Source organism: Mustela erminea, chromosome 15, assembly GCF_009829155.1.
Source record: "Mustela erminea isolate mMusErm1 chromosome 15, mMusErm1.Pri, whole genome shotgun sequence".
In the NCBI taxonomy this organism is placed as follows: Eukaryota; Metazoa; Chordata; class Mammalia; order Carnivora; family Mustelidae; genus Mustela; species Mustela erminea.
In genome coordinates, this window is record NC_045628.1 from 81,537,016 (window position 1) to 81,681,194 (window position 144,179).

General features: G+C 39.5%; 1 protein-coding gene across 3 annotated transcripts; it reads right to left on the reverse strand.

The window, feature by feature from the left end:
- Positions 1 to 202: 202 nt before the first annotated feature.
- TNFRSF19 (TNF receptor superfamily member 19) lies at positions 203 to 89,063 on the reverse strand. Of its 3 annotated transcripts, XM_032314707.1 has the most exons (11): positions 88,468 to 89,063; positions 81,802 to 81,891; positions 68,713 to 68,818; positions 67,160 to 67,270; positions 54,132 to 54,310; positions 45,419 to 45,504; positions 13,808 to 13,972; positions 13,232 to 13,357; positions 8,535 to 8,637; positions 7,538 to 7,937; positions 203 to 3,140 (listed from the first exon to the last, which is right to left on the reverse strand). In XM_032314707.1, the coding sequence occupies exons 3-11, from the start codon at positions 68,779 to 68,781 to the stop codon at positions 3,132 to 3,134; spliced, it is 1,248 nt and encodes a 415-aa protein (XP_032170598.1). In that variant the 5' UTR covers positions 68,782 to 68,818; positions 81,802 to 81,891; positions 88,468 to 89,063; the 3' UTR covers positions 203 to 3,131. The 3 variants fall into 3 exon arrangements, with proteins under 3 accessions (XP_032170598.1, XP_032170597.1, XP_032170596.1); XM_032314706.1 differs by lacking the exon at positions 81,802 to 81,891; XM_032314705.1 differs by lacking the exons at positions 81,802 to 81,891; positions 88,468 to 89,063 and adding an exon at positions 79,705 to 79,936.
- Positions 89,064 to 144,179: the final 55,116 nt, after the last annotated feature.

Sequence of the window (144,179 nt, forward strand, 5' to 3'; positions counted from 1 at the left end):
CAGAGCACTCTTCAGCAGCTTGACAGGCCTGAGAAATAGAACCAGCTAACTGCAAAGGATTTCAAATCCCCCTCGTGACATTTGAAGGGCCGAAGGGTTCAACCGGAAGGACCAGAACTTAGCAAGGTCCCCACCTGGAGAGCCAGGGAGGAAGACGAGTCAGTATTCCCATCACCAATCATTTCTGTACTGGACATGTCAATACAAATACCAGATAACAATTTTATTCACATATAAAAAAGGGTATTACAAAACTATTTGTATAAGAAAAAGAAAATTTACAAATTTATAAATTCCAGTATGCAAAATAGTAACGATGAACTCTAAATCGAATCGAACTGGCGACCTGCAAGCAAGGACGGACTCTTGTCCTTTTCTTTTCAATTTTTTTTTTTAAACTAGCACGGACAATAGAGCTTAACTAGGTAATAGCAACATTAACATGTTATCTAAAGTAGAAAAATCTATATTTGAAAAATATATTCCATATACAGAAAATGAGAAAACCCATGCATTTCCATGGTCATTCCCCAAATCCTTGTCTCATTCTTGTTGGTGGGTTTCTGCAACTTTCGAAGTCACACCGATTCTCACTCCTAGACCTGACGATGATTTCCTGGTGCCTGTACCTTAGCAGCCAAGTTCCTGTAAGCGTTGTAGAGCACTCACCCCTGGAAAATGCAGATTGGGCTTTCCCTCTCAAGGGTTTATACAGAGTATAGAATCTAACATTATTGGATGTTTCTGCAGTAGGTGGTGGTAAAACGTCTTTATCTTGATAAAACAGCCCAGGATTTTTCCAGTGCAGTATCAGATGAAATCGACTTTCAACCCAAAGTATTTCCTTACTGATCCGAAGTGATGTTTTAGGGTTTGGGGCCACAGTCTCATGCCTGTCCATCTAGCTTTCTCCGGCAAGTATTTGTCTTTGAAGTTGAAGAGAGTTTCTACATGTGGAAAATATATTTAGGCCACCAGAAGGAGCACAACCCTGACTGACTTTGATCATCCCTCTGTCAAAACAAAACGATCAGATTGCAAACAATGGCATACACATATGTGAATTACAGTGAAGCCACTCGAGGAAACTCTAGTGTGCGTTTTCATAGACATCTTGTGGTCAAATCCTAAATATTTTCCTAAAGGCAGCTCTCATAAGAGCTGGCAAGTTATCCAAGTTGAAAAACCGTTGGTTAACGCTAAGAAGGGAAAAGAAAAGAGGGCACGAGACAGACAGAAAAGATTGTGGGTCACCCTGAGATTACACTAATTTCTTATTTTGGTTCAGGTAACTGAGGTCCTGAGGAGAACTGAGCCCAGCAAGCTAATCCACACATGTCAGAGCCTAAGACTGACAATAGGGGAGAGAAACTGGTCCCGCCACGAGGAAGGGGGCTCAGTAGATTTGCCTCATGTCTTACAGAGAGAGAAAAGCAGAGTCTAATAAATGAGAAGAGAAAAATGGCCTAAGAAAGACAGAATTTTTCCACGTTCAGTTTAATATTAGGTAAAAGGCACTGATCTGGGTGGCAGTGGGGGGAGGGATTGTGAAACCAAGTTTTTTAGTGACTCCAACAAGGTCATGTTTGATTTCTTTTTTAAGTGCAAATGTGACAGAGCTAATAGTAATCAGTTAGAAGACAAAGGCCAGAGCTGATCATGGAGGTTCAAGGAGGAAAAAGATAAATCCTACTCCGGTAGTCCTTTCCAGGACACCAAGATTAAGAACAAATGAGCCATCCCCGTGTTTGTGACTGAGCTGGGTTCGTGTCTGTCTTAGCTGTAGAGAAAGTTCTAGTGCGTAAATACTAGGATGGGACACCTGACACCCCGCTTAAATCCAGCATCACTGGCTAGGGTAGGAGAGAACTGTGCTAAGGAAGTGGGCACCATGGGAGCGCCACTTGGTCAGACCCCATAAAGGCAGTGATGAGCTGTTCACCTACAGGCCACCTACAAATTGGGTGTTTTCTTCTCCTTCTAGTCTGTAGTGTCTCCTAGGATGACTCCCGTGTTGCATTTCAGTAGGAGGGGAACCAGACAGGTGGTACTGTCTGAAGCCCTTAGTATAAGATACAATGCATGAAAGCAAAGAGAAAAACATACTCACAGGTAGAGAGAACAGGGGGGTGGTCGTCAGATGGCAGGAGGTGAGGGGGAGGTGGAGGAAAAGAAAGCATTATCTTTATAAATCATCACTCTTCTCTAAGAGAGGAATTCTGGATCTTCTAAGCTCAGTCACAGGGACAGAAGTAGCAAGTGCTTCCATGTCAACTGATTTTCACAGAAATATGTTAATCATTGTATACAAGTCTCTAGGATACGTGTGCTAAGTGGTTTTTAATGCAGGGTGGTGGGGTAGGGGGCTCTTTCACCACCACTCCCTCAGCTCGGGCCCCTCTCCCTACTAGCTTCAGCAGGGGTTCACGAGTCAGTGACTAAGGTTACAAGTGTCGATTCTGGAAAAGACTTGCTATCCTCTTACTCCTAGTTCCTAGATGTTAACTTCAGCTAACAAAGCCCTGACTGAGGCAGTCAGCATCAAGTCAACTCTAATTGCCTGAGCTAATCAGATGATGAAAAAGTGAGCTTCACCAAATACAAAAACACTTATTTTTGAACCACTCTACAGAAAAAACTAAAGTAGCTGTTTGGACACTGACTTTTAGTAAGCTAATCGGCTATACGAAATTATTTCTGGAAAGAAAGTGTAAATGAAAACTTATACTCTGGGTCTTCAGTTTGGTAAAACCACATTCACCATGAAAATAAGCATGAGTGCATTTCTGTTTCTTGTTATATGCTCATAATCTCGTAGGCTGCAAACTCGAGCCATCAGCCTTTGAAGTTACGCTTTGTGGCATAGAAGCTTCTTGTTTAGGAAAAATGCAGAGTATCGTGAGTGCCTGGAGTCTTTTCTTGTTATTCCTTGAGGTTTCAGCTTACAGCTGGTCTGGCTCAGAAGCAACTGGTTGAAAGGCTTAAAATGCCATCAGTTTGGTTCAGATTTATTTTTTTCCCCCAGAAGCCATGCAGGGTCCAGACGGGGCTCAGTCCGTAAGCCTAAGTGGAGGGGTGAGTGCACACTGGGTTCCATCCATTTTCTTCTACTGTAGAAAGAAGCAAGTCCTTTAAGCTTCCTAAAACAGCAACAGAAAGGAAAGCTTGAAAAGCAAGACCTTACACATGAAAGCTACTGGGCTAACATTGTTAAAAATTATTGTCAATAACTTTTACTAGTAGCACACATGACTTGAATAACTTCAACATCATTAATGATGTTTGAATATCCAGGTACGTATGTACTCCAAGAATAAAATAAAGATTTTATAACAATTCACTATCACTCAGTATTTGCAAATGACATTGCAGAGACAATAATGTGTGTCCCACAGGAAAAAAAAATTTATTAACAAATGATTCTTTTGCTCATTTTGACCCCATTCAAACACTTAAAGCTTGTTTCTATGTTGCACTCTTTTGAAGCATTTATAGGTAAAGCTGTTAGGATCCTTTTTGTCCCTTCTTTGAAAGGACAAAGATGATTAGTGAATAGTGACACTCTCATTCTTTGTATTTAAAACTTCTGCTGACCCACTGGAGAAAGTTTAGAGATGGTTTAGAAATGATTTCCCTCCTGATCTTCTTGGAAGGCTCACACTCTCCCTAGGGCAAATATACTCGGCAAAGTGGTGTCCTTCAATCTGTCCCTTATCACAGAAGGGCAGCGACCTGACTTCTGAAAACATCAGCCAAAGGCACATTACTGTGAGTAAATAAACCTTCATTTTAAGCAGTAATCTTTCATTCACTTATTTACCACTAATCTGACATCGGTGACATATCTGGTAAGTTTACAGGAAAAGATTTTTTTCCCTCGGTAGAAGAAGAGAGTCTAGAAATAGAAGCTTCTGAAAGAACTCTCAATAATCTAAAATAGTTTCATCAAATATGTTGATCAGTTGGTATGACCATAATTATCACATTAACACGACTGTGGGAGAAAAATCGCACTCATTTTGCCAACATGGAAAGAAACAGAGATTTGAAAAGACTGAGCAACTAGAACCCAGGTCATCTAATATCTTTCCTACCATTCTTTCTACTATTTCATGTTGACATTTCCAATGATGGCTAAAAACATCACCAAAAAGAACCTTTTCTCTAAGTAAACAGACTGGTCTCATTCTCCCAAGTACCTTAGTGAATGATGTCCCAAATATCTTAGTTCTCTTGCTTTCTGGGGAGGTGTGTATAGGGGAAATTTGATTAGAACTGAGTCATTCAGTCTAAACAAAGTTCTCACACCTCTTTTATCCTGCACCATAACTATCATCATCAGATGCTGTGTGGTCTTAAACCACCCACAAGAAAACGACAGTGTAAAAATACAGTTTCTGGAAACAAACGCCTCGTTCATTAGCAATGTGACCCTGTAAGACAGAAGTGCCATTGTGCATTTTGCAATATAGATGTGTATCAGATCATCACACTGCACACCTTAGCTCACACAATGGCAAATGTCGATCGTTATCTCAATAAAGTTGGATAGAAGGCGGAAATTAAGGTTAAAAAACTGAAAATATGAGTGAATGACTAGGTAGGATTTTCAAGTTCCTTTGAAATAAATCACTAAAGGGGGAGGGCACTATAATGGCTCAAGCTGCCCTTAAGCATTTCTCAAACAGAAGTGTTGTGCTTTCCTGAATTATGAATGAGCACACAGACCAAGCTAACTGAACACAAACTCAAGGAGCCGAAAGTCCTTTGGTTCATAATACCAAGCTGCTGAAAGCAAATTATTTGTGAGAAGTAAGTATGTTTCCTACATTGGAGAAGCAACCTGTTAAGAGGAAGTCTGAATTGCCTTTTGGAATTTAACATTTTGAAAAAAAAAATAGAACTGTTGAGCTACCTACTTGGCCAACCCTTGAAACAAAGAAGAGAATCAATCTCCCAAAGATGTACAATTGTATTTCTCCTACTTGCTTTCAAAGATTAAGGTTCCCTCACTAAATATCACACACTCAGTAAAGGCAACCAAAGACACAGTGCTTTTCAGAACCTGGATAAGATTATCTCAAAATAGGCTCATGATATTATTTGTTGTTTTTAACTATAGGGGGAAACTGAAATGATTTATTTTTTAAAAAATTCCTTTCCTGAATTCAGAATGCCTCACTTATATTTACCAAATTACCTAATAATTATAAGACAACACATCTTAGAAAGTTATTAAACCTTTCACTAATACATTACATTGTGTAACTTGAATGTAACATTTTCTCATTCATTTTACATGTGATTATAACTTTCTTTCATAATAACCTGAGTTGAAAGTATCTTTATGTAGATCATGATTACCTTGACAACTGTCTTTGACAAGAAGTTAATGCTGTTACATATAGCAATCTTCTACACTAAATGATTTTACATTCATACAGCTGTAATAATGACGCTTCTTCCCATGCCCACCTCACCAACAACACAAACAGAAAAAGGTAGAAAATGAATTGGTTCTGATATGACTTGGCATTGAGAAGTTTCACTCCTTAGTCATAGAATTTACATCACGAACCTTGGGATGAGCTACACAATTAAGATGAGGGGTAATTCTACTTGCTGATGGTACTCTGCAAAGCTGTAGGTAGTCACTGGAAACACAATTCCAGCTACTCTAACAACATTTGTGTACGTAGGACAAGTTTCTGATCAAAACCAATTGACTTGGTATCAAAGAAACTTCTGCATCTTGTAATGAAACAGTGTCTCAGATTGAATCTTAAGAGTCTCCCCAGACTTGTGTTTTAGAGTACTTGGCAAGGCATCTGACTGGGAAGTTGGGGTCAGCTGCTGAAGGGACAGGATCTCTCTGCATCCTGTTCTCTGCCTCTTTCACTGTTCTCAGGGCCTGTTACCTCCTCCTCCAGGCAGCTGCAGGTGGCACTTGGCCCTCAAGGCTTGTGGGCCATGGTATGTTCTTGACAACTACACACAACTCAGCTAACTCTTATCTTTTCTTAGTCTTATCATGGAAGTTATAAAAATTACGGGATGGCTCAAAAGAACAAGGTCAGTAAAGACTCATTCTTCACTACAGAGGTATATATTTTACATTGTATTTTATTAAAGATTTTATTTATTTATTTATTTGGAGGAAAGAGAGAGAGAGAACAAACATGAGTGGGGAGACAGGCAGAAGCAGAGGGAGGAGCAGACTCCCTGCTGACTTGGAGCTGGATTCCAGGACCCTGAGATTATGATCTAAGCCGAAGGCAGACGCTTTCCCGAAGAAGCCACCCAGGCACCCCTGTGTTTTACATTTCAAATGCCTTAGTTGTTTGCTTGTCTTCCCTTATATCTACTTCATTTCTTTTATTTTGAGAAAAATGAATTATTTTTCTCCAAAGCCAACAAATGCTTTCTGCATAGCATTCCCTGTAAATTTTTTAAATTTTGCATTTCAGAGAAAAAGTTTTGCAGATTTCGATCAACCTATAACCTACGTGCTATTCTTGAAAGGCACACTTCTCCATTCACACCTCGACTTCAGACTGCATCTGACATCATGAGACCAGGATACAGGACCTCATGGGAAATCGAGGCCCCTCTCGAAAGCAGACGCGGCACGGGCCAGAGCGCCTCCCCAGGACCTGGGGCTCCTGAGCTGGTTTGCTCACGAGCAGTGAGAGCAAGGCTGGGTGTGCAGGTAGGACCTTGTGGCACCTGGAAGCCTCACTTTTGCTGTGACTCGGCCCTTTTATACTAAAGGCTGGTCATTTTTTCCCCAAAGAATGTATTCCAACGTATATGTTCTTATAGTAGGGAGATGCTTGTAGACATTAGGTCAAATTCAGGACCAGCCACATCCTCACAGGAAGGGGAAAGCAGGGTTAGTGCCCAGGCTTCCCTGATGCTTCTCTGCCTCTGGCCTTGTAGCATGCTTGAAAGCCCCAGCTCCCTGTAGCAACCATCTCCTTGCAAATCTGATTTTAAACCCTTCTTTCCAGAAGGTACTTCTGCAGTATGTGGACCTGGATCACAACCAACAATCAATTTCCAACAACACTGGTCAGTTTTGAAAACAACAGGAACAGAGAGGGAAAAGAGATCTAAACTTCGGGAGATCTAAACTGCCATTAGCTTCATGGTGAATGAAGTGCATGTAAGTTTCGGGCAGAAACCATCACTGGGTGGAAAACGAAGGTGAGGAACTGTTTACAAGATGTTCTTGTGACTCTCTCTCTCAGTCAGCAACGGGGCTAGGGGGTGCTGTGCTAATACTTGGATTTACAAGGAGTAAAAGAAAGCAGCTGCTCATTAAAAACTTCAGAGTACCTGTTAGTTACGGGGGGAAAAAAGACTCTTGAAATTTAATTTACAATATATTCTCCATACATATAAGAAAAAGAAGTTATGAACAATGGAAAAAACCTTCTCATCAGGTCCTCCCACATTCTCTGGTGAGAGGAGTTCCAGTCCCCTGGGTTGGCCATGAGTCAGTGCTTGTCCTTCTTGAGGGTAGTCACTGACTTACCTGGAGGGACGTCGGCGTGGTCAGGCTGACAATGTCACCATTCTCCTGACACAGCTGGCTTCTGGCGGTCAGTGTATCCTGAGTCAGCACTGGCTCCGTCAGTGAGTGGTTATGTCTAGAGGGACCAGTAGCTTCTGTACAGTTTTCAGAATGAATTGGAACAGCTCCACCAACCAAATCCTGACTACTGTTGGAATCCAAGGAGGAAGAGCTTTCGTTTTCTGGATTGAGAGAATGAGTATCTTCTCCAGTGAGTTCAGGATAAGAATCACAAAGAGAGATGTCGTCGCCACACACGGGATTTTGCATCAGAGGCCAGGCGTCTGAAAACTCGCCACAGATGGACCTTGAAAGGGACCCGAAGAATGTGGGCATGGTCTCCCCCACTGGACCTGGGTGTCTGAACATACATTCAAAAGACGCTCAAGTCATCTACAGGGAGGAAAAACACCACTACAAAGCCATACCCTCTCTGCTTTTAAATTTTTCTAGATGAAACAGCAATGGATTACATCTGAATTCTAGTGCTTCCTTTGTTATAAACTTGCTTCCATACAGTATGTTTAATTATTCTGCTTACTTTCAAACTGAATTTGTGTACCTACTTCTAACCAATGTAGTTATACGTATAACTCAATGTCTAAAACAGGCAGTTTCCTGGGTCTTAACTGAGTTTCTTCATAGCTCTGTGAAAATTCTGTGAGTAAATGACATGTTACGAATTATTTACAAGTGACAGAAGTGTCACAAATCATGAATATGAAGTAAAACCAAAACTAATGGAGTGTAAAGTGTAAAGAATGTCTCACTGGGCATCAGTAACCCCGAGAGACTCACATATCTCTTGTCAAGGATTTGTCCCCCTCTGATATCTAGAATGCCATCAATAATATTTTTAATTGACGTCTCATAGTTGGACATGAAAATTGTTAAGTTGGTAGAAGGCACATTTAGACAAAGGGATGTGATATTATATGGATTAAAAATCCCGAGTTACCTCTCCTGAAGAGTGGCCTTGGAATGCACCCTACAGCCAAGAGTCACCCGGTCCACGCTGCCAGCTTCATCACAGCACAGAGATGGAATCAAGTGAACAGGCCCTAGGGAAGCCAGCAGAGGTGTGAAGTACAAGGCTGCCTTCTGGGAACTTTCTCATTAATACTGGCCCAACATTGCTGGAGGAAATCCAGCTAGTCCCCTTTGGGTGACTTTTTGGGGGAAAGGAAATCTGAGGTTTAATTCTCTCTCTTTTGTTATATTATGAAAATAATGAAAGGGCTTATACTAAGTACCTGGAGTAGTCAAAGCTGTAGAGACCGAAAGAACTGTGGGTGCCAGGGGCTGGGGAAAGTGGGATGTGGGGGGTGGCATCACGGATTGCTGGGGACAGAGTTTCAGTTGGGGGAGCTGAAGGGCTCTGCAGATAGGGGTTGGTGACGGCCGCGCACCGGTGTGAATGGGCTCAGGGCCGCTGAATGGCACCCTTAAACAGCGTTAAGATGACAAATTTTATGTTATGTGTATTTTACCACAGTAAAAATAATAACGAGAGGTGACAGCATGGCCTGTGAGACAGTGTGTCAAATGAGACTCCCTGAACTGCTGAGGAGACGGCAGAAAGCGGAACAGAGTCCTGCCGAGTGGGCTAGCGGTACAGAACATGAACAGAGACACGTTCAAACCCTTGAACACAACACACACACACACACACGTGCATGCACGCACACACACCACACAGAGGTATTAATGTTTTCCTGCTAGTAATGGAACGTAAGGAATAATTAGAGGTATGCACACAGCACAGCTTTGCAAACCATTTTGTTCACTGAGGCAGCATCGATTTTTGGTTACAAAGATAATGTAAGTGTACAGAAGAAAAAAAAATTTAGAGGACAGGGATTAAGTTGAGAAATTCAAAAATAAATACGACCCAACCTTATAAACTGAAATGAACATTGTCGACGTTTGGTGAGCTCTCTACATACATACACATGTAATTCTGATTATATACAAACACATACTAAAGCACACAAAGATAAAGACACACATTTAGAGAGAGAAAGATGTGAAAAAATTCTCTATTTCCATATCCATGTATGTGTTTGTGGATCCAAAGTCTGCATGTGAAATGATTTCACTCTCATAAAAAGGAAAAATATAGTGAAATTATTGGCCTTTTCAAAAATGAATGTTAAACATCGACATGCAATTGCCAGCAGGATGGATACCCACACACACCTTTGCCTAAATGTCTCTCAGCTCAGGCCCCACGTTGTGTTGTGTGAATATACGCTATTGTGAGCTCGGAGAACTCGCCTGGATACACGGCTGATCTTCAGCAAGCCCGTGTCATGCTCACATGAGCCGTTTCAAAATTATTTAAAAGCCAGGGGCACCTGGGTGGCTCAATTGTTAAGCGTCTGCCTTCGGCTCAGGTCATGATCCCAGGGTCCTGGGATGGAGCCTCGCATCAGGATCCCTGCTCGGCGGGAGGCCTGCTTCTCCCTCTCCCACGTCCCCTGCTTGTGTTCCCTCTCTTGCTGTCTCTCTCTCTCTGTATCAAATAAATAAATAAGTTCTTCAAAAAAAAAATTATTTAAAAGCCAAAGACACTGTCTTTCCTTTTAGAAATGGCTGTTTCTAGGGTTCAACCAACCAAGAGCAAGTTGAGCCTAGAAGTTTCTTTGTGCCTGAGATGAAGCAAGTGCTGAAAGAATAATCCGGACATGTCAGAATGACACATGAGCCAGGCTGAAGGGATCTGTCCCGGGCCAGCCTAGAAAAACATGAGCACCAAGATAAACGATGATGGCAAAGGAATAGAAGCCGTGGAAGAGGGTCCACGAGTCCATGCTAATTCAAGTAAATAAATAAGAGGGGAAGAAGTTCTTTCTTGCCGTGGGAAGCCAACTAATAAATGTGGACAAAAGGATGGAATTACAAAACTAGCATTTGTCACCATCATGGTAATGACTGATTTAGGTAAGAACCACCAGAAGATGCTAAACTCTTGGGTGAGAGTTTGGAGAGTAACAGGATATTTACACAGCCTCGAAGAGTCTCTTACAAAGTATTTCTTAATTACGAAGGGAAAAACAATCATGTTATAGCAGAGAAACTTGGCAGATGCCTCCTTAACGAAGGGAACCAAACTGACCCGACCAGGAAGGGGACAGCTACTCACGCTGTGCCTCTTGATGTGGGACACTGGGAAGGACACAGCATCACCCCTGCAGGATTTCTGTTTCTAATTATACAGAAACATCGGACGAACCCAACCTGAGGGTTATTCTACAGAATTACTGGTCTGTACTTGTCAACAACAATAATGTCCTGAAACTCAAAGAAAGATTAAAAAAAGGTCAAGAGACACCTGGGTGGCTCAGTCGGTTAAGCGTCTGCCTTTGGCTCAGGTCATGATCCCAGGGTCCTGGAATCAAGTCCCAAATCGAGGTCCCTGCTCAGCAGGGAGACTGCTTCTCCCTCTCCTCCTGTTCTCCCTGCTTGTGCTCACACTCTTGCGCTCTCTCTCTCTCAAATAAATAAATAAGTAAAATCTTAAAAAAAAATAATAAGGTAAAGAGATTTGACAACTAAATCCAATAATGCTATCTGGGATTTTCTTTTAAAGACCTTTTAAATTTAACTTAATTTTTAGTTATTTATTTTTAAAATTTTTATTTATTTATTTGACAGTGGGAGAGAGGGATCACAAGCAGGGGCAGGGGCAGAGGGAGAAGCAGATTCCCCACTGAGCAGGGACACCCCCCGAACCCCCCGATGCGGAGTCAATCCCAGGTCCCTGGGATCATGACCTGAGCTGAAGGCAGACACTTAACAGACTGAGCCACCCAGGCCTCCCTCTTTTTTTTTTTTTTTAAATATATCTTTTATTTATTTATTTGACAGAGAGAGAGATCACAAGTAGGCAGAGAGGCAGTCAGAGAGAGGGGGGAAGCAGGCTCACCACTTAGCAGAGAGCCTGATCTGGGGCTTGATCCTAGGACCCTGAGATCATGAAAGCAGAGGCTTTAACCCACTGAGCCACCCAGACACCCCAGGCCTCCCTCTTTTAAGGATATTTTTGCAACAACTCAGAAAATCTGAATATGCTCTGTAGATTATACAATAGGTTGATTTAATGCTGATTTTCCGATTTTCATAACCATGCTGTTCTGTAAGAAAATGTTCTTGTTCTTAAGAAAGTATTAAGGAGTAAAGGGATATCATCTCTGCAACTGATTTTTAAGTGGACATGAAAGCAGTGTGTATAAATACATATATCTTTACCATATTTAGAAAAATGATAAAGCAGATGTGAAACAAGATAAAATGTTAATATTGGGGGACTCTGGGTGAAGAGAGTGAGAGAATTCTTTGTGCTATTGTTCCAGCATTTTTCTAAGTCTTAAATGATGTCAAAGTAAAAAGTTCGAAGTGTGAAGGCGCTGCCATGGAGTAGGAAACCACGTAAGTGGCAAGCTCTACGGAGCGCGGGGAGCAGGCAGATTCTTTCCAGGCTCCGTGTGCTGCTCTGTTAAGAGGACGAGCACCAAGGCCATCTGCCCATTTAATCCTTCTTCTCAGACAGAAGTTAAGAGGAGGCAGAGTTTGCCCAGTGCTGCATTTTATTACATCTGAGTTCAGGTCTCAGGAAATGATTCCTGAGCCAGTTCAGTGTCTGGGAACCCCAGCTCTGGGGGTGCTTGGAGATTCACCCAGTTATCGTCCATACTGTCTAGAAGTCTAGTCCCTACGTAGGCAAAGGCAAAAATAGATTCACACACACCACAGAGGGACCTATATTTTGTTCCCGACCCATTCCTAAAACAGAAGACAATAACGAGCTGTAGCAAAATCAGTCCGCTAAAAACGTCTTCCTCCACATACAGAACATCAGCTCAGAAAGTGGAATCCTGTAATTTCTTGACAGCACAGCTCCAAGAGTGTCAGTCAATCTAAGTGGGAAACCCTCAGCTTAGAGAGAAATGGCCCTGTCAGCATTGCTTTAAAGGGACTCTGAGCACGTGAACCAGGCAGGCAGGGCTGGATGTCCAGGAAGGGCACTGCCAGAATCTGCTTTGCAGAGGAGGGGAGGGGTCCTCACAACAGGGGTCGAGAGGGCAGTGTAAATGTGGGAGCTTGTGTGGATGAATGTAAATAAGTGGCAGGAAAAGTATTATCTGTGCTTGTGTTTTGCCCTGGTGAGAAACCAATTTCCATTTGCATGACTTCCCTAAACTTCCTTTTCTGTCAGTAGTCCCCGGGGGCAACTGAGGTTTGTGGAAACCCCTGCCATAGTGCTCCCTCCCTGCTCTTCTTTAAGGAATCCCAAAAGACATTTAGAAGACCCATCAAAGTTCAGCTTGAATCCACCAGACAAGACAGGATACATGCTCCTACTCTACAAAAGGATTTTATTTTTAATCAGTCAATGGACCCAAAACAATAAAGGCAAACTTGCTTTAAAAAGTTGCCCAACAATTCTAGAATTTTAATGAGATGCTTCTTTTCTTCTCACTACTTAAGAGGCTCAAAACACCCAAACCATGAGGGCACAAAGAATCCTTTAACAAGATTAGCTTTAACTAGGAAACTAAGCAGAGCAACCGAGCTGTGGGCAAACAGGGACACTTCTTTGCAACGTATATGTCCCTAGATTCCCCTAATGGCCCCTTGCCCTGCTACACTTACCACAGGTCTGAGCAGAGTCCCGGTGGCACTGACAACATGCTCTGGGAGCAGATTCGTTGAGCCGAGGTCTGTCAAAACATGACAGTTCAGAACCGTTGTACTGAATGTCTTGCGCTCTCAGCGACCCTACAGGGGGAGAGAATTCTGTCAGTGAAGATCACTGCCTCTGTTAAGGAGCCCATGACCACCACAATGCAGATAGGTACCCTCCTAGCTCTTAATATTTCTGAAGAAAAAGATGGCTCTCATACACATTTAAAAATACATCTTCTTATGCAGAGGCACAACTAGGAATGAATCTGTTAAAAGCTCAAATTACAGATACTTCTGTTGCCAGAAGTTGGAAGGATTTTCCTTTTTGCCTAATGGCACAGGACCCTGAGGCCTTTTCAGGGTCCTTGTAAAGTGGTGCCTCTGGGGGACCAGGTGACTGGGAGCTGCGTCTCCGTGTGCACTTTGTCCCTTTGGATAGCTCCTGACTATTGTCTTGGCCAAGGCCTCGTGGAACCTGCAGTGACAATGAAGGTCAACACTCCTCACCCACATGCTAAGGAACGGAAAGAGCTCCGCACTCACAGCTGGGCTTTTTCTCCATAAACTGCCTCTTACAGTAGATGACACAGAGGATCAGCAGGGCCAGAAGGACCGTGGCCAGCGCACTGCAGATGACGGCCGCCAGGGCTGTGTCCCTCGGGCTGGAGGCCGTGGACGGGATCTTCACGAGGTTGACCTTGCTGGTACCTGGAAACCACAAGAATGGGGTCAGCAGGCTCTCAACCACCCAAGAGACTCAGACGCTTACCCCCAACTTGGTGGCCACCTTTATTATTTGAGTAAGACTCCAGAAGACAAGAAAAGGTATTTTAAGAAGGCTCAGTGCTCCCTCCTCTTAGATTTCTTTAATACCACACCTTCACCTGCACCCCAAAATGTGTGGATGAGCCACGCTTCCTTTCCCACAACAAAGACTGTGTGTGGACACACAACCTTCACCACACTGTGTTGCCAGAATGTGCTTTTAAGGCCCGTTAGACCAGAGCTGTTGGCGAGCTGGAATCCCTCAACTTTCTCTCTCTCCCAGTGCTGGACATGCCTTTGGCACATCGTAGGTATGTAATATTTGCTATTTAATTGGAATGAGATCACCTACATTTTCAAACACACTGAATTAAGGGATGCGGGGCGGTGGGGGGGAACTTTAGGGAAAAATAAGGAGTGGGATCATTCACAGCCTAGTAGTCACCCCCAATTTCTGAGACAGTGAACATTTTTTTAATGTCTGGCTGTTGAATGACTGAACATCTATGAATCATAAAAATATGATAGCAGGAGCGATCATCTGGGAATATTGAGTCATGGTATTTCTAGGCTCAATGATTCTGGGGCCACACTTAAATTGAAATCTGAAGCAGCCTCTATCAATGGACAAACTGACAAGAGGATCTACGAACACAGGCACAGCTGTACAAACACTGACAAATCAATAACCGAAGAGGAATTTGTATCCCGCACAAGGGAAATAGTGGACTACACCCCAGGGTCACGGATTTGGGAGAGGTGACTCTTATCTTTTTGGATCAAATGGTGCAGCTGTGGAAACCTGCCACCTTGCTTATGTTGGTGACAAAGGTGACTGACTTCAGAGCAAGGTAAGCTGAAACTCTTTGTCAAATGACCCAGCTCCACACAACACAGGGCTTCAGCAAGAGCTGTCGTCCGAACAAGACACAGTACGTGACGTGACCCGAAGATCGCAAAGTTCCTAACCCTGGTTTAGCTCTCGGGTTGAGCTCATCAATTCACATAGCATTGGATATTCAGGAAAACCCTACTGAGAATCAGGATTTCAGGTTAAAGTGGAATCACAAAGAGAGTCCTTTACGTTCTTGTTGAACTTCTTTGTAAGTATGTTAGCTTATTTGCCTTCATGTGAAAGGAAATGTTCTTGCTTTATAAACATGCTAAAATGCCCCTGATGAGGATTTTGAGTCTGGTGTTTATGATTCAGGATTTATCTTCCCTAAGCTAATCGTAAAAGTCTTAGGAATAAATGTCTTTCCACGGCAGGATGCTAATATTGTAATCTCAAGGATATCGAGTTGCCATAGTAACATTGATTTTTTTTTTTTTTTTTACAAAAGTGCACTCAGTAAGCCCCTTCTGTATACATTTCCTTGGAAGTATCATCTGAGGATGAACAAGAAAAATATAGTAGTTTTACCTCTCAACGTTTGACACCTGCATTAAAAAAAAGGTGTCCTGTGAACCCAGCCACCCTCTCAGAGAGGTCCCCAGGGGAAGCAGGGCTCTAGAAACCCCATTCTGGATTTTTGTTTATATGTACAAGTAAATGCAACCATTACAGCAAACAATTTATTTTCTAGGAAATAGTCTCATCCTCTATAGGTTCAATCATCACATACGACAATGCAGACATTTATGTGGACGTTATGGGAGATTGGGCTGCCTATCATTTGGATTAAGAACAACTCCAGAAACTTATTCACATGAGTTTCTGCTAAAAATCTGTTTTCTTATAATTCTTTTTGATTTGAGTAGTAAAAAAGGGGGAACGGGGCAGAGGAGGTTGGTGCCAATTTATGAAGTAGCTTCTAGTCTATTAAGTTCTGGTTAATTGAGGTGTTGCTGAGAATTTCTCAGAAAAAGATGTATCTACCACAAACTGAAAAGTATTGTTTTGCTGACCTGTGCTCACTGCAATGATGCTGAGATTAAAGATTCTTTCCACCCACATGCCTTGACTGAATTTCCCGTCCATAGTTGACCAAGCGTATTGAATGCCCGCAAGGAATTTTACCCATACTTTATTAGGATTCTGATAGGAGTTCTGAAGAACTGGGAACAGGAATGTCCACAGTCTTTGGAAAGTTTTAACTTTTCTGGAATACAAAGGCATCTCTTACCCTAATGAAATTATTAAATTCCACTATAATCTTAGCACTACCCTCTGGCAAAGTTACTTCAGAGTGAGAACTGTTTTCTTAGCTTAAATTTTGTATTACATTAAATAAGTGGAATTTTATATTATACATTTCCTTAGGAGTTCAGCTCCGCAGAACAATTATATCCTGAGTATCTACTCTGGATAAGGCATCCTAAGAGGCATTAAGTAAGCTGAATGAGAATCTGAACAGAAGAGGAAGAGAAAAGAGAGGTCGCCAACAAAGTCTGGCAAGTGTTTTTATTCACGTTCAGTTTTACCCTCTTTGGAGTGACCAGTGCAAAATATCCCAATTGCAGAGATACTCTCCTTATATCTCAACCCCTAAGCAGCTTCAGAATGTAGCTGGAGAGACGCGTGTAGTAGAGAGATCTGTATTACTGTACTCTGATGAATCATGGAAAAGTCCTCAGAAGATGCAAATTAGGAAGTCAGTGTGCAGGCCACAGACTTGACTGAAATAGGCTTCAGCTGAATTCTGGGTGCTTTTAGAGTCCTGGACACTGCTGACATACCTCTAGGGATTTCATTCTCTTTGTAACCTGGCAGAGCCGTGAGAATGCACTGATGGGCCTCCTTGTATAGATGAGGAAACCAAGACTTGGGGTAGTTTGCTCAAGGCTACACAGCAAAGCGAGATGGCTGGAGATCTGAAACCAGGCTTTGGGACCCTTTCCAGTGCACCACATTGGTTCGTGGGTGCATGTAGCTTGTAAGTGAGTAAACCTTTCTACAGGGAAGAGGAGCCAAATGTGGTTGGTGTCTGCATGCAGGCCATGCTCATTTCTGCTGAGGGAAACTAGCCTGGACACAGAGAGATCTGGGGACTTTCTCAACAGCAGGCTGGCCCTGTGTGCATGAAGCCAGTTCCACACGAGGGCCCCTGGCCTGAGAGAACATTTCAGGTCCCTCAGTCTCAGCGTGGCTCTCGGAGTTGCACGTTGGTGGCAGGCACATGGAGCAATGCCCGAGTGTCACTGAGGTGGGGAGGAGAGGCATGTTAAGGGAGGCCACTGAGTCTGGGATGGGTCAGAAGCATCAGGCTCCCGCGTGCACTCTGTGAGGTTTCATTGGTAATTCCATAGCTCTGCTTCCTACTGATCTCCCGACATGTTTAACCTCCCAACTTCCTAGCAGTCTGTTTAAAAAACCCGCTAAACAGAAGACCCTTCTTCCCAGATTATTGTCCTGACCAAGAGCCCCCTCTTGGTTTAGGAGGGAGGAAACTAGGTCTCCCAATTCTAGCTCTCAACGCTTTCTGCCCTGGCCACAGACAAGACTTTCCCCCTCTCTGAAGCTTGGTTTCCTCAGTGACAAGATTAAATAGTGGGCCACCATGCAGACACCAAGATCCACCATCAGTGAGGCTGGAGACTCAGTGAAAGTGTCCCTGGGGCCGGATGAGCTCCTATGAAGCTAGCTGCCAGGCACACTAGGACACGCTGGCTATTAAGAAAGCCTCGTGATCTATCTGTGGCCTGGCTGATTTCTTCTTACAGAAATGACCATGACCTTCACATTAAAGAATGAGATTAAGTAGGATGCTGTATTTCGTGACTCTGAAATTTTTGTTTCCAGTCTGAGCTGTTTCCCTGAACTCAAGATTCATCTATCCAACAGCTTATTGAACCTCTCCACTTGGTGGGTGGGGGGAGGCATCTTAAACTCAGAAACGAGTCCAAAAGATGACCTTGACAACCCCGACCTCCTCATTTCCTTCTGCAATCTCTCCCTCCCCACAGACCTCTCCTGCGCTACACAGCCTGTTGGCAGGGCTCATCCCTTTTACTGAGCGTCTCCCCCTAAAACTAGGTAGAAGTATGGAGAAAGTAACACGTGCATCTGGAGAACTCTTAATGACAGGAATCCGTGATTATTTTCTGGAGACACTTAACTCAGATTATCACAACACCATCACAGTTTCCATAGGCCAAACACCTACAGAAGGTCAGCCCTTTAGTTACTCACTTTTGAAATGTCATAACAATCCTTTACAGTGAGGGTTTTGTCCATGAAGAAGGCTGTACATACATACATATGTATTTTTTTTTAATTTCAAACAAATATTGGGTGGTTGGATCTAGATTTGAGCCTCGTTTGTATGACTCTAAAATTCTTGGTATTTTTTTGTTTGGGGTGTGTGTGTGTGTGTGTGTGTGTGTGTGTGTGTGTGTGTGTTTTGTAAATTATATTGTGTTTTTCCCAACTATTTAGAGCAAAAAATTTACTACAGTGTGGGGGTGCCTGGGTGGCTCAGTGGGTTAAAGCCTCTTCCTTCTGCTCAGGTCATGATCCTGGGGTACTGAGATGGAGCCCCGCATCGGGCTCTCTACTCGGCAGGGAGCCTGCTTCCTCCTCTCTCTCTGCCTGCCTCTCTGCCTACTTGTGATCTCTCTCTGTGTGTCAAATAAATAAATAAAATCTTAAAAAAAAAATTTACTAGTGTGAAGGATTCTTGGCTGAAATTTTGTACAGACTAATAAATTCTAGGTAATCAGCTAAAATATACAATATAATGTGACCTAATTTTTTAAAAGATTTTATTTATTTATTTGAGAGGGGGAGAGATAGTGACAGCATGAGGGGGCAGGGGAGAGGGAGAAACAGGCTCCCTACTGAGCAGGGAGCCTGAGACAATGAGATGCAGGGATGGATCCCAGGACACTGAGATCATGACCTGAGCCTAAGGCAGTCGCTTAACACACTGAGCCACCCAGGCAACCTTAACATGACCTAATTTAAAAACACAAATCTAACTTCACAAATTCAAACTGTCTTATCCCCAAGATTAAAGAGGCTATTGTATTTTTTTGCAGTGAAAAATAAGGTATGGCCTTTTTAAACGTTATTTTTAAGGTCTCTAGGATATAATTAGATGAGTATAAAATAAATATAGTGGGGAAGAACAAGCGGTAAGTGAACTATGCTTCCTAAGCTTCTGTTTTCAAGATTTCAACGATGTCTTGCATTTTCATCAGCTAGTTTAACACATGCAAATAATATATCTGGTTTCCTGCCCTAGGACATGTCACTCTGACAGAATTGGAAGTGTGAGCACTTATGACCACGTTCTGGCACAAGCAACGCAATTAAAAATTAGTTCTGAAATAGAAACATACACTTCAGACATTTCCCAATAACTTTCACTGAAATATTTTATCTTTGATTTTTAAATTTCTTTCAAGTAAACTATAATTCAATCTATTGCTTTCTGTGTTCTTCTACCACCACCAAGAAAAATCCCATATCAAATACAGGTTTAACAAAATAAAACCTGATGAATCTATTTCTAGTAATGTTCTTTAATAAAAAAGAAATATTAACAAAGAGTTCTTTGCAATGTTAATTGAGGCAAGGATACAGTTCTGGAGTGTAAGCTTTATCTTGTTAATCTAAACTGGCTAAATAAAAATCTATGTTAACACTCATATGAATTCCAGATGTACCACAAAAGAGTCTGTCACTAAACAAAATAGATGAATTTTTTTATCCACTTTATACCAATCATTGGTATAATATGGATAAAATTAAACAGTGAGCCTTAATCATTTATTTTTTTTTCATTTTAGACTTTGGTCTTAGAACTATGTGGTTTTTTGTTTTTTGTTTTTTTAGTAACCAATAGAAATATTACTCCAAAATGACTTTTTTCTGTGTGTTTCCATATATATTTAAACTGGACTGATTTTTTTTGAATTGTGGTAAAATATACATAACAGTTAACCACTAGTGACACTGAGTATATGATGTGCAACCATCGCCACTAATTCTAGAACATTTTCATCACCTCAAAAGGAAACCCCCTACCCATTAAGCAGTCAGTCTCCATTCTCCTTTCTCTCTGCTTCCAGGCAAGCACTAATCTGCTTTCTGTCTCTATGGATCTCCCTATTCTACATATTTCATATAAATGGAATCATACAATATTAGGTGGCCTTTTGTGGCAATATTATGTGACTCTTATCACTTGACATAGTGTTTTCATGGCTTAACCATTTTGTAGCATGTATAGGAGCTTCATTCCTTTTACAGTTGAATAACATTGCATGGCATGGATATACCACTTTTGTTTATCCATTCATCAGCTGAGGGACATGTGGGGTATCTCCACTTTTTGGCTCACAGATAAGCCTTTCCCATATATTTTTAAAACTTTTCACAAAGATATATTGTTTCATATGCTATCAAAAGATACAATATTATTACAGCAACAAGCATTAAGTTAATTAATAATTCAGGAAATAAAAGTATTTCCTGAGCAAGAACTAAAAGGAGAGCGGAGGAAGATGATTGTTGGAGAACCCGTTTAGTGTCAGTTCATGTAGGGATTTAAAAACCGTAGTGAGGAGTTTGGATTCTTTTCTAAGAATAATAGGATATGGTCAACGATAGCAGAACACACTATCTTCTCAAGTGCATGTGGAATATTATCTATGATAGACCATATGTGATGTCACAAAACAAGTTTCAAAAATTTTTAAAAACTGAAATCATGCAAAGTAACTTTTCCAATCACAGTGGAATGAACCTAGAAATCACTAACAGAAAGAAAACTGGAAATTTCACAAATATGAAGAAATTCAACAATGTACTCTTAAATAATCAATGGGTCAAGGAAGAAATTGCAGAAGAAATTAAAAAATCCTTTGAGATGAATAAAAACAAAACCACAACATAACAAAACCTATGGGAAGCAGCAAAAACGATGCTTAGAGGAAAATTTATAGTATTAAAATGTCTATATTAAAAAAGAAGCTCTCATGTGAATAACTTAAATGTCAGCTTTCAAAGACATTAGAAAAAGAAAAACAAATTAACCCAAAAGCTAGGTGGGAGGAAATAATAAGGATTAGAGCAGAGATAAACAAAATAGAGAACAAAAAAAAAAAAAAAATAAGAGAGAGAGTCAACAAGACCAAAAGTTGATTCTTCGAAAAGATTGGCAAAATTAATAAAACCTCAGATTGACTAAAAAAAAAAAGAGAAATATATAAATTATTAAAATTTGAAATGAAAGAGAGTACATTGCTATTGACTTTACAGAAATAAAAAGGATTATATGAGAATACCAACTGTACACCAACACACTGGATAAACCAGATGAAATGGACAATTCTTAGAAATACACAAACCAACAAAAACAAAACAGAAGAAATAGAAAATCAGAAAAGAAATATTAGAAGACAAGGAAACAGAATCAGTCATCAAAAACCTCCCAGCAAAGAAAGAGGACCAAATGACCCCACTGGTGAAGCTTACCGAGAATAAATATAAATATATACACATGTATTTATTTATTTTAAATATTTTATTTATTTATTCCACAGAGAGAGAGAATGAGTGCCTGCATTAGGTGGTGGGAGGGGCAGAGAGAGAGGGAGAGGCAGACTTTCCGCTAAGCAGGGAACCAGACTCCAGGCTCCAACCCAGGACCTTGAGATTATGACCTGAGCTAAAGGCAGATACCTAACCAACTGGGCCACCCATGTGCCCTGAATTCTGCCAATATTTAAAGAATTCACATCACTCCTTCTCAAACTCTTCCAAAACACTGAAGAAAGAACACCTCCAGATTTTCTAGGAGGCCAGCATTACCCTGATACCAAAGCTAGATAAAAGGCACTACAAAGAAAGGAAACTACAGATCAAGAGCCCTTACAAAGACAGACATGAAACCCTCAACAAAATAACAGAAAATCAATTTCAATAGCATGTTAAAGGGTTACATACCATGACCAGATGGGATTTATCCCAGGAAGGTGCTGGTGATTAATCATACAAAAATCAGTCAATGTAATATACAAAAATGAAATGAAAGGGAGGAAAAAAAATGATCATCTCAATTTTACACTAAGAAAGCACTTGACAAAATCTAACACCCTTTCATGATAAAAATACTGAATAAATTAGGAAAACAAGGAACTTCCTCAACATGATAAAGGTTATATGAAAAACCCACAGCTAACATCATATTCAATGGTAAAGAACCAAACACTTTTCCCCTAACATCAGGAAGAACACAAGGAAAACTGCTTTTACCACTTCTACTCAACATAGTAGAAGTCCTTGCCAGAGTAGTTAGGCAAGAGAAAGAAATAAAATACATCCAAACTGAGAAGGAAGAAACAAAACTTTCCTTGTGCATAGATGACTTGATCTTATACATAGAAACCCCTACAGATTCTACAAAGAAACTATTAGGACTAAAATCCAAAAAGGAAATTAAGAAAATAATCCCATTTATAATATCATAAAAAAGATTAAGATACTTAAGAATAAATCTAACTAAGGAGGTAAAAACTTGTACACATGTACACAATGCAAAACATTGTTGAAAGATAGAAGACCAAAATAAATGGAAAGACATCCCATGTTCATAGATTAGAATACTTAAGATGATAATACAATCCAAAGTGACACACATAAATTACCTGGCTGGCTCAGTCAATAGAGAAAGCAAATCTTGATTTTGGGGTTGTGAGTTTAAGCCTCACATTGGGCATAGAGCTTACTTAAAAAGAGTACAGATTTAAATAAAAAATCCATTAAAAAAAATAACAAAGGGATATGCATAACTCAATGCAATCTCTATCAATGAATCTCAATGACTATTTCAAGGAATGAAAAAAAATCCTAAGATTCACATTGAAAAAGGAACCCTAAATAACAAAAAAAATCTTGAAAAAGAACAAAGTTGGAAGACTCACACTTCCCAAATTTCAAACTTGCTATAAATGCTATAGTAATCAGAAAAGTATGGTACTGACATAAGGATAGGCATGCAGACCAATGGGATATGATTGAGAGTTCAGAAATAAACCCATACAACTATGGTCAAATGATTTTTGACAAGGGTACCAAGACCATTCAATAGGGGAAAGAACAGTCTTTTCAACAAATGCTGGTGGGAAAACTGGATATCCACGTGCAAAAGAATGAAGTTAGATACGATCTCATATCATATTAAAGTAAAAAAATGAATCAAAGACCTAAATTTAAGAGTGAAAGCTATAAAATTCTTAGAAGAAAACATAGGGGGAAAATCTTGGATTTGGCAATGGTTCCTTACATATATACCAAAAGCACAGGTGACAAAAGAAAAAACAGAAAAATTGGGTTTTATCAAAATCGAAAACTTTTGTGCTTCAAAGGACACCATCAAGGACATTGACAACCCATGAAATGTGAGCAAATATTTGAAAACTATATATCTGAGGAAGTTTAATATTCAGAATATATAAAGAACACCTACAAGCCAACAACAAAAAGGCAAACCATTCAAAATGGGCAAAGTACTTCAATAGACATTTCTCCAAAGAAGGTATACAAATGGCCAATAAACACAAGAGGCTCAAATTCACTAGTCATCAGGGAATGCAAATAAAAACCACAATGAGCTACAACTTCACACCTACTAGAAGGAGGAGGATAAAGCAGAAAGTAAGTATTGGTAAAGATGTGCACACTGCTGGTGGGAATGTAAGTGATACAGCGACTGGAGGATACAGTCCAGCAGTTCCTCCAAAAGTTAAACATTGAATACAACCTAACACTTTTACTCCTAGGCCCATACTCAAAAGAAACAGAAAACTGGGACTCAAACAGGTAGGTTTGTGCAATATTACCCACAGTGGCTGAAAGGTGAAAACAACCCAATCATCTACTAACAGATGATTGGATAACACACATGTGGTATACACATGAAATGGAATGAAATGAAGATATGAAATGAAAATATGATAGATATTATGGCATAAACAAATCTTGAAAACATTATGCTAAGTGAAATAAGGCAGATGCAAAAGGACACATATTGCTATAACTCCTCTTATATGAAATATCTAGAACAGGGGAGTGGATGGAGTCAGAAAGCCGATCCGACATTACAAAGGGGCGGAGACGGGAGGAGAAGAGGGAGGACTGGCAGCGCTTCTGCTTGGTGGGACGAAGGGTTATGGAAGTAGATGGTAAGGGTTGCGTTGTGGATGTAGTCAATGCTACTGTCCATTTAATAATGGCAAGTTTCACTACCGTTAAAAAAGAACAGGAAGTGACTGGAGGGTGTGGGGTGTAGAAGGTGACAAGCTCTAGCATTAGAAAGATGCCCGCCTGCAGAGGGGAAGAGAGAAGGACATCCGGTGGGAAGGACGGCAGTGGTTCAGATGATGGTGATCATGATGATGGTGGATTGAGTTAAACTTAGATAACCAGGGACATGCTGTCAACTGGCTGTATTTGAGAAATACTTATTGTAAGAACAACTGGATATACTGAATGTGAGTTAGACGCGAGGTCAGATGGAACTGAGAAGGATGCCTAGGTTTCTGTAAACCATGGGGAAAATTATGGTGCCGTTTCTCAGCTTTTTGGGGAGAGTGAAAACGTGAGGGACGGTGGAGAGTGGTGAGGAGGTGGGGAAGAAATAAAAATTCTGTTTTGAAATGTTAAGCTTGAGATACCTGTTATCTACCCATGTGGAGCTCTTGAGTTGGCAGGAGGGCTGAGCAAGACAGAAGGGAGACAGTACCTGGAGATATAAATTTGAACATCATGAGTGCGCAGACAATAGCCAATGCCAAAGGACTGTTAAAATCCCGTCTGTGTATAATACAGATAAAGACGAAGACCTAGCTCGGAAACCAGGTACACTCCGAAATTCGGAAATCTGATGGAAGAGGAGAAGCTAGCCTCTGAGATCAGAAGAAAACAATGGTGTCAAAGTAGCCTGGGAAAGGCGCATGTCTAGAAGGAAGTAGTAAACCAGAGTTTAATGGGATGAATTCTGCTGATTCTTAAATATCTAGGCTACAGATGATACTTTATTTGGGGGACTAACGACAGAAATAAAATTTTAACATTCTGGCAGAAGTGAAATAGATTTGTGATTTAAAGAAAAATTAGTGATCTTGGCCATTGTAGCCATTTACTGCTGAATGAATTTTTGAATTAAGATGAAACCAAGCTATGATTTTTAAGGTATGATGTCACAAAGTAAAATTATAGGCACAAAGCTCAGTGCAAGTTTATAATAAATAGTAATCATGACTTAAGCAAGATGCCATTACTTACGCTGAATTATCTGAGCTGAATGCAGATGCTTAACCATCTGAGCCAGCCAGGCACCCCATTTAGATGCATTTCTTACAAGAGAAAAAGCTACTGCTGCTTTTATGTAAGTATCTCAGAGCCTTACCAACATGATCTAACTGGTAACATTAAGCAATGTCACAGAACAATAAGCAATGGCAATTAAATTATTTAACTTGAAAAAGTATCATTTTTCAAATGAATGATAGAAGCATCAGACTAGGATATGCATCTTTTTCCTAAGGAATCATTCCGACTTTACTTGTGAAGCATCAGCCAAATACTATGTTTTTAAGCTTGACATCTGTTTACCAGCTTCTGAGACTAGTAGGCATGGGGCAGAGTATCATCCCACACCTATGTCTAGGACAGGCAGTTGTATGCACGTAAACCAAAGGTTCATCATGTCAGGCCAGTTTCAAACATGCTCTGAGTGCGAAGTTTCCAAGGTAGTGCCTGCCCTAAGTGTTTTTACTGATTTTCTTTTTTGAAGAGAGCACATCAAAAATAGCACAAGTTTGTAAGCCCCTTTCCTTTGTTGAGCCGTGTTGTAACTAACATCTACTGATAAATACAGAACTTCTGAGCTTGATTCTTTCTTATAACTTCCCTTCAGGGCACTGCACTAATTACCAGGGTTGGGTTTTTTTTTTTTTTTTTTTTGTAATATAAATGCGAGCGAATCAAGGCAGAGTCCCAAAGTGGTCTCAAGCTTACTTTCTTTTAATGTTAATATAGATGATTCACAAATATGGCTGTGTTATAAACAGGACGCACCCCTAAGAAGTAAACTTTTATATCTTTATTTCCCATCTGGCCAAGTTGTATCTATGGTCCACAGAATATAAAGAAAGTGGAATGTGAAAGCTGAAAGAATAACCTTGGAACCAAAAAAAATCCATCTGTATGAAATCTAGTATATTGCAATGGCACCGACAGGCTCTCCAACTGTGGTATCATGGGATGGAGGCTCTTCTGTTGGGAACAGTGCAGAGCAGGTGGCCCTGAGAGCCCCCATGGAGGACCTCTGAACCTTCTCTCCGCCTTCCAGCTCTGACTTGGTCAGTTTCTGTCTTCCTCTGGGCAGAATGGGCAGGCAGCCCATCACTGTTTTATTGGCGTCGTCAGCCTTATATCATGTTTTTTGGGAGGAAACCACGAAGAAAATGTGAAATACCCTTCTTGGGGGAGCAGGGAAGGAGGGGAAAATATATCCATTCTTAAATTTAAAGCACTAAGGAGTGCTTTCTATGCTCACAAGGATATGCTCATATCCTTGTGAGAAGTCATTTAAATAGCAATTTCCCTTAGATTATCAACAAACATTACTCTCTCATATAAGACACTTAAAAATATATGGTTATAGTCAATATTCTAAAGTGATTCCAGTTACTCCATTATTACTTTTTAAATTATAGAAGGAAAGGTCCAAATATTGCAATTAAAACATCGGTTATATGAATATCGAAGCCTTTTACTGCCTTCTGGAAAGCTTTCACCAAAACACTGCACCATAGAACAGTTTTGTTATTAGAAAAGTATAAAGTTCTTTAAATAATAGGTCTATCCGTTATCAGTTCTTATTTGTCTCTGCTTATAGAAAATCTTCACTAAAGTCAGTGGTTTTAAAACGTCTCTTGGGGAGTAAAGAAAGGCAATCAACTGTTAATATCTTGGTATTGACAGAACACTGTTATGAATCAAAGGGTGAAAGATAAGAATGCAGTATCATTATTTTCGTTATATAGAACAGTTGCTTTTAATTTACCTACTGATGAAGCAGATAATGGTACCAATGACTGTCCAGATAAATTAATATACATAATAACAAACTGAATGAGCAGATTCTAGCAGTAAACTGCTCGAATATTCAAGAGCCTATTTAAGTTGTGTTTACATGAACCTGAGTTTACTAGGTGAGAACTAAAATAGCAAACACACAGACTCTAAAGGTCTGATCTCCTGTTTTTACTGGGAATCTGCTGGCAGATGCTCCTAGAGCTGGAAGCATTTCTTGTTGACCAATTTAAGCGCTTTGCATCTGAAGGACCATGGATTAAACCTTTAAAAAGGACTGAGACAGAAGCCTCCTTCCACTACTCCATATGTCAACATATATATCAGCACGTCTTCACCCTTTCTTCCTTCTGTCCTTTTCTGACTTTAAAACTTACTGTAAACACTGCACATTCTAACGATTAAGAGCTTGGTAGCGAACAGTCTGGGCTTGAATCCCCACTTTGCCATTGACCAGCAGTCTTACAACCAGCAATGACAGCTGTTTGCCTCAGTTTCCTTACTGGTAAAATCAGGATATAATGAGATCAAACGGACAGGATTTTTGTGAGAACTAGATGAAATAATGTACTTGATTGGCATAGTACCTCATACACAGTAAGATTTCTGTAAGTGTTAGCCACGCTTTTCCCATTATTATTCAGAATCAGACACTGTATTATAATTATTATGATGTCAGAATATGGACTGTCTTTTAACACCGTTGAAACCACCTATGTCATAGATAGGCCGTGGACTAAACCGACAGAATGAGCTACTTGTAACAGCGTGTGCATGCCTGTGTCCTCATAACACATCCCTAAAGCACTGGAAAGTTCAGAAGGAAAATTAACAATAAAAACATACCAAAATAGTCCCTCCAGAAGTTTAGATGCATTTCTTTTTCTTTTCTTTTTTTAGATTTATTTGTTCATTTGACAGAGGTACAGAAACAGAAAACACAAGCAGGGGGAGAGGGAGATGAAGAGGGAGAAGCAGACTCTCCACTGAGCAGGGAGCCCAATGTGGGGCTCGATCCCAAGACTCTGGGGTCATGACCTGAGCCGAATGCAGATGCTTAACCATCTGAGCCAGCCAGGCGCCCCATTTAGATGCATTTCTTACAAGACTAAAAGCTACCGCTGCTTTTATGTAAGTATCTCAGAGTCTTACCAACATGATCTAACTGGTTACATTAAGCAATGTCACAGAACAATAAGCAACAATTAACAAAATACCTAAACCTCAAGGAATGTTGTGACTAAAATAGTAAAACCATTATAAGAAAATTCTTTGGTAAGCAAATAAAAATTTTAGTTATCTATCAGTTACAGCGATAGCTCTGGTAATACAAGGTCGGACACACCAGCCAAGAGTTTAAAGCCACCCTGTAGTTCATGGTCTCGCTTGAAGGACATGGAAGACGAGGTCTAGGACCGGCACTTCCTCTTCCTTAAATGTATGTGTAGAGAGTGCTGCATGGATTCTGATCTTTATCTTACCTGGAATAAAATTGAAATGTTCCCCTTTCAACTGAGGCCATTATTTTCCATTGCAAACCTCTCCCAACCTAATACACTAACTAATACAACTAACACTGATAGTTCCACAACTGAGTCCAATTTTAGTAGATTTCCAAATTTTTTCAAAGGCTTATATTAAGTATGACTGGTATAGATATTTGGAGAGAAGGGACTAAAACACTACGATTCTTCTTTCTTCCTAGTTCCTTGAGCACTAAGACCATGATCTGAACTTATCTACATGGTGACAGACAAACAGAAACATGAACAAACCCTAGGCAAAACCAATGTTACATACTTAAATCATGCAAAAAAGGGGTAATGAAGGAAAAGCCGTGGATAGAAATGATGTTTGCAAGGAAGGCACAGAGGAGAAATCTCTGTTTTCTCATGTATACTATCATGTTTCTATCATGTGTCTCGTTCTCCTGCCCATATTTAAATGGTCTTCCCTTACCGCCAAATTACGGTGGAAAAAAAGACCCGTTGCTTGGACAAGGTAATTTGACTCTATTTATTCCTGAAGGTGGGCTGGTGACAATCAAATGGGCATTTTGGATTGCCAGCACGGGAAGGGAAGTACTTGCACCCGAGTGAAGTAAAGGGAAGAGATGGTAAAGAGAAAGACACCTAGAAGGCCATCTGGCCGAGCGGAACACTCGCAAGCAAACAGATGCACTGACCAATGGAAAGTTCTAGCCCATGTTGGCCGTATTTTTATCCTAGGCCTCTTCTCTCTCCTCCAGTTGCCTTTTCAGTTTTACCTGGGGAGTCAAACTCCCCCTCCACGTTGGTGCTTTGTAGTCGTCAAGGAAGTTCCCGGCAGCACTATGCGGCAATAAGTGGATGGTGTGAAATTAAATAGAGATTTGGCAGTTTCAAATTCTCATCAACACAACCTGGTGCATTTTCTGACCTGAATTGCTAACCTGTGTGTTTATAAAAACTGATTTTGAAAAACAAGGCAAAAGTCACCAAGCTTGCACTTGGTGTGTGTAGACATGGGCTTGGTTCTGCTTTCAACCAAGACCATTATTTTCCATTGCAAACCTCTTCCAACTACATACACGGCCTCTCACAGCATGTTTTATCAGTCTGGGGGCAGCCAAGCTCCTCTCTCCTCTGTGGCAGCACCACCCAAACCCTCCCCACTGCTCCAGGGGTCACCATGCCAATGGATTAGATGGTGTAGATGTCTGTGACCCACACTGAAAAGGAAGATGATAGTACTTAATTCAAGTACAAAGCATTACCATGCCAATACAGTTTCCTTTTGTTTCTAAGCCAGAACCCACAGTGCCAGCTTTCATTCTGATGGCTCTAATAAGTACTTTGTATTGAAACTGCTAGAAAAATAGTGACTTTAGACTCTTCTTTCACATCAGCACTGTATACTGCTTTGAAAATCATCTCCCTGAATACTTGAATACTTGGATTTTTCTCCTCTGCTTCTCTTCAACCACTACCCAGGTTCTCAGTGATCACCTCCTTCTCAGCTGCACACCAAGGCCTCCTAACCGGCCTGCATCCTGCCAGGCTGGGCCGTGCAGACCACTGGGTGGCCACAGAAGCCTGTTTTGTTTGGACCACACAAGGTGGGTGGGGGAGCAGGCAAAGCAATGAGGACTAAGTGTGGACCCAGAGTCATCATCTCCCATGTTTTGCTCCCCAACACTGATGGGGAGACAGCCGGTGAAGGGGAGGACTGGTCAACAGAGGGTGTGTCTGTGGCAGAACTCTTACCCCATCACCGTTGACTCTGTTACCAACCATAAGTGGCAGAGACTTTTAAAAAAATTTTTCTTTAAATTTGGCTTTGAATTTTTTAAAAAAGATTTTATTTATTTAAGACGGGGGGGTGGGGGAGGGACAGAAGGAGAAGCAGATTCCTGGCGACGTGGGACTCGATCCCAGGACCCTTGAGATTATGACCCGAGCTAAGGGCAGCTGCTTAACTGACTGAGCCCCCAGGTGTCCCTTGGTTTTAGATTTTATTAATTAGTCCAAAATGTGAATGTTTCTACCTGGAAAATGAAAATTATCTGTATTTATAAGGCATTAAACTGAACAGCTGTATTTCTTCTCAACAGGACAAAACAGAATTACAGATGAAGAAGACAGTTTCTACTCTTTAAGATACACGATACACAATGCACTATCAGAAACGCAAAGGTGAAATTAACAGGACCTGGGCTATACAGGCACTCAGCAGCCTGGTGACAGGACTAGAGCAAGTGTGATGTGGAGCTAAGCAGACGGAGGGGTCAGGAGTGTTGTTAAGAGAGGTGCTGGGGTGGTCGGTGAGGGATTCAGGCTGGCAACAGTTAAGACAGACATCTGTGAAGGCCTAGGAGGCAGGAAGAGAGTTATCTGAAGGGCCGGAGCTCAGGGCGGATCCTGAAGCTCCTCATGACGGGAAGAAGCATCCTCGGAGAAAATCCCAGGTGGCGAGCCTGTGACGGGAGGCTGATGTCACAGTAGCCGAGACTTGGTAAATTACTTCACTAGACTCTGTTTCTATTCTCAATCTTGCTTCCAGATCACTTGGCCCAGAGCTGCGTTGCCCACCAGGACTGTACAGAACAAATACTACCATGCATGTCTCTGAGGGATAACAAGGGAAAGAAGAGGAGCAGAGAAGGCAGTTATCACAGGAGAGCAGCTGGCTGGTCAGGGGCAGAGCAACAGGCCCTCACTGGCCACATTTTGATCCCCAGGGTTGACTCAAGACTTTTACCTCTCTGTGCTGTTTTGAGAAAGTCTGTCATGCCAAGAGCAAGTTCATTACTTTAAATTTCTCTTCAGTGCTGGGTACATTATAAGTATAACTATTTGGTACCTTAATTACGATAAACACAGTAATTAACACTGAAAAAATTATAAGCCACAAAATGGCAGCAAATTGTCTATAGTATTTACTATAGTAAATTTATTTATAAATTTATAGTAAATGTATTTACTATAGTAAATACAAATTGTCTATAGTATTCTACACATATGATAAAGTGAAACCGTTTTTTCCTGCATTCAAGGATGTTTTTCTTCTTTTTATTATTCCACAGTCCTATAAGGTCTTGCTGTGTTTATGTGACCGATGAAACAATGAAGCTTTGAAACTTCAACACCAAGAAACAGAAAGGACACCATAAGAGAAACACATTATTACGGCCTTGAACATCTGTGCCGAAGGATACACAAGCTCAAAAATAGTTTTGCTTCAACTGGGACTGACACACGGGGTTGCCATCTGGGAACCGGAACAAAGATATGAAATCGGGCCCTGGCCCTCCCTCTTCTCTGAGCGGACTGCTTAACCCTTTGAGTGCCAGGCTCCGTTCAGGCACCTGGACTCCAAGTCCTTGTTAAAGCACGACCTTGTTGGTTCTTCCTCCAAGTGGAGAAGGCGGTCTTGAGATAGGCACGCTTTCACCCAAGGACTCTGCATCCTATAATTGTCAGGTTCCCTGTTATTAGTAAAGTGGATAATTTTTATTTACCTCACTGCAGCATTTAAAGAAGTAATCTCCTGTGAAATTATCCCAAGATGATGAAACTCAAAATTATTTCTGCCCATTAACTTCCAACTAGGAAAAAAAAAAAAGGCATATATGTTTATGCACAGCCTCACATGGCTGGATCTCCACTGAAAAGGAAATCTGGATTCAGATCATGTTTCTTGCTATCTCCTAGTCCAGCAGAATTGATATGCCACTAATTTATTTAAAATTCTACAGTTGATGTAACTCATGATAAAGGACACAACTCTGGGTGCAGTTGGAAAGAGCCCACTTTTCTGGAGGCTGAGAACAGTGAAGTAGATTAGGGAATTCAACCAACACCTCATTTCCTTTTAAAATCACTAGAATCTTCATTTGACACATGAAAAACCTGGGTCCCAGAAAAGTTAAATTATTGAGTTGAGAGTTATTGCTAGGACCAGGATTCAGAATCACATCCTCTTGTCATGTTACAGAGAAAGTGACATGAGCTAACATGTGAGAAACGTCACGTGGATACTGATCTCCATTCATCCTGGGATGACCGAAGTGGATATTTCCATAAGAGTGTCCTTTCAGTGTTAATTAGTATTGGAAGTTAGAGAGAAACTTCCCCAATTTTATTGCTCAGATCTTCATCTGTGTCCCTAGGTCCTAAGGTAATAGAAAACAGTTGTGATGAACTAAAATCTTATGGCACTGATGTAAAATCTTCAGTTAGCCTCTTCCAAATTTGTAGCTTCCCCAAGTTTAGGGGAAAAAAAAGTCAAACATTATTCCTCTGTGATTTTGTTTGGCATCACACAGAGCAAGCAAAGTATAACAAATATTATATTGTTAATATAACTAATCATTAAATTAACTAAATGTATTTAAATTAAATTGATTAAATTAAATACATGAATAATGAAATCTTAGAGAAAAGGGTGGAAAGCCTATTTTTCAAGGTGCATCGATTTGTTGTAACAGCTAATAATACTGTATTTAACTAGTCTTCTTACTCCTTCCCTTGCTCCCCTGAGATCTATTCTGAACAGCAGCCAGACGGATTTCTTAAAAGTGAAGTCAGGCAGTGTCATTCCTGTAGCAAGACTGCGGCCCTTACAATGGTCCACCAGCTTTGCTTAGTCTATGCCCTCTCCCCAAGTCCAGCCGCCCCACTCACTGAGCTCCAGCTCTGCCAAGTGTGCTGCTGGCTCTGCCCCAACACTCGGAGCTCAGCTCACTCCCTTCTCTCCTCCTTCAGGGTCCTGCCGTAGGATCACTTTATTTAGGCATTTTGTGACTACCTTATTTTTAAAAAATAGCCTTTCTCTGGAGCATTGGAATGCCCATTCCTTGAACACTGAGAATTTCATTTGTGTTTTTGACTGCGGGGTCCCTAGCACCCACATCAATGTTCAGAGAAGGCATTCAACGCATTTGTCAATGCACATGTGGGCAGACTGGTCCACAGGTAAATTACAACATCGCAGAAATGTCTTTATGATTATTCCACTGTATCTAGACTAGCATTAGGCAGTCAAAAAGTACTCCCTGACATGCCTCCTGAGCTAAGCAGCCCAACACCAAAAAGTGATTTTTCTTATTTTAAAGAAAAGTATGCCTCCTATAACCACTGGAAAGCTTTCCAGAAATGATTAGTTTTCAATGACTTTTTTTTTAAGTTTCATACTGAAGACTTTGCTCATTTAAAGACAAATTCAACATTTCATTTCATAACTCTTGGGTCTCCTGACAGAAAATGAAATGTTCAGAAAACAATACTATATACAAGCATACTTTTTTTTAAATGCAAGAGAACAAAAAGATGCCTAAACCATATCTTTCACGACAGCTGGTAAGATAAAGAGAAACATTCTGAAGTTACTCCAAAGTCATCAGTTAACAGGACTTCCCTTCTGAGAGAAATGACAGCAGTGTTTCACATCTTTACTAGAGAGGTGATTACACAGGGGTATAGATCTATCAAAACTCACTGAATTATATGCATCTTCTTGTATGTGATTTGTATTTCAATAAGTTAAAAAATTATTTGCAACAGTTAAAAAAAGAAACATGTCCTCCTTTTAATTATAATTGTGTATCAAAAGATATTTTTTGAATGTTTAAGGAAATTGCTACATGATTCATAATATAGACAGAATTCTCATGAATATTTAAAATAATTTCTCTGAGATAAACAAAATAATTTTAAAAAGCAGTTAAAATGATATTTTAAATCCCTAAGGTGGAATATTATCTTTAAAAACCCAATTTCTGTTTGATAAAGGACTTGAAGCTTTCCGTTTTTATCTTTTACCACCTTTTGTAACATTTGAGTTTTTTAAACTATCTCTCCAAGGAGGAAGACTCAATTACATTTCATTTATAGTTTCAATTTTTTTCTTAATTTTAAAATTATTTTAGGGGCGCCTGGGTTGCTCAGTGGGTTAAAGCCTCTGCCTTCAGCTCAGGTCATGGTTCCAGGGTCCTGGGATAGAGCCCCACATCGGGCTCTCTGCTCCTCAGGGAGCCTATTTCCTCCTCTCTCTCTCTACCTGCCTCTCTGCCTACTTGTGATCTCTGTCTGTCAAATAAATAAAATCTTTTGAAAAAATTATTTTAAACTCTCTTACAGGAACAAGAGAGGTTCTTCCGAGTTCACCTAGAGAGGTGAGTATTGAACTTGGCATGTCTGTGCTGTCAGGTTGACCAGGGTTCGAATCCTATCTCCTCTTCTCTGTGTTGTCTGGCTGTGAAGTAAAGGCATTAAATAAGCACACCACAGAGAATTCCTGCAAACTCAGGCTGAGAAATACAGAGGAAATGTCTAGCCCCTTCAGAATTTTAGATTTACGATCTTAAACTCTCCTGGTCCTTCTCTTCTTTGTCCTCAAAATGACATGCCCTAAATTAAATCCCCTTCCTTACATAGTTGATATGGGAAGTAGCCAGGCATTCACCCTTGTTTAAAAACAAAAAGGTCTCCATCCATTGGTGAAGGCAACATATTCCAGTCCCTTCTAGAATGTGAACCCACAGGGGACCAAATCCTGGTCCCCTGGCACCATGTGAACCCTTATATACTACCTCACAAGAATAAATGTCCTGCCGGGGGAAGGGAGGGCATTTGGAGCCTAAACGCTGAGTATTTTCACGGTAGTTTGGCATAAACTGTTAGGACGCTTTCTCCACATTTATTTATATGCTAAGCATTTAATGGACGCACACACAAATCACTGTTCCATTTGCAAAAGTCCGTAACGTCATGAAACAGACCTGTTGGATTTTATATTTTTTAAGTAAACTGTACTTAATCTAACTTCCATTTAATTTAGTGATGGCCTTTAACAAACCATAACCTGTTTCTTCATGAGTAAATATTTAAACCAGCTCACTGACTTTAAATGTTTCAGAGAGACTGAAGATAAAGGGCAGAGAAGTCAGATTTATAGCTGACGGGGTAATAATCAACAACTACCATTCTGGGGGCGGGATCAAAGCCTGTGGGCACAGCTTGTGACACTCTGCCTCCCTGACGTCATAGGCGCACACAAGCCCTTCTCCAGAGCATCTCCACGTTCAAGGGATACTGCCACCTGACCAAGCCAAGGTATTTAAATTTTCCTTTCCTTTTCTTTTTTTTCCCCCTTGGAACAGTTAGTAGCTTACAAATATTTAGCACTTTCATATTGGGGCAAAAGGACAAATACAGAGTTAAGAAACATTTTTTTTTTTTTTAAAGAAGCTTTGATTTCTAGAAATGGCATGAAACTAGGGCTAAAATAAATATCTGAAAGAGCGACATCATCGTACGAAGCGGTAGCATTTATAGCACCCTTTCCCTCTAAAGAGGTCAACACATTTAAACTGCCCAGCTCTTTTCCCCATATCCTTGAGAAAGGAGTCTGCCATAGCACATTTTAACCTCTCCGTAGATGACCATTGTTTGCCTCTCAGTAAGCAAATAAGCTGAAAGAAGGATTAACCATTTTCTACAACAATCAGTCTAAAACAATTACAATGGCTTGCCGCTTTCTTAAAAATACTTCAACAGGGACGCCTCAGTGCCTCAGTCAGTTAAACATTTGCCTTCAGCTCAGGTCATAATCCCAGGGTCCTGGGATGAAGCCCTGCTTTGGGCTCCCTGCTCAGTAGGGCACCTGCTTCTCCCTCTGCCCCTCCCCCCACTGTGCTCCCTCTCTCTCAAAAATAAATAAGCAAATAAAATTTAAAAAGAAGATATTTCAACAAACGTAATTTGACTGTCTTCCAACCCCTTTTGCAGGGTCCAGAAAGAATAATGAGAAGTAGGATTATTGGATCCAGTGGTATTCGGGACAAAACCTCAAGGGTCAGTACTTGGGGATGCATAGCTCTGTTTGCGCTACACTAAATGGCACCAAATCTCAGCAGGTTTGGAGCTCCTGTGGGGGATTTGTGCCTGTTTGGGACTTCTCTCCGCTGGACCACAGGCTACCCTTCTGCTTCTTGCCCTCTCCATCTCTGCCTCTGCTAGCTCCTTCCCTTCCTTCTTCCCTCACTGTGGCTCCTTCTATTGGCACAGCAATGCTTCTGACAAAAAAATAAATGGATTCTGGGAGACAGTTGAAAAGGTGGTCCCCTTGGCAGGGAGCTCTCCTGCTGGGGTTCTATGGGGAGACCGGCTGATACTTGTTTCTTTGGTTTCCACATAAGCAACCTTTAACCACTGCTATTTTAGATTGTTTTCCAATATAATAATGAAATTGCATCCTACTGACCAGAAAGAAGGGAGATCGTAGGGAAAAGCAGGGAACTGTGGAGAGTGCAAGAAGAGAAGAGCGACAGTCCCTTAAACCAACAAATCAGTAGGGGTATAGCAGAGGCAAGCTCCCATTCCCACAGCAGAGGGGAAGGCTGGCTCTGTAATCCATCAGCCACAAGCCAGGGACTGTTTCATCTATGCTGAGTTCTCTCTTTATCTCATTGTCTTCCTATCTCCTACCCTGAAAGTTCTGTTTAGCAGGAAAGAGCTAAACTTTGTAAGACTCCTCTTGGAGAAGTTCCCCTTCTCTGCTGCGTTCTGGACTTGCTCAGGGTGCCTGGAGGCACCTGTCTGTTTCTGCAACAATCCCCAAGGCCAGGTTCCATCCACGCAACCTGTGGCAACCGTCCCCTGGCCGGACACTTAAGACCAAGGACTACTTGAAAACCCTCAGTGAAGGGAACCCTTCATTAGCATTTCGTGGCCATATGGCCCCATCCCGCAGAGGGCCCAGTGACTACCCTGGAAGTCAGGCCACTAAGTATTAAGTGCGCTCGTCCTAAGAACTCCGGTGCAGAAACGATAAACACCCATAGATGGAATAAAAATCACATCATGTTTCCAAAGCAAATGCCAAATACTCCCGGAGTATATGCATCTCTTCCATATCCTCTCGCATGGCCGTTTCCTCTGATCAGTTTCAGTAAGTGTGTAAGTGCCCCAGGACGTGGGGTGCTGGGTGCTGCGAGAGTGCCAGGAACTGGGTGTTTAACTTCACCAGTCTATTGACTTAAACATTCAGGCCACAGCTGAAGCCTGCTTGTAATTCACTAAAGGCAAGGTCTCCCCCTCTGCCTCCTTCCTCTGCTTTTAGAGAAAACCTGAAGACTCATCTTGGTACTGATTTCAAAACACCCCCAATGAATTTCCTTTAAATGTGTTGTATTTTCTTTAAAAGACGTGTTTACCGGCGCACTTAAAATAGCCTTGCAATAACTGCACATTGAATATTAATCCCTTTGGACACATACATTGTGAGCACCCACTCGCTAATGCAGAGACAGGGAAGGCTCCCTCCTCCATAGAGATGTGAACAGCAGCAACATGGGTAGCAGAGCAGCTTTAAAATCCAATGGGAGCCCAAATACCGGCATGGTACTTTCATCAGTAAGATCATGAAAATAGTACTTAAGTAGTGGATGAAAAAAAATTACACCGCAAGTGGAAAAAGGATACAAAGTAGCATGTGCAGCATAATTACATCCATTTGCCAAAAATCAGCAGCATAGACAGAAAAGGGATGAAAGAAAACCACCAAGATGCAGGTTTTTGTTTTGTAAGCTCTAATGTGGGAAATGCTTTGCCTATGGTAATCTCCCTTCTTTTTTTCTATGAAACTTTAAGAATTATCTTTAATGAGCAAATATTTCTTTTAGAAGTTTATTTTGATGTTACTTTTATCTGTTACTTAGAAGGTAGTTTCAGTTTCCTTTGGAAAAGAATCCTTTTTTAATGTCACTTATTACTTGTCGGTACAGAGACCTGCTGTTCTTTGAGACCAGTAAGCCATGCAGAATTCCTAAATAGTTCCAGGCCAACAGAGCTCCTGCTTTTCTCTCTCCCCTTTATCCCCCCTACAGCGACTTATCTGGTCACTTATCTCTTCAGAATCACGTGGCTTGTTTTACAAAGCCCCCAAGAACAAAGCAAACATCTAGGTTAAACACACTTAAATAAAGCTGTACTCAGATGAAAAACCGCTTTGAATTTTTTCAAAACCATTTGTTCCAACCAGAGTATTTGTTCCAAATTAAGTAAACATTGCTAAAAGAAATCATACAAAATCTGCATTTCTTATCAGGCCCAGGGCAGGATATAGTGCTTCTAAAATTTCTTGTGTGTTTTTCTCGATTTCCCTTTAATACTCTAAATGAGTGCACATTTTCAGGAGGTGAAGATAAAGTGATGAGGAACAGAGCCTGGGGCAGGGATTTTTATGTGAAGGGTGCCTTTCATTGATCTGCAGTCTACAATGATGTCACTCATCAGCTCTGTTCTCCATGCCCAACCAGTCAGTCTCACAAATTAACGCTACTGGCGACCTGACCAAGAGGTTATGAGTGGACAATCAATTACAATCACACATCCATCATTATTTTGAGGGGAGGGAAGCTTTAAGCTCATGTTGGTTGGGCAGGCAAACTTGGGCCTTAGGCGGTAGGATAGGGAGGAAATAGACCAGCTTAAGTAGGGTTTCTTCAGTCTGGTACTCAAGCCATTCAAGCAATCAAACACAAAAATTTACCGCAGCCCCGTTCTAGGTATCCTTCATCGCCCACCTGCCAGAGCAGGTGGACAGCAAGACAAAGATCAAACCAGCTGTATCATGAGATCCTCCCCATGTGGAACAAGTCCCAATCTCCACGTCCTCCAAAGAGCACACCTGGCTTGGGAAGAGGGTAGGTAGGAATGGAGGAGATGCAGGGCAGATCAGTCACCATTTAGAAGAAAGCAGGCTGGCATGAAGGTAGTCATTACTGAGCTAACTCTGGGGCCAGTATGTTTCTGGATAGGATTTCATTTAGTTCTACTCAAAATCTGCATGAGATAATAACTCTATCTCATGAGTTGGAAGAATTAACATTGTTAAAATGTCCGTATTACCCAAAGCAATGCAACGATTTAATGAAGTCCCTATCAAAATTCTAATGGCTTTTTTTTTTTTTTCCACAGAAATAGGACAAACCTTCCTAAAATTTGTATGGAACCACAAAAGCCCATGAATGGACAAAGTAATCTTGAGAACAAGAGAACAAAGCTGAAGGTAACATCCTTCCTAATTTCAAACTATATTATAAAGCTATAGTAATCAAAACAGCATGGTATTGGCATGAAAAGAGACACATGATCAGTGGGACAGAATAGAGAACCCAGAAATATACTCACATGTAGAGGGTTAGTTGATTTACGACAAATGAGCCAAAAATAGGCAAAGAGGAGAGGACAGTCTCTTCAATGAATAGTGTTGGGAAAACTGGACACCCACATGCAGAAGAATGAAACTGGACCACTTTTTTACACCATACCCAAAGATCAACTCAAAATAGATTAAAGACTTGAATGTAAGGCCTGAGCCATAAAACTCCTAGAAAAAAAAAAAACTAGTGGTAAACTCTTTGATATTGATTCTTGGTGATGATTTTTTTTGGATCTGACCCCAAAAGCAATGTCAACAAAGGCAAAAATAAACAAGTAGGACCTGCATCAAACTACCAAACTAAAAAACTTCTGCACAAAAAAACTTCTGCACAACAAAGTAAACCATCAACAAAATGAAAAAGCAACCCACTGAACAGGAGAAGATATTTACAAGTCATATATCTGAGAAGAGGTTAATATCCAAAATATATAAAGAACTTATACAACTCAATAGCAAAAAAGAAATCTGATTAAAAAGTGGGCAGAGGTTCTGAATAGACATTTTTCCAATAAAGACATACAGATGGCCAACAGGTACATGAAACGATGCTCAACATCACTTGTCATCAGGGAAATGCAAATCAAGACTACAATGAGGTATCACCTCACACCTGTTAGAATGGCTATTATAGAAAAGACAATAAATAAGAAATGCTGGTAAGGATGTGGAGAAAAGGGAACTCTTGTCCACTGTTGGTGAGAGTATAAATTGGTGCAGCTACTGTGGAAAACAGTAGGAGTTGCCTCAAAAAAATAAAAAGGGGACTATCATACAGCTCAGCAATTCCGCCTCTGGGTGTTTACCTGAAGAGAATGAAAACATTAACTCAAAAAGATCTATGCATCTCATGTTCACTGCAGCATTATAAAGGATAGCCAAGATGTGGAATAACTTAAGTGCCCATCAATGGATGAATGGATAAAGAAAATGTGATATGTGGCCCCTTAGTGAGCTGACAGAAATATGGGAAGTTTTCAATTCTTGTGTTTCTGTTAAGTCATTACTTTGGTTTATTTCAGGTATTACAGAAATATAAGAAAATGTATTTACGTTTATTTAAAATTATTCTTGTGTTATCAATTATTTTCAAGACTTATTTGTAACTTGCTACAAGCTGTACATTTAGGGCATAATTTACATATGTTTAGGGCAGAATCAGAGGTGGCCTGAGTCATTCCTGTAGCAGAAGTGCCTATAGACATCATATGAGACGCAAACAATGCCTCTCAATGCCTGTAGCACCAAGAGTCCAAATGAAGTTCATCAATGACCACGAACTTCATTTGGACTCTTGGTAGTACCAGGACACCCACTATTTTCTCGAATCAACTTCCCTCCCACACTCTGTAATGAGAATCTCCAAGGCCTATGCTTTTCCAGCCTCTGAGTTCCTTGGCTCCTGCCTGACTTGGCAGAACACAATGCCTCCTACTTCACACACATACTAGCCAAGACTATGAGTCCCTCACTCCCTGCCACCAAATGCAGAAGGCCATGTTCATTGCCCCACTACCCTCTTTCACTGGTCATAGCAGGGAGCACTCCCTCCTTCCAGAGAAGGACAACCCAACAAGTGTGCTTTGGGATCCTTTTCCAGAAAAGGACTGATAATTCTACTGTTCTCTCATAAATTCAGCCTCTCTCAGCTGGACACTTTCCTTCAACCTGCAAACAAGCAAATGTGTCTCTCACCTCAGGAATGAAATAAAACAAAACCCCCCATTGTCTGCATATTCCCACATCACCCTCACAGGCAAACTTCTAGACAGTTGTCCATAATCATCTCTATTCCTCCCCTTACGTTAGCTTGTCATTGCATTATAATCTGGCTTCCTTCCCATTACTCACTCAGATGGTGCTTGTCAATGTCACCATAGCCCATAGTGTTAAATGCAAAGGAAATTTCCAGGGTCAACTGACCTGACTTGCACAGGAAAGGACACTCTCATACTGTCCTGGCTTCCTCCGACTTCCCTGGCCCTCGGTTTGGCCTCCTTTTCTGGCTCATCCTCCCCTATGGACCCTTCAGATCATAGCTTGGAAGTCATGGTTCTGGAAATCTTCCCTAACATTCCCACGTCATTATCCATTACCTGTTCTTAGGGCACCACAGATCCCTCCAGGCACAGGACCGGCCAATCACACTTTTGCATCTATATGAGTAGTATCTGAATACTGTTTAATTTGGAACACTTATTTGACAACACCCCCACTATGCTGTAAGCTCCAAGAAGAAAAGAATTGGGGTCTATTTGTTCATCATTGTGTGCCTGGCCCCCAAGAGGCACTCAAATATTTGTTCAACAGTTAAATGAAAAAGGCTCTGTCTCACAGGACGATGGTATTTTACTTGGCCAATCAGACTCTCTCCTTCAGAAGCATGACTGGGAAGTACAGACCAGTCCCTTGGAAGCATGAGGGGAAAAGAGGCGACATAAGCAGAGTCCCACAGGCTGAGAAAACATCAGTGGTGCTGACCAGAGCCCAGGGTAGAACTCAGAGCCTCCTGTGACATGGGGTTATAGCCCCCAGACTCCAGGGCTGCCTCAGATCCCAAGTATGAGCTGCCCCCAAGTTCAGGGAAGTTCCAACCTCTCACTACTACATATATCCTTGAAACAAACCCCATTACTTTTTTTTTAAGATTTTATTTAGGGCGCCTGGGTGGTTCAGTTGGTTAAGTGTCTGCTTTCCACTTGGGTCGTGATGTTGCGGTCCTGGGATGGAGTCCTACATGAGGCTGCCTGCTTCTCCCTCTCCCTCTGCCCCTCCCACTCATGAAAGAGCTCTCTCTCTCTCTCTCTCTCACTCTCTCACTTGGTCTCAATGAATAAATAAAAAATATTTTAAAAAATATTTTAAAAAGTAAAGATTTTATTTATCTGAGAGAGACAGAGAGAGCATAAGCAGTGATGGGTATGGGCAAAAGGAGAGGGAGAATCAGACTCCCCGCTGAGCAGGGAGGCTGATGTGGGACCCGATTCCAGGAGCCTGAGATTATCACCTGGGGAAGACAACTGAGCCACCCAGGTGCCCCAAATCCCATTACTCGAGGCAACTTGATGGGTGTCACTTTCTTACAGCTGAGTCTAAAGAAAACGGGAACTCCTTAGCAGGGAAAAATCAGTGGAGAAGTAGTTCTTTGTGGATGAGTTGAAATACTCAAAGTAGGAGAAATGAAAACATAAGACGCCTTACATAATTCCCCCAAAAGATTTCAAGATCGCTTTTGAGGAGATTAGTTGTGCCCTGGAATTATTCCTAAGACCTATGCCAAAGGCAGCAAACTTTTCCTTTACAGAGATAAGGATTAACACTTACTAAAGACCCCGGACTGTTGTCTCATGATTTGAAAGACTATTACTTTGTGCACTGCATTTCTGACTTACAAAAATAATTTGTTTTTCTTTGCTTTCTAAATAGTTTCATATATGGAGAAATAGATCTATACATATAAATTAAACTAGTTAATTTTCTTTTCAAACTGTAACTTACTCAGGGCTTTACAAAGACGTTGGAAATTAAATGTGAAAACTATGTTTAAAGTCTAATTTATGACGTTTGAGCTTAGCCAGATCCCTAAAGGCAAAAATTCCAATGCTTCAGACTTACGACCAGATCATATTAAATTTAAACTGAGTAAATTAAAGAGGAAAAAAAAAATAATCCTAGTACTTTCCAACTCTACACTGGGCAATAGCAGTTACTTTACTAAATCTTTTAATGGTAGTTTGGGATGAAGTGCATGATCTTAATTCGCCTTCTGGACAAAATGATGGCCGAGTGGACCCAACAGGACCCAACAGGTCACCGCCCTGTTTTAACTGGCAAGTGGACATGTCCTTTTACAGACTGTGTAGCGTAAAAGATCTCCTCTATGTTTGATTTTTAGAGTTTTTGTTTAAATGATGACTATTAAACAGGGTGCCTGGGTGGCTCAGTCGGGTAAGCGTCCACCTTTGTCTCAGGTCATGATTCCAGGGTCCTGGGATCAGAGTCCCAGTAGGGCTCCCTGCTCAGCGGGGAGTTTGCATCTCCTTCTCCCTCTGCCTGAGGCTCCCCCTGCATGGGCTTTCTCTCTCTCTCAAATAAATAAATACAATCTTTTTAAAAGAAGATGCATTTTTTTCTTTAAAAAAAATAATATGAAAGCAAACAAAAAGTCAACATGTAGTAGACTACACCAGCCAACAGCGGACAGATTAGACAGTTTGGTTTTTCTTAGGGAGACAACAGAGTGACAAAAACACAATGTTTGGCATTAGACAGATCTGGGTCTGAATTGTGTCTCTGCCATTTCCCAGACAACAGGGGAGAGTTCATAACCTTTCTGGACCTGGAACCCTCATTGACAAATGTAGGCTGATGATAGGACAGTGAGAAAATTAAGTGAAACAACAGTTTACCTACTATGATTGATACGTAACATTTAATACTGCATTAGTTAAATGCAATGAATTAATTGGCAAATGCTTGCATCTTATAAAAAAGAGGGTCACCATACATTTTTGTAAGACTTAGAATCCTTTTTTTTTTTGCTTATTTGTTTTTTGCCCTTTTACTACATCAAACGAAGAGAAAGTAATGCATTTTGGTAAAGGACATAATAATATGGACTGCAAATTCCATGACATTCTTGGAAACACAAGTACTGTGTGGCTTTATCAATAATGCACTTTCAGTTCATTCAGAGGGGGCTTTTGTCACAGAAAGAAGCAAGAAGATATCAAAACAAAATATCCCATCCATATTATCTTATGCTGCCCAGAAAGGCAGGACCAAACTATGGACAGGATGAAGCACCTTGCCCCATCCTTCCTGCTGGACCTGTGTACTGGGTATCTATGTACCAGAAGCATGGCTCACTAAAGCTCTGCTTAGTAAAGAGAAGCCCTGAGCACAGTGGGGGAGCCCACCGGCTGATTGTGTTCCCTGCCCATCACCTGAGGCCAGGTCTGTAGTTGGGATTAAGAAAAGTGGGGAGTTCCTCCCCTTCTTATTCAAACATCAATGCACATTGATAGCTTGTAACAAATATCTTTTATGTGGAAGGAAAAAATACAATCAAAATGATTCTTGTTAAATACAATGAAGAAAAGGCACAATTTTCTTATTTACAGCTGTAGTCCCACCGTGCAATGGGTTTTCTCTTCCTGTTTATTTGTTAAAGAGAAAATGAAAGAGTGAAGGAAATGAGCCAGTATTTAAATGCATTAGTTAGGGCAGGTGATTCCTGGAGAGGAATGTCTCTAACCACCACGTGACAGCACAGGGCTAAGAAGGGAAAAAACAGGAATTCACGGGCCTGAGGCAAAGATATTATGCCTTAGGATTTGGATCACCTAGTTAATTGGAGTCACCTGAGGTTTATAACAGAATGAAAGATAAAAGTTTGAATAAAATGAGCAGCAGCAAAATTTCTGTATTTCACTCTGAGATTCAAATCAAGGGACACAGTTTGCTGACTGAGGCACCCAACAAAAGGGCTTTATATCCTGCTGGAGGCTTTGATAAAAGAAGGCAAGCTAAAAGCCCCACAGCGGAGAGAGATTTTGCTCCATTTGCTAACTGCAGAAAGGTTTCTAAAAAAAGGCCAAGAGCCCTTCTGCAGTGTTTGTATGGCGTTCACTCACAGTGTGGCTCGTAAGGAGGAGGAGGGTCTCCACAAGGTACGCACTCCATGTCTTGAAAACCAACAAGTTTTGTCTTCCTATAAAATCTAGAAGAGAAAAATGCCCCTTGTTAGCTCTTTCTCCTAAGCTCAAAGTTGTGGCAAACAGATTCATGATAAATTATCAGTCATCTCCATTACTGGTTTTATTTAAAAAAAAAAAAAAAACACAAAAAAACAAATAACCAGCAACTCAAAGGCTTAAATACAACAGTATCTTAGACAGACACAGCCTGAGAGGCAGGGACCATTCAAGAAATAATCAATTCCACTGAACATGACATCGTAGGTTCTACTTAGCCCCACTATAGTGAGGTGCTGGTGCCGGAGTAGGAGCTCAGTGGCCTTTGGCATCTCTACTGTCATTTAAATGACAATACCCCTCCTAAATCAAGTGCCAGTTTTTAAACATTTGAAATTCAGAGACCAAAAAACCCCAGCAAACTATAAAAGCAATGGAAGAATTTAGGTAGATGCTTATACAGTCTTCATAAGGGGATATCTTTCTAGGCATGATAAGAAACCCAGCAGCCAGAATGGAAATCAATGGTTTTCACCACACACTCACAAATACACACATACACACAAATGCACACGCACACACACACACACAAATAGTAAAGCCATCTGAAGAGTAAAAATAAATAAAGCATCATCGGCACAGTTATTAGAAAAATTAAACTGAAAAATAGTTCTAATAATAATATCATTGTAACTTCAGTTTGTAGTAGAAACCTTAATCATAATGGTAAAGGTGAACACTGCAACTGAAAAACAGGCAAAGCACATTAATTCCCCAAAGAAGAACATTTCATAATTTTAAAGCTTTGTAGTTAAAACTAGAATACATGTTGCAATTAAATTTTTCAAAATTTAACACTGAAATGTTCAGTCTCATTAAACTAATGAGTAAAGGCAAGCTGCAATGAAAAGATCCCATTTTACTTAGAAAACTGGGAAAGTGGTGGTGTGAGCAGAAACAAAATAAGCACATGTTTCTATGCCAGGGACATTATAAATTGCTACTTGTGGGAGGACAATGTAGCAATATGCCATCAGAACGCAATAAAAATTGTTTATATATCCTTTGACCAGTACCTTCATTATTTTGAAGTATATCCTAAAGAAACAATCAAATGGGTGAAGCTGTATGTGTAACAATGCAAACAAAGCATTGTTTATAAAAGGGAAAAAGCCAGTCAGGCACAATTTCAATATACAACAGCAGATAATGACTAACCATGGTAGTCCCAAGGCAATGGAATACAAAATGGCCTTTAAGAAACAATGCTGTAGATCTCCCACATGTATTTTTTTAACTCACGAAATAACAATAAGTAAAAAAAAAAAAAAAAGAAAGGTGGGTAATATGATTATATATTGTACAAGTACATACTTTGGTATAGAGATCCCTTGAGATTTTTTACCAAAGCAGCTAAAAGAATTTACATATAGATATTTGCATTGAAAAAAATTAGAAGGTTATTATATACCAAATATTAACAGTGATTATTTCTAAATGTATTTCCAAGTCTATTTTTCTATGACAAAATGGTGGTATGGAGAATAAATTTGCAGACAAAATGGTGGTATGGAGAATAAATTTGCAAAATAGAGGGCAGGATAGATGCAATTTGGATTTTGTAATAGCAAATCTGTATGTTTTATGGTTAAAGCAAAATTTGCATTTTAAACTAAGTAAGTTATATCAAATGCCCAGATACATTCAATATTTACTTAGCCTTCCTTTTTCATACTTCCTGATACTGAAACATATCACAAAGCTATAATAATCAATGTAGCATGTAACATATAATACAGTGTACAATGTACAATACAGTATAATAAACAGTTATAGCTATAATAATCAATATTGGCATAAAGACAGACATGTAGACCAATGGAACAAACTCTCACATATATGGTCATATGATCTTCAAAAAGAGTACCAAGACCACTACATGGGGCTGGGCAGTCTCTTTAACAGATGGTGGTGGGAAAATTGAATATCTACATCCAAAAGAATAAAGTTGGAACTTTATTTAACATCATATACAAAAGCCAATTCAAAATGAACTAAATACCTAAACATAAGGCTCAAAACTATAAAATTCCTAAAAGATCAAGAAAAACTTCATGACATTGAATTTGGCAATGATTTCTTGGATATGACACCAAAAGGCAATCGAAAGGCATATGTGAGACAGGCAACAAAAGGAAAGTTACATTAGGCTACATAAAACTTAAAACTTTTATGCATCAAAAGATACAATCAACATATAGTTATCCCCAAACTCATCAAATTGTATACATTGTTTTACATGTCAATCATAGTAAAGTGGTTAAAAAAAAGTTAAGTTGCATCAAAAAAGTACTAACTGATAATAAAATAATATTTTTTTTCCAGTATTAAAAAAAAAGGATACAATCAATAGAGTGAAAAATGAACCTATAGTAGGGGAGAAAATATTTGCAAATCAGGTATCTGATAAGGAATTAATATCTAAAACATATAAAGAACCCCTACAACTCAAAAACAAAAATCAAATAATCTGATTAAAAAATGGGCAAAGGACTTAAATAGATACTTTTCCAAAGATGAAAAAGCCAGTAAGCACATGAAAAGATGGCCAACAGCCAACACCCCTCATCATTAGGAAAATGCAAATCAAAACCACAATGAAGTATCCCTTATACCCATCAGGACGACTATTAAAAACAACCAAACCAAAACAATCAGAAAATAAGAAGTGTTGGGGGAGGATATGGAGAGAAATTAGAACTACCATGCACTGTTCATGGGAATGGAAAATGGTACAGAGAGCCATTTTCTGTGGAGAACAGTATGGTGGTTCCTCAAAAATTTAAAAATACAACTACCAGATGACCCAGCAATTCCACTCCTGAGCTGTATCCCACAGAACTGAAAGCAGAGTGTGGAAGAGGTATTTGTACATTCATGTTCCTAGCCACATAGTTTGCAACAGCCAAAATTGAATGCAGCCCAATGTGTGAATGCAGCCCAAATGTCCATGGAGAAATGTACTTTCACATCCTACAGCATGAGCATGGATGAACCTTGAGTACATGTTAAATGAAACAAACCAGTCACAAAAGACAAGTATTACAGGATTCCACTCAGAGTATGTGTGTAATCAAATTCAGATAAGCAGAAAGTCGAATGGTGGTTACCAGGAGCTGAGGGTAGGAGGAAAAGGCGACTTATCATTCAATGGGTATAGAATCTCCATTTGGGAAGATGAAAATGTTCTGGAGATCAGCTTGCAACAATGTGAATGTACTTAACATTCTGAACTGTACCCTTAAAAATGGTCAAGATGGTTAATTTTATGTTACATGTTTTTTACAACGAAAACACATGAAAAATTAAAGTAAGGTAAAAACCATAGGGCAATGTAAGAGAGCTTTCTTATTAAAGATGTATTTCTTACTTAACTGTGTAATATATGCAAACTAATATTATTTAACCTTTCATCCAGAAAATTTGCCAAATAATAAGTAATTGAACATTGACACAGTCCAAAAATAGTTTTATACATAAACTCTCATTCTATATAAATATAATCAGAACAAAGAGTGAAACAAAAAATGTAATATCCAACATCTTCTGTATCAAATATAGATACAGACATACATACTTTAAAACTTTTGGGGAAACAAACATGGATGTTTAACATTTTTAAAATAAGGAAATCTAGTGACAGAACAGTCTTGAGGTCTGAGATTTCCCTGACAATTGAATAAAATACATTTGCCAAAAATATATAGATTAAAATATGGGTTTGAGCCAAGGAAATGAGACTAGAAGGTGAGCAAATTACATCATGTTTTGAATGATCATTAAATACAAAGTAGAAATAGCCTGAAATCCTAACTGGAGAGGAGGTTGAGTGGGCACACTGATTCACAGGGTTCCCATGCGTGTAACCCTGCTCACAAGGAGAGATAGATGATGCTTGGACTTTACTCTGAGGACAGCTATCTGCAGCTACAAAGAGATTATATAAAAGCATTTAGAATCTGCTCTGCCAGTTTCTTTGTGACAATGGCTTGATGGCAGAATCTAAGTTTTTTTTTAACTTAATTTTTAAATTTAATTTAATTAATGTAATTAAATTTAATTTTTTAATGAAAAAAGTTTTTAACAAAATTTTCAAGACCATCAACTGACTCTTTTTCCTTTTTTGTACAAAGTGAGATTAAATCAGAACCCTGGGTGCCTGGGTGGTTCAGTGGGTTAAGCTGCTGCCTTCTGCTCAGGTCATGATCTTGGGGTCCTGGGATCAAGTCCCGCATCGAGCTCTCTGCTCGGCAGGGAGCCTGCTTCCTTCTCTCTCTCTGCCTGCCTCTCTGTCTACTTGTGATCTCTCTGTGTCAAATAAATAAATAAAATCTTAAAAAAAAAAATCAGAACCCTAAAACATAGTACATTCATTAAATTATAAATTATATAGTAACCATCATAGACATTGATGGTTTTTTAATTTTTGGAAGAGTTGCCTCAAAATTACCCTCCAATGTGAAGATGAAGTTATAGAAATTAGAATTTTAACATATAATTGAAAGTATTAAATGCATAAATAAATGTATCAAGCTTGAAAGATTATTTTACTTTTTCTTACTTAGACTTCTGTGGTTTTGGGGACACAGAAACATTTCTAACTCTGCTTTCTGACCAAGTGAGAAAGAACACAAGTTTTAAAAAATAAAATAAAAGGGGTTAGGGACATATACAGCTGTCTGGCTAAACAGCCTTTAGTTGAACTTCAGCTTTTACTCTGGATGTTCAGATAGCTAATGGAAAAAAAACAAAACAAAACAAAAGGAAATCATATTGGATTTTACTTAATCATGGTTTGCTGAAAGGCAACATGATGTATTTACTAATACATTTGTATTTATTTATTTAGAATTTATTTATTTAGAAACTCTAAAGTTTCTCCAACACTGAATTTGGAGAGGAATTTTTAATTCAGCTCAATCCAAATAACAGCAGTTTGCTTAATGAACACCATGTGGAAAAGTGCCCTTCTAAGATATGCCTGGTTATAGGAGCCCCTGGGTGGCTCAGTCAGTTAAGCGTCTGCCTTCTGCTCAGGTCCTGATTCCAGGTTCCCGCATAGGGCTCCTTACTCAGCAGGGAGCCTGCTTCTCCCTTTCCCTCTGCTGCTCCCCCTGCTTGTACTCTCTCTCTCTCTCTTTGACAAATAAATAAAAACTTAAAGAAAACAATTAGCTATCATTGTTACTAGAAAGAACTGGCAGGGGCTGGCTTATTCTTTCGGGCTGGGACCTAGGTCCCCTTAGCAGAGAAAGGATGGGAACACGCCAGGCAGAGAAGGCTGGAAGCCCACTGCAAAAAACAAACAAACAAAAAAAACCAGTCATGTAAAGCTTTCACTGGCTCCCAGGAACATTAACTGGTGACAAGGTCATGTATGTATTTGTGCTTACTATGGGTCAGGCATTCTGCTTGGCATTTTGCATGCATTATAGTCTCCGTCATTCCGCCAGTTCTGCAGGTTGGTATTATTAGATGATCATTTGTAGGTGAGAATAATGGGTGTCAGAGAAATTGAGGTATTGGCATAAAGTCATTGGACATATTTGGAAACAAGGAGACTCTTCAATCACTCAGATTGAGGGCACAGAGGACAAACTATTCCCACGCGGTACTGCCACTGGGAAAAAGGCCACTGCTGTCCCACTGGGGCTGAGCCTCTAGGCAGCAGAAAACTCTGATCAGGTGAGGCTGAGCCTTCAGAAGGCAGGAGTAGCACTAGAAATGAAAATGCCACCCTCTGCCTGATGTTGGCATCACTTTTCTGGGAACAATATGCAATTTGCTTATTTTCTTTCTGCCTCAATTTTCCTGTCTATAAAATGGATTTCAACTATTTACCTTCTTCACACAAATATAGTGAAGCTGGGCGAGCCCTTTAAAACACTCTGGATAGCCTCGGTAAAAGTCACTATATAACTATCACCTGGCTCGTACATTCATGCTGGCTTAGGAAGCATGTAATTTTAAACTAATCATATAAATAAACTATGAAATATCATTCAAATGTCTACTCACTTATATATGACTTTCCCACATCTAAGCATTTACTTAAAGAATGAGCAAACACTGCAGCTCAAGGCGTGGGCTCGGGTGACAATGACTGAGGTTAAGCATGAGGAAACACTTTTGGTGGGAGGTCGTGGGGAGAGCGCGACCTCACTCATACTCCAGCCGCATAACCGTGTGAGTTCCCTCTTTGTAAAACCAGATCCTCTGGTCCTATGCTTTTCCTCACTCTCTCTGCCTCTGAATCTCCCATGGACCTCCCCTTCTCCCTGCCCCACAGAGGAGGAGATGGACACTAACGTGCTTTTAGCAGAACTGTAGAGTAGGAACAGCAGAGATGGGTCAGGTATTTGGTTAGTGTTCCTCAATTACATCTGCATTAGGTCAGAACTCTGGATACTGATATTCACATGTATCAGCATCACCTGAAGTTATAGACCATTCCTTTTTTTAAAGTAGCAGATTAATTGAGATCTAATTCACATATATTACAATCCACCCATGTAAAGCATACAATTAAATGGCCTTTGGTGTATTCACAGAGCTGTGAAACCATCAGAACAATCAGTTTTAGACATTTTTATCACACCAAAAAAGAAGCTCTGTACCCTTAAGCAGTCAACCCTGACTCTTCCCAGCAACCCCCCCCCCCCCCCCCCCCCCCCCCACCACACACACACCAACCACCAGCTCCAGGTAACCACTCAATTACTTTTTGTCTCTATAGATCACCCGTTCTGGACATCGCATACAAATGGAATCATATAATACGTCTTTTGTGATTGGCTTCTTTCACTTAGCATAATCTTTTCTAGGTTCAGCCATTTTGTTGCACGAACGAGTGATTCATCCCCTTTTAACACCAAATAATATTCTCTTGTTTGAATATCCTCCAATTTGTCAACCAATTTATCAGTCGATGGATATCTGGGTTCTGCTCACTTTTTGACCATTAGGCATAATGCTGCTATGAACATTTGTGTACCCATTTTTGTGTGGTCAGGTTTCTAACTGTCTTGGTTATATACCTAAAAGCAGAATTGCTCGGTCACATTGTAACTCTATTTTAACTATTTGAGGAACTGCCAAACTGCCAAACTCTAAAGCAGCTGCACCATTTTCTATTACTAATGGTGGATGGTGGTTCCAGTTTCTCCACATCCTCACCAACCCTTGTCATTGTCTTTGTGGGGACAGCCATCCTAGTTGGCTTGAAGTATGTGGTTTTAATTTGCATTTCCCTGATGGCGAATGACACTCAGCATCTTTTCATGTGCTGATTTGCTGTCTGTGTATCTTCTTTGGAGAAATGTCTACTCAGATCCTTTGTCCATATTTTAATTGTGATATTGGTTTTTTCATTATTGAGTTATAAGAGTTTTATATAGTCTAGATAAGACAGTCCCCTATCACATATATGATTTATATATTGTTCCTCTAATTCTGTGGGTTGTCTTTTCATTTTCTTGATAATATCCTTTGAAACACAAAAGATTTTAATTTGGTGAAATGTAAGGGTTATTTTTTCTTTTATTCCCTGTGCCTTTGGTTTTAAACCATTACATTTCATACCTGCTCAGGTGCTTAGCATAGGGTCACAGTTGGCCCATGAGGCTATTTTGTACCTCTTTCTGCCCTTCAGGCCCACAGGTTGTCTTCCCCTCTGCCCTCAACAAGAGCCCCAGAGCTAGCACTCACCATTCTGATAGCAGGGCTGTGATCTGTGGGTGTCCTCTGGCTGTCTAGTTAGACACCTGCCTCTGTGGTGACTGAGAGCCCGGATTCCCACATTAGGGTCCCTGAACTCCAGGGTCCTGTCCACGTTGGGGCCTGTCTCTCGGTTCCTTGTGTCCACAGGGCTCTTCCCCCACACACCTACTCAGCAAACTGCCTCAACTCTGAGTCTTGCTCAAAGCTCAGGTAACCCGGTCACCCTCCCAGATGCTGCCGTTTGCCTAGGCATCACTGAGCCAGCCTAGCCTCATCTGCCTTATCTACTCTAGGTTCTCCTTCCACAGAAATCATCCTCTGCTACCTTTCTGCAGAATGTACGGCTTCATTATTTACCACTTAGAGCTTTCTAAAACCTTCTTAGGATATAATCTGCATGTGGGTAGGGTTCCCAGCCTCTTTACCTCAGCGACGCCTGACTTCTGTACAGCCCTGCTTCCTAGCTGCTTCACAAATAGCGGCGGAAATGAGTGAATGGCCCTGATTTGCATTTCTCTGATCGCTGACCAGGATGAACATGGCCATAGGATCACAGGCCGCACGTGTTCCCTCTTTTGTGAACAGCCCCGTCCCCTCTGTTGTCCATTTGTCCCCGTTTTCTTTTTCATCGATTTATAGGGAACTCTGTAGATTCTCCTGACACTAATACTTCGTTAGTGCGCATATTCATTTTGTTTATAACCAGCGCCCGTCACGGGCTCACAGCCCGCGGTGGGCGCAGAGGAAGTCACGGCCACCCCACAGCTGCGCTCGGGTTCCGGTGGGTGTGCATTCACCTTTGGGACGGAACCAGGGAAAGGCGCGTTTGAAAAATCATTCCATAATCACGAGGGAAAGAAATCGCCCGACCTACCCTGGCAAGCAGTCCCCGCAGACGGCGTCGCTGGTGACCGAACAGTTTGCCTTCTGGAAGCGGTTCACCACGGCGCACTCCAGGCACGGCTTGCATTTCTGAAAGCCCCAGTCCTCCTTGAACCTGTGCGGCCGGCATGTCATGCACTGGGCATCCTCCCCGTAGCCAAAGCCGCATTCCTGCAGGGATTAACAGGCAACAGAACGCTATTCAGACGTGGCAAGCGTGAAAAAGACGGCTGGGATAAAAGGAAGACCTGGTCTAATAATTACCGAGTGCCGGCCTTCCTGGATACAAAGACGGCTCATTCAGCAAGTTCAAATGTGTCTCCCACTGCTAATAATCTCTCTTACTAGGATAAGTATACTTAGTCATCCACTTTATTCAAGAAGCCGTGAGCATTTGAATAAGAAAGGTTCTCCGGGACCCCCACTGCGGCATTATTGCTAGCTTATGGCAGAATTATGGCACTTTCTTCTTTTCTAATTAAGCCAGTCATGGGCATGTTCAGAAACTAAAGTCAGGGTAATATCCAGGCACTTACTCACTTTTCGAGGCAGGAAATAAATACTTTGCTATCAAGAGTGATATTTTAGAAACGAGGCTAACTGTAAGAAATTGTCTAAGCTGACAAATTTAGAGGTCTGTGCAGTAGAGAGCATCCTTACGTGTTAGCTGTATGTTATTGTGTGATGGCAGGGAGATTCTGACATATTTCTTAAAAGAACACTAAATTCTCATGTGGATTAAACTGTGTGATACTACAGGCTGCATGCTTCTCTAGATTTGAATGTCAGCACACAATATTGCTTACCATGGATGGGCAAAACGGATGGTTCTTTGATACATGTATGATCATTTCCACAAGGCCCATAACCAAATAAATCACAGCTTATCATATAATGTAAATACAATGCAACCATAAGAATGACATTGATATGGGTTCATGGTAGCTTTAAAAAGTTATTAATACAGAATTAGAAGTATGATCCCATCACTTACAAAAATATTAATAATTAGTACTAACATTTATTGGGTGCTTACTCTGTACTGGGAACTTCATACACATTATCTCATTAAGTCATACGTCTTCCAAATGAAAGAAGCAGGATCATTATTTCCATGTCATGAATGTGGGTGTGGAGCTTCCCAGAAGGTACGTACCTTGGTTAAGGAACCTTAGGTATCTAAAGTACGTACCTTAAGGTACGTACCTTAACCAAGGTACATAGCTAATGTTAGAACCAGGATTTGAACCCACATTGTTTAATTCTGGAGTCAGATTCTATACCCCCGACACTGTAGGATCCATCTGGTACTTCCTCTCTCCATGTGGAGAGCACACTGAGGAAGCCCACAAACACAGCTCAGTGCAGCAGAGGAAGGAAGGACTCCAACAAAATCTCTTGGTTTCCTTACCCACACCCTTCCGATGCAGAATACAAACGCCCGTTAGTTCAAAATTCCCATTGGCCTGTCGAATTTATATATATAAAGTTCTTTATCCATACTTATATGCACAGTCAACTAAGGCAGTACTTATTTATCAAAAATTAAATCAAAACCAACACAAAAGATAGTATTCTCTGTACTCAAACTACTGACTAAAAGAGATTCATAGTAACAATGCAATTCAGTTTTACTCATTAATTCGTACACATCTTGGAGGAGCAATACCTTCTGTTCTCATTTCCAGCCAGCCTTTCAAATGTGTACCCTGAACATACACAGCAAAGAGAGACGGAGGAAAAAAAAGCAGAAGATCACCAACCTTCTGAATCCCAAGCACTCCAACTAGACAAATTTCTAAACCAAGGCACAGATAGAAGAAGGAAAAAAAAAATTGAAGAATTGATTCACAAATAGAATTTCCTTCAAATTGTTAACAGGGATTATCTCTGGGGGGTGGGGAGTGACATCCTGAGATGTTTTGAATTTTGATAATTCTGCGATCACTTTATTTTTGCCAAACAGCATCTATTACTCAGGTAATCAAGAAAACACCAAAGATACATATTCAGAAAGGATTGCCTGGGGTGTGGACTAGGTCTCTGTGGGGAGGTCCCTGCCATTTTGGGTGCTCTGTACACAGGTGATGTGGTCGTGCACTGGGGCAGAGGGTGTTCTTGCTAAGTAGTTGCTAAAAGCTGAGTGCATGTGCATCCAAAAACTCTCCATCAGTCACACAGGAGCCACCCTCTCACAATTTTCCAGGATCAAAGTGTGGTGCATGTGACATTTGGAAGTGGGATGGGGACTTCGTTGTCCACAAGCTCAGCATCTCCACGTCAAAAGCTCAAGCAAGAGTAAAGTTTCAAAATCATACTTTGATCCAAGCAACTTGGATTGTAAGGGTGTTAGATGCAAGTTACCACGCAACAAAGAAATGGAGGAAACGGGAATTGAGCAGAAGAGAAAACAAAGGGAAAGAGAAATGAGAACGAGAAGAAGGTGTATTAACTGGGAATAAATGTCTGAAATCCTGTTTTTCAAGTGAGGCTGACATAAGAGAAAAAGTATATGTCTTCCTACAATGACATATGATAACCAGAGACACATGAGTTTGAAGGCCAATTCTGCCTCTTGTCCTCTAAGCTATTTTGGGAATTCTCTGACCCTCAGTCTCTTCATCTCTGAGATGGCAACAGTACATGTCTGCTCCACAGGGTTGTTTTGAGGAATAAATAGGAAATATTTATTTACTTATATTTATAATATATATTATATAATTATATATGTGTGTGTGTGTATATGTAAAAGTTGTAACCTATAAATCAAGCATAGAGGGGCATTCACCAAATAAATGATACCTTTTTAGATTCTCTACAACCCAACAAATGAACTTTCCCGATTCAAGTATAATAAAGCCTTACTGGGGAACAAAAGGATCTTTAGACTCCAATTTTTTCTGGGTTACTTGAAATGTCAATTTACATCTAAATTATTTTTATAGAATGTCTTTTGAAAAAGGTACATAAAATACAATTTAGCCATAGCTGCTTGAATCAACTACTACATTGTGTTATAATACAAGGAAGTAGGAAGCCCCCATGTCTATATAGGAGGTTTTGCTCTTGTTAGTGCCCCTGACAGGCAGTCAACTCCCATTTGTTGCTCCTGCCACATGTCACTGTCTCTGACAATTCACTTCCTCTCTCCATTCCTGAGAAACTAGATGAATATCCGAGCAGACATGGACTTGAAGGAATTGACAGACTCATCTCTTTTGAAAATTAAGGGATATGTGAAGGGTTGGGAAGATCTTCGTGCTTTGCTTATTTTTTGATTCTCGACTGTATTTTGAAGTTTGTGTTGCACATACATGAGGACCGATTTGACCACTGTGTTTTTGCCCACATCGCATTGTGTGTCATTTACATGTCACTATACTTCATAGACTGAGGATTTCATGAAAAAATTTTGGGGGGTTCATTCTATGTTCAAATCATGTATAGAAAAAACAACAGGGGCACCCAGGGGGCTCCGGTCATGATCCCAGGATCCTGGGATTGAACCCCCATCAGGCTCCCTGCTCAGCAGGGAGCCTGCTTCTCCCTCCTGCTCTGCTCCTCCCCCAACTCCTGTGAGCATATGCTTGTTATCTCTCTCTCAAATAAATAAAAACCTTAAAAAACAATTTAAAAAAAAAAAAGAAAAGAAAAGACAACAAAGCCAGGCACCAAATGCATCATATTTTGCCTTCATTGTCTGGATATTACTTACTGTTTCTGCTTAGAGTTTATATGTTTTAGTGGTAACAACACTAAGTTCAGAGTAATTTACATGAGAGGTTGAGATAAGGCTGCGTGTCCATTACAAGCACAAAATAATACCTAAATGTATTAAACAGGTACTGTGACCCGTATAGTCTCCTGGGAATTATTATATAGAGACTGATTATTTGGGGGAATTTAGTTTAAAATATATTTTCTCTACAGTACCTGTTATTTTTTAAAAACATAATATCAAAATAACAACCTAATATTATTTTTAAGCTTTTAAAAAATGCTTGCAGTTCATGATAGTCTAAGAAATTTATGAAGTGATCATTCTGGATGTAGAGAAGATATTTCCACGGAATTACATGACAGCACACTGTCCATAGCGGCAACCTCGTTTAGAGTGACTGTCATGTTTCTAAAGCGCCATCAACACAGAGATGCTGTAATTATTTGAAATCCAGGCTGTAATGTAAACAGCATATAAACATTAAATTACCCTCAATATAAATGTCTACTTTGATGTTTTTATTTCATTCAATAAAACTAGGTGGTTAAAATGCCTTGAAATCTTCCTCCATAAAGTTCAGTAAAGAGCTACCAAGAGCAAAAGAGGAAAGGCTGAACAGCTCCAAGAGCGGGCTGCGCCACAGCCTCCTGGCCAGGGCAGCGCTGGTGCGCATGCGCCGAAATCGTGCCTCTGTAAACTCGGGTCCACCCCCAATGGCCGAAGGGCTGTGCTTTCTGGTCCCTTTCCTTTCTATCACTTTTTATACTGAAAAACTACTAGTACACACAAGATTTTAATAAACAAACAGTACGCCTTCCTTCCCATCCCTGGTCTCTTCACTTCCTATTCCTTCCATAGAGGCAAACATTGCTACCAGGTTTTGGGAAACCCTCACAGAAATATCCTAATTCCGTGTGTATATCTTTCTTTCTTTTCTTTTTAAGACTTTATTTATTTACTTGAGAGAGAATGGGAGAGAGAGAGCGCATGAGAGCGGGGAGGTCCGAGGAAGAAGCAGACTCCCCGCTGAGCAGGAAGGCAGTTACTTGAGCAAGTATTCCCCACCCAGTGCATCTTGGAGAGTGCTACCGATCAGCACGTACAGAGCACGCCATTGTGTGGTTACAGCTGAATTTGTTCTACGGAGCCTGGTCATCACTGCATCCCAAGAGCAGGAGGCAGGGGGCAACCACAGATGTCTGTTGAAGTAAGTTGGCATTGATCACGTGGTCTGATCCTGCATCTAATGAAAACAGTATGGAATATTTTGGGTTTCCCCCCCATTACTTTTGCATATAAAGGAGGCAATTTCCCCAGGCAAATGATTTCCCATAGCAGGCTAGTATACTACCATTGGGAATAAAAGAAATGGTAGAAATGGATTTTTGGTGAGATCAAACAAAGAGTACTTAAAGAAGAGAGTTAGCTGGCCATGCTCACTGTGGTTAGGTTTACCTCATTTCTAACCAAACTTCACAGGCTCCTGAGAGCTATTTTCTCAATTAGGCCCCAGCCTTGGGCCTTGTCCTCAAGAACCCAGTTGTCCAAGAATCCTGTGTAGTTGGTTAAGCCAGAATCCCCCACCGTCCTATCTGCTCACCCTCAATCTCTGATCCGATTTCCTCCTGCCCCTCTATCCTCTGATCCCACTGGCCTGCCTTCAGTAAGAATCCTGTTAGGTCCGTTTTAGCTAGAATCCCCCCTGCCCCAATGTTTCCTCTTAGGAATTTTCCATCCACTGCCCCCCACTCCGCTCCTTGGCTAAAATCCCCACTTCTCCATGTTGTATTTGGAATTGAGCCCAGTTCTATACTGAGGCCTCTCTTCCCCCAATGCAATAGTCCCTGAGTGAAATCTGTTTTTACCGCTTTCACCTCTGTCCCACTCTGGCTCTCTGACACTTGCCAGGTTACGCACACTACAGCTCTCCCTCTCATCATTTCGTCAGAAGGACTGGACACGTGGCTTTGGTGAGGGAGCATACATGGGAGGAGTCTGAGATGGGAATGGGGGTGTTAGGCAGCCCTTGGCCTGGGCTTCAGACTTAGAAATGGGTTTTGTTTTTATGCAGTGTGGTCTGCCATTAATATCAATTGTAGAGATGCATTTAGGCTTTAAAATAATCCTGGAGTCTTTGTTTTTGAAATTATGACCTGGTACCTTAAAACCTTAAAAGAAATACTTACAACTTCCCTGAATTCCTAAAGAAGGCTTTCTATTAATAAGCTTCAAGGGGTAAACATATACACATGAGTAAAATAATAACCCAATTTTTTTTTTAAGCATTGCCATAGGATTCCAAGTGATTTCCCAAAATCCTACAATAAGCAAACAATCCCCAATATCCAAGGCCTCCCTCCGTCACTCTTTCCCTAAAGCCTATCAGGGCACCTGGTACTTATAAAGATTCTTTGCTTGACCAAACTTCAGCCAGGCTTCTTAACCTTCTTCCAGACCCACACATGTACTTCCTTATAAAATCCAGCTTTAGCAAGTCCTCTGCTAATTCAGCTTAACCAGAACTACCCACCCTAATATTTGCTCGGGTTCCCCACGCTCCACTTGAAGTCTCATGGAGCCTTGCAGTCCAATCACCCTGGTTTGTCTTCAGCAAAGAATTATTAGGTTGGCTTCAGCCAGGACCCCTCTAAGCCCTAAGTAATTTTTCACCCACTGACCCCTGCTCCCTGACTCTAAATTCCCATGAGCTCATGTTGTATCGGGATGGAGGCCAGTGGTTTCCCCCACCATAAAATCCCCTTGCAGTGGTCCCCCTCCCTACCCAGCGACTAAAGCCTGCCTTGCCATCCTTATCAACAAGTGCCACTGAATATTTTTTCTTTAACAATACATACCAGGCTGGTGAGTAACATATAAGGTTTGCCGGCTAAACAAATGGGTGAACAAATAGCACTGGAAGCAGTATTTCCTGAAGTTGTTGTTGTTTTCTTATTGGTATCATTATTACTTTATTCCAAGGAACAAAAGCCTATAATGGTCACACCAGTGTCCCGATTAGTAAGGCCAGATAACTCTTGTGGCCTGGTGGAGGTGGGCAGGGGGTGGGAGATGAGGGTGGGGGTTTGTATGGGGTGGGGGTGGAAGCAGTGAGTGGCCTTTCTTATCTGGGTTCCAAGGCAAGAGAGGGCTATGTCCAGCTGGGCCATTTCCACCCAAGCTGGCCACAGCAGTAGCCCTGACACTCTGCCCAATATTTTTTAAGCCACATTTGGTGGCTTTCCAATGGCAAACTGACTCAAAGTAAACAGTCCTCAGATCCCCTTCTCTCTATTCTCCTCTGCAAATTCAGCACTTAGCAAAAACACAAGCGGATCCCATCTACGTGTTCTAGGAGCCGTTCCCCAGACCACAGGGGAGATCCTCACAGACCATCATTGTCCAGGAAACACATTTGGGGCCCTTGGGTCTAAAGCACTATTTATTTGTACAGCCAATAAGTTATTAACTCTGGTTCTTTGAACTTTAAAAGCTCAAATTTGGACAGAGAAGAAGTTATTTGTGGAGAAAAATCTAGCACAAGCAAATGGAAATGACAAATTAGATTTATGTAGTTGGTGTTTAGAAATCACCTTTTTAATTTCCTTTAATAAAACAACACCAAAGACGTAGCCCCCCCCCACAACCAACTTCCAGTTTATGAAAATCTGTAATTGAGTTTTTTAAAGAAAAATTACAAGCTAGAGCTTGCTAATATCTGCCAAACATTGCTGGGCCCGATTAGGTATAATTAAACATAAATAAAGTGAGCAACACTATAATTAAATGGCATAAATGAATCTTTTTCATGCTTGCAAATTATATTAATTTTATATGTGCCCGTGTGACTTTCTTCATAAGGATGAAAACAGCCTACCAAAAAGCAGACATCTTTAAAAATGGGAAACCAGACACTCATCCTTGTGGAGGAAAGTGTGTTGTTGTTTACGAGAATTAACTTCTTCACATTAGCTAAAGTTATCCCAATAATTGGTTAGAAAAGCTGACTTTGAAAACTGTGCCAGAGACTTGAAGACTGTTTCAAGTGGTTCATGCAAAAACTAGTTTCCTGGTTTACTGCTGGGAGGTGATCATGTTAAAAGCACATTGTTGGCATTAATACTCGGTGAGGAGGAGGGGCTGTGGCTGGGCAGATTCTAGACAGTAAGAATTAAAAGGCTAATGTGGTCACTTCAGGGAAACAAAAGTCATCCTCCCCCATGCATTGCAATGCTGTTTATTTTCACCAGCTGAAGGGCTGGCTGTGTAACACTCCTGTGCACATTTGTGGCTCCAAATGCCCAGCGTGTACCAGTCGTGGAGCTATGTAAACAGCACTTATTTTTTGCCTCGAACATAGGAGAAAGACATTATCAATTCTCTTTCTCATAAACTTTCTAAACCTAAACCCTGTATTGAAAGAGAGAGAGAGAGAGAGAGACTAGCTATGGCTCAGCAGGAGAAAATCCTCAAAACCGAGCCCAGAGGGCTCAGTGGTTTGTCCTATATTTTCCCAAAGATACACGAAGCCTACCCATTAAGTTGAATGGCCAAAAAGAACCCGGCTGAGAAGACAGGATGCTTGGGGCTTTCAGGGAAACAACTGGAAACCAAAAGCACTCATGCCATGAGACAGCTCAGGTGGCAGGGAGGGGACACAGAGAATGCCACCCGGTGTGAGGAGCCACGGCAATGGTGCCCACGTGGCTGGGCCAAACATGAGTGCTGGAGGAAGAGAAGCAGATGGATGTTTGGAAACCAGTGGCCAGGCTAAGGGTGGCATAGCCAAGGAAGGAGAGGAAGGAGCCTGGCCAGGGAGGCAGCTCCTGGAATGCGCAAGCATCAGGTCAAAGGATTTAGATATCTCCCTGTGTTAGAAGTTGGTCCCTAGCCAGAATTTCTGAAGGGAAGTTCATCATTCTAGATCTGCACCGTCCAATACAACAGCCACACCTTCATGTGGCAACACATAAATTTAATTCATTAAAATGCAAAATCTAGTGGTTCAGTGACACAAGCCACCTTTCAAGTATTCAATAACACATTTCAAGCGGCTCGTAACTCCCATCTTGGCCAGCACAGATACAGACCGTTCCATCACCGCAGAAAGTTCTACTGGACAGCACTATACATGAGCAGTATGCAAAATGAGAAAAAAATTATTACCCCATGTGGCTCCAGCACCTTCTCCCAGCACTTACTAATGGTGACAATGGATAGATCAACTAACCATCTCTGTGTCTGTTCCTCCATCTATAAAACAGGAGAAGTGATACCCCCTACTTAAGACATACGTTAAAAGGACTCCATTATTTAATATACAAATACCACATAGAAACTGGCTTATTATAACAAACATTGGCTAATTATCTATTTTAATTGCACGATATATATTACAAAATAATAGCTGAAGGGATGTTTGAGAGATAGTGCATTTTTGTTAAGAAACATCTTTTAGATTCACATAACCCAAAGTATCTAGGGTAAAAGGTTAAAATAAGGAATCATTTAAAAAATGGCCAATGAAGGGAAGTGTCTCAATTTAAACAAGCAACAATGGTTATTATTGAGCCTGGAGCTTCTGTGCAGACTTCTTACTATCTAACGATTGAAAGGAAGTGAAAAGAGGTCAGAGGAACCGCTGACCACACGTGACAGGTGTACCAAAGTGTACACTGTCTCCAGGAATGCTATTCCGGGAACCTCCCCCAAACCCAACTACATGTTTGAAATGGCAGAGACCTAACAATGGGAAAGTAAGCCCAGACACCTTTAGAAAAAAAATAGAATTGAATGCCTTCCAAAGAAAATAATCATTAGGAGTAATAAAACCACAGATGGAAATTTTAACTCTACCTGCTTACCCAAAGTATTTCCAGGCTTTAGTTTTAAGACACAGATAACATGTTTGTAATGCAAAGAACTTCATGACCCGGCATTTTTTATTTTGGGTTGAGAGACATGATATTAGAAAATGGATAATAAGTTTTAAGTTATGTTTACTATAACAAAACAAGTAACTTAATGATGTTAGAATGAAGGTTATTTGAAAGCTCTCACATCTGATGAAAATGGTTTTTAATAACTCACTTTAAAATATTTACTATTTATTGTGCATTCAAAATTTCAAGCACCACAGGTAACCAAAATTTTAAGCTTCGGTTAAAAAGTAAGGACTCCTGAATTCAGTCATTTCATTATGAATAAACAGGTATCCCTCTTCCAAATTTTATGTTCAGTGCAACAAGTAAAAAGCAATTCAATTATTTATAAATATCTATTTTTTTTAAAAGCTTGGTCTTAGGCAAAAAAGTAAACTTTCCTTTAATTTGTAAACCATGGATGTCATAATTAATCAGTTGAATAAATTCGCTAATTTTAAGTGATTTATCTGATTTTAATATATTCAGAACTTAGTTTTTTGGGGTTTTTTTGCTTTTTTATCCTCTGAAAGATACATGTTCTTGCTAAAGACTTAATCAAGGAAGCTTGGAAAGAAGAAACTGCAAATCAGGAATAGATAGTTTAGAAATTTCTAGCCCCAAAGTAATCATTTAATAAAAACTCAAGTTCTTTGCCTTAATTAACTATATATATACATATATATATATTAACTATATATATACATATATATACATATATATGTGTATATATGTATATATATGGTTTTCATATGTTTAATATGTCCAATCATACCAATGGAGTATATATATATTCCATCGATATATTTGAATTCCTCTGCTCTTTAGGGTATGAGCAAGGCTAAGTTACTAATTTCATTTACTAGGAGCTAAAACCAAGATAAAAGACTTGGCGAAATATTTAATTTATAACATAAACACACACACACAGAAATTCATTACCTTTTATATGACAATATTTAAGTAGCACTTTTTTTGCCCTCAAAACTCTCTGAGGTTGACTGATTTGTTTGCTCCTTTAGCGGAGGTATTCTCTGTGGCTGTGCCATGTCCACCTTGAGGTGGACACTGCAGGCCATGCAGGAACATGGTATTTATATTTGTAACAGTTGTGCATCCGAGTGGGTCTTACCCTAATTTTTCAGTGACATCATTACCTTGACTTTTATTCTCTTGCATGCAATTTGGCCTAATCTTTTTTTTCTAATGAAGAAAATGATAATAAATATTGAAACAGAATTATTAATACATAAAATTAGTAATAAAGTCAGAATTATTCAGATTGTTTCCCTTTGGTTGCTTCCAGTGTCATAGAGGTAAACATCTGTTTCAGTACTTGGGGAAAATTACTACCTAGAGAAAAATAATTCTTCTGGAAATCCACGGAAAAGTGTGAAATAGGAAAACTGTTATCAGATAATCTTAGGTGACGCATTCTTAAAATAAAAAAAAATTAGGGGCAATAGGATCTTCATCCTATTTTTTAAATAAAAAAGCTTTTTTAAATAAAATTTTTTGATTAAAAAAAAAAGCTTAGCTATAAATACTAACTAATAAAAGATTCTGGAGCTTATAGGACTCTCATCTTCTGACCTGATTCTCCAGAGTAAGGCTATATTCTCTAGATCCAAAGGATGAAGGAGAAGGAGCAGCTTCTTGAAAATGATTTACTTATCTCTCAGAATCTGTTATATATCACCCAGATTTTCACCGAGATTTGGGGAAAGAACTTTTGAGAGGTAGCAACTTCATTGTCTATTTTCCTCTGGGGCATTGTCGCATTTTCCACTACTCTGTTCACTGATCCTAGATCTACAAGTCTGCTCTAAAGAATCCTTTTACACCCAACACCACAAAACCTACCTCTGAAAATGCACCTTACTACAATCAGTAGGAGCTGAAAAACACTGGCTGAGATGCTATAGCTAACAGTCAAGGTAACACAGGGTTTGAAGGTCAGCCAATTTCAATCCAAATGGAAAACTCGGGATACTAAATGGCCCCACTTACTGAACACAACCAACAGAGAAAAGCCATCCACCAGGAATTACTTGCAGAATGCAGAATGCTTTGTTTCCTGCTGTTTGTGGATCATTGATGCAAAAATCTATGAATGACAAGACTCAACTTTAAATAATGGCAGTCTCTAGGAGAAAAGGACTTCTCTTTTAAAAGTCACTTTAAGTAAAAAGAAAAATCTTTTGTTCCTTTTCTAACAGGCAGACTTTGATGCTTTATTTAGAACAAAATGATATATCCATTATCCACAAGTTACATCTTCAAAAGGTCAGAAAATAAAGCACATGGATGTATAGCTCTGAACACATTTACAAAAAAGAAAGGTCTGAGAATATTCAAGACCCTGAAATATGCCCTCCTAAAACATACCGCTTCTTAACAAATAGTGGGTAAGATGAATATATTTAAAATGCTCCTGGGAATACCATGTGCCTAGCATGGCGACTAATAATAGTGCTTGCATTGTCAAAAGAATGCATGTAACCCTGGTTTGGAAAGGTACCGCCACCATGGAGTTTGGTTATGAGAGAGGCTACTTCTTGACTAGCAATGGTAATACTCATTTTAAGAGAAGGAAGGTCCAGTAGAAGAAAGTAGCATTAGCATATTCTCTTATCACTGCTTTATTTTTAATTCTTTAGTAGATTCTTATAAATTAATTTAAATACACCTTAATAATCCATTCTTTCAGGGCGCCTGGGTGGCTCAGTGTGTTAAAGCCTCTGCCTTCAGCTCAGGTCATGATCCCAGGGTCCTGGCATCGAGCCCCACATCGGGCTCTCTGCTAGGCAGGAAGCCTGCTTCCTCCTCTCTCTCTCTGCCTACTTGTGATCTCTATCTGTCAAATAAGTAAATAAAATCTTAAAAAAAATTCCATTCTTTCAATGAAATATGATAAACATGAATTACACAAAACAACAAATTCTAATTATTAGAACCTACACCTTTTAGCTCAGTAAGACATAATCAAAGGTATTGGGGAGAGAATAGTGTAATCTTTGGCTAAAGTAACATAATGAGCCAAGAATCTTCACTAGCAAAGAACTAGTGAAGTACATTCTTTTTTAGCTAAAAAAAAAAAAAAAAAATGTACTTTAAAAACCCAGATCTAGGGCGCCTGGGTGGCTCAGTCTATTAAGTGTCTGTCTTCGGCTCAGCTCATGATCCCAAGGTCCTGGGTCAAGCTCCACATCAGGCTCCCTGCTCAATAACAAACCTGCTTTTCCCTCTTCCTCTGCTCCTCCCACCTGCTCATGCTCTCTCTCCCTCTCACTCCCTCTCTCAAATAAATAAATAAAATCCTAAAAAACAAAACAAAAAACAAGCACAGATCTGCAACTTCACCACGCATCCAATATTTACCTTAGACAACTCCATGCCTGGCCCACATTGCTTGCAGAGAACACAATTTCCAGACCGATCCCTGAATTCTTGTTGTCGACAGTCTCCTGTTTCACAAATCACTTTACATGTCTGAAAAAAAAAGTTTCACAAAACAGTATTTTTAAAGAAAGTTGATTACATTTTTTTGCAAGAAAGGAACAATATCATCAGTATTTATTATTCACTCTATCAATGAATGTTAGCTTAAATTCAGGGTGAGGCCAATTTAATTTGCATTTTAGGAAGAAAAATGACCTTCTGAATAAGTCAGTGGAGCAAATAAATCAATAAGCCTGATTCTCTTCTGTATTTTCTGAATGAGGGCTCCTTTTCTTTCTTTCTTTCTTTCTTTCTTTTTTTTTAATTCAGGGCTATCTTCTTCTGATACTTTTCTGAGAGTCTAAGGTAGAAAATGACTCAGGATCTGTTCTCTTTTCTAAGAAAGAAGCACTGGATGAACAATCTATTTGTCTGTAGAATGACTGTTACACCAGGGGCACAGGAAATTGTTTCTGATGATTGTAATAATAAGTAATTATTCAGTACAAACTACCTCCATCTTGAAGCAGGAGTACCTATAGTGAAGTCCTGCAAACTAACTAAATAATATCAAAGTCTGAACCTCTCCAGCAGGCAGGAGGGAGAAGTCGGTGTGAAGTTCAGGAGTAGAAAAAAATCTGGGGCTAAAGGTCTAATAATCTCTTCCTGCCTCTCTTAACTCCCCTTGACAACCATCCTAAGGAGTCTGATTTTATTTACGAGAGGAAGGAGATTCCATTTAGCCACAGAGAGACTGTAATCTCTTTGAGAAAGAAATTCCACTACCTCCATTCTAGACAGTTCATATGGATGTGGAACAGCCTCTGTTGAAAGAAAGGGAAATTTCCCTCCTCCCCTGACTCTCTCCCCTCTCTCCCAGACTCCAATGTGACCCCAACTCCTCTTGCTTTGTCTTTCAAGGAGACTTTAGGTGCTGTCTCTAATAATTCAGTAATTCATTTTATGTTTGCAGATAATGATCTTATCTCCAGATTAAATAAATTTCAATTCTGACACCTGCATAGATCTTTCGAGTTAAGTTTTCAAACATTAAAATTCTCCACCTGTCTTTAATGCTTTTTGGAACCAAAAAGGATATAAATAACCATATAAAAAGAATAGCTCTTTTAAAAACAGATTCTAATTTCTTCACAATCCATGCAAGTCATGGGCTCCAAAAAGAATGTGGTCTCATTAGGGCCTAGGGTGTGTTATGGAGACATCTGCCCATACACCCAAGGGAGCACCATTGTCATGGGGCTCTGAGTAATGCTGTGATTTTTTTACTTCATCTAAATGCAAATAAAATAAATCTCAAACAATTGCTATAAATGTCAAGACTGAGCAACAATCTTTTGTTAATGACCTGCAACATCGATAAACTACAATTTAAAAGAAAAATTCAAAAGACGGGATTAGAAATAGAAAATAGTTTCGGTGCTACTAAAATGACCCTTCCACCACATTCTTATGAACGTAAAGTCTTGACTCACCAAATAGACCAGTAGAACTGCGATGGTGCGAAATGCTTTTTCTTGTTCCAGGAGCACTTTTAAAGCCATGGCTCTTATTACACGTATTTATTGTTGAAGAAGTTTTCTAAAAGACAAGAAGGTGTACTTAACCATGATGACGCTGGTCACTGTGTTCTGTACTCACTCAGAAAGTTTACCATTAACCTATATACTAGAGGTCACACTATTTATGTTTTAAAGGAGATCACTTGGTAAAAGAGACATGGACAAGTAATAGGTAAGCCTTTCACAATTTAGGTTAGGAGACTGGAAGCTCTGTATCCCTACACATATACAAAACTCCTATGGGCTCTGAACTCCTAGGGTACGCCTGACTTTATTTTCTTCTTCTCCTTCTCCTTCTCCTTCTTTCTCCTTCTCCTTCTCCTTCTTCTTTTTTTAAAGATCTTACTTTTTAAAGTAATCTCTACACCCAATGCGGGGTTCAAACTCACAACCCGGAGATCAAGAGTGGCATGCTTTCCCAACTGAGTCAGCCAGATGCCGCTACACATGCCTTTATTTTCTACCCAAGTCTCTATAGAGGGTTCAACCACTCTACCCAGTAGAGAGTTATATTCGAACAGGGACTGTATAAACCTTCCATGTGGATGTGTTTAGTCAGTGCCAAGAGGTCAAGAATGGTGATAAAACAGCAATGAATATGTGCCAAGCACTACGGGCCGGGGATTCTCCAGCTTATTAATGGACTCATTTACCTTCACAAGTAGATATTATCCTTTTCTATCCTTATCTCCATTTTGGAGATGGGGAAACAGACTCAGAGAGGACTGAGCCCCTTTTTCAAAACTAACCATGAGAGACTGTGGACTCTGAGAAACGAACTGACAGTTTTAGAGGGGAGGGAGTTGGGGGGATGGGTGAGCCTGGTGGTCGGTGTTAAGGAGGGCACGGATTGCATGGAACACTGGGTGTGGTGCACTAACAATGAATCTTGGAACACTGAAAAAATAAAACAAAAAAACAAAAATATACACTAGTAAGAGGCAGAGAAGGATTCACACCGAGGGTGGGTTGGCTCCAGTGGCCCTAAGTCGTATATATCCTGTAACACAATCTGCTCTGTTTCATAAAGACATTACACTTGGGTCTTGGGCCTCCAGCTCTACTAAGGACCAGATACAGCTAATGTCTGGCATTTGTGAGTTCTTCCTCCAGCCAGAACAGTCAAAATAATCTATGAGCAGAAAAATGAGCAATTATTTTAAAACATCTAAAAATTATTTACAAATGATGAACTTGGAGTCATTCACTTTTCAAGAAAAGGTAAACCAAACGTTATCTTTGCGAGAATGATGTAAAATGTGGAAAAAACATGGTTGTCTTTTTTTTTTTCTTTTCTTTTCAGATCCACACAATGTTCAGAGAAGAGATTAATTTGGGGAAAAAAAATAGGGGAGGGGGAGACTCAGCTGGTGGCTCCATCTACTCGGTAGAGAAACAAGGGTTCAGTTTCTCTTCAAAGTGGAATCTTCCAAAACTAACAGAGACCAAGAGCAGACAATGTGACTACTTAGAAAGAAACCAGAGCAGAGAACCAGAACTGTGGGCCAAAGACCTTAAGAAAAACAATAGCAATTAACAACAAAGGAAGCTCCGCTGTCAGGCTGCTGTCTCTCTGTTGGCCAAGCAGCCAGCCCTGGGGTGAGCCTGAGCACAGTCTGGAGACAGACAACCCCACAAGACTATTGCAGCTGCCTGAATAGCTCCAATTATCTGCACAATGAAAAATCACTCTTATGTTTGTTGAATGAATGACCCATTTTGACTGAATTCAAAAGTTTTTTGGCTTTTCCAGCTCCTTGGTCATAGCTTCTTTTGCATATCTCGAAATGACCCAGCCATTACCCAGACAGCTTCCTGCTTGTGCAGGCACCAGACTGGGATGAGAAGATAAAATCACATTCCCTGAAAGGTGTGTTTTGGGCTATCTCTTTCTTGACATGGTCCTAATTTTTAAAAATGTGCTGATTTTTTAAAAGAAAAACATAAAATCTGTTGGATTAAGCTAATAGGGAAAAGAGGGTATAAATACCAAAGCATTTACACAAAATATGAGAAAAAAGAGATCGATAGAGTCAGTGCATACCACAATCAAGCATCTAGTTTGGATGGACCATTACACTGGAATTCTGTACTAATTATTGTGAAGGATACACAAATACTGTAGCATCTTCTTGTAAAGGCAATCACTACCATGCACATCAAGTTAGAAGTTATGGCAATATGATTTTGACTTTAGAAGATACACCTGTTTTATGTAAAAAAATAAACAAGTCAAAAACTATCAGCAGTTAGGTTCATATTGGGGAATTCTGGATGAATTTTTTTTCCCCTCTTCTTCCTAAAAGTTCTTTCTAGTGTAAGTACTTCATTAATAATGAAAAAAAAAATACATGTATAATGTTCTTGGAGCAAAAAGGCAAATTACATAGTCCTCCTTGAAAAGTCTATAAATTATGGGGCACCTGGGTGGCTCAGATAATTAAGCAGATATCTGCCTTCGCTCAGGTCATGATCTCCAGGATTGTGGGATAGAGCCCCATGTCGGGCACCCTGTTCAGGTGGGGAGTCTGCTTCTTCCTCTCCCTCTCTCCCTGTTTGTGCTCTTTCTCTCTCTCTCAAATGAATAAGTAGAAATAAAAAAGAAAGTCTATAAATTAAAAGCAGTCATGAGAGAAAACCCACATAAACACTATTACAAGAAAAAAGAAAATTGAAGTACTATGATTTTTGCATCAGAAGATTTCTTTTAGATGATAGGGCACAAAAAACCTGAACGGAACTATACCCTATGTGCTGACCTGTCTTATTCTCTCAACACACATGCTAAGTTGAATAGTTTGAGTGGGTTTATCTTGGCAAATTACCCTTGAAAGTCCTTAGCCTGGCACCTGTCCTCTTTATAACCTCACCTGCTAGCGCCCCCTCCCCTGTCGTCCCGGGTCACTGCTCTCACACCCGTCCCGCGCTGCCATAGCCCAATGCCCACTTTTCTCCTGAACACCTGTGGTCTTGCCCCCTTGCACAGACTGTAACCTTGGTCTGAGAGCCTTTCTCACTAAATCCCTCCAAGAAACTACTCAGTTTTCACTCTGCCAAGATGGTGTTCACAACTAAGCACACTAAAGCGATTTGCTTCCCATGGCCCAATCGGCCTTTCTGCACGGCATCAATCATATGGCATAGCAATTATGCTTACTGGTATACCAGTTTCACTCACCAGACTGTATGTTCCTTTAAAACACGGACACCAGCATATTACTCTTTGTATTCCCAGTGTGTAGCTTAGTACCTGGCTCATATAGGCACATAAATGTTTGCTGAATTAATTAAGTGAATAAAGATGCACATAACAATAAAGAGTATATTGTGGAAAACAAGTGACATTTGGTTGCACACTTAATTCTTCTGTAGTGAATAAGAATAAATATTCTATCTCAGATATGTCCTATTACCATGTCATATCTATAAGGCATTTAAGTTCATTGGACTAGAAGACAGAATTGAATGATAGGGGTGATGTATTTTTTAAAAATCCTAATACACTTTTTTAAAAATGTGAGTTTTTGTTTTTAAAGATTTTATCCATTTATTTGACAGACAGAGATCACAAGTAGGCATAGAGGCAGACAGAGAGAAAGAGGGGGAAAGCAGACTCCCCACGGAGCAGAGAGCCTGATGTGGGGCTCGATCCCAGGACTCTGGAATCATGACCTGAGCCAAAGGTAGAAGCTTTAACCCACTGAGCCACCCGGGCACCCCAAAATGTGAGTTTTTAACAAAAGATTTCTTATTCTGGAGCTAGAGATAAAAAATGTACCACTGGAATATGTCACTTCTCTTTCTTGTGTATTCTCTCCTAGCCTGGGTTTTTTATACCAAGGGGCTGGGAAAGAATTTAGCCTGGGTAGATTGTCCTGACAGCAGTTGGGATGATCTCAAGTCCAAGTTCAAATACTTTTCTGCATGTAAGCCGAGTATGGGTAAAAAGAGCCTGGCTCTTCGGGGAAACTCTCAGGGGGAAATGGTGACAAGAACACCTGGGTTTTCAGCCCCATTTCTTAGCAAGTTCTCTTTGAAACTACACATCTGTTGAGATAAAGATAGAACTTATCTTACAAGGCTGGTGTGAGGATTACCTGAGATAATGTATATCAAGCGCTTAGCCCAGTGCCTAGAACACTTAACAGATGACTGGGGCCGATGTGGTTACTGTGGCAGTTGCACTGAGAATGCAACCTACTAGCGTGTGACCTTGGCCAAGTGACTTAACCTAGTCTCAGTTTCCTCATCTCTACATTGGGCATAGTGATAATACCTGCCTTCTGAAATTGCTGTGAGGAATTGGTGAGTTTAATAGCACTTACAAAGCACAGCTTACACGGTGAACTGATCCAAACTGTTTCTGGTACATAATCAGTGCTACATAAGTTGGCGATAATTATTATTATAATGACATTGGTTAATGACATTGGTACTGAAAATCAAATGTTCCAATGTATGTGATGGTCTTTGAAGACTGTAACTTCTTAGACCAACAGGAGACATTACTCAGACGGTCACAGTCCAGTGGCCACTAACACTTTAAGACCTCTGGACCTACTAGTATGCAGAAAACATTCAAAGATGAAGAATCCATTCAAAGACGAAGAATCAATTCAAAGCCTGAACTGAACATTTTTATGTTGAGTACTATGTTAAGGCTTTATTTAAAAAAAAAAAAAGTATAATTTTTTTCTTTACTACCACACTCTAGAGTAGATATTTATTTCTATCCCATTTGAGAGAACACTGAGGGTCAAAGGACATGTAATAGAAACGGTGAAAACCAAATAAAATCCATGTCTAGTAACTCCAAAATGGGGTGCTCAGGCACTCTGCAAGGTTGACTTAGGGTCGTATCATCCTAGGCTGCAGCATCCAATGGCCCATGGCACAGGAGGACGACGAGAACAAAAATGATTGACAGAAGCAAAACTACATTACAAAATAATACATTTAGCGATTTACCCACTTATTCAACACACTTCGATTAAGTGGTTATTAGGTGCTTGAAAGGAGGCAGTATCAAGCAGGGCAGGGCGCCACAAAGGTGTATTTTCGGGCAGCTCACAGCTTAGCCAGGGCGGTAGCATCTCCTTGAGTACAGCCCAGCAAGGGGGTATTTAGAAACAATAGTTTAGCTGGTGGGGTGTTATACATGTGACCTTGCATTTCCTGGAAGAAAATGAAATAACCTTGTGAAATACTTCAGTATTCATAAAAAGGAGAAAATTTTCATGAAATAACAAGTGTGTAAGCAATAATATTTAAAATAAAAATAAGAAAATAAAAGGGTATTTATTGAAATTGCTTTTTAACTTCTAAGGATTCAGGATTTGGCCCAGAGAGAAAAATGTTTTTATATGCTTCAGCATTCTGTTTATTTGGAGATGACTTATTAACCATGAGACACAAGACATACAGATTATTGGCATTATGGGTTTTCACAGTTTGAAAAAAAAAAAAAATCCAGACCAGATATCATCTACTAGCAATCCAGCAACCATTTTTTGCAGCACGCGTGCAAGAGAAACTGGCTCTAGCCAAGCAGTAAGGAAAAGGAAAAAGGAAAAGGAAAAGGAAAGGAAAGGAAAGGAAAGGAATGGAAAGGAAAGGACAGGACAGGACTCCGGTCTTCTAGGAGTTTGGAACTTCTGCCTCACTGACTGCTTTTCCACAGTATCAAAAGGAGTGGCAGTCTTGGGAAAAACAGGCAAGCAAAAAAGAAGACACAGGAGCCAGAAGCGTGGAGCTGGCAAACATTCTGTTCAGCTGCACAGAAAGTGGCTGCTTATCAAATCAAGCTGCTCAGTCTGCTCATTTGAATGACTGGTAACGAATATGAGTGTCCTGATTGGCCAGCCTCTAAAGGGGATAAACCCCACAGGTGCTGAAATGCACTCCCCTTCTGCTTCCTTGTCCAAATCATGAAACCTGTGCTGGGGTGTCAACAGAAAGGAGGCGGGGTCTCAGGCAGCCCTTCCCAGGAGCCCCCTACGGAGGAGCAGCTGAAGGCACCATTTTTTACTGGCTGGGCAGACCACTGGATCCCAAACCACAGTGGTTGTTTCAACCTACAGTGTACCTAATTGCTGCCCCCTCTTTTGCCTTGGGACCTACCTCTATGTACTATGACTGACTATATCTACCATGCCTGCCGTACAATCTGTCAACGTTCTTCTGGGATCTTCCTAAATCTCGCATGACACTTGTCCTTTGTGTTTCCATTGCACCCTGGGCTCATCTCTAACTTGCAGCATAATTACCTAGTTACTTCACTCTATTTGCTGGCCATGTGTTGCATTATTTTCTTCAGTCACTGCAGTGGTTAATTTTTTTAAATACGTTTTCAATATAAAATTAAATAATTTTCCTGAAAAATTAGAAAAATCTTGTTCCACATGGAGGCAACATGAGTTAGAGCTGAGCATCGGTTGTCCCTTACACAGAACAAGTACTTTTCTAGTGTCCCAGTCTCCATCATTCCCTAAGGACACACTGAGCTCCCTCCCTTCACTCCAGCACCAACCAACCAATTATGGTTTGAGGACTCAATGACAAGAATAGTGATTTTGCTCTAGAACGGTAGCCCACCCACAATATTCATTGAATGAATAAAGAACTTCACTAATTAGGGATGATATTTTAGCTCTTAGGATTGTTATAAGGGCTAAAGCAATATATGTGAAAAATATGTGCAACTATAACTTGAGATTGAAATATAAATTAGTAAACTGAAAAATTCAGTTCAGGACACCACTTCTTGAATACAGTGCTATAATACTAACAAAGCTCACTCGAGAATCCGTTATTTATTTTTCTAATTTTAACAATTCAGTAACTTACCTTCCTTCCTTCCTTTTTTTTTTTTTTTTTTTTTTTTAAGTAGGCTACACACCCAGCATGGAGCCCAACAGAGGGCTTGAACTCACAACCCTGAGATCAAGACCTGAGCTGCAATCAAGAGTTGGTTTCTTAACCAACTGAGTCACCCAAGCACCCCTTAATTCAGTAACCTTTCTGAGAATGATCTTTAGTTTTTATCTTACAAATGACCAAAATAGATAAATTTCAGAATAATTCAAATAATCTGGATAGTTTTTCCAGAATAAATGAATTTCTTTATTTTTTCACCCTTTAAAGTTATTTGATTTATTATCTAACATACAGTGTATGCAATACATAACAGTTTTCATCTCATAAAACTGTATCACTATTATGTAATAAAGCTACATTCACCTCATACATTTTTCCAGTATGCAATAAACTGAAATTTTTTTTTTTTAAAAAATCAACATTAAAGTAAACTGGCAGGCTTACAATTTATAAAATCAGCATTGAAATAAAGCCAATGCTATACATACAGTCTTTTACATTTTAATGGTGGAACATAATCATGAATGGCTTAGAAATAATGTCAGTGCCATACGCTGAGAGAATAAAAAATCACTTAGAAATTTAGGATACAGCTATTTCCAAACAGGACAATAAGCCCTGGCCTCTAGCCTGCCTCTATCTTAGCCTTCAATTTCATTATGTTCTGAAAATCATTCCTCCTACATCATAGAGCTGGCAGCCTCTTTTGTAGCCTAGGAAGCTCACAAAGGCATGTGGTAATAAGCACATACATATTGTTGTTGGCTAGGGAATGAGAAAGATTTCCCTTTTTCAAATCATGAAATACTTTCTACTAAAAAACTCAACAAGCTTTACAATGTTCTGTTGCCAAACACAATATCTTCAATTCCCCCAAAGTTCAAAAACATTAGGGACCACTCACTGTCAGGCCTCTCTCTCTCTCTCTCTCTCTCTCTCTCTCTCTATATATATATATATATATATATATTCCCCACCCCCCAAACAGATCTTAACTTAGGATAGGGTTTTTGGAGACTAATTCTTTTTGTTTCTCTGAGTTGTAAACTCTATCATCCTTGTGTTCAGAAAATCACTGTCAGTATTCTCGAAATGTAGCATATTGTAACCCAGGCAATTCATAAATCCCCCCCCCCCATTCATAAATGTTTCTCTATCTCAAAATACAAGTAGAACAACTGTAGCGTCAAGGACTGGGGGACCTCCAATGCCGACACAGTGTATCTTAAGAGAACTGCGCATAACCATTTCTAAAACACAGCTGTTTCAATTTTTATTTTAGAAGTCTGGATCAAATCCAAAACCTCTCTTTGAAACATCTGAAGTGCTCTTTTCCAGTGTAAGTAGTGTCCATTCCTTCAGATCTCCTCATATTAGACCTATCCAAGTCCACTGAAGAGTGGCTACATAATATTTAATCTTTAGATATACAAGTTCCTTTGTTTTATCTAATTGCTGAGGGGTCCTTGTTCTCTTTTTAAAACCCAGGTTTTAAAACTTCAGTGTAAAATGTACATATTCATAAAATGTACAAATGTACATAAATGTACATTTGATGGGTGGATTAAAAGATAGCCCAATACTGTTTAAACATCTTACTTTTAAATGTAAACATTTGAGCTGGATAAAATAGGATGAATGAACTCACTGCTTAACCCGTAAATCATGAAAAGAAATTGTGTTCATACTGCTTTACTGTTCTTTTTTCTTCAGCTAGAAAGTTACTTTAAAAAGGCTATGAACGTTTAATAATCAGCTGCCATGAAATGAATGTACTTCACTGTTGAACTGTCCTGGCTCTCTTATCACATAAGCAGCTGTCTATTTATTTGGAGTGTACATTTATTCAAGGTGGGTATTCTCATTCAACCTGTGGTGAACATAGATAGGGCATGTTAGCCTTTTCCCGCATTTTAAATGCTTGACTTTAAATACTGACTCATCAGATTTAAAAGGACTTGCTTTTTCTTCCTACATTCAAGATGCCTGAAGTTTTTTTGTTTGTGTTGTATTAATGTCTGAATAATGGAAATAGTCACAGGGGGTTGGGTTAAGCTTCAGTTCAAAGATCTAAATAAGTGAAATAGGAGAATCAATTTCTCACTTATGTTTCAAAAGTCTCCAACATGCCCTTGAGTCATGTACTAGAGCTATAACTGGTAAATTAAACTAACATATTAAGGACAGCATATGACAATTACATGTCTCCATTCATTTTCTATTCATATGTGTGTGCAGGTAAGTGTAAACTAAAACTGATGAACATCTGAGGTAAAAAAAAAAAAATCATTTTCTATTGTTTTGAAAAGCCTCTTATAGTTACTTGTATACTAGCAGTGCTCCTTATTCAAATTTCTAGATAGGACAGGTACTTTAACACTGAAACTTCAAGTGCGTAAAAAGTCTTCACATGTTCTTAACCTCAAATTCAAGATGCAGCCTGGGGGTCAGAGTCAAAAGACACTCTCATCAAAGGGCAGATAACTTCCATCAACATCCCAGAAAATACTAACACTTACTATGGAAAAAATTCTCAAGTCAATAAAGTCATGTGGTCTCAGTAATAACATAGATGTCATAAGATAGTTTCATGGATTTAAAAAATAAAGAACATACAGAGCTCATGATAGTGTTCTATGTACTGATGTCAAGGTAATATTTTCTCAATGAAATTGCATGTCTGTGTTTTATAGTATTTTCAGAACGACTTGATAAATATCACCCAAAGATACATTCTTTTTAAGTACCCACATTTCTGTGAATAATAATTAATGTCAAACACTTTCTTCCACAGTGGGACTCAATTCTCACCCCCTCTAAGTTACTGAACTTTAAATCAGAGAGTAAGGAGTGCTTGAAATATTTGTAAACTACATGAAAGTAGCTTTGGCAAAAATGCCTAAGGTAAAACTGCACAACAGAGAACATATTGAGTAAATCCTGAACTAATGCAATATAATCCTCCCTTTTGAAGAGAAGTATCTGATCATGAAATAACAGCATATTAAAATCTTCTGTTTGCATTAAGTCATGTTTAACAATAACTGTTTCCTGTTTATGCGAAGAAATTGTCTTCTAGTAAAGGAAAACCCTCAATGGAGTAAAATCACACCTTCACAAATATTTTCAATTAGTTGTTTCAAGAATTACTGAACAAGTCTTACGGTTTTGTTTGCAAATTGAGTCCTTTTATAAAATTGCAAAACGTGACACGGATTTCCTAAATGTATGTTTGATGAATAGTTGGCTACCATCAAAACAGATCATCCTTGAATTTTAATCCTTCCAAATTTCATCTTCAAGAGTATATTAGTAAATTCCTATCCCATGAAACGGCATCAGAACCTAGACAAGGACTGTGAGCAACTGACCTTTCTGTCAAATGTATTACATGCTCTACCCATCACTGTACTAACAGATAGTGCTGATATCTACGAGAGGTTACTTTTCCACGGAATGCTCTGTTTATGGACTATTTATAAGCGCTGGGAGCGTTCCCGCTGCACCTCCCCAGCGGCGTGGGTAGGCGGTCCAGGCCCGCGCACGGTTCCTCCCGAGCAGCGGGAGTCCACGCAGGGACCCCGCGCAGCTGCGAGGTGCCCAGCACAGACCCTGCAGCGCCACCGTTCCGGGCCCGGGTTAAGCCTCACGCAGATTTATTTACATACTCACGGAACTTTGGTTTTCTAATTACAAGATCCCTGCCTGGAAAGACGAAGTCCCGTCACTCCCATCGTGGACAGAGACCGGGAGGCTTTCACCCTCCCGCTTCGCTCGCACCGTGGCTTCCTTGGTTCCAGCATCTCCGGTCCCTTCTCCCCAGGCAAGACCTCTTGTCCTGGCTGTCACCCCAGCCCCGGGGGTCGCCTTCTCCCGCCTTCTCCCCCCTCTCCTCTGCACTGGAGCAGCTCTCGCCAGCGACCCTCCCGTTCGGCAGCCGCCTCTTCCCGGGCTGCCATTCCTCGGGGAATCCACCCGGGGCGAGGACTAGGGACCGCGGCGCAGCCCCTGGCGGAGCGGGGCACCTACCTTCTCTGTCACCTGGGACTCTCCGCCGCCCGCGCTCCCCGTCCTGCCCTTCAGGTCCAAGCCGGACTCGCTACCAAAGGGGAGCACGAAAAAGGCCGGGTGCAGCGTACCGGGAGGGCTGCTGGGTCCGGGGTCCTCTCACCGAGAGCACGCCGAGCGCTTCCCGGCGCCGCCGGCTCAGAGCTCCTCGGTAGCCCGGCAACGGCCGCCGCCTCCCGCGCCCCGCCCACCTAGGGCCCCGCCCACCCAGCGCCCCGCCCGCTCCTGGTCCCGCCCCGGCGCTGGGGAGCCTCCACTCGGCTCTGCCAGGCTTTCCCTGCAGAGGTCTGAGGCGCGGGTGGCGCGCCCCCTGCGGCTGCGGGAGCTGGTGAAAGAGTCCCGCAGGCCGACGAGGGCCGCAGGGCTGGGGCGGGGCGAGGGGAAGACATGGGAACACCAAGATCAGCAAGCGCTTGGCTATGTTAGGAGAACTGCCTGCAGCGAAGGGATATCCTTCCTTTCCATCCTGGACGTATTTTTCCCAGGACTTTTGTACCTTTCCTTTGCCTGATTACATTCTACCCAGCACCTGCTTTTGTGTAGGTGGAAAGCAAACGATGTGGCACGTTTACTCTGGCTGATCAAAACCACCAGTTCATCAATAACCTTCTCATTCATTCATTGATGTATTTTTTTTTTTTTCCAGCAGATACTCAATCAAGGCACACACCCATTCCCCCCACTCCAGAACAGAAACCTCTAGTGGTCAGTGAAGGTGAATCTTTGTAGGAGCCAGTGTCCACCTCTTCCACACCAGCACTAGTCCGGTCCAACCCATAGGGTCGCTCAATATGCTCAAAGCCCTGGCCATGCGGGGGAGCATAGAGTCCAGGCTCCATACATCTACAATTGTTTTGTGCAAGGTGTTGAAACTTACAAACTTTAGTTTGTGCATTTATGAAATGGAGCTAACGGTGCCCAGTTTGCAGATTTTTTGGAAAGAGTAAAAGAATCATATGTATAAAAAAATATTTTTCAGCAGTAGAATGCTATAGAAATGTAAGCAATTATTGTTTCAACTGTCCAGTGAGTAAACCAAAGACTAAATTTCCTCAACACAGGATACCGTGCATGACTCTGGTACAAAGAGGGACCCACTTTTTGTTTTCCTGACACAACTGCACCACTCTTTGGATGGAACGATAGCCTGTTTCCTTACCATACCTCAAAGCCCATAGTAGCTCCTCAATAAATATTTGTTGAATGAATAAATGAATGAGTAAGTTGTTCTAATTAATTTCTGATAGCTGGTCTTGTGATCTTGAGAACGCCATAGTGATAGACCAGGTTCTTGTGAAACACACGTTAAAAGTATGATTCTTTCCAAGTGTCACACTTCAAGGATATCTACTTCAAATCTAACCCAGACAGAACATAAACCTCAATGAAAATTTCTTTATAAACAATTTACAAATACTATGCACTATCTTATTTGAACCCTAAGGTAAGTCTCCCATCCTTAGATTGAGAGGTGGTTTAACACCATCCATGGTTGAGTTCAATTTGCTCTCTGATGAAAAGGGGGAGGGAGAGGTGACGTGGGTAGGTGGGGCTTCCCATCAACTTTATCAAACCATTCCCTCCCGCAAAACCCACTCTCTTTGAGAGGAGTTCTGACAATTACAGCTTCCTCCATCCTGCTGAATGTCCCCCCAATACTTGGGCAGTTTTAGCTGAGCATCAGGGGCTACTGCCCAGCTAGCCTGTTCCTTCATTAAAGCACACACAGAGGAGTCTGCCACATTAATCGGGAAAGAGGAAGAGAGTTTCCCTAGCCCGTCTGTGCTGTCCCCTAGTACTACCACATGTTCTGCACTAACATGCTTGTCATTATATTGAAGTTATCTGTTCGTCTGAACTCCTTTCCTCACCTAGACTTCAATCATCAGAAGGCATGTCTTATTTTCTTGCCATCTCAGAGTCTAGGACATAAGGCACTCAGTGTCTTTGTTATGCTGAATTATTTTTTCTTCCTTTGTAAGGTGTCACTATACTCACCCTTTCTTCCCCTCTTTCTCTTGGTTCCACTACTTCCACCATGGTACAGGCACCCCTTACCTTTCACCTGAATATTGCCACAGTTGGCCAATCTTTCTCCTTGCTCGTCTGTCCAGCAGTCCTTCTTCCTCTGGCCTTTCATCACTGGTACTGACCAATAAAAAGATTTATAAGAGGTACCTCATTGTAAAGAATGGCTTTCATACTCTTTAAATTAGCATTGAAAGTCTGCCATGGTTGGGCTCCACCCACATTTTCAGTCTTATCTTTCTCTCCTATAGACCACACACTTTATATTCTGGCCAAACTGGTCTGCATGCCTGGCCTCAAATGTGCCCTGAACTTCCCCTTCCCTTTGCTTTCTGAACTCATTCTCCGTATACTCACCTATTTCCCTTACTGTACTGACTCTTTACTTACTTACCTTACTCCTATTTCAAAACCAGCTCAAAAGTCACAACTCTCATGGGTCCATCCAAGATTTGTGGACTTCTTACTATCATGATAGCACTTGCCACACCTCCCTCGTGTCCTAAGTGTCTGTGACTTAGCTTTCTTCCTTAAGGAGTTAAAAATTCTTTTCAGAGAAAAGGTATATTTTGTTCAAACTTGTATTTCTGATAATATCAAACATCCAAGCAAATGTTCAGTAAATGTTTTCTCAGTGGAATTTAATCTGCCAGCTCAGGAAATACCTCTTTGATTTCAGCCAAGGGCTCTTTTATTCCCTGGCCTCCTTTTGTACTTAGAGACAGTAAGACATTATTTGGTCCGTTAGTTCTTGCATCATTTCTTGTGTGTTTGATTGATCTGCCTGGTTAGCCTATTGGTTGACTACAGAGAGAGAGAAATTATTTTTAACATACATGGACCTGTGCATCAGATTATCTGGTCTCAGGTGCCAATTTGCCATTCACTAGTTGCATATTTTTGGAAAAGGAACTTAACCTTCGATTTCCATTTTTTTTTTCATCTGCAAATGTGTTGTTTCTTTGGTGGTTATTAAATAAAATAAAGTATTTAAAGCACTTAGCACTATGCCCAGTACATAGTTAATGCTCACTAAATAGCAGCCATTATTAGCAGGAGGACATCTTCTATAGGGCACCCAATGCCTAGCATCAGTAAATAGATGATCATTGAAATGATATTTGACAATGGGGACAAAGAGCATTGACCCCTGCACTCTGGTTATTGTATGCATCTTATTCTCTAAAAAAGAAGATGGTTAAGTTAAATAAATATTCCCCACTTTACCACACTCATTCAGATACTCTTTTCCAGTATCTGAGTGAAAACCCAGAGCCACAACTGAGTGTCAGCAGAAGTACAAAAAGAATAATGTGATTCCTGTGCCCAATCAGAATGAAGCTGATGCTAAGAATCAGGGCTGCAAGCATTCTTCTCCCTTTAAAACACTGAATATCAGTAACAGGTTAAAGTTTTTTTAGGAAAAGCCAAATTGTCATGAGGATCTTCATAGTACTGTTGTTTTTAAGATTATGTTAAGGACTGGTTTCCAGAAGCCAGCTTTAGCACTATCTAGGCTGATACAAAGTGTATCTGTTTAGGATATTTATCAGCTCCCCCAAATTGAACTAACTGACTTCTTTTAAAAATAGTTTCAGGGGTGCCTGGGTGGCTCAGTTGGTTAGGTAACTTGCCTTCGGCTCAGGTCATGATCCCAGGGTCCTAGGATCAAGCCCTGTGTCAGGCAGGGAGCCTGTTTCTCCCTCTCCCTCTCCCTGCTACTCTGTCTGCTTGTGCTCTTTCTCTCTCTGTCAAATAAATAAATACAATTTTAAAAATAAATAAATAAAAATAGTTTCAACGATAAGTCATCAGCTCACTAGAAGCAAAGTTCAAGGAAAATTGTTTGACTTTCTAATCATTTCTAGTGTAAATCACTATTCCTTGGGAAATGTAACAGAATGCAAGCTAAGTGAGAATATTGAATTCTGTCAGTTCACAGTGCCTGACGCATGGTGAAAAATTTGTTGAATGAATTAATAAATGCGAATGAACATCTCAACGATTAATCAGGCTTGTCAAATGTAGTTAAGAAAATAAGGGAAAAAATAATCAAGATGCTTATCCCAATACCCACTGTGGCCAATTCTAGACTCTCAGTGTAGGGCGGGGCCCAGACATTGAATGACTCGCTCAAGGTCACACACTAAGTTAATAATAAAGCTGGAATAATCCAGGCTCCCTAATTTTAATAAAATCCTACTATACCACTAGTGCATAAACCAATATACATGAAAAGGCCAAAGGGTTTATTTATTTAGTTTATGTAATGTCAAACTTCTGACATTTATAGAACACAGTTGTTATAAGTTATAGCACTTGCACTGATCTTCATGAGTTTATGACACCCCCACTGGTTAGACTTTTCATGTTTCTAACAGGAGAAGAAATGGGCCCTTGACTTCCCGCCTCTCTTTCCTATAAATATGGCAGACTTCTCTGTGTGTGCCTTAATGAAGGAACCATTTAGCTGGGCAGCACCCCCTGTTGCTAGGCGAGGCCTGCCCAAGTACTGGGGACATTTAAGAGGAGGGAGAAAGCTATATTTGTCAGAACACCTCTTGCAGCGAGTGGTTTATGTGAAGGAATGGTTTGATAAGCTCTACCTCCCCACCTCACCTCTCCCTCCTCCTTTTCATCAAAGAGCAGATTGAACTCACCAAGGATGGTGTTGAACCACCTCTCAATCTAAGGACAGGAGACTTGATAACTTCTGAGGGGTCATTCCAGCAAGTGGGTGGGTTGAGGAACAACCCCAGAGCCAAAGCTGAATGCCTTATAATGGTAGAGGGGAAATTAAGCACAGTTACCAAGGAGCCTCCTTCTGCCCTCCTTTTCATTGCCCATTTTTGTAGATTGGGCATACAAAATTATAAAGATAATTCTTTAAAGGGGCACCAAATTATTAATTTTTTCAGGATGCCTTGGTCTGGCTCTGCCATCATAGAGAAGAGAGTCTGACCAAGCCAATGTCCGATGCTTGAGTTCTGTCTAGTTGTGAAGCAGAAGAAGAAGAATTTCTGTCTTGAGATACTTTATAGCTATAGATTCTAGGCTAGGTGATGGAAAACTCTATAAAAATTTCTAATAACTCTCATAAAATATATCAAAAGAAAGAAAAAATACAGAACTCTCTTTTTGGTCAAAATTTTTGTTCTAATGTTTGCTAACAGTCAAATTGGGCTCTATAAAATTCTTGTAATGGAAAAAATTAACTACCCACCCCTAGAACAAAAGAACCCAAGATTTGAACTCAGATGTAGTCTAGTGCTGTCACTTAATTAGCTTCATGATCTTGCATATGGTGTTTAACCTCTCTGAGACTCACTTTTCTCATCTGTATAATGGGAATGCAAACAGTGATTGTAAATTTAAATGAGATCATGTTTTAAGAAACATGGTGAGAGTTCCTGACATACAAATATTCAGTAAGCATTAGTGAATTAATTAATTATTAGGGAGTTCATAAATATTAGTGAATGTTACCAAATAATAACTTATAAAGCTTCAGATGAAACTTTTATGAGGACAATAAGACACGAGGGACAGCTATTTGGTCTCAAGACGTCTATGTTCAAAAGTTATAGTCCATAAATAAATCAAAATTTATTCTATGTTCAAATTTATAGTCCATAAATAAATCAAATTTATTCACAAGAAATTCCCCCCCCCCCGGGAAAAGAGAAACAAAAGAAAACAAATCCCAAATCTAAACTAAATGATCAAATTCCTAAGCATGAAAATTTTTTTTACCCCAGGAAAAAAAAGTTAATGGTACTCTTAACATGATCAAATGTAGTATGGAACACATATCATGTAAGAACCATATTAAATTTGTGAAGTGAAATCTTACAAAAATTGTACTGGGAATCTCCCTCAATGAATAACAACTTTTAATTAACTATTAGACTCCTCTGGGACCGTATTGACGTCTTCTAAGAAAATATGTATTCCTTGAAAACACACAAAGATGGCCTAGATAATGCCAAACTTGTATATACATGTATACCCAGGCAGAAACACACAAAGTTCTATATTTCCATGTTGCATTGATACATTAATTTTTGGTAAAAAATTTTTTTTAAATGTTCTGGTACATTATGTGTAACAGTAATTGTGTTCAGGCTGCTTAGAGATACAGAAACAAAAAGAACAGTTGGAAAATAACCAGACTAATCCAGTTAACTGACATATCTACTGTGGAAACGAAAATATATATATATTTTGTATATATATACACTCCTGTAGGAACTGGCCACCTTTATCTTTTGAACTGATATTGTTCCCTGTTCAGCTACACAGTGCATTGGTTTCATTGTTCAGTTTTTAGAAAACAGACTATGTGTGGTGAACAAGAAAGAACATTAGATTAGGACTTGAAAAACCAGCTATGGGGCCTTGGTTCAGATAGTCAGGTTAACTCTTCTCTAATCTCAGTTTTCTCATCTGTAAAATGGCTCTAAAAATTCTACCCAGCTTCTTTCATAATGGTAGAGTCAACTCCCTCCTTTCACACATGAGAAAAGCGAGTAGTGAAGCAACTTTCTTAAGGTCACATAGCAACTCTGACAGAATCAGGACTAGAAATAAAAGTCTTTTGAAGACTTGGACCTTCTACAGTAACAAAGCTACCATTGAAGCATTAGATAGGAGAGTGCTTTGAAAAATGTGACATAAGGGTTTCCTTCATAGAAGTATTATGGAGTAGAGCAACTTAAGTCACAATCAAGATCATCATGAGGCAATTAATTAAGAAATGCTTTTTGAGACTGTACCTGTACATTCAGTAATAGCCATCTTTATTTTAAAATCAAATACAATCTGTTTCATTTCTCAACCAAGACAGAAGAAGTAAATAATTAACTGAATTAATTCAGACAATGAAGTGGATTTTCAAGGACTTGACTTGCCCAAGCTCGTTTTCTACAAAGCTTAAATTAATCAGATAATTGCTAATTCTCCCCTTTGTTTTGTGCTGAGGAGAGTCTGTAGCTGTTAAAATGAACCTGGTAGCAGAATAAACAATCATTTACAATTTTCATAAATCCCAAATCTAAACTAAGTGATCAAATTCCTAAGCATGTTGTTTCTTCAGGCATCTTCTCCCCTCATTACTTTAAGAAACTTAATTTTCTTTATTGAAATGTGAACATTAATACTGCTTTTGTGATTTAAAGAGGATTTTTTAAGCAAACAAATGAGAGAATCAATCTAAACTGATACCTCAGGATATTTTGAACATGCTTTGTTACATTGTCAGTAGAACAAAAATTAAATGCCTCTCCTGGCATGACTAAAAACAACAGTTAAATCTTTTAGATTAAATTCTTACTGACACATTTCTAAAATATAGTCAGCTTAGAACGGTTTTAAATAATCTCCACTTAACAGCTATCAAAGTTTTAAAATTAAGCAAACAGTGCTAATTACCCTCCTTCTAATATCTGGAGGAAAGCTTAGAATGTAATTAAATTAATTGGCTCTGAAAAATTAATTACATTTGAAATGGGGCTCGTTAGACCTTTCCTTTTTCATCAGAATTTCAGACTAAAGGATAACTAGTCTTATCACTTATAATTTCTTTGTGGTTCAGTTAGCATAAAATAGACCATTGTGATGATAATTATTCTACCCAAATAAACCTAAAATTAGAACATTAAAGTGAACTAATGTGAACATGGAGCTCTTACTTTTCCACTGTATTAAATTCTTGCATCTCAGTGTAAAGATTTCTCTGTATGTGTGTGTGATCATTGAGTCGACAAAATAAAAAAAAGAAAAAGAAAAAGAAAAACCCGAACAGTGAACTTTCAAGTTCCGTACCGTGATATATATTTTGGTTTTGCCAAGTTGAGTATAAACTAAAGTGAAAATGTGATTAAAAACTATATGTAGCATAGTAACTATTGATTACTCAGATAGTTTTCATAAACAGTTGGCAAGTTTTAACTACAACAGCTGTCACTATAAATTTAAAGTAAATGTTAATTTAGGAACACTAACGTCGGGAATGTTCCTGTAAATAAGGCTTGTGCTATTTCCAAAGGTTACAGAAAAATCACTAGCGAATTTTTTCAACCAAACTTGGCACCACTTTACGCTCCCTGTTTTAAAATTCTTCAGTTTTACACATAAAAGGCTTTAATCATACTTGAATGCCTTTTCAGTAATTCCCTTGAGGATGCAAACTGCATAAGGAAATGTATTTGATAGGTTTATATCTTGGAGGTGGGAGAATAAATAAACTAAAGGAACAGTATTGCCAGCGATGCACTATACTCTTTTATGTAAGAAAACAAGGAAAGCATTGGCAGCCAGTAAAGTTCCACTGTCTGTTTACTAAATAAAGTAACCTGTAAGTACTTAGAGCAATTATAGCTTGCAGATCTCAGGCTCTGAAGGCGGGTTGTGTGCTAAAGTTAGCACTCAGCTTTCTCCTGCTTGAACAACTCATTTCCAAGTAAAATTTACATGACAGATTGCAAACCCTCTTGTATGAACTATTCAAATGGCTTTGAGAATCATATTTCCTCTGACACATGCATACAACATAATGCAGCACTCGAGTAGAAAAATGCCTGCTTTTAATTGATTAAACCCGTCTTTTTCTTAGAACACACAGGAGAAGTGAAGTGAAAGCGCCACACAACATAAAATGCTGTACCTGCAACGTGCTGAACTCTTTCCAGTACTCACCCTTTCCGCAGCTTAGTTTCTCCTTGGCAGCGCTTCTACGCCAAATGCTTCCACCGTCCCAAAAATGTATGTCAGCACAAGCCCAGACGAAACTTCAAATCCAGGAAAATAAAATTAACCATGCAGATCAAAGGCAGAGGAGCAGGGAGATGAAATGCCCGTAATCTGATCGGTGATCAGTTGCAGAACATCAAAGGCAGAGCAAAGTTTATATATATGCACGGATATCAAGAAAGTTCGCTTTCGGCAGGTAGTCACCCTCCCGCCTCCTAGTCCACAAATTCTTTTGTTTAACACGGATCACGTTGTTTTCCTCTCTCTCTCTCTTTCTTTTTCCTCTTCCCCTTTGCAACCAGGCAATACCGGTGGCTCTCCCAAGCCTGGGCTGAGTGGCTGGATCTGTAGCGTTTTCGGTTCCCAAGCTGTGTTGTGGATTGTGTGTTGGAAGCTTTGCCTAGTGCCAGCGGGCTCTGCTTTATCCCTTTCATCTCGCTGAACTGCAGATCCCATGACATCATTCAGCGCCGTGGGACTGGTAGGAGAGCTATAATTCAGCCTGTGGGGGAGTACAGCTCCAGAGAAGCCAGAGTCTGCCTGATTTCTAATCACGTCAGGCTGTTGTGCCTCACGCAGTCCGGTTTCTGTTATCTGCTTCCCCGTTGGAAAAGACAGCGATTGCTGGAACGCGATACTATCCCTGATCCATCTGGGTTCCAAATGACAGCATTTAATGGCCTCTTCGTTGATAAGAATCACAATTTTTCACAAAGACTGAGTGTCATATATTCAGAGTAGTTAAATATCACAGTAAGACCATTCCAGAAAACACCCAGGGGCTCTGACACATGGAAAGGGTATAAATACTTTGAAAATGTGCCTTTAAGACGTGACACATCTTTAAGGATTTAAAGGAAGCTGTCTTTTCCTTGAAACTTAAATTATTAGAAATGACTGTCAATTAAAAAGCGGTGTGTTCAATTAAGGTAATTATTCGGCGGATAACCAACAATTAATCAGTGCCACCCTTTCACTAAGCCTTTGGGCAGGCACTTACTCTGACTCTTGGTCTTCGTCAGGGATTCTGAAAATTAGATTTTAAAACAATGTGTAGTTCGTAGATAGGTATAATTCTGTAACACCTGTTGAACATTTTTAAATTCACGAAAGAAAAGAATTAGGTAGAGGAAGGCACTGTGCTAGCCCCAAAGCTTTGTGTGCCTTTAGGACTGTTTCTCACAAATCCATAGTTTGCACTCTTAACTCGTGAAACATCCCCACATTAGTCTAATTTTCCATAATTTAAAATCAAGGCTATTGCACAGTATTTAGAATTATTTCACTTGGTCCTTCACATTGGCAGATTTAATACTATAAGTTTATTTTATTTTTAGTACTTATCGAAATAGAAGATAATCAGAAATTTCACCTTCATTACAATCCAGGATTCAGTGCACTTCTGAATTCCAGACCACTCTTTCATGGAGTGAAAGGGAAATTTTCTATTTCCTAATGGAAATTTGCCAACTTTTGGAAGGACAGTTAAAAAACACATTTGAAAAAACGAGAAAACAATAGAATTTCATCTTTCCTACATAACTTCCCTCCCTAATTAGTTTTGTCTAAATTTTCCCCAAAGTGTTTGTAATGTGCCCTCTGAATCTCCAACAAATTTTAATAGCAAAATACTGGTTTGAACAGTTAATGAGCTTAATATATATAACGTGTAAATGGTCACGTTTATTTCTCAGCATCTCTTTTATAATTTTTCTACCTCATACATCATTTCTCTAAGAGGCACAGAGCTCAGATAGTGTTTGAAGTGCAGGTGTGATTCTTTATGACTTCTGGAAAGTAGAGCAGGAAAAATCCTCTGGTATCTGGACTTCACATAACGTTTCCAGGGATTCTTTGAATACAACAAAAATATTTAAAAGTACAAAATATTTCCAAAGAGGCATGTGCCCATTTCTTCCTGGAGGTCGTCCAGCCGTGCGCCCAGCATGAGATCCATATTCCATCACACAACACTCAAGAACAGGGTCTCCCCATACGCTGACGGTTGACGACACAACTGAATGCTCTGTAAGGTTCTTTGCACCAGCAAGTAATCCTAGCGTCTTAACAGAGTTCAGCACCAATGGAAATAGGTGAGGGACTGAATTAGGATTCTTGCCCTTTCACTGGAAGCTTACAGGAGGCATTTGAAAGCAGGGACTTGCTTGAAAACCAGTCAAGTGATCCTTGATTTATACAAATCTCACCAAGGAAGATGGGGTGTTCAAAATACATCTAGCGATGCAGTATCATCTCCAATGGAAGAGTTTATTCACCAAGTCACTGAAAATTACTATGAATTGGTCCTCTTGCGGCCCCAAACCCTCCCCCACACCCCACGTGTGAGATGAAAGAGGAATGAGGTTAGGGCCCCATCTGTCGCCAGGAGCAGAGTGTGGCTAAAGGCCCTCCCTCCTCCAATGAGGAGTGACCTCTTGACCCGGGACTCATTAGTGCTGTGCTTCAGCCCACGGAGCTCCCTTCATTGTGGAGATGTGACCTGGACCATTGTTATTCCCCAAGGGCACCGTGAAGGGGAGCTACTGCAAAGCTTTTTTCTTTCCCTCCAAGAAACTTAGATCAGTGAAATGAAATCGGATGCCCTGGTGATGAGAAATATGTCACTACACTCTCCTTAATTATCTGTTTCAATAACACCAGGTTACAACATCTTATCATGACCCCTGGTGCCATATCACTTATCAATGGCTTCTTTTACTCTCTCCTCCAAATGGCGTGTCAGCCCCCGCGCTGTGTCAAAGGCGCCGGGACAGCAAGCTGATCCCCAGTGAGGAGCTTGATGCTGGACTTCACTGTACTGAAAACTGAGGAAGCTTCCATTTGTCCTATCAAAAAGGGCATGTCTCCCCGAGATTCTTAAGGGGGCGCCTCACGTACCCCTCTATTAACGCTGAGTGCTAGCCTCTTTCCAACGGCTGAAATATGCTTTCTCTGTTTCGCTACCTTGAGGGACGAATCGCATCCATCCCTACAATCCTGACCTACGGGTTCAGGTAATACAACCCCCCCCCACCCCCCCATCGCTTTTCTAAGTTCTTGGAGTTACCTGGAGATCTTTTATTTTTTTAATTTTTGTTATTTTTAAAATTTCTCTTCAGTGTTCCAGAATTCATTGTTTATGCACCGCACCCTGTGCTCCATGCAACCCGTGCCCTCCACAATACCCACCACCAGGCTCCCCCAACCTCCCACCCCCCGCCCCTCCTAAACCCTCAGATTGTTTCTCAGAGTCCACAGTCTCTCAGGGTTCATCTCCCCCTCCAATCTCCCCCAACCCACTTCTTTTCTAATGCCCTCTTTTCTCCACTTTTTGTTTAGATACATCCTGGCTTCTATCAGCTAACATAGCTGTATGTACATAAACGGGGAGGAGCCACCGTAAAACTTGTTCCATTTACATACTTCGCGTGCCTGTGTGAAGTAGCTCGATGCTACGGGAAGAGCATGCGCACTGGAGCCAGAGCGCCTGGGTTTAATCTTTTTATCTGTAACTTAATAACAGCTTGAACAATTTGGGCAAGAGACAAAGCTTCATTTTCCTGTACTGCAAGAAGATGACAGCATCTATAGTCTCGGTGTTGTTGAGACAAGCTTATGCAAAGCAGATCAAGCAGTCCCATGGGAGTACGTATCCAGAGGAAATGAGATCAAAGAATGAGCAGCTTCGTGTACCCATGTTCACGGCCGCATTATTCACTACAGGCAAGACAGGGAAATAAGCTAAATGTCTATCCACAGATAAGTGGATAAAGAAAATGTGGTGTGTATATATATAAAATACTCCATTGTGTGGCATATATATCCAGATATATATGTGTATTTATATATCTATCTCCACACAATGGAGATTTATTCAGCCTAAAAAAAGAAGGAAATGCTGACATTTTTGACAATGTATAGGAAGCTGGAGGATATACAATAAGTGAAGCAAGCCATACACAGAAGGATAATATTGCATGATTTGACTTATACATGGAATCTTAAAAAACAAATCACACACACACACACACACAAACTAAAAAAAGAAAACCAAAACAAAAAGCCCCATCCAACTCATAGTAACAGAGAATAGAATGGTGTTTACCAGAGCCTAGGGTATGGGGGAAAAGGGGCAATTGAAACAAAGAATAGTGGTTACCAGGGGCTTGGGGGAGAGGGTCACTGAAAGTTATTGTTTAACAGGGACAAATATTCAGTATTGCAAGATGAGAAGAGATCTGGAGATGGATAGTGGTGGGTGCACAAAAATATAGATGTCTTCAGTACCACTGAAGTGTACACTTAAAAATGGTTAAGGTAGTAAATTTAATGTTATGTGTATGCTACCAAAATTTTTAAGATGGAGAAGAATTGAAAATCAAGCAGAAAAGACTCAACAGGAAAGCCAAGTTTCATTTCTTTCTCCATAATAATTAAAGAGCAATAGTGAAACACCAACACTTACTTGGGAAATCAAACTCAAATTTGAGTTGGGCTCAATATTCCAAAGGAGCAGGGCAAAATATCGCATGGGTCCTTGGTCCACTTAATCTGAATTTGAGGTAACACAGATGTCCTCAAGTCTTCAGAAGCCAAGGACCATGCTTATATTATCTGATTACCCTCTCCATTACCTTAAAAAGAAATGTTTCAAGCCATAATGGGTTGAATTGCAGCCTCAAAATTCATATGTTGGAATCCTAACCCCCAGTACCTCAGAATGTGACCTCCCTTAGAGGTAGGGTCTTTATAGAAGTAATCACCTTAAAATGAGGTCATTAGGGTGGACTGTAATCCTATATGACTGGTTTCTTCATAAAAGGCTGAAATTTAGTCACAGAGACACACAGATGGAAGATGACGTGAATAGACCCAGAGAGAAAATGACCATCTACAAGCCAAGGAGAGAGGCCTGGGACAGATTCTCCCTGGCAGTCTTCAGTTGGCACCAACCCTGCCAACATCTTAATTTCAAACTTCTTGCCTCCAGACTATAACAGTCAATTTCTGTTGTTTAAGCTCCCCTGTCTATAATAGGTACTTTGTTACCATAGCCCTAGGAAACTAATACAGAGCCCACCCAAAATTTCAAAAGGCTTATATTCTCATCAGAAAGCCTCCAACCCACTTCCTAAAAATATCTCTCAGCTCCTGTGGATACCTCCTGCTCTGGCTGGATCACTTCCTCTCCTGTGGGAAAAAAGTTTCTTTCTTCTCCAAAATGTCAGTTCATGGGTACTATTAAGTGAAGCAAAATACTGTTGAAAGTAATTAAAGAGGAATTAAAGCATACATTTCAGCTATTAGATATAAAGCTGTTATGAACATCTGTACAAGTCTTTGAGTGGGTATATATTTTTAGTTCTCTGAGGTAAATACCTAGTAGTAGAAATTCTGGGTTATATGGCATATATTTAACATTACAAGAAACTGCCAAATTGTTTCCCCAAATAGTTACATCATTTTATGTTCCCATCAGCGATGTATGAGATTCCCATTTGCTCTACATCCTTGACTACACTGGTTATTGTTAATCTTTAGAATTTTAGCCATTCAAATGGAGTCTGGGGGTGCCTCACGATGGTGTTAATTTGTAATTTGTTGATGCCAGTGCTTAACTTTATATATATGTGTGTGTGTGTGTGTGTGTGGGTGTGTGTGTATACATATATATATACATATACACTTCATTTTATGGAATAGTTTTAGACTGACAGAAAAATTAAATAGTTCATACAGAGATGTCCCATTTAACCCTTACGCTTCTTAACAGCTTCCCCTATTATTCGCATCTTGCCTCAGAGTGGCATATTTGTAATTAATGAAACAATGTTGATCCATTATCATTAACCAAAGTCCTCAGTTTACACTAAACACATTCTTTGTGTTGTGCCATTCTATAGATTTTAATGAATGCATAATATCATGTATATATCAGTACAGTATCATACAGCATAGTTTCACTGCCCTAAAAATCCTCAGTCTTGGGGCGCCTGGGTGGCTCAGTGGGTTAAAGCCTCTGCCTTTGGTCTAGGTCATGATCCCAGGGTCCTGGGATCGAGTCCCACATCTGGTTTTCTGCTCAGCAGGGAGCCTGCTTCCTTTCCTCTCTCTCTCTGCCTGCCTCTCTGCCTACTTGTGGTCTCTGTCTGTCAAATAAATAAATAAAATCTTAAAAAAAAAAAAATCCTCAGTCCTCCACCTAATCACCCTGCCCTGTCCTGAATTCCTGGCAATCACTGAATTCCTGGCAATCACAATACCACTATGTCTCCATAGTTTTTCCTTTTGCAGACAGTCATATAATAGAAATCATATAGTATGATATATATAGTAGTGTTTTTTTTGTTGATCATACTATATGATTTCTATTATATGATTGGCTTCTTCTCTCAGATTGGCTTCTTTCACTTGGTAATATGCACTCTTGTCTTTTCCTAACTTAATAGCTCATTTCTTGTTATTGCTGAATAATATTCTATTTTATGGATGTGCCACAGTTTCTTTATCTATTTGCATAGGGAAGAGTACCTTCCAAGGATCTTCCAAGGTTTGGCAATTGTGAAAAATGTTGCTAAACATCTTTGTGTAGGTATTCGTGTGGATATAAGTTTTCAACTCACTTGAATATAGAAGTGCCGAAGAGTGTGGCTGCTGGATCACATGGTGAGACAATGGTTAGATTTTTTAAGGAAATTGCCTGTCTTCCAGAAACAACATGTGTTGGAGAGGATGTGGAGAAAGGGGAACCCTCTTACACTATTGGTGGGAATGCAAGTTGGTGCAGCCACTTTGGAAAACAGTGTGGAGATTCCTTAAGAAATTAAAAATAGAGCTTCCCTAGACCCTGAAATTGCACTACTGGGTATTTACCCAGTAAGATACAGATGTAGTGAAAAGAAGGGCCATCTGTACCCCAATGTTTATAGCAGCAATGGCCACGGTCGCCAAACTGTGGAAAGAACCAAGATGCCCTTCAACGGACGAATGGATAAGGAAGATGTGGTCCATATACACTATGGAGTATTATGCCTCCATCAGAAAAGATGAATACCCAACTTTTGTAGCAACATGGACGGGACTGGAAGAGACTGAATGAAATAAGTCAAGCAGAGAGAGTCAATTATCATATGGTTTCACTTATTTGTGGAGCGTAACAAATAACATGGAGGACAAGGGGAGATGGAGAGGAGAAGGGAGTTGAGGGAAATCAGAAGTGGAGGTGAACCATGAGAGACTATGGACTCTGAAAAACAATCTGAGGGTTTTGAAGGGGCGGGGGGTGGGAGGTTGGGGGAACCAGGTGGTGGGTATTAGAGAGGGCACGGATTGCATGGAGCACTGGGTGTGGCACAAAAACAATGAAAAGAAATAAAAAATTTTAAAAAAATTGTCTTCCAAAGTTACTGCATCATTTTACATTCTTACTTACAATGAGTAAGAGTCTCAGTTGCTATGCATCCTTGTCAAGGCATTGTCAGAGTTTTTTTTGTTGTTGTTTTATTTTGTTTTGGATTTTAGCCATTATGTATAACAGTATCTCATTGTTCTAATTTGCAATCACTTAATGACATATGACGTTGAACATCTTTTCATATGTTTACTTCTTATTTGTATATCTTCTCTGGTGAGGTGCCTATTCACATCTTTTGCAAATTTTAAATTGGGGATTAAGTTTTCTTATTGTTGACTTTTAAACGTTCTCTGTGTATTCTGAGTACAAGTCCCGTATCAGATATATGTTCTGTGAATGCTGTCTCCTAGTCCGTGGCTTACCTTTGTATTCTATGAAAAATAATTTTACAGAGCAGATATTTTTAGTTTTAATAAAGTTCACCTTATCAATTTTTTCTTTAATGATAATTATGCTTTTAGTATTGTATTTAAAACTCATCATCAAACCCAAGGTCTCTTCTTATCTTGCCTTCTGGAAGTTTTATAGATTTGTGTTTTACATTTAGGTCTGTGACCCATTTTGAGTTCATTTTTATAAAAGGTGTAAAGATTCATGGTTTTGCACAGGACTGTTCAGTTGTTCTAGCAGCATTCACTGAATTATCTTTGTTCCTTTGTCAAAGATCAGTTGACTACATATGTGTAGGTTTATTTCTGGGCTCTTTTGTCTGTTTCATTGATGAAATTTATCTCGTCTTATACTAATACCACATTGTCTTGATTATTATAGCTTTGTAGGATATATTGAAGTCAGATAAAACCAGTTCTCTGACATTTTTCTTCAGCATTGTGTTGGCAATTCTCAGTCTTTTGATTTTCCATATAAACTTTAGAATTGGTTTGCTGATAGTCACAGAATAACTTGGTGGAATTTTACTTGAGATCGTATTGAATCTATAGATCACAGTGGGAAAAACTGACATCTTAGCAATAGTGAGTCTTCCTATTCGAGAACATGGAACAGCTCTCCACTTGTTTAGATCTTCTTTGATTTCTTTTGTCAGAATTTTGTAGGTTTCCTCATATAGATCTTGTATATTTTAAGATTTATACCTAAGATTTATACCTAAGTCTTGTATATTTTAAGATTTATAGCTAAGTCTTGTATGTTTTAAGATTTATACCTAAGTTCATTGTCAGTAAGAATGTAAATGTAAACAACCTTGCTGTTATCACTTATTAGTTTTAGAATTTTTTTGGTCAGCTCCTTGGGGATCTGTGAGCAAAGAAAATTTAATTTCTTCTCAATCTGTTTATTATTTGTAAAAGTATATCACACATACCAGGGCAACCATTAAGAACAAATCTAAATCCGTTCTTATATAATACTATAATGTTTCACGGGTAGTATAATGTATCTTATAACTGAGCAGTCCCAATTACTCTTTCTCATCTCTTATAACATTGTTGTCATTTATTTCATTTATCCATAAGCCACAATCACCCAACACATTGTTGCTATTATTGCTCAGAACAGTTATTTATTAGCTCAACAAAAAGTAGGAAAATAAAAAATTTTATTATATGTTCATTTACTCACTCTTCCTTTCTGTAGGTCTAAGTTTTTATATAATTTTCCTTTTCTGTGAAGAGCTTCTTTTAACATTTCTTTCAAGACAACAAATTCCTTGTGTTTTCATTTGTCTGAGAGAGTTTATTTCTTCTTCAGAAATGGATTTCTTATATCCTTTTGAAGGATAATTTTGCCAGGTACAGAATTCTAGGTTGGTAAGGATTTTTTTTTCTTTCCACTCTAAATATTTCACTCCACTCTCTTTATGTTTTTGTGGTTTCTTATGAGAATCCCGATATAATTCTTATCTTTACTTTTAAATAGACAAAGTGCTTTTATTATGTATGTATGTATGTATGTATGTATGTATTTACCTTCAGATTTCTTTTGAGATTTTTTTTTTTTTGCCTTTGCTTTTCTATAGTTTAAATATGATGTGCCTCCCTGTAGAATTTTGAATGTTTACCCTGGCCGGTGTTCTCTAAGTTTCCTAGGTTTATAGTTTGGTGTTTGTCATTAATTTTGAAAAATTCTCAGCTATTATTATTTTAAATATTTCTTGTATTCCTTCTCTCTTTCTTCTTCTGCTAGCATTCCCATTACTTGCATGTTGCTCCATTAGTAATTGCTCCACAGATTTTTTAAAAATTATTTTTTCTTCTATGTATTTTAGCTTGGAAAGTTTCTATTGACATTTTTTCCAAACTCACTGATTTTTTACCTCACTGTGTCTAGTCTATCAGAGGGACCATCAAAGGCATTCTTCACTTCTGTTAGAGTATTTTTACTTTCTAGCATTTCTCTTTTATTCTTTCTTAGAATTTGTATTTCTTGGCTTACATTACCCATCTGTTCTTGCATGTAGTTTACTTTTTTTTAATTCAAGCCTTTATTATGTTAATTGTAGTTGCTTTAAATACTCTGTGTGATAATTCTTAAATTTATATCACATATGAGTCAGTTAAGTCTCTGGTAAAGTAGTTTCCTCTGCAGGGCAGGTTTTTATTGTGGAGAATGTTCTGGGCATATTTGTAAATGGTTACTTTCCCCTACTCTCTGACTAACACACAAGGGTTTTTTCTCTGGTCATCACTGTAAGAACATGATGAACTTCCTGGAGGTAATATTTAAGAAAGTATGTTGGTTCCATGAAGATTGGGCCCCCCAGAATTTCTTACAAGTCTATACTCAGTCTCCAAGAACACATCAAAATTACTATTTAAGTGTTCCTGATAGTAATTGGCTCCTGCATCTTCTGCTTCTGGTAAGCGGATCTCTGTTTAATTCTTGATATCTCCTCATCTATCCAGATTTGGGGGTGGCAGTTTGCCACCTCAGTTCCCTGATGGATCTAGAAGTCATTGGTTTTCAGTTTTTTATTGTTTTCATGACTTCTAACCTCTTCACATGTAGGAGCTAAAATCAGAAGTGACTTGAATTCTATTGTGTTTAATAGTAATCATTATTATCTAAATATTCTGGATGCCTGGCTGATTCAGTTGGTAGAGCATGTGACTCTTAATTTTGGAGTCATGAGTTCAAGCCCCACAATAGGTACAGAGCTTACTTTGAAAAAAAAAAAAAAGTCCATAATTTTGGTTTTGAGTTTTTTCTTTGAACCATCTGTGGTTTAAAAAAGAATTTCATCATTTCCAAGTAGTTAATACTTATTTTGATTCTCTTTATATTGGAAATGTATGCTTAGATACTATGAATTATGTTGTTTCCATTTTTGTTAGTTTCTCGTCTAATTAAAGAGGTGCATTCTCTGTTATCAGAGCATGAAATTAATTGTGCTGATACTAGTACCTAATTCTCAAAGTCTTACATCTGTTTTACATTGGGTGCTATAGCACTGGTAGTTTTAATTCTTAAATGTCCCTCATATAAAATTGGAAATTATAAATGTTTATCCATAACTAAAAGACAATAGAACAGCTAGTGATTTAATAATCTGTCAAATCAAGATGCTCCAAGGTAGTGGTTCATCAACAGTGAATCCCCACAATGGTTCTGATTCTGATAAAACAACAACAAATTAATTCAGCAGATACATATAGACACATGGGCCATCAGTGATCAAAATGGTTCTTTACTCACAATGAACCCTTGCTCCCTTCTGTTCTTCAATTTAAGAGATTAAGTATTTAAGAGATTACAATACCATTCTTATCTGCCCTACTACCCTCCAAATACTTCTCTGAGGTCAGGTTAGCTTTCAGATCAGCTATCAACCTTGTATTTTACAATTAAAATCACAATTTCATTTTCTGCCTATTTAGAATTCATGCTGATTAGTACACCGGACTATGAGTCTTGGTTCCCAGGAGCTCAACAATACTAAAAAAGAATGCAAATGGAATGGTGAGAAAATGGCAAAAGACATACTAAGAAATTTCTTGGGAATGATAACACAGAAGAGAGAAGGACTAGGGAAATATTTCAGCTTCATCAGAAAGTACAATGTTAGATAAACACAGTTTGGTCCTAAGGTGTACTTTAAGAAATGCCGATCTAAAGTCAAAATATTTAATGATGCAAACATTTGTGAAATTGTGAGAGCTTCTAAGATGGGATTGGGAGGGAGACAAACCATAAGTGACTTTTAATCTCACAAAACAAACTGAGGGTTGCTGGGGGGAGGGGGTTTGGGAGAAGGGGGTGGGATTATGGACATTGGGGAGGGTATGTGCTTTGGTGAGTGCTGTGAAGTGTGTAAACCTGGTGATTCACAGACCTGTACCCCTGGGGATAGAGTATTATGCCTCCATCAGAAAGGATGAATACCCAACTTTTGTAGCAACATGGACAGGACTGGAAGAGATTATGCTGAGTGAAATAAGTCAAGCAGAGAGAGTCAACTATCATATGGTTTCACTTATTTGTGGAGCATAACAAATAGCATGGAGGACATGGGGACTTAGAGTGGAGAAGGGAGTTGGGGGAAATTGGAAGGGGAGGTGAACCATGAGAGACTATGGACTCTGAAAAACAATCTGAGGGTTTTGAAGGGACGGGGGGTGGGAGGTTGGGGTACCAGGTGGTGGGTATTATAGAGGGCACGGATTGCATGGAGCATGGGGTGTGGTGCAAAAATAATGAATACTGTTATGCTGGAAATAAAAATAAATAAATAAATAAATAAATAAATAAATAAATGAAAAACAGAGAAAGAAAAAAAAAATTGTGAGAGCTTCTACCACACAATTGAGGGCATAAAAAACACAGAACAGTTATAATTCTTGATAAAATCAGAAAAAGACAAAATTTGGGTGCAAAAAGTAGAATTGAGTTGTCCTGCTAAATAGAATTGCAAAGAAGAGTGGTAGAGTGATGGTGACTCATTTACTTTCAGACACTAGAAATATGTTAAGAGCCTATTTGGGAACATAGTTTATACTACATTTGTGAAACACAATTTCTATGTCCAGATTAGTTTTTTTTAATATGTTCAATTTAATTGTGTGAGAAATCTTATTCAGCTTAGCATACCCAGTTTAATATAAAATTACCTTTGAAAAACGTTTTATTTGAGGATAATTTTAGATTTACTGAATTGTAAAAGTTGTACAGAGAATTTCCATTTATCCCAAAGCCAACTTCTTCAACTCAAAATTAGAATATTGATCTTGATACAATGCTATAAACTAAAACCAGAATTTATTCAGGATATTCGCTTCACCGCATACAGGTTTCTGATCAATGTATAGTTAAGTATCCACCACCTCAGCTCCATACAGATTAGTTTTATCATCTTCAAAATAGCCTTGTATGGTTCCTTTATATTCAACACTTGCCCTGTATTCACTGATCCCTAAAATCACTAATCTTTTCCTCTCACTTTTTTTTTTTTTTTGGCCTTTGTACAGTATCACATAAAAGGAATTACACAATATGCTATCTTTGGAGTCTTGTCTGTTTCACCTAGCAAAGTGCATTTAAAATGTATTTATGTTTGGTGTGGATCAACAGTTGTTCTTTTTTATTACTGAATAGTGTTCTACTGAACGGATATATTGCAGTTTGATTACCCACTCACGAGTTGAAGGACATCTAGGTTATTTCAAATTTTGGTAATTGTGAATGAAGCTGCTAACTATAAACAAAGTCTTGTTTGAACAAAAATTTGCATTTCTCTTGAGTATGTACTTAGGTGTGGGATTTCAGTGTCACATGACAGATATGCTTAATTTTATAAGAAATTTCCAAGCAGTTGTCTGAAGTGGTTGTACCAGTTTGTATTACTTCCAATAATATGTTCGAGTTCCAGTCTAGTTAGTTAGTTCTAGTTAGTTCTAGTTCTAGTTCCACTGTCTCACTTGAATTTGAGATTGCCATTTACACATTTTTAGCTATTCTAATAGGTATGTAATGGTATCTTGTGGTTTTAACTTGGAATTCCTTAATGATTAATGATGCTAAGACTCTTTTCATATGTGTATTTGCTACATACATATATATGTATATACACATACATATCTATGTATTTGGTGAAATGCCGTTCAGATCTTTTGCCTGTTTTAAAATTGTTTTATTTTTAATTTTCTTTTTTTAATGTTATACATATTTTTGGCAGACTATGCATTATATTTTATTTTATTATTTATTTTTCTGTTGAAGTATAGCTGACACACAATACTATGTTAGTTTCAGGTGTACACCATAGTGATTCAACAAGTCTATGTTTTGTGCTAGGCTCAGCACAAGTGTAGCTCCCATCTGTCACTGTATGACAGTGTTACAATACTAGTGACTATATTCTTGTGTTGTACCTTTCCTCCTCATGACTTATTCTTTACATACCATCTTTTGTTTTCTTACTGTCGAGTTTTTATAGTTCTTGGTCAGAAATACGATTTGAAAATATTTCCACCCAGTCTGTGGCTTATTGTTTTATTCTTTTATCAGTGTCTTTTCCAGAGGAAACATTTTAAATTTAATAAAGACCAATGCAATAATTTTTTAAAAATTTAAAAAAAAATTTTAAAAATGAGGTCTTATTTTAAAATTCTTTCACCAATCTAAGGCCAGGTTTTCTCTTTTTTTTTTTCCTAGTATTTTTATAGTTCTACACTTTACATTTTAATCTGTGACCAGTTTGGAATTAAATATTGTGTAAGGTATAAAAGGTTTAGATTAAGGTTTATTTATTTATTTTTAAAAAATACTTATTTACTTATTTGTGACCATCCAGTTATTTCAGTACAATATGTTGAAGATTGTCTTTTCTCTATTGAATTGCCTTCATAACTTTGTAAAAATCAAAACAAAACAAAACAAACAAAACAAAAACCCCACAACAAATGATTGACTGCATTTTGTGTGAATCTATTTCTGGCCTCTATTCTCTTCTGTTGACCCATGACTCTACTGTTTTGCTAATAGCTCACTGTATTTATTACTGTGGCTTTATAATAAGTCTTGAAATCATGTAGTGTAAACCCTCCAACTTTTTTTCTTTCCAGAATTGTTTTGACTATCCTAGTTCTTTTGACTTGTCATATAAATTTTAGAATAAGCTTATTGAAATTTATTTTAGAAAACTCTTTGGGATTTCAACTGATATTGTGTTGAATGTGTGGGTCTTATTTGAGAGAACTGACTTTGTAGGAATTAAACTTGCCAATCCATGATGTGATCTCTCTTTCTCTCTCAGCTTTCTTTGATCAGTGTTTATATCTATTGTTATAAATATTCTTCACATATTTTGCTAAACTTATACCTAGGTATTTAATTTTTTGGTGTTGTTGTAAATTATGTTGGTTTCTTAACTCTGAATTTCAATTTTTCATTACTAATCTAGAGAGATACAATTGATTTTTACATATGGGCCTTTTATTCCATCATCATGCTAGATTAACTTACTGGTTCTAGAATTTTAAAAAGATTTTTGGGATGTTCTACACAAATAATGGTATCTGCAAATTGAGATTGTTCTGTTATTTCTCCAGTCTTATGCCTTCTGTTTCTTTTTCTTGCCTTTTTGCACTAACTAGGACTTCATTAGGATGTTGAATCCAAGTTAAATAGAGAAGTCATCCTTGCCTTTGTCCTGATCTCAAAGAAAAAGCATACAGTTTTCACCACTGGGTATAATGGTAGCTATAGGGGTGTTTTTATAGATGATCTTCATCAAATTGAGGAAAGCCCTCTCTAATCCTAATTTTCTGAGAGTTTTTATCGTGAATGGATGGTAATTTGTAGGATTTCTGACATGATTATATGGTTTTCTTCAGTTTGTTTATATAATGAATTACACTGATTTTTGAATGTTGGGTTAGTCTTGCATTCTTGGGATTTTGTTGTGATATATGAACTTTTAAAAATATCGCTGGATTTGATTTATTCTTTTTTTTTTTTTTTTTTTTGTACAAATGTTCGTGATAGTGATCCCTAGTTTTCTTTTCTTGTAATGTCTTTGTTTGGTTTGGGTATAGGGTAATGCTGGCTTCATAAAATGAGTTGGGAATGAGTTACTTCATCTCCTCTTTTCTAGGAGAGTCTATGTAAAACTGGTATTATTTCTTCCCTAGATATAAAACTACCTTTTTTTTTTTTTTAAAGATTTTATTTATTTATTTGACAGAGAGAGATCACAAGTAGACAGAGAGGCAGGCAGAGAGAGAGAGAGAGAGAGGGAAGCAGTTTCCCTGCTGAGCAGAGAGCCCAATGTGGGACTCGATCCTAGGACCCTAGCTCTTGACCTGAGCCAAAGGCAGTGGCTTAACCCACTGAGTCACCCAGGCGCCCAAAACTACCTTTCTATAAAGCATATGCTATGGCACTGTTGCTATTCATAATTTGTAGAAAATGACTACATTATGGAACTTTCCTGACATTATTCAAGTCAAAACCTATGGATTGCATGAATCTCAGAGTTGAGGGTTTTTTTGTTTTCTGTTTTTAATTTTTTTAAAGATTATTTATTTATTTATTTGACAGAGCCTATGCAAGTAGGCAGAGAGGCAGGCAGAGAGAGCAGGGAAGCAGGCTCCCCACTGAGCAGAGAGCCTGATGTGGGGTTCAATTCCCTCCCTGAGATCACGACCTGAGCCAAAGGCAGTGGCTTAACCCACTGAGGCACCCAGGCTTCCCAGACTTTGGGGTTTTATCTTCTAGTTTCATAGATCATTAAAAGTAGGTAAGAAACACATATGTTGTTGGAAGTAAAAGTAAAGAGTTTGGAAAAGGAAACTGTTCTTGTCATATTTCTACATTTTAATGTCCTAGTTAGAACCATACAACTTAAGTGAATGGTCTCTTGCATGAGGCTGTCTTTTTTTTTTTTAATTTTTAAAAAAATTTTATTCTATTTGATTTTTTTTTCATTTTTTATTTATTTTTTAAACATTTAATATATTTTTATCCCCAGGGGTATAGGTCTTTGAATCACCAGGTTTACACACTTAACTTGAAGTCCAGTATTTCAATAGAAATTTCTGAGGGTGCCTAAGTCACTTTAAGCTTCAGATCCCTTCTCTCTAAAATGAAAAAAATAAGAGTACCTACTCCTAGTTCTTGTCAACATTAAAACACTACCAGCCTGTACTAAGTATGGAACACATGTTAGCTCTCAACTGTTTAAAGTGTTGCTTAGAAAAAAAAAGATATGTTATTTCTGACTGTAACAAGTGAGAAAAAGTTGTTTCTGTTTGGAAGAGAAAGACATTCTGTATTCCTCTTTTTAAAAGCATTTCTTATTTTGAAACCAAAAGATATTTTGCATTTTGGCAAGCAACATGTTTTATTGTATCTGAAAGGGGACAACTTTGATTTTTAGAAATTGTTACTGTGACATCTCAGTATTATACAACCACAAAGTTTAGTGTATTATGAAAGTTTTAAAAGGGGATACCTCATTCCTGTTCATGTTAAAATTCAAGGTTAAGGATGCACCATTCTTTAGATGAACATATAAGATTATAAATAAGATTCTCTCAAAACAATAAATGAAGTGTGTATAAACTTCAGTGATGGGTAGAAGTTTCACATACAGGTACAGTGAGACAGTGAGTGAGTCTTCCACTATCCCAGGGACAGAGTGCCCCAAACAGAGAAGGATATTTGGTCCTTCATAAATGCACAAGCAAAGGGTATGGTGGAGAGCGGGTATCCGTGGAGACAGGGAGGAATAACTGGGAACACAATAGAGGTGGTCTGTGTATATCAGAGGTTGGGGAGGGGAAGCTTTTTGTGATTCTGCTCTCCTGGTGTGGTGTGGGGTTCCAGAAATCTCTGGGAAGGAACAAGACTTCTTGTACTCAGATTAAGGGTGTGGTCTTGTGGGACTGTGCCTGACATCGGTGAATAGTGAGGACCTCCACCAGTAAAAGGTAGAGGTATCCAACTGGTAAAAAGTAATGAGAGTGACCAGAAGTAAAGGACTCTGGGCCAGCATGCCCATGGGACCTGGCATGAGAGGCTTTATAATTAGAGGCAACAAAGTGTCCAGCCCTCTGTCTAATGTCTTGATGATGACCTGACAGCTCGTTTGGGGTCTCTAAGAGGTTGGGAATGTGGTGGAATTCTGTTTCTATGTGCATTCTGCAGAGTAGATAACAACACCTCCTGGTTTACTATCTCTATCCAGGCTCGTACTCTGCTTGATTCACACTAAATCCCCAAGTTCAAAGGTCAGGAGACTAGGGTCAGAAGAGCGATGTTACTTTCCAAAGTCCTATACCTAAAATCAACCTCAAGAGTATATGATTCTAAAGCCGTGCTCTTTTACAAGATCACACTATTGCCCTATTGTTTTCTGCTAGTTAAATTATCTTTCTAAAGTGCCGTTTTGTTTTGTTTTGTTTTGTTTCACAAGTAGGGAGCCCTGCTGACTTAAGTCTGTAAATTAATCTAGGTTTCTTGGGCCACAGGGATCCCCAGTAGGAGGCGGCTTATGTGTCCATCTCTGGAAAATGTTAATTTTAAGATTTATATTTGAGATTTTTAATATATATTTATATAATATATATTTATATATTTTTATATATATTTGAGATATTTTCTAATTATAAAACATTATATATTAATTATAGAAAATAGGGTAATTAAAGACAAAGTAAAAAAAATTCACTCATATCACCCGTAATTCTGATTTTTTTATTAAAAATTATATAGTTTTAAATAATTAAAGCAAGAAGCAAAAGCCTCATCCTGCCCCCAGAAGTAACCCCTGTCAACAGCTCATTGAACATACCTCTAGACAGATATTTGAGGCCGCTCCCACTGCTGCCTCTAGTACGGCTGCCTTTTTCATTACTAGCAAATACCAAACAGAGAAGGTATCTAACACACTGGTTTCTGCCAAAGGTGTTCTTCTCTAGTATTTATTTAACCTTCTGGTTGGTATCTGAAGTACCGGCTTCCGTGTGATATTTAATACGGGAAATGCGTTGCCACTGCTTTATCTCACGATTGTATCTACGTGCAAAGCGTTATGAAACAAATGTCTCTGACAATCAGTCCCTTTATTGGGCATGTCTCTGACACTGGGGAGAGATTGTAAAATAAGACACTGTTTTCAGATGAGGTTCCTAAGAAAAAGGTCGCTTGTGCTGGAATTTGAATAGAAATTGCACCATTTCCTCTGTTAAGGTCTAGCATGAAAAGAGAAACATGACTCAGAGATCAGAACATCAGTACAGGTGTCTATAGTAAGAGCTCAAAGGATACTGAAATGTGTACAGTGGGAATGAACTGCTTCCCTCCTTAATTCCAATCCAAACCCTTTACACTGGGGTCACACACTCATGCCTCCCGTGGACACACACACACACCACACACTCATACCATACTGCACATATGCCACACACACACATACCATACCATACACACACGCCATACACACTATACATACACCACTCCCCCAACTCCGCACACCATATCAGGCACAGACCCAGTACCTCACTCATACACCACACACACACACCACACATATACTCTACACACTGCATATATGTCATATTCCACACACACAATACCTATGTCCTACACACACCTACACCACCCTCTATGCATAAACTCCGCACCCCATGCCATGCAACATACCACATACACACACATTTTTAAAAGACATTTATTTGAGAGAGAGAGCACACCTGCATGAATGGAGGGGGGCAGAGTGAGAGAGAATCTCAAGAAGACTCCCCACTCTCCACTGAGCGTGGAGCCTGACATGGGACTCCGTATCACGTCCCATGAGATCATGACCTAAGCTGAAACCAAGCATCAGTCCCTTAACCGTCTGAGTCACACAGCCAACCCACACATATTTTTTTTTAAATTTTATTTATTTCTTTGACAGACAGAGATCACAAGTAGGCAGAGAGGCAGGCAGAGAGAGAGAGGAAGGGACACAGGCTCCCTGCTGAGCAGAGAGCCCGATGCGGGGCTCGATTCCAGGACCCTGGGGTCATCACCTGAGCCAAAGGCAGAGGCTTTAACCCACTGAGCCACCCACGCGCCCCTCCACACACATTTTTTAAAACGAAACAAGACCATGTTGTATCTTTCTGTATTGTTTTAAAACTTACTTTTTTACACTAAATATATTAGAATGCTAGCACGATATTCCCTTATTAGTTGATATTAGGTTATTTCCAATTATTTTGTTATTGTAAATGATACCATAGTTAATATCTTTGCCAGAATGTTCCTTATATTTATATTATATTAGGAAAGATTTTTGGAAGATTGTTAGGTCAAATGATATGCATTTACAGTTTTATGGTATTGTCACATTACTCTCAAAAAGGTTGCACCAATTAACATTATTGCTAGCAGTATATGAAAATGAACTGTTTTTTCCCAACTTTTACTTAGCTTCACATTGAATGTTATAAGTATTTCCTTTTTTATGGTCCGTTGGGTGAAAAATATTACCTCACTGTTTTAATTTTTATTCCTTATTACAGTATAAATGAAATTAGGCAGTTTTTCAGAAATGTATTGGTCATTTGTATTTCCATTATTGTGATTTGCTATCTTTTTTGAATATTTAACATGTTCTGATTTATTTGAAACAATGATTTTTATATCATAAATAATAATATGTCTATTATATATGTTGCAAATATTATTGCCAAACCTGATACTTGTATTTTAGACTTGTCTGTATTTGTATATGGGTATAACACAATCAATTAAATAGTTATTCTTAGCTTGTGGCATACTATTATCTATGTAGAAACTCTTCTGATCTATTGTTTTATTTTACTCTATTTTGTTTTACTGAATTGTATTTTACTTCATTTTATTTTGCATATTTTCCCTTCTATCCTCATTCCTTTTTTTAAAGAGTTTATTCATTTATTTGAGAGACAGAGTAAGAGCAACGGGGGAGGGGCAGAGGAAGAGGGAGAAGCAGGCTCCCCCACTGAATAGGGCGCCGGACATGGGGCTCCATCCCAGGACCCCCGAGATCACGACCTGAACCAAAGTCAGAAGCTCAACTAATTGAGCCACCCAGGTGCCCCATATTCTCATTTCTAATTTCATTTTCTATCCCCTTCCCCAGTATGCACCACTGTGCACCAATGTACACAGAAACAATTGAGTATTTTTTTTCCTGATTTCTGGACTTTGTGTCATCATTAGGAAAGGCTATTTTCTCTGAATTAGAGTATCATTTTTGTTTTTGAGGGAGAGAGAGAGTGCACATGCGTGGGCATGTGGTTGGGGGAGAAAGGCAGAGAGACATCTTAGGTGGGCTCTACCCAGCACAGAGCAGGACTTGGGGCTCCATCTCAGGACCCTGAGATCAGGACCCCAAGATCATGACCTGAGGCAAAACCAAGAGTCTGATGCTTAACTGACTGAGCCACCCAGATGTCCCATAGAGTATCCTTATTTTTAACAGCAATATCAAGCCCTCAAGTCAGCTTCAGAATAGTTAGCTTATGCACAAAACGGTTTTCAGTGTTTGTATGTCTTCCAATGTTAATATTTTTAGGATAACTGTTTTAAGGTATAGTGTCTTTACATATAACAGTGCAGCATGAGTTTATATATTGGGATACATTCTCCAATTTCAATTTAGAAATGTGCTAGCTCATCACCTTCCCCAGGAGAGGAAAGACAAGCATGTCTTTTCACCATGCCCTGAAGTCTAGGCTTCCTTGAATTTATTTTCCTGTTGTGGTTAGTTTGGGTGGTCTAAGACCCCCTTTATGATCATATGCTTTAGTCAGCCAAGCTGTGTAACAAAGTACCATAGACTGGGTGGTTTAACAACAAACATTTACCTCTCACAGCTCTGGAGGCTAGAAGTCTGAGATCAGGGTTCTACTCACAGGCAGTCTTCTCACCCTGTCTTCACATGGTAGGTGTGGAGGGAGGGAGACAGAGAGACAGAGCAGCAAGCCATCTCTTGTCTTTTCTTAGGGCACAAATCTCATTTTGAGGACTCCACCCTCATGGCTTAATTATGTCTCAATGTCCACCTCCAAATACCTTCACACTGGGGATTAGGGTTTTGACATGTGAATGACATGGGGGGAGGACACACACACATTCAGTCCATAGCATCATATCATTTTCCTTTTGCCTGTAGGATGGAGACCAAGCTTCCTTATAAGACAGTGTGTGATCTGACCTTCTGTGCACTTCCAACATAACTTCTGTGAAATTCTGTACTTTGGGTTCCAGCAGCATAAATCCTATTTTGTTTAGCAATGCATACTCAATGCCTAGCATTTCCCCAGCATACTGAATACCCAAAGCTGGCACATAGTAGGCACTTAAAAAACATTTATTGAATGCATAAATCAACGAGTGCTAGGATGAGTGGATTTAGTTCTCAGAGGCATGAACTTCTACTCTCCTCTGTGTCTTTTTGGTGCTGTTTTGTCTAACAGCACCTCCTGTGTTCCTCCCAGCCTTGCCCTCTACCCTGCCTAATTCTGTCTCATCCTTTCAATTCCTCCTTCACCTATAAAGAGCTGGTAATACATAAGGAAAAGGATATTTACCATAGTAGTACCCTGATGGAAGAACTGTAATTTGCACTTGGCAGTATGGCTCTGCTGATCCATTCTAGTTCTGGGAATGCACTCATGTGTACACAAGGATCGCTGGCAAGGTATACATCCCTGTCTTATTTGTGTGGCAAGTGAAATGATAGTTTCACTCCTGCTCTCAGTGGAGAAACTTGGAGACCAGAAAAAAAATTGTTCACGGTGCCATTTGCCCTGATGGCTCATGCAGAGGTGTTTTTGGTTAATGTGGAGGCATTAGAAATTGTAATCAGGCCAGGGGTGCCTTGGTGGCTCAGTCAGTTAAGCTCTAGACTCCTGATTTCAGCTCATGTCATGATCTCTGGGTCATGGGGTTGAGCGTTGTGTTGGGCTTAGTGTGGAGTCTGCTTGAGATCCTCTCTCCCTCTCCCTCTGCCCTGCTCCTGCTCACTATAAATAAATAAATGAATGAATAAATGAATGAATGAATGAATAAATAAATAAATAAATAAATGAAAGCTTTAAAAAAGGGAATAGTAATCAGGCCAGGAGTGAGGTTGATGCACCTTTGACATAGTTCAGCCAAGGTCATTATCTTGGAAGGAATAGAGTCAGAGTCAAGATCATAGGAGAATTAGGCTTGATCACAAATTCCTCACATAGAGTCATGGTAAATTGGGTTTTCTTCAGGTACTTCAGGTGGTTAATCAGTTTCAGCTTCGCTAGTGGGGAGACACCAAGAGATGCCCATCTCTGTCCATTTTCTGTCCATGTCTAGCGATAAAAACCTAACAGAGAGAGGCTCCACTGAAGTTTGGCTGAGGTCTCCTTTGTTACCCTCCAGTGGGGGTCAACTGTCCTGAGCTAGGGGTGGGGACAGTAGATGTCAGAACTCAGGAGGCCTGAGAGATGAGAGAAACTCGGGAAATCTTGGAATATCCACCTGGAATGCCCTCTCGAGAATGAAACAGAAGCACATTACCCATCTTGGCTGGAACAATAAAGGGTCTGGTTGTTGGGCAGTTGTTGACCACCACCTCCCACAACTTCTTTCCATCCTGCCCATAAAGCTGAAATATTTTAGGTTATTTATCTCACTTATTCTTGTGGGGGAAGTGTTACTAACAGGGCCCTGAGAAGACAATGTGTATTTGATCTGAAAAGATGTGAGATTGTATTGATTTTTGGAAAGAGTGCACCCCCTCCTCTATGGCCTTCTGAAGAGCACTGAATGAGTCACCCTGCTGTGGTGCTCTGATGGGGCAGGGGCGGGGAGATGGGTGATGCCAGCCAGCAGAGGACTCTAACTCCAAAAGCTAAAGATACCCTCCCTGGTCCATCCCAAGCCCAGTGAGCAGACAGGCACCCTCTGTGGGACCAAATGAGGGGGAGGCTGTCATTCAGATCACATTGGTAGTTAGTGACAATTAGAAACAACCCAATGGTCTGAAACAGAGCAACGGTTAACTAAATGATGGAAATACATACTCTCTAACTATTTGGAAAAATGACATGGACATATATGGAAAGATATCTATGATATTTTTTAAGTTTTTTTTTAAAGCAAGTTGCATAACAGTCTAATATATAAACCCGTTCACCATATGAATATTCTGTATTTGTGTACATGTAGAGAAATAGAACAGGAAGAACATTTAATAAACCAAAATAGACTGCTCTTTCAGGTAGTTTTCCCTAACATCAGCAGGAATGGGTGCCTATTGTCTCTCCCTCTTGAATAACCCATTGTAGCACCTACTATCTCTTTCATACCAAATCCTACAGTCTTCCAAAGTGGTTTCTGTTTCCATTCTGCACATCAGACCCTGAGCTCTTTGAAGTCAGGATCTATGTCGTACTTGTCTTCATATCACGAGTCTAGCTGAGAACCAAATGGGCCATCAATGAAGAGTGAGGCCAGCGGGGCAATACATCATTCCTTACCATACGATGTAGCTCATTCTCCACAGTCCTCCTATCACTGTTGAAGTTTTATGGTCAAAAGAAATGATATGGTCCTCACTTTCACTTGGTAAGACTGTCCCAGACTGTGGTGGTGAGAAGGCAATCATGGCTCTTCACTGCTTAAGGTCTTCTTATCCCAGACTTCAGTGGGAAGTGTGAAGCTTGATCTAGGTAGAGAAGTGGCAGTGAGCAGGACTGTTCATTTTGTGTGTGAGGAAGAAGGCCTCCCTTCTTAGCTCAAGCATCTCAGTGTCAAAGGCAATGGGTGAGTTGACCTTCGGCGAGGCTTTGCCCCAACATCATTCTCCCATTAGGATAAGAACCATGCTATTTATGAACCTAGTTTGCAGTTTTAAATGAATCTCTTCTATGCAATAATTAAAATGTGAGCATTTGGAAATCTGGCAAAGGGAAAAACATTCCTAAAATTTGCTAATCATACGTTTAAGAAAAATAAATGGAGACAGTCACCTGGAGTCAGAGAGGACTGCATTTTTTTTTTTTTTTGAGATAAAAGAATTGCCATATAATAGAAATCAGGTCCCATTGTGAAAACCAGGTGAAGACCTTGTTTTAGCCCCTGTTTGGTCATCAGGCTTGTATGTTTTAGAGAAGTCATTCAGCCTCTCTGATGCTAATTACCTCAAGCTTGCTTCTGGCTCCTAAACTACTGTCATTTTGAACTAGCCATTCCTTGGTTAACAAAGATGCTGCATATAGAGCACATACCAAGATGGCGACCATTCTAAGGCTTTCCTATTGGTGTATGTCATTATGAGTAGACTACCCAAGTCATACTCTGCCAAAAAGTAGGTACAGTGTCACTGGTGGAACCTACAAGGCTGTGAAAGAATTTGAGCAACAGGCAGAAGAAGATAAATTACTAAGTATTAAGTAATGCATCATAGAGGCAAGAAATACAGTGAGATATAATGATTCACGAAGAAAGTTATTCAGGCTTAGTTTCTGCTATGGACATAGTGGACCTAGTGCTTCACACAATCTAATTTTGCAAAAACGTCAATTGTTATTTGTTAGAAGTATTTTCTGATATTGCAGGCACATTTTTCTTTCTTTAGTTTTACCTTCACTGTTTCACCTCCAAGCAGGGCAAAATAAGGACTTGCCTTCTTTAGTGTTAACACCTTTTAAATATTTGTAGACGCTATCGACTATCCAGGTACCCCCTTTCCACAGTTACTTGGCCAATCTACACACTGCCAGGTCTTTTGATCTTAATGCACAAGTCATTCCTTTGATCATTTTGGTGCCTTGTTCTGGACCCTCTCAACTATATCAACTTACTTCTGTTAACAAATAGTGCTCCGAGCAGTCCAGCTACAGTCTTTGGAGAAGCAGATTGCAGAGAGAATATTCCTTTACTGTTCCGTGATGTAAATCCTTGAAGCATTTGACCCAACTCAAGATTTTCTTTTTGGCTATAACTGAAGTTATTTCAAGTTTTCAGTTAAACAAGCTATCCTTTAGTTTCTCACAATAATAAAATGTGGGATGGCTTTACCTGGGGGGTTCGAAGAAAGATCTCTTTATTGTTATTCTCTGCGGATGAATTTGAATCCAGCTTTTTCTGATTTGTTTTACCAGAGCCAGTCAAGCATTTCTATTGAAATGGATAAACTTTAAAATATGAATTCCACTGTTGAGAGGAAACATTGACCTCGATTCCTAGTAAGCCATAAGTATACTAACTACATGTATTTCCTAGAAGGTTTTTAATTCTGTGCCTAGAATTTGGAAATTTAACCACAGAAAGGGAAAGGGGCAGGGAGAAGTTCACAAAAAGGAAAGAGAAAAACTGAAGACAAATGTTATGTTCTAGATTTCCTAATTTGGCTTAGGGCCAGTCCTGCCCTTAGGGCTCCTTTAGGGACTGGATCAATGCCTTGTATAAGTTGGCAGCTCTTCTTACCATCTCATACGGCCAAGAAAGAGTGGTTGAATAAATAAATGACTAATTTCTGTTAGGCATTATCAGTTATCTCCTTGATTTGGATTGGATGGATTAACATGTATTCTCTTTTCTAAACTCTGCCTTATTTTGTAATATGTTGTCTCTATTTTTTCCTCTATAAATTATTCTTTGACTCTTTTTACTTTTTATGATGTTCCTCGACTATGTGTGAAAATTTCACCATCCTACGTAGTCTTATTTTCCATCATCCAGAAAAGACAGATTCCACGTTATTCAGAAGTGTGCTTGCTTAATTCAATGTGAGTTAATAAGAGGATTTTTGAGAGAATACTATCTTCTCCAAGACCAAGTATCATGTTCCCTAAAATTTATGTCTCTGCATCATAAACAGTAACAAAGCCCAGCATCTTAATTACCATGAAAAGTGTGCAAGGCAAAGCAGAGATCTCTAAGGAGATCTAGACAATAGAGTTTTGTAGATTAAAAACCAGCCCCTTTCAGTTACCTAAGAAGTAAAATAGAAACCTTCTGTTAGAGGCCAGAGAATCCAGAATTTTTCGTGACCAGCTTTCCAAAGTAGACATTGCTACTTAAGGCAGCTGTTGAAGTTTGTGTTCTGAGATGCAGAAAAATTCTCAAAGAAACTGTCCTGCTGGAAACTATAAAGGGACCAGGGTTGTGGTGGCCTCCACAAGAGGAGTTCTAACAGACTTACATTTCAAAAAGTTTTGAAGTTAGAGATCTATTTTGTTTTCCTCCTATCCTAGCATATTTACTCTGCAATGTCATATGCTATCCCTGGAACAAGGAACATTTTCCAGAAGGAAACAGTCCTTGTTTTTAAAGTGGTTAAGAAGCAACCAAAAAAAAAAAAAAAAAAAAAAAGAGAGAGAGAGAGAGAGAAACAAAAAACACACCGTTAATTATAGAGAACAAAGGGATGGTCACCAGAGGGGAGGTCGGTGGGGGGATGGGTGAAATAGGTGAAGAGGACTAAGGGCACTTACCTGGATGAGCACTGAGTCATGTATAGAATCTTTGAATCACTCTATTGTACCTCTGAAACTAATATAACACTGTATGTTAACTCTACTGGAATCAAAATTTTAAGATAAATAAATGAATTTTTAAAGAGTGCAACAACAACAAAAAATAGTAAGTATACATGGTATAATATACATGGTGTTCAGGAACGGCCTTTGCCTAGATGAGCAGAAGTTTAGTCAGTTAAATAGTATTCATTATTATTATTATTATTTACAAAAGCAACATTCTATGTGAGAGAGGGCATAGAACACAGCCTGACTTAAAGAAGCTTCTGTCTGGTGACAGAGACAGATGTGTGCCCAGATAATCCTGAGCAAGCGCAGGGGGGTGGGAGAAAGCGTGGAAATGGAGGCTCCGCGTGGAGTAAGGAAGGTTCTGATTCCAGATGCCGCAGCGCAGCAAGCTACCCGGTGGTGGCTACTCCAAAGGGCTGGAGATACTGCTCTCATCTTAGAAGACATTTCCCCTGCATTCATGAAATACGACTGCAATCTCTAGCTCCTGAGTGTTGTCCAGGCAATCACTTGGATTGTAAATCTGGCCCAACGCAAAGCCCCTGAAATTCAGGCGCCATAAGGCTCATTTCCGCCCTTTTCCTTCTGTGTGAGCGCCGGCTTCTCAGCACACTGATCAAACAGGAGAATCCCGTTTCACTCCCGTCGTTCTTCCTGAAGCTGATGAAGCGGAGTTGACTTAATTAGTCTCAAGTAGAATCTGAACTATGTATCCTAAAACAGGAGTGAGTCTGGGCCCGCCCTGCCGCCGCAGCGCGTTTATCACCGCACCGGCCAACTGGGTTTTCCGAAACCTGATGAAGCAGGAGCCCCAGAAATGTTTGCCGCCTGCTCGGGGCAGCTCACGGCTCTGCTCCAGCAGCACCTGCCACTTGGCTGCTCTGGCGGGGCTCCCCGCGCAACCTTCCCCGGCCGCGGCCAGGCCCTTCACCCGGCGCCCCATCACGCCTGCGCGCCATCGGCCATCGGCCACAGGGGAGGCAAAGCCGCCTCTAGCCGCAGGATGGCGCTGTGGGGAAGGTGCGCACAGGACAGGGCACAGCGGGTGCGGGGAACAGCCCTGGAGAAGGGGGTGGGGGGCTGGGAAGCGGGTCCTGCCTAGTTAAAAATTAACCCCCACGTTCATCTTAGTGCTTGGTAAGTTAATACAATACACAGCAAAAGACAAAGAAGGGAAAAGAAAGGAATAAAGAAAGAAAAAAAAAAAAAAAAGGAAAGAGGGAGGAAAATGAAGGAAAGAAGAGAAAGGATCCTTCGGACCATATATATTCTAACTACGAGAAAGAGGAAAGCTCCTCTTTTCTCTCTCTCTCTCTCTTTTTAACTAAGAATTTTTAATTACTTAAATTACTTAAAGAGTACTTAAAGAGTACTTTAAATATCCAAAAGCATGAAGATGGATCTCATCCAGATCTTACATTTCTCCTCACCAAAAACTTCATTAAGGAAACGGAAGCAAGCCATAGATTCACAACCTGCATCTGAAGAAACTTCTCCAGAACAGGTGAATTTTTACAAATAATAAGCAAAGCCAAACCACCTACTTTATAAAGTGGGCACCTCACCGAAGAGGATATCCGATGGCCAAGAAGTGAATAAGGTGTTTCACATTACTGCTCATAAGGAGAACGCAAATTAAAATCTGAAATGAGATATGGCCACACACCCTCCAGAATGGCTACAATTTTTTTTAAAAGAGATTTTTTTATTTATTTGACAGAGAGAGAGAGAGGTCACACGTAGTCAAAGAGGCAGGCAGAGAGAGAGGAGGAAGCAGGCTCTCTGCGGAGCGGAAAACCCGATGCGGGGCGGAGATCCCAATGCCGGGCTTAATCCCAGGACCCTGAGATCATGACCTCAGCCCGTGGCAGAGGCCTTAACCCACTGAGCCACCCAGGTGCCCCCAGAATGGCTACAATTTTAAAAGACTGATAATAACAAGTGTTGACAAGGATGTGAGCAACTGCAACTCAGACATTGCTGGTGCTAGCGATCCCTTTAGAAAACTGCTTGGCAATTTTTACTAAGTCTAAGCATATACCTAACCTAAGATTCAGATAGTCCAGTTCTAGAATACAGACAAGAGAGATGAGGGCATATGTTTATAATAAATATGTTTGGGAAATTTATAGATGTTTGTGCATAAGGGCCAAAACATGAGGAAAAAAAAATCAAATGTCTGAACGGGAAGCTAGGTAGATACTTGTGTATATTTTTATAGTGGCATACTATAATTTTTAGAAAGTGATCTACTGGTATATACAACAACGTGGAAAAGTCTCAATGACATTATGTTCAGTAAAAGAAGCCAGACACAGAACAGTCTCTTTCTATCAACCTGTTTGTATGCATTTCGAGAACAGGCAAATGTAACTGATAAACTGAAGTCAGAATAGTGATTATCTGGGGCAGGAGTGGTATAAACTGGGAAGGAGCACAAGCAACATTTATAGAGTGCTAAACATTTTCTGGATTTTAATTTAGCTGGTGATCACATGGCTGTACACATATGTAAAAAAAGTTGTACACTTGGGGTGTCTGGGTGGCTCAGTCGGTCAGGCCTCTGACTCTTGGTGAATTATTAGGTGTTTCTATCTTATTTAAGTAATATTTCTCTATTCCAAGGTCACAAAGACATTCCATAATTGTTTCTCCTAGTTTCCGGTCTTTTGCTTTTCACACTTAGGTCTTTAAATGCATTTGGAATTTATTTTTGTGTATGGTGTGTAATGGATGGAGTATTTTCCCTTCAGGGGACAGCTAATTGTCCCATTGTATGCAATAAAACTAATTGCATACAATAAGATTACATTTGAAATACTATTAGTAAGAGATTAGTTATTTAGTCATTTTGACCTTCTATTGAAGTAATTCAAGCTTTTTAATCAAGGGTTGCTAGCACTTCTAGGTTACGACAGAAAAAAACAAAGGTCAATTCCTTCCAGGTAGTAAAAGGGGCACAATTTTTTGAGTAGTTCATACTTTCCCCACTAGCTCATAATGCTACCTTTAGAGTACTATATAATATATTATCTATAAAATAAACTGTTCTTTGGTTTTCATTTTATCTCATAGGTCTATTTAACTTTAGATTTGGTTACAACAATTTTCAAGTTCAAGAATGTCTCTTCCATTTCTTGTTTGCTGAATCTTTTAAAAATTATGAATTTGTTTGAAATTATATATCAGAACTATGATGTATCTTCTAACATGATTCTAAGATTTCCTCCTTTTATCTATTAATAAGATGAACCGTATTGATAGAATTTAAGTTAGCTTTCTTGAGAATAAACCCAACTTGGTCAATTAAAATTAACCTAAGTAAATTTGGTCCTGCATAACTGTTATTGCTTGGTAGACAGCAGTAACCTCTGAAGAGCTTAAGGTAGGAGAAAGTTAGCTACTGCCTCACAATCTCTCTTCTCGTTATAATGAAAGCATATCTTAGACAAAATTCTGTACACATACTAACATATACTAACATATACTAAACCAGTGTTGGTTAGAAAGTGGATATAAAACTGTTCGTATACCCCGCTCTCTAATCTAGGTGAAATTCCAGCTCTAGGTACATTTGGGTGCTCTGAATAGCACATTGCATGAAATGTATGACAAAATTCCGTGGTTGGTGTCAGGCAAACAGATATTTGTCTTGATCAATGGCTGAATTCCAAGTGTGTTTTGTTTAAAGATTAAGCCACAAAGCATCTCTCTGGGTTCAGACTACAGACTCTTTGAATTCTTATGTCCTTTAAGGGTGGGGAATATCTCTGAAATATGTTAGCTAATCCCCATTTTCTAAATATATTTAATTCCATCAAGGAGAACACATTTTTCACACACATTATGCTAATTAGTAATGCCTCATGTGCTAGCTAAACACTCCTGTTTTATAAAATTATTGATTATAAAAATTGTACCGTGTTGAACCTTGAATTTACTAGAATAAATATACTATCACTCTTTCTTGGCTAATGTACTTTAAATTAGAGATAAAATAAATAACTGATTTGATGCCTTAACAAATATTTATGGCATAAATATTTGGGAATATTTATTTATAAGGGAAACAGAGATCTTCTGGCATCCTGGCTTTAGACTGGAAGAAGTCAGAGCTGTGTTCAGAACTTAAAGGAAGACATACACATAATCAGAAGGGAAATTTAAGGAATATATATATATATATTTATGTATATGTATGTACCATATACAATGTATGTATAATTATATATAATGTATTATAATACATATTATATAATATATATTATATATAATATATAGAATATCTATTAGTAATTACTTATATATTATATATGTATTATAATATAATCTTATGTATATTTAAGATATCAAATTTAATAACATATATACATAACTTGTAAGGTTGAAAAATATAATACCTGAAAAGAAAAGTTCACTGAGTGGGATTAGTAGCAGATTAAACACTGCAGAAGAAAAAAGTCAGTAAAACTGGAGACATAGCATTATGGACTATCTAAATTGAAAGAGAAAAAGAAAAAAAGACCAAACAAAAATGAACAGTGCTTTAATGGTATTTTGGAAAATATCCAATGATTCAATGTATCATTTGAATGAGGAGAGAGGAGAAAATATTTTTGAAGAAATATAAGGCATTAATATTTTTAAAAGTTTGGTGAAAACTCTAAACTGATAGATCCAAGAAAGTTTAATAAATTCCAAGCAGAAATAACAATGAAGCAAAACACACCAAGGCACATCGTACTCAGATTACTAAAAGCCAATGATGCAGAAAAAATTTTATATGCAACCAGTGGTTGGGGCAGGGGGGAAAACATTACATTCACAAGAACAAAATTAACAATGTCCCAAACTTCTCCTCAGGACCAGTAAAAGCCAGAAAACATTGGGAAGACATCTTCAAATTTCTGAAAGAAAAGTGAGAACTTAGAAGTACATGTCCAGTGAAAATACTCTTCAAAAATGAAGGCGAAATATTCACTTTCAGACAAACAGAATCTGGAAAGATTTTCTTCCCCCAATAGGCCTGTGCTCTAAGTAATGTTAGAAGAAATTCCTCAGGTTGAAGTAGAATCATACCACTAACTTGGATTTTAAAAAGGAAAGAAAAGCCCTGGAAATAGTAAATGTGTATGTAAATATAACAGCTTGAAGAAGTAATTAGTAATATAACACTCTATGTTAGTTATACTGAAATTAAAAATAAATAAATAATCAAACAACAAAAAACAAAGTAGTAATAATAACAGTTTACTGTGGAGCTTGTAATAAATGTAGAAGTAAAATACATAACAGCAGTAGCTCAAAGAATGAGATGGGGTGAAAGGAGGTATACTAGAATGGTCAAGAAAAGAAGAGGCAAGTTACCAATTTTAGGAATAAGAATGGATCATCATTACAGATCATACAGATATTAGAGGAATAATAAGAGGATATTATAAACAACTTTATGTTAATAAATTTAAAAGCAAATTACCAATGTGATTCAAGAAGAAATAGAAAATATGATTAGGTTGTTATTTCTTAAATATTTTATTTTATTTTTTTTAGAGTTTTAAAAAATTTATTTATTTGAGAGAGGGAGACACAGAGGGAGAAGCAAACTCCCTGCGGAACAGAGAGCCCAATGTGGGGCTTGATCTCAGGACTCTAAGCACGCGACCTGAGGTGAAGGCAGACTTTTAACTGACTGAGCCACCCAGGCGCCCTGATAGTTCTTAAATATTGTAACATGTGACTGAGTCTCTCTTGATGAAGAAAATTCCAGACCTGGGTAGTTTTAGCCTGGTGAACTGTACACAAGTCTTCTCATCAATCTTTTAAAAAATAGAGAAGTAGAAACATTTTCCAACTTATTTTTTGATGTAAGTATTAACCAGATACCAAATTCAGAAAAAGACATTACAAGAAAGAAAAGGAAAGAAGAAAAAAATATTTCCCTATGTATTGTGATAATACAGGGTTAAAAAATCTTTATCAAAATTTTAGCCAATCACTGTATGTTAAGTAACTGGAATTTAAATAAAAACTTTTTAAAAACATAGCCAGTCAAACTCATCAGTATATAAAAAGGACAATGCATCATGTTCAAGTGGGTTTTGCCCTGGGAATGTAAGACTGGCTTACCATTAAAAAATCAACCCATATAGTTCACCATATTAACAGGATACACATAGCCACCAGGACCTCAACATGCAAGGAAAAGTATTTGACAAAATTCAACATCCATTAATATTAAGTAATCTAAAAAACTAAATAAAAAAGAAATTCTTCGATCTGTTAAGGATCTTCTGTGAAAAACTCAAAGCTAACAACACATCTAATGGAAAAAGAGTGAACATTTTCTCTAGGGAGCAAGAAAGGGATGTCTGTTCTCTTCACTTGAGTTCCACATTGCCAAAAAAGAAGAAAAGAAAGGGAGGGAGGAGAGAAGGGTTATAAATAGTCAAGGAGGTAGTAAAACTCTCTTTAAGTGACACCTTTTAACAATGGCATAAAAAATGTGAAGTGATGGAATTACCTAGTGATAAATTTAACAAAATATTGTAAGAACTCTTCACTGAGACACCTGAAAGAAAATCTAAATAGATACATTGTATTTATAGATTAAAGATTCAATATATGTTTTTAAAGTTTTAATTGTGGCAAAGTAAACACATAACTCACCATTTTAAACTTTTTTTTTTAATGATTTTCTTTATTTATTTGACACAGAGAGAGCAAGAGAGAGAGGGAGAGAGAGAGAAAGCAAGCACAAGCAGGGGAATGGCAGACTAGAAAGAAGTAGACTCCCTGCTGAGCAAGGAGGCTGAAGCAGGACTCCATCCCAGGACCTGGGATCATGACCTCAGCAGATCATGACCAAGGCAGACGCTTAATCGACAGAGCCACGAAGGCACCCCCATCTTAGCCATTTTTAAGTGCACAGTTCCTAGTGCTGAGTATACTCACATTGTTGTGCACCAGTCTCCAGAAACCTTTTCATCTTGCAAAAATGAAACTCCACATACATTAGTGATAATTCCTCATCCTCTTCCCCACTCTCCCCATAGCTCCTTGTAACCACCATTCTACCTTCTGTTTCTATAAATTTGACTAGATCCCTCCTGTAAGTGGAATCACACAGTATTTTTCTTTTTGTGACTAGCTCATTTTGCATAGTATAATATCCTCAAAGCTCATGTATATGTAGCCCGAAGACAGATGTGTAATCAACTGAGCCACACAGGTGCCCCCAAATTCAGTGTTTTTTAAAGGATGGTTGTCTTGAAATTGATCTACAGATTTAATGTAAGCTCAATCAAAATCCCAGCAGCGTTTTTTTTCTTTATAGAAATTGAAAAGCTGATTCCAAAATTATGCAGAAGTTAAATAACCTAGAATAGTCAAAACAATTTTGACCACAAGGAGATGACGTTGGAGAACTTGCCTTCCTGATTTCAAGATTTACCAAAGAGTAATCATGACAGTGTGGAATTAATGTAAGGACAGGCAGATAACAGTGGAATAGAATATTGTGTTACTCAAAGTTCTCCAGGGAAACAGGACCAATAGGATATGTCCAGATGTACACAAAAAGAGATTTATTTAGGAATTGGCCGACATGATCATGGAGGGCAAGAAGTTCCATGTTCTGCCATTTACAAGCTGGAGAACCAGGAAAGCTGGTGGTATAATTCAGCCTGAGTCCAAAGGCTGAGGACCTGGGTAGCTAATGGTAGAAGGACCAGCTACAACCAAAAGGCCTGAGAAGAGGTGTATATGGTGAAGCTTGATGGTGTGAGTCTGAAAACCCGAGAATCAGGAACACAGATTTAGAGTGTAGGAGAAGAGATGTCCAGCTCAAGCAAAGAGAACAAATTCACCCTTCCTTTCCCTTTTTGTTCTATCTGGTCCTTCAGCCAATTGGATAAGGCCCACCTGCTCTTCTCTACTCTGTCTCCAAATCAGCAGCTTGTCTCTTCTGGAAACACCCTTGCAGACACAAGAAGAAAGAAGGTTTTACCAGCTCTCTGGGCATCCTTTAGCCCAGTCAAGCTGATGCATAAAATTAACATTCACAAATACGGAGACTAGAAATAGACCCACACATATATGGTATATGGTCAATTGACTTTCAATCAAGCTGCCAAGACAATTCAATGGAGGAAAGGATTGTCTTTTCAGCAAATGGTATTGGAACAAATGAATTTCACTTCTGAATGACCTTTACCTTAATATATGAACTCAGAATAGATCATACACTGAAACGTAAAGTTAAAACTGTGAAACTTTAAGAAGAAAACATGGGGAATAACTTATGTGATTTTGGGGTAGCAAAAATTTGCTAGAACACCAAGACACTAAGAATAAAATAAAATACTGTTAACAATATTATAAACTTCTGTTCTAGATGTAGTGAAAAGAAGGGCCATCTGTACCCCAAAATTCATAGCAGCAATGGCCACAATCGCCAAACTGCAGAAGGAGCCAAGATGCCCTTCAACAGATGAATGGATAAAGAAGATAGGGTCTATATGTACAATGGAATATTATGCCCCATCAGAAAGGATGAATACCCAACTTTTATATCAGCATGGACAGGACTGGAGGAGATTATGCTGAGTGAAATAAGTCAAGCAGAGAAAGTCAATTATCATATGGTTTCACTTACATGTGGAGCATAAGGAATAGCACGGAGGACATTGGGAGATGGAGAGAAGTGAGTTGGGGGAAATCAGAGGGGGAGACAAAGCATGAGAGACTGCGGACCCTGACAGACAAACTGAGAGACAAACTGGAGGGGCGAGGGGGGGTTGGGTGAGCCTGGTGGTGGGTATTAAGGAGGGCACACATTGCATGGAACACTGGGTTTGGTGCATAAACAATGAATCTTGGAACACTGAAAAATTAAAATAAAATTAAAAAAAAAAACTTCTGTTCTTCAAAGTATTGTAAAAAATGAAAAGGTAACCACTGACTGGGAGATAATATTTATTATATATACATAAATTTTACATATATAAGTTATATACCTACCTATATGTAAACTCTATAGTATGGAACTTATACTTCCATAAAGTGGATCCAAAAAGACAACATTCTTAAGCAATGGAGAAATATAACACTGCGTTGTTGGATTCAGTTGGCAAATGTTCAGAATTTTTACATCTATGTTAACTGTTTACAACTTTTATTTCTGACACTGTTATTAACTGATTATTTTTAGGGTTATAGCAGCATCACAAAATGAATTGATGAGCTCTCCACTTCTTATTTCAAATACAGTCAGTTCATTAAAGAATTTAGTAAATTTGTTTGTAGAATCATCTGAGGGCTGCCTGGTATTTTGGTCATGGTTTTCTTATTCTTTCCTCTCTGACTTGTTTTTTAATGACTGCAAAGTTTTTTCTTTTGAGATTTATAACAATTTTTGAGTCAATCATAATCATCTTCTAGAATAGTTTCTGTTTTGTGTTCACTTTCAAAGTTATTGAAATATAGATTTAGTAATATTATCTTCCTATTTTAGGGGTTTTTTTTGTGTGTGTGTGTCCTTTACAAGTTAAATTCCACACAAAGGACAGTATAACACAACTATCCAGAATCCTATATAAAGTTCATAATTGTAAACGGCCTGAAAGAACATGATTTCTGTGCAATATATTAATAAAAATAAAACCTGAAGATTATTTTACTTGGAAATTACGAGATACCATATTTTATAAAAATCACCAGAAAGATCTTTTTGCAAAAAATAAAAGCAAAAAGACTAGTTGTCTTCTTACATGGATCTGTGTAAATCAGATCAATTCATTTAATATCTCTGCTTATTGTTCCATAAGTAGGTGGCCTTATATTTCCTCTTACTTGCCTCATTAAGCCCTGTAATTCTAGGATTGTCGTGTCAGATCCTATTCCATCTTTTTTTTGTGTAAGTTTACACGTGAATAGACATATGTAAGTGTGTATGTTTGTGTATATAAAGGGGATCAAATCAAATAATCATTGAGACCCCTCCAGCTCTTAATCTTACTCTGAGATTAAAACTTTTGACTTCATATTGAATATATTCCAACCAAGTTCTCTATTCTCTCCCTTCTTTGGGGTGAAGTTGAGTCTGTTAACACATTTGCTCTTATTAAAACATAACTGTTGTAATCTGCACCATCAATTCAATAATATTTTTAAGAAAGAGGAACTTCTTTTTTTAATTTTTATTTTTTTATTTTTTATAAACATATATTTTTATCCCCAGGGTTACAGGTCTGTGACTCGCCAGGTTTACACACTTCATAGCACTCACCAAAGCGTATACCCTCCCCAATGTCCATAATCCCACCTTTGTTCTCCCAACCCCCCCTTCCCCCAGCAACCCTCAGTTTGTTTTGTGAGATTAAGAGTCACTTATGGTTTGTCTCCCTCCAAATCCCATCTTGTTTCATTTATTCTTCTCCCACCGCCTTAACATCCCATGTTGCATCACCACTTCCTCATATCAGGGAGATCATATGATAGTTGTCTTTCTCTGCTGACTTATTTCGCTAAGCATGATACGCTCTAGTTCCATCCATGTTGTCACAAATGGCAAGATTTCATTTCTTTTGATGGCCGCATAGTATTCCATTGTATATATATACCATCTCTTCTTTATCCATTCATCTGTTGATGGACATCTAGGTTCTTTCCATAGTTTGGCTATTGTGGACATTGCTGCTATAAACATTCGGGTGCACGTGCCCCTTCGGATCACTACGTTTGTATCTTTAGGGTAAATACCCAGTAGTGCTATTGCTGGGTCGTAGGGTAGCTCTATTTTCAACATTTTAAGGAATCTCCGTTGTTTTCCAGAGACATTGCACCAGCTTGCATTCCCACCAACAGTGTAGGAGGGTTCCTCTTTCTCCGCATCCTCGCCAGCATCTGTCATTTCCTGACTTGTTTATTTTAGCCATTCTGACTGGTGTGAGGTGATATCTCATTGTGGTTTTGATTTGTATTTCCCTGATGCTGAGTGATATGGAGCACTTTTTCATGTGTCTGTTGGCCATCTGGATGTCTTCTTTGCAGAAATGTCTGTTCATGTCCTCTGCCCATTTCTTGATTGGATTATTTATTCTTTGGGTGTTGAGTTTGCTAAGTTCTTTATAGATTTTGGACACTAGTCCTTTATCTGATATGTCGTTTGCAAATATCTTCTCCCATTCTGTCAGTTGTCTTTTGGTTTTGTTAACTGTTTCCTTTGCTGTGCAAAAGCTTTTGATCTTGATGAAATCCCAATAGTTCATTTTTGCCCTTGCTTCCCTTGCCTTTGGCGATGTTCCTAGGAAGATGTTGCTGTGGCTGAGGTCGAAGAGGTTGCTGCCTGTGTTCTCCTCAAGGATGTGGATGGATTCCTTTCTCACCTTGAGGTCCTTCATCCATTTTGGGTCTATTTTTGTGTGTGATGTAAGGAAATGGTCCAATTTCATTTTTCTGCATGTGGCAGTCCAATTTTCCCAACACCACTTATTGAAAAGACTGTCTTTTTTCCATTGAACATTCCTTCCTGCTTTGTCAAAGATGAGTTGACCATAGAGTTGAGGGTTGATTTCTGGGCTCTCTATTCTGTTCCATTGAGCTATGTGTCTGTTTTTGTGCCAGTACCATGCTGTCTTGATGATGACAGCTTTGTAATAGAGCTTGAAGTCTGGAACTGTGATGCCACCAACTTTGGCTTTCTTTTTCAATATTCCTTTGGCTATTCGAGGACTTTTCTGGTTCCATATAAATTTTATAATTGTTTGTTCTATTTCTTTGAAAAAAATGGATGGGATTTTGATAGGAATTGCATTAAATGTGTAGATTGCTTTAGGTAGAACAGACATTTTCACAATATTTGTTCTTCCAGTCCAGGAGCATGGAACATTTTCCCATTTCTTTGTGTCTTCCTCAATTTCTTTCATGAGTACGTTGTAGTATTCTGAATATAGATTCTTTGCCTCTTTGGTTAGGTTTATTCCTAGGTATCTTATGGTTTTGGGTGCAATTGTAAATGGGATGGACTCCTTAATTTCTCTTTCTTCTGTCTTGTTGTTAGTGTAAAGAAATGCAACTGATTTCTGTGCATTGATTTTATATCCTGACACTTTACTGAATTCCTGTATAAATTCTAGCAGTTTTGGAGTGGAGCCTTTTGTGTTTTCCACATATAGTATCATATCATCTGCAAAGAGTGATAGTTTGACTTCTTCTTTGCCGATTTGGATGCCTTTAATTTCTCTTTGTTGTCTGATTGCTGAGGCTAGGACTTCTAGCACTACGTTGAACAGCAGTGGTGATAATGGACATCCTTACCATGTGGTAAAGCTTTCAGTTTTTCCATTGAGAATGATATTTGCAGTGGGTTTTTCATAGATGGCTTTGATAATATTGAGGTATGTGCCCTCTATCCCTACACTTTGAAGAGTTTTAATCAGGAAGGGATGCTGCACTTTGTCAAATGCTTTTTCAGCATCTATTGAGAGTATCATATGGTTCTTATTCTTTCTTTTATTAATGTTTTGTATCACGTTGATTGATTTGCAGATGTTGAACCAACCTTGCAGCCCTGGAATAAATCCCACTTGGTCGTGTCCTTTTAATCCTTTTAATGTACTGTTGGCCAGTATTTTGGTGAGAATTTTCGCATCTGTGTTCATCAAGGATATTGGTCTGTAATTCTCTATTTTGGTGGGATCCTTGTCTGGTTTTGGGATCAAGGTGATGTTGGCCTCAGAAAATGAGTTTGGAAGTTTTCCTTCCATTTCTATTTTTTGGAACAGTTTCAGGAGAATAGGAATTAATTCTTCTTTTAATGTTTGGTAGAATTTCCCTGGGAAGCCGTCTGGCCCTGACTTTTGTTTGTTGGGAGATTTTTGATGTCTGTTTCAATCTCCTTACTGGTTACGGGTCTGTTCAGGCTTTCTATTTCTTCCTGGTTCAGTTGTGGTAGTTTATATGTCTCTAGAAATGTATCCATTTCTTCCAGATTGTCGAATTTGTTGGCGTAGAGTTGCTCATAGTACGTTCTTACACTTGTTTGTATTTCTTTGGTGTTGGTTGTGATCTCTCCTCTTTCATTCATGATTTTATTTATTTGGGTCCCTTCTCTTTTCTTTTTGATAAGTCTGGCCAGGGGTTTATCAATTTTATTAATTCTTTCAAAGAACCAGATCCTAGTTTCATTTATTTCTTCAATTTTTTTTTGTTTGTTTCTATTTCATTGATTTCTGCTCTGATCTTTATGATTTCTCTTCTCCTGCTGGGTTTAGGGTTTCTTTGTTGTTCTTTCTCCAGCTGCTTTAGGTGTAGGGTTAGGTTGGGTACCTGAGACCTTTCTTGTTTCTTGAGAAAGGCTTGTACCACTATATATTTCCCTCTCAGGACTGCCTTTGTTGTGTCCCACAGATTTTGAACCATTGTGTTTTCATTATCATTTGTTTCCATAATTTTTTCAATTCTTCTTTAATTTCCTGGTTGACCCATTCATTCTTTAGAAGGATGCTGTTTAGTCTCCATGTATTTGGGTTCTTTCCAAACTTCCTCTTGTGGTTGAGTCTAGCTTCAGAGCATTGTGGTCTGAAAATATGCAGGGAATGATCCCAATCTTTTGATACCGGTTGAGTCCTGATTTAGGACCGAGAATGTGATCTATTCTGGAGAATGTTCCATGTGCACTAGAGAAGAATGTGTATTCTGTTGCTTTGGGGTGAAATGTTCTGAATATATCTGTGATGTCCATCTGGTCCAGTTGTCATTTAAGGCCTCTATTTCCTTGTTGATCTTTTGCTTGGATGATCTGTCCATTTCAGTGAGGGGAGTGTTAAAGTCCCCTACTATTATTGTATTATTGTTGATGTGTTTCTTTGATTTTGTCATTAATTGGTTTATATAGTTGGCTGCTCCTATATTGGGGGCATAGACATTTAAAATTGTTAGATCTTCTTGTTGGACCGACCCTTTGAGTATGATATAGTGTCCTTCCTCATCTCTTATTATCGTCTTTGCCTTAAAATCTTATTGATCTGATATAAGGATTGCCACTCCTGCTTTCTTCTGATGTCCATTAGCATGGTAAATTCTTTTCCACCCCCTCACTTTAAATCTGGAGGTGTCTTCGGGCTTAAAATGAGTTTCTTGGAGGCAACATATAGATGGGTTTTGTTTTTTTATCCATTCTGATACCCTGTGTCTTTTGATTGGGGCATTTAGCCCATTCACATTCAGGGTAACTATTGAGAGAGATGAATTTAGTGCCATTGTATTGCCTATAAGGTGACTGTTACTGTATATTGTCTCTGTTCCTTTCTGATCTACCACTTGTAGGCTCTCTCTTTGCTTAGAGGACCCCTTTCAATATTTCCTGTAGAGCTGGTTTGGTGTTTGCAAATTCTTTCAGTTTTTGTTTGTCCTGGAAGCTTTTAATCTCTCCTTCTATTTTCAATGATAGCCTTGCTGGATATGGTATTCTTGGCTGCATGTTTTTCTCATTTAGTGCTCTGAATATATCATGCCAGCTCTTTCTGGCCTACCACGTCTCTGTGCATAAGTCTGCTGCCAATCTAATATTTTTACCATTGTATGTTACAGACTTCTTCTCCCGGGCTGCTTTCAGGATTTTCTCTTTGTCACTAAGACTTGTAAATTTTACTATTAGGTGACGGGGTGTGGACCTATTCTCATTGATTTTGAGGGGCGTTCTCTGCACCTCCTGAATTTTGATGCTTGTTCCCTTTGCCATATTGGGGAAATTCTCCCCAATAATTCTCTACTGTATACCTTCTGCTCCCCTCTTTCTTTCTTCTTCTTCTGGAATCTCAATTATTCTAATGTTGTTTCATCTTATGGTGTCACTTATCTCTCGAATTCTCCCCTCGTGGTCCAGTAGCTGTTTGTCCCTCTTTTGCTTAGCTTCTTTATTCTCTGTCATTTGGTCTTCTATATCACTAATTCTTTCTTCTGCCTCATTTATCCTAGCAGTGAGAGCCTCCATTTTTGATTGCACCTCATTAATAGCTTTTTTGATTTCAACTTGGTTAGATTTTAGTTCTTTATTTCTCCAGAAAGGGCTTTTATATCTCCCAGAAGGGTTTCTCTAATATCTTCCATGCCTTTTTCGAGCCCGGCTAGAACCTTAAGAATTGTCATTCTGAACTCTAGATCTGACATATTACCAATGTCTGTATTGATTAGGTCCCTAGCCTTTGGTACTACCTCTTGTTCTTTTTTTTTGTGGTGAATTTTTCCGCCTTGTCATTTTGTCCAGATAAGAGTATATGAAGGAGGAAGTAAAATACTAAAAGGGTGGCAACAACCCCAGGAAAATATGCTTTAACCAAATCAGAAGAGATCCCAAATTGTGAGGGGGGAGAAAGGGGATAAAAAGAGGTTCAGAAAGAAAGAAAAAAAAAAAGGAAAGAAAGAAAAGAATTAAAGAAAACGAATAAAGAAAAGTATAAAAAAGAAATAATATATATGTGTGTATATATATATATATATACACACATATATATTAGATAAACTAGTTAAAAACTTTAAAAAAGAAATGGGTAAAAGTTAAAAAAATTTTAGCAGAAGAAGAGAAAAATAAATGAAAAAGAAAAAAAAATTAAATTAACTGCAAGACTAAAGAATCATGGGGAGAAAGCCAGGAGTTCGTGCTTTGCTTTCTCCTCCTCTGGAATTCTGCTGCTTTCCTTGGTATTGAAACCGCACTCCTTGGTAGGTGAACTTGGTCTTGGCTGGATTTCTTGTTGATTTTCTGGGGGAGGGGCCTGTTGTAGTGATTCTCAAGTGTCTTTGCCCCAGGCGGAATTACACCGCCCTTACCCGGGGCCGGGGTGAGTCATCCGCTCAGGTTTGCTTTCAGGAGCTTTTGTTCCCTGAGCGCTTTCCGAAGAGTTCCGGAGGACGGGGAATACAAATGGCGGCCTCCTGGTCTCTGGCCTGGAGGAGCCGAGAGCCCAGGGCCCCACTCCTCAGTGCGCCCTCAGAGAACAGCGCCCAGTTACTCCCGTCTGCCTGACCTCCGGCCGCGCTCCGAGCTCACCGAGCCTGTGACTGGTTCAAGGTAACACCGAGCTGTGAGCTTACTGTCGGCTCTGTCTCTGCAGCCGGCTTTCCCGCTCCAATACCTGTAAGCTCTGCGACATTCTGACACCCCTGATCCTTCTGTGACCCTGCGGGACCTGAGGCCATGCTGACCCCGCGTGGGCTTCACCCCGGTTTAGCCTCTGGAGCGATGTCTCTCAGCGGAACAGACTTTTAAAAGTCCCGATTTTGTGCTCCGTTGTTCCACCACTTGCCAGGAGCCGGCCCCTCCCACCGGGGTCTATCTTCCCATTGCTTTGGATTCACTTCTCCGCCGGTCCTACCTTTCAGAAAGTGGTTGATTTTCTGTTTCTAGAATTGCTGTTCTTCTCTCCGATCTGCCGATGGATTTTCAGGTGTTTGCAATCTTTAGATAAGCTATCTAGCTGATCTCCGGCTAGCTGAAATAGTCTCAGCCTGGGTGGCTCAGTTGGTTAAGCAGCTGCCTTCGGCTCAGGTCATGATCCCAGGGCCCTGGGATCGAGTCCCACGTTGGGCTCCTTGCTCGGCAGGGAGCCTGCTTCTCCCTCTGCCTCTGCCTGCCTCTCTGTCTGCTTGTGCTCGCTCGCGCTCTCTCCCTCTGTCTCTAAAAAATAAATAAAATCTTTAAAAAAAAAAAAAAAAAAAAGAAGGAGGAACTTTTACATATCAAATGCTTACATTTAATTGTAAATTGTATCATGATTTCAGAAACACTATATTATGGAAAAATAATCACAACTAAAAAATATGATAATTATATTCCCTGTTCAAATAAATTTTCTATTTGGTAGAGATGAAATAATGGCACCAGTGGAGCTAAAAGGGTTATTGACAATGAGGGAGTTTCTGACAGTTAAGACAATTCCAATCACAAATAATACAATACTAACCAACAACCTCATTACCCTCCTGCACAATAATAAGAAATGCAAAAATCCGGAAGTTCAGTGGTTAAATTAGCAGCTCAGTGATATTCTTAGGCATTCAAACTCTCTCAATCTTTCTTCTGTGGTTTGATTTGTTAGCCTGACCCTTGATCTTCAAAGCCAATGTGTCCAATTGATTTGCTAAATCTTTTACAGTAAATGAAACACCACTGTTACCATCATGTCAGTTTGGTAAGTTTCTTCAGGTAGAAATTTTCTTAACGTGTACCTTATGACCTCAATTTTATCCATTGTATCTTCTAAGAAATCCATTTATTTTTCCAAAAGATTATTTCTCTCTCTTTCTTCTCCCTTTCTGTCAATTTATCAAAGAATTAAGCACATCCTATATATAAGACTCTGTAGAGAGTAAACATAGTAAAACATGACCTTAAGAAAATTTTAGTCCTGGGCGCCTGGGTGGCTCAGTGGGTTAAGCCGCTGCCTTCGGCTCAGGTCATGATCTCAGGGTCCTGGGATCGAGTCCCGCATCGGGTTCTCTGCTCCGCGGGGAGCCTGCTTCCTCCTCTCTCTCTCTCTGCCTGCCTCTCTGCCTACTTGTGATCTCTCTGTGTCAAATGAATAAATAAAATCTTTAAAAAAAAAAAAAAAAGAAAATTTTAGTCCTGTTGGCTGACAGGTTTAAACAAAAGCAACAAAGCTAGAGGGGTAGGCTGGATCTAAAATACAAGGTTAGGGGTGCCTGGGTGGCTCAGTGCGTTAAGCCTCTGCCTTCGGCTCAGGTCATGATCTCAGGGTCCTGGGATCAAGCCCTGCATTGGACTCTCTGCTCTTCAGAGAGCCTGCTTCCCCCTCTCTCTGCCTGCCTTTCTACCTACTTGTTATCTCTCTCTCTCTCAAATAAATAAATAAAATCTTAAAAAAAAATAAGGAAGTATAATCAAGAATGTGTGCTATCCACATGATCTGTGGCTATTGATTTTGACCTAGGTCACCTGGCTGAGGTGGTGTTTGTCAGGTTTTTCCACTGTAAAGGCTCTCTCTCTATTCTGTACTCTTCGGAAGGAAGCTTGCTGTTATCTTTTCTATCAGTTAAATTAATGTGAACCTAGCGAGAATAGGAATCCCCCTGGTCCGAGCCCCTCACACCAGGCTTTCTCATCAGAAGTCCTTCACTAAGTGAAGACATTATGTCTTTGCTTTTTACATGGTGTCTAAGTCTCAGATGAGCCATTCCACCTCTGCTGTATAAGTGAGGTTAGCACTTTGAGAAGTGCCAAGAAGACCCACCTCCCCCAAAATATTCTGTCTTAGTACCATTGGGTCATCATTTTTCCTCCTTATTTTTCCTAAAAAATGTCTTTTAGGATGACACCTTGAGCAGGGTTATATAGAATAGAGAATGAATGGTGCTCCCTGGCATTGTGCAGTGGGATAAACAACAGAGCAGCAGATCTGTTTCCTAGAGGAAACTGAAAATGTATTTGCACTTTCCAGCACTGGGCACATTCCTCTTCTCACATAATCATAGGTTCTGGAGAAAGCAATGAGAACTTAACCCACAGTGAGAAGACCCGTACAGGATTCACAGAGGAAAGATGAGGGACTCAGGAGGCCAGGACAGACTGATAAGAAAGTACAGAAAACAGGAAGAGAAAGGCATGTGGAAGGAATGAATCACTTCATGCTTGACTAAAAGCCAGGAGTATATGAAAGCCAGGGTGTTTCAAAAATAGGTGTTTTAAAAGAAATAAGGAGGTAGTAAAATACTTTAGAAAAGCTCGCAAAGATTTGCTGAAACAGAGTTAACATACATTGAATATTTATTATGTTCCAGCCACTGTTTTACGTTTTACGTAGTTTCACTTGGTTTCTCAGACTTTGCATGCTTCAGAATTGCCTGGACACCTCCTGATTTAGCAGGTTGGGTTAGGGCCAGAAAATCTGCATTTCTAAGCCCCAGATAATGCTTTTGCTGCTGGTTTGTGGGTCACTTTGAAGATCACTGGTTTGACCAATGTAATTCTAACAGATACCTATGAGGGACAGATGGTTATTATTCCCATTTTACACACAAGGGAACTGAGACATGGAGAAAATGAGTAACATGGCTACCCTTCTGCCATCCTCTGAAGGAAGCAGTTAGGCTGGATTTGAACCCAGGCAGTCTAACTTTTGTTCTGGATTTTATTTTATTTTTTTATTTTTAAAGATTTTATTTATTTATTTGACAGACAGAGATCACAAGTAGGCAGAGAGGCAGGCAGAGAGAGAGAGAGAGAGAGGGAAGCAGGCTTCCTGCAGAGCAGGGAGCCCGATGCGGGGCTCGATCCCAGGACCCTGAGATCATGACCCGAGCCGAAGGCAGCAGCCCAAACCACTGAGCCACCCAGGCGCCCCTGTTCTGGATTTTAAATGCTATGTCATGCCGTGTCCTAGATAATTAGTTCCACCAGAGAACTCTTATCCACCTAAGACAGCACCGTGGCCAACTTACTGCCATCTAATTTAGTTTGAAAGATAATAGCCCCAAAAGGCTGCAACTCTTTATGAGTTAGTAAAATAAGCTACATATATTGGCAAAATCTTGGTTTTGAAAATGTCTTTCACTCTGATAATTGTCTTTCAAAGCATGTAAGGTAGATACTAAGAAAAAAGATAGAAATTAACATAATGGATGGGTAAGCCTTATAAAACCTTCAAATCTTTCTGGAATTTCAGGGTTTAACCCTGAATGTGGATTACTATTTACACTGAATTGAAAAGCTTTTAAATATCTATTTACAATGTTCTCTTCTGGCTTTCTGTGGATGGAGCAGGTCAAAACGTGTAAGAAGAGGGAAAATATCCTGAATGCGTGGAAGGGGTGAGGGGACTTTCTGGGGTCTCTTTTTAAAAGGGCACTAATTTCATTCCTAATCATGACCAAAGTCCCCATCGCCTAATCCCATCCTTTGGGGGTGGGATTTCAATTTATGAATTTTGGGGGCGGGGCACAAACAGTTAATCTATAGCAAGCATTTTAGTTGGGAAAGTGGCAAAATGAGAAATGTGTCAAGTTCCTGAGGCCAGGCACTGTTCAGCAGCAAACTTTACCAGCTTCCCATGTGCCTTCTCACCTGACACCCCTTTTCGCAGCCTCCTCAGTGACTGTGAAGGCATTCCTTTGCTCTGAAACTGGTGTGTGTGAAGGTGGAAAATGGTGTCCTAAGGGCGAAAGAGTTTTGCTGTGAGGGAAGTTTTGCTGTGCGGAAATGCCTCTTGTCAATTTTCTCTTAAGCCTGCAAGAATATTTCTTTGTATGTGGAAAGCCAAAACAATGTGTTGTTGCCTGAGGTTCTCACCCAACTGTTGTCCTGGGGTAGAATTATCCCAAAAGAGATAGATGTCTCCAGGGCCACCCAAAAGCTAGCTCTTTGCCACCAGCAGCAGTAGCTGGAGGAAAGAGGTGCTTTGAATGGACAAACCTGGAGTCTGAATGAACTTACACCTGTATTCGATCCAATGCATTTACGCTCTATTTAGTATATATTCAAATTGACTCTGCTATAATCCTAGGTATTCCTTGCATGTGTGTGGTATTTTAATCCCATTATTCTCTTTTGGCAGAATGGTCCTACCGATCGACTGTGACATGTAGTTTGGAAAATCCCAAGGATTTCAAGAATGAGCATTAGTAGTCAAATAATCACAGAGGGCCTTTAAACAAAATGATTATAAAATAAGCAAATCCATACATCAAAGCGGTGGGAAAGATTAAACATTAAGCAGACAAACTGTACCTTTAGGGAGAACTTCAGAAACCCAAATTGGACTTGGCTTTCATGAAAATGAGAATTATCACTGTTGGTTAAAGTAAGGTCCCAAACGAGAGGCTTCATAATGTTTTGGCAACATTATTTGGTTTCAACCTACAGCTACTAAATTACCCTTTGCTTCTTTTGAGTGAAGCAAAACTGCTCTGTATAATCTTAGACTCTTCTGAAGTAACTTTCCAGAAATGCTCAATGAAATAAGATATGTTTACTAGAGCTTTCCAATAAGATACTTCATAACCTTTAAATAGCCCTGTCTTTGAAATGAAACAATTATGAATGTTTCTGATGATTTGAAGACAGTGGTTGTAAACAGCTCATTGGCTCTTTGTCTGTGATATCTGTCTATCCTGTGATTTGCTGATAATGGACTAAAAGAAGAGAGGGAAAAAGAAATCTAAACTTAAAATTTTTTTTCACTTGGGGATGGCTGGGTGGCACAGTCTCTTAAAGCATCCAGCTCTTGGTTTTGGCTCAGGTCTGATCTCAGGGTCATGAGATCGAGCCCTGTGTAGGGCTCTGAGCTCAGTGTGGAGTTGGCTTGAGTTTTTTTGTTTTTTTTTGTTTTTTTTCCTTTCTCTCTCTCTCTCTTTGCCCTTCCTCCTACCCCATTTACACATACCCTCTCTCTCTCTCAAATAAATAAATAAATAAATAAATCTTTATAAAAGATTTTTTTCACTTGTGGTGGAAGCTCTCCATTAAATACACACACACACACACACACACACACACACACACACATGCATTTAATAAGTATTCAATCTTAGGCTGCACTATGATAAATACAGGAAACCTCCTGTACCAGGTCTTAGCCTTGTTATCATTATTATAGATGGGGTAAGCAAATTCTGGAAGAGACAAGCAAGTCGTCCTGGATACTCAGTCCTCACTGAAGAACGAACACCCAGGTGTCCCGACAAGCAAAGGCCCTCGAAAGGCCAGACTAACCTCACTGAATAGATTCAGCTGTCTGCTTCCACTGTGAGGCTTTGCTTAGTGATGGCAATGACCCAGCTCACACATTGTATCCTCGGTCTCCTGGGGCTCTCTTCTTGGCTTCCCAGCCTGCAACAGCCCAAACAAAATCACTCAGGGTTTGAAAGGATCTGCCTGGACCATGTGGAACTTCAAAAGACACCAAGATAGCAACTGCATTAATGGATGCTAATGGGTATGACCTTAACTGATTAAATCCAGTCCAGCTCTCTGGCCCCTGCAGGTATTACAGTAAGGCTTTTACACATATAATAACTTCTTTTTTCCCCCCTCTGCACCACGCTTTCTATAAATAGGGAAATGGAGCCACCTGAGCTGTACTCAGCAAGTGCCTCCCCTTGTGTGCCTTCGAGGCAGGCTTTCCCACGATGGCGGGTCTTCACAGCTCAGGAAGTCTAGAGACCTGCAAGGGAGTGTGGCTCATCATGGGTTGTGTCTCCATTTCCTAAACACTCAACTCACTGCTTAGCCCCATGTAATGGGATTTGTGTCCTGTCTTGTCTCGATGATTCCCTAACCACTGAACAGCACCTCCAGCACCTGTTCTCTCCACCCGCTCCCTCTTACCCAAATATCCTACCCTGGCTGCTTCCAGGTGAGGTAGGATTTCTTTGATCCACATAGGGTTAGGGTTGGCCATCTTATTTTTAAGACCTTTCTCAAAATTTTTATTTAAATTCAATTTAGTTAACATACAGTATACAATTAGTTTCAAGGGTAGAATGTAGTGATTCATCAGTTGTGTAAAACACCCAGTGGTCATTATGTCACGTGCCCTCCTTAATGTCCATCACTCAGTTATCACAACCCCCTACCCCCTTCCCTTCCAGCAACTCTCAGTTTGTTTCCTAGAGTTAAGAGTCTCTTATGGTTTGCCGTCCTCTGTTTTTGATCTTATTTTATTTTTCCTTCCCTTCACCTATGTTCATCTGTTTTTCCTTAAATTTCACATATGAGTGAAATCATATGGTATTTGTCTTTCTTTGACTGACTTATTTCACTGAGCATAACACCCATTAGTTCCATCCACATTCTTGCAAATGACACGAATTCACCCTTTTTGATAAGTGAATAATATGTAATATATTGTATATAATGTGTATATATATATGATGTATATAATGTATATATAACATTGTATATATACACCACATCTTTACCCATTCATCTATTGATAGACGTCTGGGCTCTTTCCATAGTTTGGCTATTGTGGACAGTGCAGCTATAAACATTGGGGTGCATGTGCCCCTTCAAATCACTATTTTTCTTTTCTTTGGATAAATACCTAGTAGTGCAATTGCTGGGTTGTAGAGTAGCTATTTTTTTAATTTTTTGAGGAAACTCCGCACTGTTTTCCAGAGTGGCTGCACCAGCTTGCATTCCCACCAACAATGTAAGAGGGTTTCCCTTTCTCTGCATCCTTGCCAACATCGGTCATTCCCTGATTGTTAATTTTAGCTATTCTGACTGGCGTGAGGTGGTATATCGTTGTGGTTTTGATTTGTATTTCCCTGATCCCAAGTGATGTTGAGCATTTTTTGATGTGTCTCTTGGCCATTTGGACGTCTTCTTTGGACAAATGTATGTTCATGTCTTCTGCCCATTTCTTGACTGTTTTTTTTTTTTTTTATTTTGGGGGGTGTTGAATTTGATAACTTCTTTATAGATTTTAGGTACTAACTCTTTTTCTGATAAGACATTTGCAAATATCTTCTCCCATTCCATAGGTGGCCTCTGAATTTTGTTGAGCATTTCCTTCACTGTGCAGAAACTTTTTATCTTGATGAAGTCCCAATAGTTCATTTTTGCTTTTGTTTCCCTTGCCTCTGGACAGATGACTAGCAAGAAGCTGTTGTGGCTGAGGTCAGAGAGGTTGCCTCCTCCTCCAGAGGTTATTCTCCTCCAGGATTTTGATGGATTCCTGTCTCACTTTTAGGTCTTTCATCCATTTTTGAATTTCTTTTTGTGTTTGATGTAAGAAAGTGGTCCAATTTCATTTTTCTGCATGTTTCTGTCCAGCTTTCCCAAAGCCATCTGTTGAAGAGACTGTCTCCCCTCCCCCCCATGGAATATTCTTTCCTGCTTTGTCAAAAATTAGTTGACCATAAAGTTGTGGGTCCATTTCTGAGTTCTCTCTTCTGTTTTATGGGTTTATGTGTCTGTTTTTTTTTTTTAAGATTTTATTTATTTATTTGACAGATGGAGATCACAAGCAGGCAGAGAGGCAGGCAGAGAGAGAGGAGGAAGCAGGCTCCCTGCTGAGCAGAGAGCCCGATGCAGGGCTCAATCCCAGGACTCTGAGATCACCACCTGAGCCGAAGGCAGCAGCTTAATCCATTGAGCCACCCAGGCGCCCCTATGTGTCTGTTTTTATGCCCGTAGCATACTGTCTTGATGATTATAGGTTTGTAGCAGAGCTTGAAGTCTGGAATTGTGCTGTTTCCAGTTTTGATTTTTGTTTTCAACATTATCTTGGCTATTGTGTCTTTTCTGGTTCCATACAAATTTTAGGGTTTTTTATTCCAGCTCTTTGAAAACGTTTTTGGTATTTTGAGAGGGATTGCTTTGAACTTGTAGATTGTTTTGGGTAGCATAGATATTTTAACAATATTTGTTCTTCTAATCCATGAGCATGGAATATTTTTCCATTTCTTTGTGTCTTCCTCAATTTCCTTTGTAAGTATTCTATAGTTTTCAGAGTACAGATCTTTTAGTTAGGTTTATTCTTAGGTATCTTATGGTTTTTGGTTCAACTGTAAATGAGGTCATTTCCTTGATTTCTCTTTCTGTTGCTTCATTGTTTGTATATAGAAATGCAACAGACTTCTGTGTTGATTTTTTATCCCATGATTTTGCTGAATTCCTATATCAGTTCTACCAATTTTTTTGGTGGAGTCTTTTGGGTTTTCTACATAGAGTAAGTACCATGTTGTCTATGAAGAATGAAATTTTGACTTCTTTGCCAATTTGGATGCATTTTATTTCTTTTTGTTGTCTGATTGCTGAGGCTAGGACTCCCAGTACTATGTTGAAAAACAGTAGTGTGAGTGATCATTCCTGCTGTGTTCCTGACCTTAGAGGAAAAGCTCTGAGTTTTTACCTGTTGAGGATGGTATTCATTGAGGGTCTTTCATCTATGGCTTTTATGATGTTGAGGTACGTTCCCTCTATCCCTACATGATGGTGCATTTTTTTCAAGAATAGATATTATATTTTGTTAAATGTTTTTTCTTTACCTGTTGAGAGGGTCATATGGTTCGTATCCTTTCTTTTATTAATGTAGAGCACCATGCTGATTGACTTGTGGACATTGAACCACCCCAGCAGCTCAGGAATAAATCCCACGTGGTAGTGGTGAATAATCCTTTTGATGTACTCTTGGATCCTAATATCTTGATGAGAATTTTTGCCCCCATGTTCATCAGGGTTATTGGTCTGTAATTCTTTTTGGTGGGGTCTCTGTCTGGTTTTGGGATCAAGGTAGCTCTTGGCCATCATATTTTTATCTTTCAAACTTAAGTTAGTTGCTAAATTTTTATATTTATTTGTCCATCTGCATTCTGGCTTTCATCAAAGCTGTGAAAAATCTGGATGTAGTGAGTCAGCATTCCCATGGAGCTGAGGACAGCTGGCCCCTTAAGATGAGGCCATGATCCCTGTTTCCCCTGCTGTATGTATCTCACCCGGCCAACACCAAGCATCCTGGGGGTCCTTAGGCATTTATGATAGTTTTCCATCCCTGCCTCTCTTGGCCCAAGGTACCACTGAGCTCCCAGCTTATGTGATGTAGCTGTCATCTGGTACTCCTTTCTTCTCTTTCTGGCCTCTCCTTCAATTATTTCTTCCATTTTCTCCTATCCTTTCAATAGAGGTGTCCCCTCAAGGGGAAATCTATCTTTGGTCTTCTCTTTCCTCTCTCCCTTTGCACCTCATCTATTTCTAATTTAAATTAGTAATTCTCTAATGATGATATTTATATGCCTTTATCAATGCAACCAAATATGAACATCAGCACAAAGATAAAAATAAGACCCTGTTCCTTTTCTTAAGGAATAAAATGTAAGTTAGGAATAAGATACATGTGTAAACAAATGCAGTGCTATTTGATAAAGGTTTCACATTTAAAATGTTGCCTAGTTCTTAGGAAGGGCACTATGGATTCATGCCCTCCTACCCAATAATATGCCAAATTCTGGGGATTGTTCTTTAACTACTGTTGAACCCATACCCTCCTTTGCCATCTGGTGGCTTTTGCTATTATCTGTCTCTGTTCTTCCCCACCAGTGGCAGGCTCCAGCAAGAAGTTCCTTGTGGCTCCCCAGCATGCCAGGTCCTCTCGTCTTTGATTTGACCATGCTGTATCCTGCCTGGAATGTCCCTTCTGTTCATTTCAGCCATTTGAATGCCATTATCCTCAAATGGCATAGACTGCCTTGCCCCTATCCCCTTGCTGACTCATTTTCTGATCAAGCCTGTAACCTAAGATTGAATTAACATTTAGGGATCAGAGCCTATACTCTACCCAAAAAATCCTTCCCTCCCTGTGTTTCTAGACCACTTTATTTATGCCTCTGAGATAGGTTTACTCCATTGGGCTTCTTAGTTGAGCTGTGTGTACACTCTTTATCTTTTCCCTTTTTGAGATGATAAACCCCTGTAGGGCTGAGATATCCCTTTTTAATTTTTTTCTTTCCTGGGGCTAAGATCTGTGTCATGTATTTTGGTTGATATTTAGTAAACATTTACTGAACAAATAAAACATAAAAAATGATATATGGGCTCTTCTATCACCTGGATCATTCACTTGATAAACTCAGTGCAAAAGTTGAGTAGAAAAACTGAGCACAAGTAGAATTAGCAATGAAAAGGATAAAATGTATATCAAACTTATAGATTCTTTTTAAAAAAGATTTTATTTATGTATCTGACAGAGAGAGACAGAGCGAGAGAGGAAACCCAAGGAGGGGGAGTGGGAAAGGGAGAAGCAGGTTTCCCACCCAGCAGAGAGCCTGATGGAGGGCTCGATCCCAGGATGCTGGGATCATGAACTGGGCCGAAGGCAGATGCTTAACGACTGAGCCACCCAGGCACCCAAACTTATAGATTCTTAAGTGTCACCTTATAATATATTAGGACCAGATTGTGTCTTAAGGTAAAACACCTGCAAATATAATGAAAGATAGTGGATAATGTGAATCAATACAAAATATGCTATCTAATGCAAGTTTATAGGATTATATGGAAAGCCTATATTCCCACAATAGGTAAATAAAGATCCAGCATTTGTAGAGGATATAAAGTTCTGGGTTTGTATAGAACTAGGTTGGAGAAAATAACTTTTGGGGATGAATCTGACCAGCCCTAAATTTTTTTGTGAAAGATAAATGCACATAAACATAGCCATAACTAAATAAGGGTTCATCTGAGAACATAGGAGTCTTAGAGGCTGGGGACAGGAGACCGGTCAGGTCCCCAGAGTGGCTTGGTGGTGAGAACAGAGAAGTGGAGGAGGGCAGGTTGAGTGAGGTTGCTAAGAGCCAGCCAACCCCTGTGGAATGCAGGTGCAGATAAGAGCAGTGAGTTAGCAGGGAACGTACACATGAGCTTTGAAGCTGAAGGGTCTGATCTTGGAAGTGGTCCAGGTGTCAGTGAGATCACTGAAGGCCTATCTAGGCTACCCAAGGGTATCTTTGACTCTCACGGAAGAGTGGGGAATGAGGGAAACTTTGTCTACTCTCCTACTTGAGTCTGAGTACTTAGTGCTATGCTGATACAAGTCGAAAGGAAGCAAATAGTTGATTGTAAGGCAACCAGCTGTCTCTGTGACACATGGCAGGAGGTCCAGTCTTTCTAGGATCATTCAATCATTTAGAAAAATGGAGTCCATTTTAAAATGAAATTGTGTGTGTGTGTATGTGTGTGCATGTGTGTCCAGAAAGGGGATTGTCCTCTGCTCAGTGTTCCTGTAACAACATTCTCAAAGGGAGGACGGCAGCACTGAGTGTCACTTACAACCTGTGCTCTTTCGTGGGTCTGAGTTCTAGAGTCTGTGATCAGTAGGTTAAACAAACAAACAACAAACAAACAAACAAAACCCACATTGGGAGACCAAAGACTTGAATTTGAATTCCAGAACTACTCCTTAGTTGCTGTTTCACTGAAGTTTGTGAAAGTCAAAAGCACAGTGCCTGAAACAGGGAAATAATTAGATTTGGGTCTAGTTTATTCTTTTTTTTTTCTGGTGCTCATTAGACTTACCCTACGCCCTCTCTTGTCAGGCGGCAAACATGAGTAAATAAAGAAATAAATTGAGGCATAGAAGAGTTAAAGAATTTGAAGGAGGTCATATAAAAAATAATCAACCAGATTTTAAACTATTCACAAGTTCTGTGTTCATTTTAATTTACAAGGTGCTTTAAATTTTTGAGCCGATTTTGTTTATTCTTCACAGTACCTCTTGTGATTCAATGTATCTGTCACTAAATCATAACAATAGTAGATGTTTTGGACCAGTCTTGATTATATGGGATCTCATCCCTGAAGGGAAGCAGAGAATGAGACAGAGAAAGGGGTACACAGGCTTAGTAGACAGGATCCATTAGATCACAGGACCCTGATTTAAACTTGAGCCCTGCCAGGTAAGTGAGAAGAGGAGTGTGAAGTTCTTGGGGTCGCATTACAAATACCTTGCCTCTCTTGGGAACAGCTGATGATCCTGTGCAGGCCTGAAGCTAACTTCAAGAAGTTGGGAAAAGAAGAAATTGGGTGAAATTTAACAAATAATGCTAAAATAAATCAACTTTATGTCCAGCCAGATGTGTGGAATTCGCAAGGTGGATCAGGTTGGGAAAAGGTGATGCGTTGTAGAAGAAGCATATAAACTGATGATTTAAAAAAAAAAAAGGAGTTCTGTCATCACTTCTTCTAAAAACAATGCCTATGGGTACCATGAGTACCCAATTTGAGATATCCTATTGTTTTTCTGTGAACATTTTCTACAGTATGG

Coding starts and splice junctions, on each gene's coding strand:
- TNFRSF19 (XM_032314706.1), bottom strand. CDS start 68,781: ATGGCTTTAAAAGTGCTCCTGGAACAAGAAAAAGCATTTCGCACCATC. Junction 54,311..67,159: donor CAGGCATGGAGTTGTCTAAG/GTAAATATTGGA, acceptor TAATCCCTGCAG/GAATGCGGCTTTGGCTACGG. Junction 8,638..13,231: donor GGACTCTGCTCAGACCTGTG/GTAAGTGTAGCA, acceptor TGGCTTCCCTAG/GGCCTGTTCACTTGATTCCA.